Source organism: Antennarius striatus, chromosome 11 (assembly GCF_040054535.1).
Source record: "Antennarius striatus isolate MH-2024 chromosome 11, ASM4005453v1, whole genome shotgun sequence".
Taxonomy (NCBI): domain Eukaryota; kingdom Metazoa; phylum Chordata; class Actinopteri; order Lophiiformes; family Antennariidae; genus Antennarius; species Antennarius striatus.
The window spans coordinates 9,082,061-9,209,084 of NC_090786.1; the positions used below are offsets into that span (position 1 = coordinate 9,082,061).

General features: G+C 40.3%; 5 protein-coding genes across 11 annotated transcripts; 2 read left to right on the forward strand and 3 right to left on the reverse strand.

Annotated features, from left to right (window-relative positions):
* Positions 1-7,812: 7,812 nt before the first annotated feature.
* On the reverse strand, positions 7,813-28,732 carry LOC137604146 (protein FAM53B-like). Of its 2 annotated transcripts, none has more exons than XM_068328092.1 (5): positions 28,597-28,732; positions 19,405-19,691; positions 17,278-17,332; positions 15,001-15,875; positions 7,813-9,019 (listed from the first exon to the last, which is right to left on the reverse strand). In XM_068328092.1, exons 2-5 carry the CDS (start codon positions 19,483-19,485, stop codon positions 8,666-8,668), a joined length of 1,365 nt encoding a protein of 454 aa, XP_068184193.1. In that variant the 5' UTR covers positions 19,486-19,691; positions 28,597-28,732; the 3' UTR covers positions 7,813-8,665. The 2 variants fall into 2 exon arrangements, with proteins under 2 accessions (XP_068184193.1, XP_068184195.1); XM_068328094.1 differs by having other exon boundaries at positions 28,594-28,695.
* Positions 28,733-30,627: 1,895 nt separating this feature from the next.
* eef1akmt2 (EEF1A lysine methyltransferase 2) lies at positions 30,628-36,168 on the reverse strand. The gene is made up of 6 exons (XM_068328103.1): positions 36,041-36,168; positions 35,774-35,839; positions 35,540-35,654; positions 33,619-33,726; positions 32,192-32,408; positions 30,628-30,952 (listed from the first exon to the last, which is right to left on the reverse strand). The coding sequence occupies exons 1-6, from the start codon at positions 36,148-36,150 to the stop codon at positions 30,855-30,857; spliced, it is 714 nt and encodes a 237-aa protein (XP_068184204.1). The 5' UTR covers positions 36,151-36,168; the 3' UTR covers positions 30,628-30,854.
* Positions 36,169-36,192: 24 nt separating this feature from the next.
* Positions 36,193-45,197, forward strand: abraxas2 (abraxas 2, BRISC complex subunit). 2 transcript variants are annotated; one of them, XM_068328102.1, is made up of 9 exons: positions 36,193-36,335; positions 37,656-37,746; positions 38,594-38,630; positions 39,043-39,109; positions 39,351-39,541; positions 40,141-40,260; positions 40,684-40,768; positions 40,866-40,983; positions 41,783-45,197. In XM_068328102.1, exons 1-9 carry the CDS (start codon positions 36,264-36,266, stop codon positions 42,343-42,345), a joined length of 1,344 nt encoding a protein of 447 aa, XP_068184203.1. In that variant the 5' UTR covers positions 36,193-36,263; the 3' UTR covers positions 42,346-45,197. The 2 variants fall into 2 exon arrangements, with proteins under 2 accessions (XP_068184203.1, XP_068184202.1); XM_068328101.1 differs by having other exon boundaries at positions 36,197-36,335; positions 40,138-40,260.
* A 519-nt stretch (positions 45,198-45,716) lies between these two features.
* zranb1b (zinc finger, RAN-binding domain containing 1b) lies at positions 45,717-62,194 on the forward strand. The gene is made up of 10 exons (XM_068326752.1): positions 45,717-46,018; positions 47,601-48,664; positions 54,147-54,334; positions 55,218-55,371; positions 56,186-56,257; positions 57,135-57,333; positions 57,793-57,913; positions 58,216-58,345; positions 59,977-60,206; positions 60,408-62,194. Exons 2-10 carry the CDS (start codon positions 47,695-47,697, stop codon positions 60,624-60,626), a joined length of 2,283 nt encoding a protein of 760 aa, XP_068182853.1. The 5' UTR covers positions 45,717-46,018; positions 47,601-47,694; the 3' UTR covers positions 60,627-62,194.
* Positions 62,195-63,608: 1,414 nt separating this feature from the next.
* Positions 63,609-121,632, reverse strand: LOC137603369 (C-terminal-binding protein 2-like). 5 transcript variants are annotated; one of them, XM_068326751.1, is made up of 11 exons: positions 121,351-121,632; positions 115,857-115,947; positions 104,637-104,789; positions 73,582-73,736; positions 70,360-70,504; positions 68,527-68,733; positions 67,972-68,186; positions 66,850-66,980; positions 66,563-66,690; positions 66,355-66,475; positions 63,609-64,786 (listed from the first exon to the last, which is right to left on the reverse strand). In XM_068326751.1, the coding sequence occupies exons 3-11, from the start codon at positions 104,692-104,694 to the stop codon at positions 64,603-64,605; spliced, it is 1,344 nt and encodes a 447-aa protein (XP_068182852.1). In that variant the 5' UTR covers positions 104,695-104,789; positions 115,857-115,947; positions 121,351-121,632; the 3' UTR covers positions 63,609-64,602. The 5 variants fall into 5 exon arrangements, 4 of the variants coding, with proteins under 4 accessions (XP_068182852.1, XP_068182850.1, XP_068182848.1 ...); XM_068326749.1 differs by lacking the exon at positions 115,857-115,947; XM_068326748.1 differs by lacking the exons at positions 104,637-104,789; positions 115,857-115,947; positions 121,351-121,632 and adding exons at positions 65,990-66,067; positions 94,385-96,925 and having other exon boundaries at positions 64,648-64,786.
* Positions 121,633-127,024: the final 5,392 nt, after the last annotated feature.

Sequence of the window (127,024 nt, forward strand, 5' to 3'; positions counted from 1 at the left end):
TTCTAAAGCACTGGATTACCTGTTATTTATGTTTAATCAATTGCACAGTGACTCCTTAATCAGCCTTTTGCCAATGTTGGTCTCCATGAACTCACTTTGTAAATGGTTGATGCTGTGTTTGTCTAACTATTTATTAATACACTTACTCAATCAATATGTCATTCTACTCATTTTTCTGGGATAGGAACCAAGATTATGCCCTTAATCTTCTTTGTGAAATACAAATAACGTACAAATTTAAGATTATTTTAATTTTTCATGTGTTGCATCATATTACAAAAACAGCTCAAGTTTAAACATTTTGACAGTTGGCATGGTGGGAATGGAGTTCTGGGAGTTTTCTAGGTAAGCTGCTATACAACTGGGCTGAAAAACCACATCGTTTCAAAACAGAAACAGTTGAAAATTGATCGGTATGTACCTTGATCGGCAGGCTCATGTAGTTGCAGACCAAGACATTTTATTATTAAAAACTATGGCCTACCAAATGTTTTCACATTAACACGACCACATAACCAGTCAGTTCATCCTGTCTGTCCATATAGCCACTTGTGGTTTTGTGCATTTTCAAACTTCTAACAACTACCTCCGTATTTGTTGACGAAGATACTTTTCATTGTGAAAATGTATTTTTATAGCTCATCTTCAGTTTAAAAAAAATGTAGAAATAAAGGTGTCTAGACAGAGGCGTTGTCTGAACAGCAGACTAGGGATAATCTGCTCTTGACTGTGGGTCGTGACGACATTTTACTCACCTTGTGTGTCATTAAAAATTGCAATATTCAGTGAGTTACACGTAGGAGCATAAGCCTCTCTAGAATGAAATTGATCTCAGACTACCGACCAGTGACTTAACATACCTCATCTTAATCTTTATTGATGGGGTGTGTGGATAATTGCTGAAATACAATCTTTATGTGCTGTAATTTCTGATTGTTTTATTGATTGAATCTTTGACCCTGGTCATGTCATGGTAGGATTTAAATTCACAGTGGCAAAAAATAGTGAAAGCAAGATATCCTTTTCTGTAGATTTTGAAGAAAAAAATAGGGGGGGGGGGGTTGTTGTTTTTTTAACCAGTCTTCATAGTATTACATCCAAGAATAAACAACAGCATTGTACAGCCAAACCTCTTGTCAGCTTCATTTGCCACCAAAGTGACGAAAGGTGATCAAAATTGAAGCATTACAGCATTTCATGGTATTTTAAACTCTGTCATGTATTTTTCATTTTGCTTTGTTAATGAAGTGAGTAACTGAAAAACATAATTCACCCCCAGGGCTTGCTGTAACTGTATGCACTGACTGCTGACATATTTAATTCTACAAACCAGAATACTCAAATTTGAACTGAATCGGCTGCTTGACTGCAGCTGAAACTAGTTTTCATTAATTCTTACCGGCCTCAGCAATTCCAGTACATGCCAATCTGCAGTCTATGCAGAACAATGTGTTTTATGTAGCCTAAAGCTTAACAGCTTGAGAGGATAATAAAGCTCACTGCATCTCGCTTCTCACGATCAAATCATTCTGCTAGAATGGTCTTTATTAATGCTGCAAACTCTGCGAACTTCACATTCTCTTCCTTTTACATACATCCTCAGGCAACATCATGATCATTCTTCCCAGTTTGAATGTGGACAACCATACAGCACACTGTATTTTGCATGGACCATGGTACAATGCATGTGATTTGGTCGACTGTGGTTGTTGTAAAGTGCTTAACAAATAAAGATTGGATTGGATTGCTTCAGCTGTTTCTATACTGTAAAAGACAGATCGAGGAAAATGAAAAAAAAAAAGGCACAAAAAGTAAATGCCACAGAGAAAACAACAGAAAATGTCCAAAGTGTGGGATCACAACACATTGAAAAGAAAGGAAAACATGGCAGACTGTACTGTATGCACTGTAGAATGGATTAGCCACTCTAGTACAGTGGTATCTAGTTGTGTAGTTGTATATTGTAACAAACCCATCATCACACCCTCCTTAGTTTTTCTGCAGACTCTGTTTGCTCCAGACGTTCTGTGCATACCTCTACCAGTGGCCTTGTAACTAAAGTCTGAACAGTCAGAAAATGGTTTCCAGGATATGGCAAAACCAAATCCTGTTCCAGCTCTCACTAGTGATACATTGACTTACGATCTGGATCTAATTGCAAATATTATTTTAACATCATAAGCTGTCATTACTTGTGTATTATAAATTACAATATCTTGTAATTGGCTGATTACTTTTCTTGATATTGGCAAAAAAAATTAAAACATCCCATTTAACAACATCGATAAAGGGAAAAATGATTCAGATTTTACAAGTGTGCCTGGGTCAGATGAAATTTTCTTTAGCCACACACAGCTACATAAACATCAGTTACAGCTTTCACAATATGTAGGCATAAACACATAGAAACACAGGTGATCGCATAACACCAGACTCTTGTTGACTGAAGTAATAAAATAGATGACAAAACAGGTGTGGTGATCTTACTGACAAGTCACCAGAGTGGTGTGTCCTTGAATTCTGTTAGATCTAATTAGGATAGAGGCATAGCAATCCTCAAATCCTCACCTGCTCACCTGGTCCTGCTTCTCAGTGAAATTGAATCACTATTGGCTCAAACAGCTGAGATGGCACCTAATATACAGTAATACTAAACCTGCGGCTTCGCATCGTAGTCAACAACCCAGTGGGTTTTATTTTTGGTCTAAAACAGAGGACATGTGAGAGAAATAAGCAAGCATGAATGCCAACTGGAAAACATATAAAACACTCACCACAAGGGATTTCATGGAGGACCAACTGAGATCCAACATTTGTTCAACAGACACAAAAATCTGTTGTTCCAACTCTATTGATGTTAAGGTTCTCACATGATAGATAAACAGGAGGTAATTTGCTCTGTCTGAGGTCTGAGGAAAAAGATGGATTTTTAAATGTTATCTGATGGTATGATAAGTTCACAGTAGGTCTCACCGACACGTGACATGAACTCTAAAAGTAAAACATCAAGGAGAACATGTGCAACTATTGATTTGCTTCAGGTTCAAAGATCCTGACAACAGCAGGTGGATGCTGCAAAAGTGAAAGATGAGATAGTCTTGTCATGACTTAAATCTGATAATGGCTAAATATCTGGTCTGTCTGCAGTCTCCTGATGAAAACAATGACTTCCAAAAGGTTATTTCTTCTTATTTTTACTTCTGTTTACACAATGTAATGAAGAAGCTGTCAAAGCTTGAATGTTAAACTTAGTTTTGTAATTTTTAAAGAGGAAATCTAACTTTACAATAAATTAAAGTACTATCTTGTGTGTAAGCTATTCAAGTTGAACTCAATTATGCTGTCAAACCAGGGGTCAGTTCACATCCATTATTGCCCCAGGTGGTCCTCCCACCAATTCACCCCGTGTTTCCTGTGATCACACAAGATTCCTGAAATGTCAACACCCCACCATCACCACAATAGCAAGGCTGAAGGGTACACCTGCAGGCTGCAAAAGCAGCCAGCAAAAGCTGACTGCTTTTGCAGTCCTGAAGTTGTGTCTGATAACAGTGTGCCTGTGCAATTTTTGGTTTTACAGCTGAAGCGCCATGATTCAACCCTCTGTGCTTTGGTAGCTCACCTTGCAAACTGAAACTGGAAAACAAACATCAGGGAACTTGAGGTCAGATTTTAAATTGAGACTAAAATGCAAAATACTTATTTGCTTTTAGTCAATTTATGGATTTAACTGTTTGCACAGAAAAGTGTTGTGTTAGAGCAATTCATAACCTGCACTAGAGAGGTCATGTTTCTGCTAGAATTGCTTTTTTTTCTTCTTTTTTTTTTAATTTAGATTTTTTTCTGGTGAATATTTTTAAAACTGTAAGATTTAGATAGTATTGTGGTTCATCATTTTTACGTAGAACTGAAAATCATTATTTTCCATTGTGGGACAGGGGTAATTTAAAGAAGTTTGCGTCTAACTTCATGGAAAATATGAAGAGCTATGATGTATCAAGGTCTAATCTGGACACAAGTAATAATCCAGATTTGTTGTGTTTAAAGTTACAAGGCTCAGGGAAAATTTGCTGTGAGAAAAGAATTAATGATGACATGACTTAATCTGAACTCGTCATTGTTGTTAAGAATGTGCTGAATCAGTTTAGTGTCGGATTTCGCAAGAATTGAAGTTTGAGATAGATCCTGAAGAAAACAACTCTTAGCAGTTCACTGTTTTTCTTGGCCTTGATCTTGATCAAACTAATAATGATTGCAAATACAATCCCAAATTCTAGGGGTGGGTTTCCAGACTCACTGAATCATATTATGAGGGTCAAACTATTGTGGGACAGTTGGGTTCAATGGAAAAACTGTGAAAACTGAGCTGCCTTGGCAGAGATTTGTGTTCCCTGAGTACTTTCTGCTTAGAAGTTTTTCCCTCGTGAACTGTTGATAATTTTCAACAGATGACACAGCTGATGTTTTCATCTCAATTCACAAGAAGCAGCCACTCTGGAACTGGACTAAGAAGAAAGTGCTTCAGACGGTGCTGGTCGACCCACATGTGATTTGTGTGACAGATGGATGTGGACCAGCCATGAAAACAGGTCTATTTCAGTCACCCATTGTTTGGCACTCAGTCGTCACTGTGTATGCAGCAAATCAACAGCCAGTCCACTGTGTGGACTACCCTTTAACTCACAAAAGAAAAGGTAATCATAGGAAAAAGAGGACATGTGTTTCCTCCCTCTTAGCACGTGTCCTTCCACAGAGTAAAACTGCTCTTGGTCTACTCTCAAATCTATAATACGCATTCTGCTGTGTTTTCACACACAGAGAACTGAAATGTTTGTGTGACCTGCCAACGCTTTTCCAAAGTGGAATAAATACTTGGCATCACATGTGTTGTTCAATAATCTGTGGTCCAATTGCACTCTTTCTCACACTAGCAGAGGGCTGGCAGCATCAGTCCTTTGAGGAACCCTTCATTTGAATGAAGTCGCTGTGATGATTGCAGAGCAAATCAACACAAAACAGTGTTACCATCTGCGCCCCATAAACTGAGCAAGATTTATGTGCGGTGCCAACTTATGAATTCTGTATTTTCCACAGTTCAAGTCAACAAGTGCTCTTCAGGTAACGCCCATCAGCCACCCATCACTATCTTGTTTTGTCTGCCTGGACAGGAGGGACAGCTGCAAGGAAAAGGCAGCTCCCTCTATAGAGACAATTTGCTTCACGACTACAGGAATTAATGATGCTGATGAAATAATAATCCAAAAACCAAACCCCTGTAGCAAATGTTTATAAGTGTTTACAGCAGATGTTGTTCAATTGGCCAAGTGATTTTCTGGAGGAGAAAGTGATGGCCAATGCTTATTCTTATTTAGGATGTAAAATAAATGCATTAACTTGAACGCTTATTGTTCTTGGATTGCTTTTAAACCTTGCGAGCCAAGGGAAAGAGATTTGAACTCATAATGGGATTTCATGTCTGATACTTGAAATAATAACTCTTCGGGAGTCTTTTGCTTTTCCTCATCGGAGGAAACAGGGAGCTTTAACATGGGAGACGCTGTAATGCCAGAAATAAAAAAAGGTTTTATACTGCTCAGACTTCCAGGTGCTCTTGTGTCATTAAAGCGTATTATTACGATATAAATCACACAGAGAAGGGGAGGGTGCAGCATTCATGGGAACCATAGTGACAAAGTGTTAGGTTGCTCTCTGTCACCTTTGAGGGAGCATTTGTCAATCAGTGACATGTGACACTGCCAGCCACCTGTCCAACTACGATAGGTGTCTGCTAACACATACGCACATACAAGTCCACACGTACACCCAGATAAACACAGCTGCCCTGACAGGAAGATTAATTTGACTAAACTAAAGCACAAAATGGAAGAGAGGCTCTCAGCATGTCTGTCTCTAAGCCCCGAACAGACAAGCAATGACTCTAGAACAACAACTTTGTTTTTTCGCTTCTTTTTTGTTTATTCAATAAAGCGTAATTGTGATTGAACTGTTTATTGTCATACTTATAGATGCATAGTCTTGCTATTAAAAACAATCTGTCTTTTCTGATCATGCTTAAAACTTGACACGGACCTTAAAGGTTACTTACTATATTATTTTGTACAAGCAGCCAATGTAAAATCAGATTGTGGATAGCCGTGTGTCTTCACTTGAAACACTAACAAATAATTTTCCGTTATTTAAGCATTTTTTTATTTAAAAAAAATCATCCAAATTTCACTCAGGTTAAGTTTGTAACCATGGAAATAGAATAACTGTAAACAAGAAGTTGCTAAAAAAGAAAAGTGAAAGGCCCTATTTCACTTCCTGTTTCTTTCCTCTAATTTCCTGCTTTTACATAAAATTACACTTTAACTGTTTCACTATGCTTGACTAAACACCGTAAAATAACCTCATATAGAACAAAGATCTCTCTAATGATAAGATGCAAGCATGATTCCCACTCATAAACATTAAACTTTACAAAGTACTTAGACCTCCTCTGAAGTACACTTCAAGTGATTTTGCTGACGGTGTAAAACGCAGCTTTCTCTGAAGGTGCAGCCAATGTTTTCGAGGCAGTTCACTCTAGGGTGCTATAAATTTGTCTAATGTGGCCGTTCCTGTCTCCCTCTCCCCGATTTCTGCGTTTGCCAGCCATTACTACAATGCTCCCTATTTATAGTGCTTTTACCTCAGATATTTACTCTCTCTCCTGCTTAGCCTGCCACTTCCTGCTAGAGAGGAAGCGTGTTCATGTCTGTGAATGTGTGTGGTTCAATCACCTTTAAGAGCAGCAACCAGACTGCTGATGGCAACGGGATTTTACATTTCCAGCCTTTGGTTTCAGGTTTAAAAAGAGTTGAGATGTCACTATCACTAGTTTGTGTTTGCTTTCATGTTCCATCCCAAATTCAAGCCGTCTTGTCCTTCTTTTTTATCTCTTCATGTATTTTTTCACAACAACTGCAGAAAAATTTTCACCCATCGGGAATGGAATATGTTTCTAGGTAATTTGCAATGTGGACATGTGTTTGTGTATGCATGTTCTTCGGCCAGCACCCCAGTGTTAAGATGTCGGAGTTAACCTTCCTTCAAGGCTATGATCGAAAGAAAAGCTGTAACTGACTGGAACATCCTGTTTTGGTTGTAAACACTGTCATGCAGGCAGGGCTTTCCTCTGTGTGTTAGAAAAACAATCTGCCCTATCACTTTATTTCAGTGGTTAGCCACTCTGTTGGCCAATAATAATGACGGCACAAGCCTTCCATGCAGACCCCTCTAGAATTAAGGCCTATAAAAAGGTGGCAGGTGCATTGAGTTTGTTTTAGCCGCTTGGAGACACATAGGAGACATGATAGGAAATCCCAGGGAGGAACAAACTTTTCCAAGCCAACATGTCCGTTTGTCTGTCTGCCTCACAGAGCCCGGAACATTTTTTTCCTGACATCACCTCCTCCGGTCACCTCTAGGTTACCAGCCAGGGATAGTCCATGTCTAATCTTCCTGTTTGGGTTCGGTGAAGAGACGCGCATTAGAAAGACCTTACGCAACCTAACAACTTTTAGGATAAAAAGCAAAACAGCAAAAGAGTTTATCCAGTAAATAATACAACACCCATGGACATTCAAACAATAGTGTTTGAGTATGTGAGATGCAATAAAACTGCTGTGAATTGTGATGCAGGAAGAGAGTAAAACTTCTAAAAGATTCAATGGAAACTTTGCAATGAATTCAGACCTTTGATGTGTGAAAGTGAAAGGCTTCCACAGCAATTTTATCACTCATTAATAAGCTGCAATTAAATCAGAAGTGTGAGTTCAGGTTGCACATTTATTCATGTCCTTTCTGTTAGAACAAAGGCCTTGTGTTCTTGTTCCTTCACAAACAACTCATAAAAAACAGTTAGAAAAATATACACTGATATTAGAACTGAAAACTTCAGTGTCAAATTCAAATATACAATTTGCACATTAAGAAACTACAAAAAGGTCAGAAAAGGTGGCTTCAACTGAGGTCAGGTTTTTTTTTTTAAAGAACTGAGCAAGCATCCAAAAGAAGGCACTGTCATTTTCTGAACACCTCATGAAGCTTATTAAGCTACATTCAACAACAAAATATCTGATTTTCATGTGTGCACAAAAGATAAAGAAGATCAAGGGTAAGTCTGTAAGAATACACTTCCTCCTGTTTACCCCTGCGTGTTTCCACCCCATCCTCAATGCCCGCATTTTCACTGAGAAAATAAAACTCGATCTAAGTACAGGACAGCTCAGCTACTGCTACAGTACTACAAATCTATGGTTAGCTAACTTTGGAAAGGTCATCAGGTTGAAAAGAGAGTGGGGGCTTTAAAGAATAACCCTCACTTTCCAACTCCTGAGTTAAGCTGAATACCCATTTTCAAGAACAACTAAAGTCACTGCATTTTGATTCAAGCAGTGAGAATGTTCAGGGCAAATGTGTCATGAAGAAGCCAACTTTTACAACATACTTTATCCTTCATCATCTTTATCACTTTCTTTATCTTTTCCTTTCAAAGCAGACAGAATCCTCTTCTATGGTTTCTTTCAACCCTTCTTGACAGCCGTCTCTTAGTACATCATGAATGTCCAATGACTTTATACAACAGTCCAGAGACGGTCTTTAAAAATCTGCTATAACATATTCAGTTTTTCTCAATCTGGTCAAGATCCAGCTCTCCCCCCAGCTGGAAAATGTCCCTCTGAGTGCTGCAATCACCCTTCCAGAGGGTGTGGCTGCTGCACACGATGCCCAAAGGAGACCCGGGCTGGGAATCCACACTACAAGCTGAGTCACTATCGATCTCTTCGTAGGATGAATCCTCCTCCTCGTCATCTGCTGCTGCTGCGTGCCGAGACTCCAGTCCAAGCTTGGGCATGGCGGTGAAGCCTGAATCTTGTTGGCTGGAAGCCTCAGAGGTGGGAAGAGGCAGGCTTGATTGGCAACCATCTGTGGCTGAGAATCGCAGGCAGCTCAAGCTCTGAAAAGTCTGAAGTTTCTGTGTAGAAAGACAGAAAGGACAAGACAGGGGTTGGTTGGTGAACTTTAAGCTTAACTGTTCACCCTCTAATGAAACTACATGAAAATACTCAAAGTTTGGCAGGGAAAACTCCAATCTCTTGGTTTTCCATAATGTCAGTTTTAGATTGACTTTCATTTTGGGCAGGCGAAAGCTGGCCTTCCTTTTCTACAATGGCATGTGAGCATGTAAACACAAGTGTACACACAAGCCATTGACGAACATGCACGTATTCTCAACCTCATGCTGAAAATCACTGCTGAGCTACAAACCACAATAAAAGGCATCTTGTTTCAAACGTGGTATGGGCTTCTATTTCACTGCAGAAACCACAGTGAAAAATGTCATGCACGGCTGGGAAGCAAAATCCACACAGTGGAAGACTTTTCTTGTTTTAGGCTTTGCTTTTCATTGATTTTATTATGTTTTGTAGTTCTGCACTCCAGGGCAAGTTGGGGTAAATCTGTACATGAACTACTGCCTATGTTTTTGATCTCAGCGCTTGACCTGAGATTTTTGCCACTATAAAATTGCTTCTGAATTTGCCATCATGCTCTATGTTTACACCATGAATTTGCTCCCTGCAACAAAGAAAAGCAGCCATGTGCAGGGAAGGGGTTAATGATCACTAGAGTAGCCCGGCAGCAGATGTTGGGGGCCTGGATGTGAATAGATATGAGGTTTTCTCTATAGAGCCTCAGCTTACATGATAGACACTACTAATGTTCCTCAGTGTGCTAGAACATTGCTTTTCCTGTTACAATGAACTGGGAGTATCCATTTATGAATATAACTTCAGTGGGCTCCTTTTTTCCCTGATGCATCACGACACATAAGGAAACTACAGTATACTGCAGGCTTTGGGCTGTTAGAGTCAAAGGGTTGCTCTGTTTTTGCTGGATAACTTTATACAAAAGTGGCTCAAACTCTGAACACTTCATCTAAAAATGTGTGAAGTGATCATTTTTAAGAGTGGGAGGTCTTTGCTGTAGTTGCCTCACTGGCGTGGAGAAGGGAATTTCTGAGCACTTGCACCCTCTGTATTACCTCACTGCTAATTATCACTGCAGAGGATGTGAAAGAATAAGGAAAAAAACGAGGGAGAAAAGCAGCTTCTCCACAATATGCTTTCTATAAAGTCCACTGAGGCTGACGTGGATTTGGTGGGTGTGGTGGTAGTTTGGGAAAGCAGGATTGGACTTCTGCTGTTTACCTCAAGTTTGCCTGTATGTTTTTTTTCTTTCACTTTAGTATATCCCAACCAGATGGAATAAATCCACACCATATTAATTTATACCACTCATACTCAGTAGAGGTTCTCTAATCTCATGTCTAACTTAACCCCCTGCAGTGACTGTATGTGATTTAAAATTTTTAAAAAACTTACATAAAAAATACATAAACTGAAAATAGAAATTTTTAAACAGGCATAAAGTTTTTATGAATTAACTTTATTGATGCATTTATAATAATCTATTTAAGTTCAAATTGAAGCAACTCAGCTGGAACAATGTTCATCATTATTATTATCAAGCTTCAAAAATGACTGCTTCAGCTTGAATTAAATGTTCCCGCTACATTATAATAATTTAACTCAACAAATCACTTTTCAAAAGTAAATTTTAAGAAGGGTTTAAAGCCAACGTGCAGACTTATTTAAATAGCACATGACATGTATTATAATGCCATATAAATTTAGAATGACTTATAATTCAAGACATAATCTGTCGGGGGAAGTAAAATTATGAGGACATGTGGATGTGGGCAGGTGTCTACAAATAGTTTTTTGAAACTTGGACGGACCTGTTCTCATGCATCTGCATTCATGTTGGCAGTGACTGTTTGTCTGGAGCATGTGATAACACACCCTATATGTCATCGCCAGATTGTAAACAATGAGGACAGTTTTATGGATCTTTATGAACCACCATCCTATGCTCATTTAATGCTTTTCTTTGTTTAACCCCAGCCGTCTACACCTGCTCTGATGACATATGCATAACCCTCTGCAAGGCTAGTTGTATAGCTAAGAGACACTTTGGGACAGCGAAACACAACAGAAATGCAAAAGAAAGAAACATATACAGCAAACTGTAGCGCGAGGCTGCCCTAATATAGAAGATGAAAAAAAGCAAAAGTCAAACAACAACATCAAAAACAGTTATTAGTGATACAAAGCATTTAAATGAGACATTAAGTGATGAAAAATGTCAGAACTAAGTTTTCTCTTTGTGAAGCATATGTCTGAACAGTCTTTTATCTGCATAAAACAAAACCAGAACTTCTACTTTAAAGATCATTATCTACAACATTTAAACTGAAAGAAGTACAAGCTAAGAGGAAGTACAAAATAAGAGGTTAGACAAATATCCTCTTGATAATTAGGGCAAACAGCAGACATCGCCACTTTAAGTACTATGGTATGTGTTCTCTTGCAAACCTGATTAGAAACATGTACATGTGTAAACATATACAGAAAGGTGGGCGGATACATCCACCACACATGAGTGTGATTTAAAAAGCACTGTATATGATCTGCATTTGGCCTACCTATATAATGAGGCCACATATACAACACCCAGTAACAATGCTCTAAAGAGAACATGAAAGAGCGAAAATAGCAAACACCTGTAAAACTAAAGACAGTGCAGAGGTATAAACAGAGACAGGAGAATTTAACTCATTCTCGACAGCCAGACTACATGCCTGCACACCTCCATGACAATTATCTTTGTTGCTGTCTGTGTGTGTGAATGCTTTGGTCTCAGTATTTGTATGGTGTTTACTCTAATGCAGACAGAAAACCTGGCAGATACTTAGAGATAAGTTGGAAAAAAGGTAAATATGTCAAGTTGGAGCAAAGATTAAACGAGCAGAGGTAATACATGCGGCTGCAAACTGGCATTTGGTGATGCTTCACAGAGCACCTTCAGGACAAGTCAAGACATGTCATAACATACACGGTGAGCGCCACACCTCCAGACATCTACCAAGGTATTCTCTTTGACTTGCAAGGATTGACTGTCAGCTATGATCGCCATGTCTGCCATCCCAAGAATGGGGAGATGGGGTAAGGAGGGGTACAGCCTAGCAGCTCGATCTTAGGCCAGCACGAAGATATTAATAGAGAAGTGTGAAGTTTGTCTGCCAGTTTAACTTCAGAAATAATACCGTCTTTCTTTACCCTGGCCTATATCCCATAAGTGTGCAGACTCACACAAAATAAAGCACTTGTTAAAAGTGCCTTATTTTTCGCCTAGACTGCCAAAGATACACAATAGCAAGATGGCAATTTTTCTTCAAAATGCCAGTGACCCTGTGATGTTGGCAACTGGGGCTACTAAGATGACACAGACATAAAACAGTCCCAATGAAAATGGCAGTGCTGGCCTTAAACAGACCATTTCCTCAAAAGCAAAGTGTGAGCGGTGTCAACAATCATTCAGCGAGTGACCTAGAATCAAGAGATAACATTCCTCATCTGACAGCTCACTACGCCCACTACTTTGAGGAAAAAACAATGAAAGCCCAAGCTGGGAGGGCAGGCAGGAATCAAAATCAAGCAGCAGAGAGAGCAGTGAGCTGATATACGCAACTGACAGGGAGGACATGCAAGGAATTTTGGGGGCTGTCGCACATAAATCCCTACAGTAGTTGAGCTATATCTGATTAACATGACATGCATCCTCAGAATTCACACCCACCTTCATTGTGGGTGAGGAATCTAAAGCCCAAATTACACCATGTTCCACTCACAGCGCACTCCGGGGACTTGTAACATGTTGATCCCAAAGTGCCTAAACCCTTGAACTTCCTTCAACTTATTTTTTTTTACGTGGACGTAGGACTGTATTACTCATCCATACACACACACACACACACACACACACACACACACACACGCACACGCACACGCACACACACACACACACACGCACACACACACCAATGTGATGGAGAAGATAATTTGGCAAGTGTGTCTAATTCTGAAAAGGAATAACCCTTGATTTACACCCTGAGGCAGGGTGGAGGCGAACACCTTTTCAGTGTTTGACACACACATCTTGGGAACGACTGTGAAAAGAGATGTGTCTTACAGGCAGGGAAAAAAAGGAGTGAGAGCCTCACTTAAATCACACATATGGATATATTAAATGCCAGAATTATGATAACAAGCATCCAAGTAATTAATTCCTGTAAGTCAAAAGAAAATTCTGTCTATTCCCAAGCTTGTTGTAATTCTCGTACTGTATTTTCTCGCTGACCAACTCTGTAACCACCCCCCATCTTTCCAAATTGTGGTTTCCATTTCCAGTTTGTCAGCTACTAGTTTTCCATTGACCCTCGCTGAGACAAACTACCTCATAAACTTACGACAACCACATGAATCTTCAATGCATGTAGGATTTTTTTTGGGGGGGGGTGTTATTTGTCTGAGCTTGACATAATAAAAACCTGCATGTTTCCAGAGCACATCCATGCAGCATTTGACCTGGACTTGTTAGGGACAAAAAGACTGTAAGTTGAGATTGATTGGCATAGGAAGAGAAAGAGAGAACTGAGTACATTTTTGCTATATCACTGCTTACTTCAGGCCTGTAAAAAAGTGAGAGAGTAAACAATAGATCCAATGTGACGTGTATAACTTACACTTCTTTCAGCAATGCTAAGTGAATTACAGTCCTGCACAGAACACCAAAAATATTGAATAAAAAACTGATAATAAAGCTTCTATTACCTGACACTATGGAGTCTTCTACTGAGATCTACCGATGCTACCAGAGGTAATATAAAATGGACTGTGTGTGTTTGTGCATCTGTGTGATCACTACGCTTGATTTTCCCCTCTTAGCTGCTGGCATGACCAGAGGAAACACGCTTGATAGGCTCCATTACCAAAGGCTTGTTTATCCAACCCTGGCTAGGTCCTGAGAATGACTGGGAGGCTCGGAGAACCAACCTTTGGGAAAAGGAAGCAAGGGTGGGGTGGGGGTAAACTGATGGTATTTTCTAATAAAAGAACAGGAAAAGGAAAATATATCTGTTACAGAAATTATGATGGAGATCTTAGTGAGCATAATATGAATCTTATTTACATTGTGTCTGTGTAGTTGGCTTTGGTATCGGTGGATGCTGTTGAAGCTAGAGCTTCTATGCAGAACTTGAAGAGCATTCAGATAAATAACAAGCTGGATGCAACCTAAAGAGTCAGACAAAGATCATTGTGGTGCCTGGGCAAACTGTAAAAATACAACAGTACTACCTAACAGATGACAGTGGTTCTATTTTAAGTTTGAGTTTAACCAAACTTCCTCTGGTTGGTTTATCTGTGGTTGTTCTGTCTCTGACCTTAAAAAAGAACAATCAATGCCTTGTCTTGGCAAAAAAAAAAAAAAAAAGGAAAGTTTTCTGTGCCTCTAAATAGCCCTACTATTATCTTTGGTTTCTTTAAACGCTTGATCATTAATGGGAACTAAAATTCCAATATAACAGAACAGTAAATTAAATATGAAAACAAAAGGTAAAGCTTTCAAAGAAATAAATGAAAGGTTATGGGTCCGACCTTTGGATGGGCTGTTTACCCAACAGAGTAAATGAAATGACAAACCAGAACCAGGCTTGCTAGAGCATGGCATGAGGTTGTGTGACCGAACATGAGGAATGCTTCTGTAATAAGTACCATTCCCTGAGCCGGAGGGAGTAGGCCTGAGCTCACTTAGCCCCGAGAACATGGACCAAAGATCAGCAAATCTTAAGTCAGCTTGATTTAATAGAAACACAATCAGATTCAAAGCGAGGCAGGGTTTGGGTTAGGGGTTATATTTCTGAAACACCCAAACTTCTTTGTCTAAGAAAGACAAGGTTTTGGGTGGCAATTGTGTTGACTTCAGGAATTAGGCAAACTGCATTAGTAATAAAAATGCTCATGATATTGGTTTGCTTGAAAATTTCCAACTAACCTGAGTCATCTTTGTGAGATCCAGGGAAGGGCGCTGCTCCTGGGAATCTTCTGGTCTCCTGCGCTTCTTCCCAATCTTTTTATCATTCAGCACACAGGGCTGGGACCTGCTCCGGGACAGACTCCCAATACCCCTGGCACTCTGGCTGGCACGCCTGCCCAATTCTGGGGTGGAGTCTGGAGAGCTTGCCTCCAACACCTCTTCCCTCTGGAGCTCTGGCAGGCTGATCTGCTCATGGGAGAGGGAGAGTGGTCTGAGGAAGTGGTGTTGCTGGTAGTGGTGATGAAGCAAGGAAGAAGAGGTCGGGGACAGTGGAGAGGCAGTGAATTGAGGATGGAGAGGCAGTTGCTGGTTGAAGAATGGCAGATCGAGGGATCCGTCTGAAGGGATGGCAGAGCATGAGGGCAAACTGAAACTGGAGCTACGTTGAATGGTGGGAAAATGGCTGCTGGGGAAGCCCCCTCCTCCTCTAACACTGCCCCCGCTGTGGCATCTTCGTTTTTCCACTGTTGTCCACACCCGAGAGCTTTGGGGTCTCCACGATGAGTGGAACCCACTGAATTCATCGGAAAACGACAGGGAGCGACACTGGCGCTTGCTAGGGGGTGCTGTAGGGGCTTGGTTGGTAGCTGTGATGGTGTAGTTTGCAGTGGCAGATGTGCTGTGGGAGTGAGGGTCAGCGGTGTTGCCCTCCCTAATGCTGAGATCTCGTATCAGACTGGTGATGGCAGTAGGGCTGCCTTGCTCCTTGGCCCAGGACCAGGACCCTGGCTCTGGAATCACATCCCACAGGATCTTTAGACTGGAACTAGGCTGGCAGGGTGTGCTCTGCTGGATGGTACAGCTTTGCCCATGGTCCACCCACCTATCTGCCTCTGCGAAATTCAAAGCATAAAAACTCACAGTCATTGACTGCATTGGTAGTCCTATTATGTACAGTATACCTTGTACAGACACTTGATGGTCCAGTCTGTTGGATTAAAGAAGCTCTAATAATCCTAGCAGTCTTCATCCAAATTAAGATGAATGAATGAATTAAACTAAGAGGTCATCACATGGAGTTGCTATTCATGGGTAACTTTACTAAAACCTGCAAAAAAAACAAAGATGGCAAACAGCAGGATGCTATTTTTCACAATCATAGTGCCATTAAGAACCTAAAAGACATTCAAGTCTGAAAGCATTTTATGATTGGATGTTTTGTTAAGTCTGAAGAAGTTGATTGTTTCTATGAAGGATTGCTGGTACTCATAACTTCATAATTCAAGAGTAGACAGCCTAATATGAAGACAACATTACGGGCATAGTTGAGAAAACTGTTTGAGTCTGCATGAATGATGATTCCAAGAACTCCATTATTATGATAAGAATCGTCCGGTGAAGAGTTGGCAAGTCAAAACCCTTAATCAAGTGGTTAGCAAGATATCCTTCAGAAAGCAGTACGACTTGGCAACTGTCTCAGCAGCTGCAGAAAAGAGACTGTTTCCCAGTTGTGAGAAACAAAAGACTTGAAGTGAATCTACTGAAGCTTCTGGCATCTGATCCAAATCCTGTCATTTTGGATCCTTGTCCCTAATTTTGGAACACTCTCTCACAGACGGGTGGACGGAAATCATTGTTTGGGAAGGACAAACAATGTACGGGGGCTACAGTGACGACCTGACAGGAATGTTAGGAAAACAACTTGACAAAGAGACAGAGAGAAAGAGAGAGAGAGGGATGAACTTCAAAATGGAACCCTTTGAAAGTGAGATGAAGCTACAGTTGACTTACAAAGACACGTAAAGGCATGCACCCCTCCCATTTTACCACATCGCCACCAAAAAGAAAAAAAGGACCGTGAGTGGTTGCAGGTAGTATGTCTTTTAACACAAGGGTAATTAATGCAACACGAACACGTGCTAAAGGGAAATTGCTGACATAGGCAACAACATATTCAATTACAGTTGACTCCCGTGAGAGCGGTTCAATGCTGTGTGGAGGCAGGTGCACCCTTATCACGAGAGGGGGATGAGTGACAGACGTGAGAGATAGAGTGAGTACATTAACAATGGGATGGTTGTAGTGGGGGAGTGTCTCTGACCTTGACAATTCAATTTATGAGGATCTTAAGGGGGCAATCCATTACATTTGTAAAAAATTTGTTTGGATAAAAAGATCATACCTCAGCAACTGAAAGTGTTTGTGTTTGGACTGAGTACATCCTTTAATAGTCCCGAGAACGGGAAATTCTCTTTACACTCTTCACATTAAAGAGAGGTAATGGAGAAAACTCACCCACAGTTCCACAGGAGAAGAGGGTGGTACCTCTGCTCATGGTGTGGAGGTCACGCTGTGGAGGCAGACACAGGGGCCCGATCAGTGAGTGCATAACACAAAAAGCATGGTTCGAGATCCCATGTTTGGACTTAAACCAAAATGGATTTTTATCAGTTTCATCTCTGCATATTTTTTATGCACCAATCCAATAATGAAAAGTTTAAACTACATTTAAGTCAGCTGTTACGTGTACTTTCATATGTGTACTATATAGAACTATATTTATAGCTAGAATCTTTGCACATAAGATTTCAAAAACAATTTATCAGACTATCTACCAATTGCTGCAAATTAACCCACACAATTCAAAAGCATAAAACACTTAAAGTGACTCATCAGCGATATGCGAGTATGACTTGATGAAAAAGGCACTAATTAGTATCTTAATAAGGAACAACAGATCAAATGACAATTTGGAGTTGAAAGGAGACATGTACAGTGACAAAAGACAGCATAATTTTGTTCCTCGTTTTAATTTTACAACCAGTGAATTTACTGTTACTGCACATGTTAACTTTTTATTTTTAAACCATGATACAACCAGTTTCACCAACAACAGTCACACTGCAAAAGGGTATGCTAGTTGTCATAATTACTCGTTTTTACTAATTCTCTACTCTTTCACATCTATAAAATGCAAAGTTGGTTCAAACTGGTTCTAATCTAACTTTATCGTTTAGCCAAATTAGAAGACTTTACAAAATGGCTGTTTGAACAATGACGACCAGTTTTATCTGTCCATGCGTCTCTTCTGTGTCACCTAGTCACAGTTCAACCTGACAAAAGGGTGATGACTGCCAGGGAAAATGTTGCGATGACACACAGAACTTGAAGTTATTAAGACACATACAATTAGGATACAAGGCATAGATTTCAAAATAAGGGTTATGTTGCAGAGGATGAATAATGAAACATCCTTAGTGGTTGGATGATGAAAATCTACTGCTCAGCTGTCCAAGCCTTCATAGAACAGCGGACCAAGGTATAACACAGTCAGCTACTGGGGGCCAAGAATATCAAAGAAGTGGAGGTTTTATTATTAACGTTACAATTACATAGAGTGAATATAAAGGCCTTTGAAAGCAGAACAGAACCTCAGCGCGTCAGGATTTTTTCACATTTGCAGACACTTCAGTGGCAAAGGTGACATGCAGGTTCTGTGGCATGAAAGGAGTGGTAAAGACTTCAACAGAAGTTTACAGAAGTGCTCTCATTCTCACACACATTGTTCTCTGTCACAACGGAAATCAGGACTAATTCTGTTTAACGTTTGGCACACATTTTGATCATACAACAGAGCAGAGAACATGATCCTGAAGAAGCAATATGGCCATCCTGACCACTAAAAGTTTTCATCTGATTATCATGATTATATAAATACTGTGATTCAAATGCAATGATTTCTGCAGTGCTGTTCTAGTATGCAACCAATTATAGTTGTTATATGTATTGTTTTATTTTATTTAGTACTTTTTGATATTTGCTGTTCCTCCCAGACAAATTGTCCTTTGCCCCTTTTAGAAATAAAGTGTAAGTATCTTGCAGCATATTGTAAAAATCTACTTTCAACCCGCCTGAATGATTTTTCAAGCCATATCTACTGCCCTTCCAATAAGATAAAGCGATGTGAAATCGGAGTTAACCAACACCTTGAAAGTGATTTCTGATACATGCTTGCTCGAGACGTTGAAATACCAATGACACAAAATTATTACACAAGATCGAGAAAGCAGGAAGAGAGACAGCTTGGTTGCGTGACAAATTTTACACGTCTTGATTTGCTGTAGAGCGATGAGTAAAAATAAAATGTAGAAACAAATTCTATTGCAGACACTAAAACCAAGTCATAGGTGATCTGAAGCCTAAACAACAAAGTTTTTTCTTTCAAAAAACATCAAGTACATCTGACGTTACATTATAACTTTAAGTACTTACTGCATTGCCAGACCTAGCACTTCCGTAGAGATTTCTGAAGTGTTTAATTGACCCATTAATTTAGCTGACTCTTGACTAACAAGTGAAAACCTGTGCAACAGTAATCAGTAACGGGTTGCTCTGTGCAGACTATAAAAAATTCTCTCTCACCAGGCGTCTCTCGATGTTCTTGGACCTTACATCATTGACACCCTTCTTCTTTTCCAGTGTTTTCAAGAAAATGATCACCATTGTATCACACTGCTCTGCTCCAGTTTGTTTGGACGCAGGAAGAGGACACGAGTAGCCATCTTAGAGGAGGGCAGAGGGCAGCTAGTGCACTGGAGAGAAGCATACGACTGCTTGGTGACCTCCCATTTGCTGAGCAGCCCTCAGGTGGTGATGATGGCTGGTGGTGACGGAGGTAGGAGGATTTAACTTTAACTCTTCAGCTGACCCTGCATTAAACAGAAAAAGATGATTTAAATATTAAAGTATTTTCATCATAGGTATCTTTAATTTACTACCCCTCTTCCAGGGCTCATTGTGAAATTAAGAAATACAGGTTCTGGGTGTGTCTTGCTGGCAGGAAATATATGAAAAATATAGAAACACAGCAGCCAGTGGACCAAACGAGGCCCTCCAGCTGAATATGGAACCCTAACAAAAGTTTAATTCTCTTAAACATTTGCATAGAGAACTATTTCAAGAAAAATTCATGTACATGTCAAATAGATCACCAATATAGATGATATATAGATCCCTGCATTCAGTACTGTTTCTATAAAGACACAAGTTATGGAAACAATCATTTATAACATTTATATTTGAAAAATTAAGTCTAAATTTGGATAAATATCAAAGTATTACCAATCAACTATGACTATTGAAATCAAGTGTTGTTAAATGTTGAATTCAAACTATTTCAGTATTATAGCTTTGACCTCTTTGCTTGCAAAATTGAATATTGAACAAAATTGAACAAATTGAATATTACTGCTATTTAACTCCATCTTAAAACAGACAAGTTAAGCAATTGTGGTTCAAATGAAATGAAAAACAACAAACACAATACAGTTAGGCCGGCTTTTTCAAAACCAATTCATAGTTGAAGGTAATGTTGATCCACCTAATTTTTCTCTATCAACAAAAAATGAGTTGAGGAGCATTATTTTACTATTGATGGTGTTAAGAAAACACATTCATCATTCTGTCACTTGGTAACTTATCCCTTCTACTCTACATATGGCTCCAGGCCTATAACGTACCTTTTAAAACAACATATACTGCTATATGTTAAATTGCTTCCTTATTCCTGTGTATAATGGAAGATCTCGCATGTCAATAGAATCCACAGATGCTATAAAGAAAGATAAAGTGAAGTCAATCTAGGAAAAGGACTTCAAATAAAATCACTTCACTATAGATGTGGTTGTAGAAACAGGAACAGAAAAGAAACGCTCTATATGGATCTGTGGTTGCCTCCTTGATCAACCACAGAATGTACAATACAGACAGTAGCTGCAGCAGCAAACACACTCTTAAAATGTCTGGATGGAGTTATATATAGGGTAGATAGCTGGTGATATGTGACATCAGCTCAGATTTTCTGATACTAATTAGTGCCTTGGAGGGATTCAAAAACGTATTTGTCCTTGATAAGGAAAAAAAAGAACTTCAGTTTTTCTCCTTTTCTCAAACACCAAACACACTGATGACTCCCGTTTAGATAGTATAAGGAGGTTTCGGTATGACCCCTCCAACAACCCCACACACAATCAACATTTATGGAGCAATGTAAGAGGCTAAGGGACATTCCAGATGTTACACAGCCTGTATAATACTGTTTCATGGTGAGTAAGGATTGTCACACTTATATAACATTGTTTTGAGATAAGCAATGGTTCACTGGGTATTAAATGAGTTTAACAGGACATTGCACTTTGCAGAGAACTGAAAGGGAAACAGAATAAAAGTACAGATACTCAGTTCGCTAACAGGAAACTTGATTAAGTTAGTCCAGCAATGTTTCATTTCTTCACTACATCATCTCAATTCTTTCCATCATCTTCATCTGTGGGACTACATGGAGACTATTAATGTTGCATGTAGGCCCTCCTCGAACCAACTGCAAACATATGACTCCTATTATCTCCATTTATCCTGGAAAGTCAGTCGAGCACAACTGGGCCTCTCCAGGCAAGAGGGTCTGGTGCCGGTGGAGGAGGGAATGTTCGTCTTGATCAATTTTACAGATTTCTTTACTGATTAGGACTGACACTCAGTAATGGGTGTGGCATTGTAGCAATGAGTGTCTGTCTGAGAGTAAGAGCTGAGGAGTGTGACAGTCATATGTAAGAACTGCTACAGAGAGCTGTTTGACTAATGTGGTTGGAAAGTGTTCCTGTTTCATCAGGACTCAAACATCACCTAAAGTTATGGCCCAGGGTCTGCTCATGCAGTGTGTGTGTGTGTGTGTGTGTGTGTGTGTGTGTGTGTGTGTGTGTGTGTGTGTGTATGTTTGTGTGTGTGTGTGTGTGTGTGTGTGTGTGTGTGTGTGTGTCAGAGACTGGCAAATGGGGTTATGGGAGAGGGTAGACCAAGTGTGAAGTCAAACCTGCAGCCATGCTTACTTAATGAACCGACTCCTCACGCTGGGGAAGCCAGGGCTTAACATGGAAAGACCCGTCAAGCAGATTTTCACTGCACAGAGTGACTGTTGGCTTCACCTCCCCGTTCGAAAAAACATTTGACTCGCTGTCATACTTATGAAAAACTAGGAAGAGATCAGTTTGCGCCACACCTTGTCTCCAAGTTTGACGGGTCAGCCCTGTAAAAACTATCTCCAACATGCAGTGTTCTTGCATGTTTGTTTTTCATCCTTCACTGGGAATAATTTTATGCTGGTATCTTAAAGCCAAACCAATCGACTAAGAGAAAAGTGACTTAAATTATGACTTTAGTGATACCCCCGAACATCATACACAATAATTCAAACGAGTCATTATGGAAACCAAATGGAGCCTGATGGTGCAACTTGGTGTGCTCATTTGTCCTTCAGATGAGTATTATTGCAAAATATTTAGACAGCTGTTATGCTTTACCAGTTTGACCAACAGCAGCCCAGCCGTGGATCAGGACTATGATGGGCTCATTCATGAAATACTTATTACGCATCCTACTTACAAATTGCCTGTCCTAAGCAACTTTCTTCATGTGTTTGTAATGTTTAGTCAAATTTGAATTTGTTTTACTGCTTATCATTATAACAAACTGAAGGAATCTTTTATCATTAAACTCTGATGTGACTACAAACATTTGTAAAAGTGTGATAAGACATTTTTTGACCTAGTGAAATTTAACTCCATTGTGGACTAAGAGTTAATGGTAATCCTAGTCAGATTTGTGTATGCTGGGGTGCAGACAGCAGCTCTTGGCTCACAATTGCTAGTGACTCATGAGGGCACTAGAAAGGGCAGCGAAGATAATATGGCCCCTTGCCCGGGATGTGATTTGTACAGGCGGATGAATAGGAGCCCATTTGGGGTCCCCAAAAAAGCTCTGTGGCGGGGTGCTTGGTGTCCATCACCAATTGGCTCTAGTTACTGCATACTTCTGCAGAGTACGTCTGGTGTCAAGGCTTTGATCAGTGGCTGCAGCTGAAAGAAACCCACTCATTACTTTATACTAATGAAATAAAGAGGAACACACAAACAAAAAAAACCTTGTTCTTACCATATTCTCACTTTAATGAGGTTATAAAGCTGAAAATTTAACAGCTTTACCAGATTAGCTCGGACTGCTGAAAGCAGAGATTATAGCAAAATTTAAAACATCAAAAGAGTAGAGGACTGCTAGCACATGTTTTTTTTGTATATTGGGATAAAGAAATGCAAGAGCCTGTCTTTTGAGAAAGTCTGCATTGCTGATTGTTAATTCAGGGTGAACCCACATGCACGTCGCTCTCATATAATGCGGTCGAGGTCATAAAAACGGTCCTGGGGAGGTCAAGACATACCAGGGGATGATCTGGTCATCACCCTAGTAGCCACTGCAAAGGCAGGACTGGCCAAAAACAACATGCCAACACACCAGTAGTTCTTCAGACAATGAAAAGTTCATTCATTTGAACTAGCTGTGAAAGTTCTGGCGTAATTCGGAAGATTCCCCTGAATGCTGTCTCATGACAGTACGTCAACAAGTGCGTAACTACAGCCACTTTTTAAAGCCCTAAAGAATAGATGATGGAAAAAATTGACTGGATATACAAATGGATGAAACAAAATATATAAATTACATTTTATGTTATTAATAGTATTTCTTATAACATTTACAATAAGCTTTTATTGCAGCTTTCTCTGGAAACCATTTCCTGATTGCTTCAGTATTAATGAAAATGGTGTGGGCTGGAGTAGTTTTTCTTTTTCTTTTTGAATCGGAGCAGCTCTTTCATAAAAACAAAAGTGGGAATTGTTACTCTAAAGAACCACTTTAGGATTACCCTTTGAGCCTGTAAGCCTAGTAATTACGGTTCTCTTGTCAGTGCCTGGGCGTTAAGATGACGTGCAAGGATAGAAGGCATAAGATAGCACACTTCCCTTTTGTAATATACAGGCTGTGCTTCCCTTGTGGTCTCATGCTGCTGCTGAATTGGGTGTGGACCGCACTGACTTCATTTACCAGATATATCAAGGAAAAAACCCCAAGTGATCCACAAAGCTCCACGACACTAAGATAATTTCAAATAAAAGGTCTCACTGACCACTTCTGCTTTCATAATATAACACAATAAAGGAGTGCAACAGGCTTTACATCCCACTCTGATTTCACATTAACATTTATAGTGTGTGTATTGCATTACAAAACACACTTACATAATAGCTTTAAGATAAACCAAATTCAACATTTCTGTCATCATTACTTTCAGTGCCAGAGATCTGATAGTGATAGAGAGTGATAGAGACTATATCTTGTCACAACATCAAGTTTTCCACCATGCCATCCCTTGGATCAAATATTTCCCAGAAATTTCTTGGGGCGAGTTTCTCAATGGTTTACTCAGGCATTTGCTATTCAGTTCAATGGGTAGCCATAGCAGCCAAACACAGAACTGTGGAAATTGGTGATGCAGAAAATCTTCCAGCTTGCAAAGAATAACATCTTGTACAACATCTTGTAATTTCTGTGTCAATACATAGTTATAGGAAAATGAATTATCAAGTAGAGCCTGCTTACCAAGCTGCAGCGGGATGACATATGAGCTGCAAACACAACACAGTGTTCCTGTTCCTGCAGCCTGACATTTATTTGGGGTCTATTACTGAGTCTCAGGCAAGGATTTGGTTAACTAAAATGTCGAGAAGCTTGACAGGCGTTGGATCAGGTGTTTCAGTTCGAGAAAAGGAAGGCATGGGGCCTCTTGCCCCCTGGAGTGACCCTAGCATGCCATGACTCTCCATACATCAGGTACCCCACTAATTACACCACCCCCGCTCCATCAATCCCTGCTTTTCCATCTGTGGTTTCCTCCATTATCCATGAGTGCCTGTTCTGTTCTGTGCACACTAACCAGAGCCCTAATCCATCAGGGATACATTACATGGGAGCCTCCAGCCTTTTTCGCAATCCCCTCCAATTGCTGAGTTGTACAAGGAAGGGCCACTCCTATCTTCTGTAAGCAAGTGATGTCAGTACCAATCAACCAATAACTGTTATTACATAATACCACCACATTGCAGAGGTGCTTTAAGGGTGAGTTAAGAGTATGTGGTGGTGGGAGAATGTCAGAAAAGAAAACTATGCGCAGCATTCCATTGGTCCATTCATTCATTCACTGGGGGGGTGGGGGGTCAGCTCACCATATGGACCCTCTGACGGCATGTATAACAGATGCATCATCAGGAGATGGGAGCGTTGCCATGAAACTGTCTGAAGCATTTATTTTAACTTGCCCATTGGAGAATTACTGTGAGAATGATCTAATTTACTTAAACATATGATTTGTTGTAATCTGTCTGAAAGATTGTGAAGTAAATCCAATTAAATTCAAGTTCATCAAATTAATCAAATTAATGTTTACTTCATTTAAATCCATTTTACTTGAATTTAAATTGAAAATGGGGGAAATATTTTGGTTCACTGACACACAACTAAAGGATTTAATCTTAGTTCTGTTTGCAAGCCTAAGCATGCACAACAAGCCAATTCTGGAAGATGTGACACATCAAGTATCGGCTATATAAGTATATCTGTATATGGAGTTAAATGTGTAATTGCTACATGTTTACAGTAGTGTAAAAGTGGTTTAATAAAGTAAGATACAGACATAAAGTAACATTATGAAAAAGCTATTTAAGCACAGGAAAAGAGCCAAATGCCAGCCTGCCATTCATAGCAGTGGTGCTGTTATAAAGTAAAAAACAAACAAACTATAGGTTCTCCAGAAGAGAACAGGCTGTACACACATGCATGCACAGACAAAACACCCCTTGCATGCATTGATACCATCAGACACTGGATATGAAAACTCACTTTTAAAAAATCTATGCCATGCTGGGCTTTGTCTTTCCTTTCAATGGAGGGAAGACTAGACCTTAGGTGTAATATTACTACTTCAGGAATCAAAAGTGAACCCCAGAGCCACAGTCTTGTTTTAAATAATTGTTCACTATCACCACATAAATGCACCACTGTGGGATGTGTTGATGGGAGCATTCTTCTTGCATCCCAGAATGCTTTTCATCTCTAAGTGGAGTCTGGTGCTTGTCTTGGGGGGTTGGGAAAGTGCTTCTTTGGTGTATGTGAGAATGCCCCTTTTCTTTTCAGCTATACGTCTTTGGCTCTGAGGGCGTCGAAACCCCAGACTTACAAATCTATCACGTTAATGAGGAAGGAATATACCGGTACAAAATGAGGACCAACGCCACTGAAGGTTTTGTTTTTAACCCTATAAAGCCAAGTGGCATGGGTTTTAGTGCGTCTGCAGCAGCAGCAGTTATGACAGGAGGTCACAGAGAAGAAAAGAAGGCTTCTGAGATGAATGGAAGAAAGCATGGAAGCACAGACAGGCATGGCTAACAGCCCTATTCTGGTAGCTTTCCATAATGCCTGAGGCGAGAGAACAAGGGAAAGAAAGAGAGCCACAGTATTAGTGGAACCCAAAAAACAAATCAGACTGAAAAACAGGCAAAAAGTGAAATAGAAAAATAAAGAAAAGTCAAAAAGAAAGAAACTGACAGAGGGTGAAAAGTGGCTGAATGTGTCTGTGTGTGGACTGAGGGAGAGTTGTACACACAGATGGAGAATGGACCAGGGGTTTGCTCAGCCCACAGCTGCCCTCTGACAGAATAGGCCCTAATAGGGCCTTTTGCCCGCAACACAAAGACGTTGCAAATGTGTGCATCTCAAGCACACATTGGAGTGCAGACCGATCCTCTTTAAAAACCAACCAGACTTAATTGCTTCCATAAATTATGCTTCTATGTTCAATACAAGTGTATAGAATAACAATTTTAGCAGGAAAGACATGCAGGGTATCAGATATTAGATTCAGTTTTAAAACTTTTTATGAAGAGCAAATGTTCCTGTGTTAACAAAGAGACCAATTGTCAACTACTTTTCATGTATTCAAGAGGCCCAGGGTTGAGGACTGAATCTGACGATGCGATAGGTTATCGCATTACAACATTTTTGACTGCATGCATTCAAAGGTTTTCATACAAATGGTTTGTTTTACAACTCTTTTGACCATTTGTGATTTTGAAAGTTGGAGATCACTTCTTCGTGTACATTAAAAAACAACCCAGGTGCCAAGTTCAGGTATTAAAGGTTTTCAACTGAGCCCTGGTCAGATTAAATCAGCAGGTGCAGCAAAACACACATGCTGGTACACATGAAAGAATTCGACTGACAAAAAAAGCACACTTGTTAACATCAAGCTATAACATTCCAGCAGTGGTGCGATCACCATAATTTAAGACAGATCAAAAATCCTACTAACAGTGAGGCCCACTCTTTGTAATTAGACACTAGAGCTGACATATACTGTAATTAAATATTTGCCCACCATCTCTCCTTACTTCCAACTTTAACTTAATCTACACCTTGTGAGAGCAATTTCTGAGCACAAACCAACATTTCCTGTAAACAAAAAAACTCAAAACTGACTCAAGAACAACTGCATTTTGCATGTTGTCAGCAAGATGGATTTCCAGGTCATTCCAATTAGAGTTCCCTGGTATCAAACCAGTTTGTCATGGTGTCTTGTTTATGGTGTCCACAAAGATCTACCATCTGCTGTGCAATATTAGAGAGGGCAAAACATTAACATCAACTGTTGCTTCCTAACCCACTAATTCCAGTTAGTGTTTTGTCTCCACTGTATTCCATGCTCAGAGTATAAATGATATATTTTAAAAAATGATTAAAACACATAATCAACAACAAATATACTGACAAATAATTATATGAATACTTTAGAACCAATTTAGGATGGGTGAGGCTCTGCTCGTCACAGCATCCTATCAGTTCCCCACATGAGTAAAGACAGTTTTACTTTCATAAATGTGTCATAAAATGTGCATGTGACTATCACATAGTCATTACAATTTACCAAAGCACAACATATTTTGACAGGACGAGGACACATCCTAATGCATCGGCTCTAAAATATGAAGTATTGAATTCGTTTCAGCCTATTCAGCAAAAAAAAAAAAGGACATTAATGAATAACGCTTAGTAAAGATGTGCAACCAGGCCTTCTGACTCAAAGCCTCTCACAGGCTGTGGTGAGGACATGTGTGTCAATAGGACGCACAAAGCAGCCACACTGTCTCTCCACCTACAGGTACTGCGATTGACGACAGCCTGAACTTTATTACCACTGTTGATAGACGGAGGGGAGTTTACTGGCCCAGGGAGCTTTTTTTAATGTGTGCAGCCCTAACCCTCTCTCCAGATTATCAAGCAGAAATTCTTGATGCATGCATCTGTTCGGCCATTGGATCCTCTCATTCAGATGCTGAAAGTAACGTGTAAACTCCACTTAGTCCAGAAAAGTAAAAATATAGAAAACAAGCCAGAAGAAAAATAGTTTTTTTTTCTGGGCATAATTTGGTGTAAATGCAGCTCATTTTGATTGCCACTGCTTCCATAATAATTAAGTAGAATTTTAAAAAAAGTCTTTTCTATTTTCTGATGAAAGTACCCGAAAGTAACCCAAGATTGTTGCCATCTAACGTTTCAGTCAGAGGAAACCCAACGTGAGCAGACAAAGTAAACCCCACAGCAGTGAAAGAAGAAACCAGAAGATGCGTGGCTTAACACAGTTAGAATAAACATAGATCCGAACAAATGACCTACTACCTGGCCAGCAGAGGCTCGTCGAAGTTAGGTCATCTTCAACAAAGGAAAAAATAAAAAAATGTGGAAATTTTGTTGAAGCTGCGGCCGCCAGCTCGGCATTGCCAGCGCAAAACTGAGCAGGACTGTGAGCACTGAACGGTTCTCTGCTGCTTTCAGCCTTCAGGAACATAATATCGGTGTCCGAACAAACCATAAGGATAGGGGAATCCAGAAGAAGGTGGACATATTACCAGCTAACAAAATGTACGAAAAGACTGCTGACTTATTGTTCACGTAAGCGTTTACAAATGTTGAACTCCGAAACACAATAAAACAACATCAGGTTTTATCGAACAAGACGCAAGAATATATTTATGTAAAAACATCCACCCCTCCCGAGTTGGTATGGTCCGCTACGTTCTTCCTTCAGGTATTTACTACACTCAAGATATTTGTGATACTACAGAATTCATTGACTCTGAATAAGAGTAAAGATTAATGTCGCATTAGAGCGAGCAAAGGTAAAATTATTTAGTATGAAAAATGCTGATAAGCCTCTCATTCATTTCCTTCTTTTTAGTCAACAGTTGCGTGTATCGCAAAACGTAACCCAGTTAACAAATTAGCCGCAAACTCTTCGTGTATCACGTTTCATCGTTAAGGCAGCAATACCTCACATTACTGCGGGTGAACACGTGTAAAAGACTGGAAAAGAGGAAACCTATCCCACTTTCCCACAGCGGATCTCTTGCTATGGAAAAAACCTTCACTGCTGCACGCTGGAGTAAGTCAAACAGCCCACGAATATCCTATTAGGGGACCTTCAAACGTATATCCAGGGAAATGCAGTGACAAAACAGACGTTTACAGACTCACGCTCCGCATTTTAAAAGCAAAGCAGGGTATTCACGCAAGTATACAGGGAAGGATTGTGAGTGGAATAAATACTTTTAAAAAAACGTGGCAATCGTAAAAACATGAAAGTACTCATGATGGTTAAAGTAATGAAGCGTGCAGGCCAGCATAACCAAGAAAAGCCTATAGTTTATTTTATTTACAGATGGAAAATCCATCAAAAATACGACAATGAAATGTTTTTTAACTTCTTTTTTCATTATATATTTTTTCTTCACAAGTTCAAACTAATACTATCAGGACAGTATTACCACCAGGACAGTATTTACTGTACTATTCTGTACTATTCTATGCTACTCACACTGTTCTACACCGACTTTGTATATTGATATCCGCAGAACCTCATCTGCTTTAATCAGCTTTGTAAGATCTTAATAAGTTGGAATTTACTTCAGCAAAAACAAAGATTTTTCTGAATGATACGTAATGTGAGGCACAGGATCCACAAAACTGACCAAACACTCATAACAAGATGTGGTGTGTGGCGTTTCTTAGTAACAGTGCCTACGCAACGAATAGGAGTAGGCTACAGAGTATAAGAACATTTCACTACATATTTGAATCTAATTTTGACGCAATAAAAACCCTCAGAAGAGATCAGCTGCCCAACGATTTAAAATGAGATGACAGTATATTCATTCAAGCTCACTGGAGGTGGTTTCACTTCATGGGAAAGCTCCGTGAGAGTTGCAAATGTGAGCATAATATGCATCTCCAGCCAGGATATCCAGAGCCTTGTAAAATTCCAGGCAGTAATTCTTGTAAAGCCTGCATATGTTTACTCAACAGCATGCCTCATCATCCAGGGCTCCCATTGAACCACTGGCCCAAACTTGCAATTAGTATCCAGAGTTTGACAGTTATTAATGATGCCATTGAGGAAGGAAATTGCAAATAGGCTTTCCTTCCGCACAAGGTCATGGCCTCTGTTTGTTATGTCAGACATTCTCAATCACCAAGTTCTCCTGGTTTCCAGTGAAGCCAATTAGCAACAGGCCATTTTTTTAAATAACATACAAGATATAGGTAATAAAGGACATAGGTAATATATATAGGTATAGGTAATATAGGTGAGGACCCTTTACATGACTAGTGGTCTATCAGATGGTGTCTGCAATAGTGAATAAAATGTTTGGGACAAAGGAAAATCTTTTTATTTTTTCAATCTTCTTGAATTACTACTGAATACATGTTGAGTGGGGGTAAAAAGTAAAACTGAAAAGAGCAATCTTAAAAAGCTGTTGTATATCTAGTTATGATGTAACAATACAGTCATTCACTTGTTTCAAGAGACTTCACAAGGCCACATAGTATATATATGATTCGTAATTCTTGTGAAAAAAAAATCATCTGGGTCACCTAAATCAAATCACTCTCTTGAAGATTAGTGTTGTCACAGTGTTTCCCGTCTTCCCTCCAAATTGGAAACTTCGTGTAGGCAACTCCTGTACAAACTCAAATCCTGTGAGGCAACACAAAGAAAATGCACAGGTTAAGCATAATGTATCACGCAAATTACTACAGCACCAACATTTTGCATTAAACTAAAGGGCCAAGAATCTTTTCATGCCAAATATCACTACACGGGGTGAGGAAAAACACTGCAAGTCAAAAGAACAATCCATCCACCATATGTGGGGCTGGCAAGACAGGCTGTGAATGAGAGCTGGAAGCTCTCTGGCCCCCTGCAGGTTTCTAATAGTGACTACACTGAGACCAGTGACAACTACTGGAAGCCTGACCAAATTTTAAATTTAAGAGTTGTTGCCTGGGGTACAGTGGTGGTTTGGTGGGTAGCGCTGTTGCCCCACAGCAAGGAGTTCCTTGGTTCACCTCCACCTGGGGCCTTTCTGTGCAGAGTTTGCTTGGGTTCTCTGGCCTCCTCTCACCTCCAAATGCATGCAACTTAGGTCAACTGGTGACTCTAAATTGACCATAGGTGTGAGTGTGTTTGGGTGGTTGTCTTTCTATGTGGCTTCAAAGTGCTTTAAAGTGATTTACATCCAAGTTTCATAGAAACATAGAAAATCATAGAAACTTTAAAAACAAGCTGTTTTTAAAGTTCACAGCTAAACTTTTTAAATATTTCTGAAAGCTTTATTTATTTACCAACCAATCCAGCACAGAAAAAAATGTGCAAAAACTGTAGATGGCAGACACTATGGTGGATAAATAATGTTATCAAGTAATATGATCAAGGTGTTTCTGTGATAAAAATATTTATGCAATAGCAATATGACTGAAAATATATGGTCTACTTGTCTGCTGGAGATGCTGAAATAAGTTTTTTGCAATGCCCCATTTTGATGTTTAGTGTTCTTTCACATTGAATTTCTAGTCAATGACTTCCACGAAATTACTTCTCCTTTTAGAACCAACTCTTCTACCTTTATATCATCAAAGTGTATCTTATTATCCCAATGATTTTATTTAATCATGTTAAATATTACACCAACATTATCTTGATGCTATGACACAGCTAAATGTCCCTTCACCAACCTACAGTATAATACTATGAAATGACATGGCTAGGTTGCATTTGATTTACAGTAATCAAGTGCTTCGCAGCTGCTGCCGTGTAGCTGAATATACTTCTTAAAATGGCAGTATATGCGCCACACTGGTGATATCTGGCATTTTGTTTGTGAATAAAACCCAATTCATACTGCACATTCAGTTAATTTGAGTGTTTCCCACTTACCATCACTGAATTTTTCTAAAAGTTGCTCTTTGGTCCAGTTACAGGAAGTGATAGAAAAGAATCCTTTGTCCTTGAGAGCATCTTTCAAAGATTCAATGTACAGTGTTTTGCTCTTTTTGGTGTTGTCTGGGTTCAAGCTTATTGCATCAAATGTTCCTTTGTCAATGCAGACATCAAAACACTTTAGTTCCTCCTGATAGTTTAAGAAATCCATCTCCTGAAACATAGAAAACAACAGGAAATTTTTCATCTAACATAAAATGGATTGTCTGGCTCTTTAAATGTGGGGTAAAGTAGTTTTTTGGAACAGAAGAAATGTGTCAGCCGCAACTAAAACAAATCGAGTTATACCTCACAGGTTAGACATTAAATCTACATTGCAACTCCTGGCATGAAGGCAGTAAATTCTGCAGAGGTGGCTTACTTTCTATACTACTAATGAATAGAGCCATTTACAGTATTTGAACGCAGGGCAGAACACCAGATCTCTGCGGAAAACTCAAGATCTACATATTCAAAAACAACAGGTCATGAAATGGGTGATTTACGAAAGAAGATCAAAAATAGTTCACTTGAGAGACAAATGTATGGTGATTATTGTAACTGACTGAAAACTAGAAAAGACCTCTGAGATGTTGAAGGAATGTGTGAAGTCGAAGTAGCAGTAGACGGTGAGTTATGTACATGAAACCTGGGCTGGAGACAGATTTAACACCAATGATCTGTAAGGGAAGACACCTGACAAAGAAGGATTTTTAGGGAGAGCTGAAACTCTTCAAATTCCCTCAGACTCTAATCAGGTCACATGATTTTGTTCTTTGTGTTACTGAAAGAATTTACAGAATCCTATCATACGTCTCTCTCACACAAACACTGTACTGTCACTCTCTCCAGCTAAGGTCAATATTGACTTCAGCGGAAGGCTTACTGCCCAAGCAGAGCACACACACCACATCAGAGGTGTGTGGCACATATACTGTATATGCAACTATATTAGGAAAACCCATTCATCACATTCTTTGAGCCACAGCCAACATTTACAACTACTTTTTTTTTCATGTACAGTACGTGTCTGCACATGTGTTACATTTTGCCGGTTTGTTGAGTTTTACGAATGTTGTATCTGAATATTAGGCAGAGTTCCATCAGTTTCCATGCCTTATTCCTATCCTAGTGTCATGGTCAAAACCACTTTCCCTCTAACACTCCAAGACACAGATCGGTATGCAGTATCCTGAAAGCTTTATTGTACACTGACATTTCAAAATGAAGGGGAGTATGTGCGGAACAATTTACATTTCACATTTGGTTCCAACAATCATGGACACAATATGGCTCCTGTGAATGGTGCAAATGAATCATAATGCCAGTGCATGTTACCTATACAACAATACGAGAGATTCAAGGAAAAATAGAAACAAACTCACCTTTACAATGATATCTGTCAGCTCCTCCATCTTGAGAACATTTCTGGCCAATTCTATAGACGCCGGAGAATAATCTATACCAGTCAGATTCCTGTATCCATGTTTAGCCTAGAAACAAACACATATGCAAGTAATTTTAAAATGAAATACAGTATATCAAAAAGTCAGAAATTTATAGCTCACTCTTGGGCAACAAATAAATGAAGCAAAACTCTGTTCGTTGTGTTTTATTTAGAAGTAGACTTTCATTTTAAAAAATGACTGAAATAAGTAACCATGTTTCACAATATTGTATACACTGCCTGCCTGAAGGGTCTGTGTTAATAAGGCACAGCTTTGTCTTTGTTTTTCTCCAGAAAACAGACCTTTGTTGTCTGCAAGTTTTTTGCAGTGTGCTGCATTAATGCTAATCTATTCATCTCTGACTGCTTCCCACAACAGGCCAGTCGCAGAGTCTTCTGCCAACCAGTTTGATCTGGATATGCACCCCGTTATCCTCAAAGGAGTTCCAAACTGGTGAGCGACCAAGCAAAAACCCAAAAGAGAATACTGCTCAAATCTTGACTTTTTTTCCTGATGTGTGTGTTAGTGTATTATCTTATACTTATTAGCATACAGAATCCTATCACACATACAGTAGTAGAGAAGCATTCTGGGATGAATTTTACATCTGAATTATGAGGACAGTGCTCTTGAGCATCAGTACACAGGTTAAAATATGACTCATCACACCAGAATGAAGACATTATCAGGTGCATTACATTTAGAAAGAGTGGCACAGGACAGAGCACTCTGGCAGACTGTTGTCGACAGCCTATGCTCCAGGGAGAGCGATGGGCTTCGATAGATACAGAGATAGATATTACATTTAGACATCTTCTTACAAAGCAAAATAAGCAAGCAAAATAAGTGCGGACACAGCTCACAAAGGGTTTTTATTTGTTAGTTTAGTAGTTAGGTACAGAGTTTATCAGTGAAGTGGACATTTAATAATTTTCAATGATTTCTGTCTACTTAATTTTGCTTCAAATACTGTGAAATTCAAATAATGTGCTTTTTACAGACTGATAACAGTAATAAATACTTTACTATGGATAAGCTAGTAGTAAGGATACCACTACTTAACAAAAATATATGAATGAGTCAGTGTATCTTCACCACATGGAAACATATTGGTTCACTGAACTGGTGCATTCTGTACGCATTAATGCCACGGCAACTATATTTGTGAATGAAAATAATACATATACAGTAAATCAATACATGCTATGAAAACAAATAGGAATGCATGTAGTGTAAACGTCAAAATAAATGCATCCTACAGAGAAAAGAGACATAAATTCCTGAAACTCCCAGGAAGATTTTCCTAGTTTCTTTTTCTGTTTCAGCTTCAGAGGGTGACATTTATAAGGGAGACAACTATGGTAGATTACCTGACCAAAACAATTGTGCCAATCCCACTGCGGAGATACATTTATTCCTTATTGTTTTTTAAATTTAAGATATGAATTAATGTTAATGTACAATTTTTATTATTTTTGTTGCTTATTAGATCAAATTGTGACCTCAGATCATGTAAAAGTTTAAATTAAATTAATTTAATATCAAAATAGTGCATAGAAACATTTGACTATTTTAATGAATTTAGCTCTTAATTTATCTCAAATTGTTACTTTTTTGAGGACAGACAGAGGAGATAATCCTAAAATGTATGGAAAAACAACAGGTCACCCTGTCACAGAAAAACAGAGTGGAAATGACAACAAACTGCATCAAATGTTCAGATCAGCTACATCACAAACGGGATTCGTCACATGACCCCTAGTGGAGTACGTCATCATACAGATCGAGACCTCTGTCATCATTTATCAGTCAATTGAACGACTCAAATGTACCCATGAAACAAAAACGATAAATGTACCAGTTCAACTAAAAAGGCTGCATTTCCAGTGCCGATGTCAAGAATCGCAGCATCTTCTGGAATGTCAGCCTTTTCCATCCATCGCAGCACACGACTCATGCTTTCCTCACCAAACCTTGAGAAGAATACGGAAACACACAGTCTTTAGTATGGAGCCAAGAAAATACTGCATTAAATAAGTCATCTGGAATTTGGAATTATGACATCAATAAGTCATATTTGTCTTATTATTACCATATCTCTCCGACATCCCCGATGTCTTTAAACGTCTCAAGTTCTTTCTGGTATACATCTTCCCAGCTGCAGGAAAGAACAGTTACTGACTAAATCTTTACTTAACATACCTCTACGAAAGTTACACAGTTCTCCAACCAGGTACCTGACAAACTGAATGAACCCAACCTGACAGAAACAACGTGCTAAATAAAACACGGAGAGTTCGCCTCCTGTCATCGTCATAGCTTCGCGTTGGCATCAGAGCCAATAGAGCACAGCACTTACTATTCCTTCGTTCCGAGGTCTGAAGGAGCGAAATCGGTATCTGAGTCGTTATTCTCGTCTGTGAGTGAGTTATTTCCACCGCTACAGGGCTCTGGTGTAGCCACCTCCATACCGGATTGGAGGCGCTCGTCGAGTCACCGCCTACAACTCCCACAAGGCGCCGCATTTTAGGAACGTGCTCGCGACCGCAGGGGGCACCGGGATTGATAGGGATGTTTCCATCATGGCGGCATCCATTTCAGGTTATACTTTTAGCTCTATATGTTATCACAGCGCGAACAGTAACTCAGATCATGTGAGTATTTGAAATCGTATTGACAGACCATTACGCAGTGGTTGTCGACATGTGCTTAGTTCGGTAATTGGTGTCTGAATTCATCAACGCCATTAGTTTGTGTTGTTTCCCAGTGTCATCATCTTGCTGGCTAGCTAGTATTGGTTCCGTCTATTTACTGGCACAAATAAGGAAATAAGGTTGTGAAGCCACAGTAATGTGAAGCCATGAGTAGTAAATAAGGATAATATTATATGTTGTTACAACTCAGATATGAAGAATTTATCTACACATATAGCTGCAGACCGACTTACACATTAACACAAATTTTTATCAATTTGGAAAGACTATTGGAAAAGTTTGGCTTCCAGGAAATACTCAGCAGTTAGCAACTTAGCCTATTAGCTAAGTAACAAAGTCAAGTGATTTTCGTTTTTCGGACCTGCTAGTATCGACAGTAACCTCAACATGTAATTTAATGCAAGAACAGTCTGTCATTAAAATATGACGCTAACTTGAAATTTCTTGAAGTAAATGTCAATATTAATACCGGTTTTCTCCTTTACGCATTGCTGTAATAGCCTGCTAGCCCTACAGTTTGTTGTGATTTAATTTACCGTCTAACAACAAAATATGCGTCATATACTATTATTTTTATGAGACATTTAGGCTGGAGTGCTATGAAGATGTATTTCTTATAAGCAATTGGTTAAAAAATATTCTTTTTAGACATGCATTAACTAAGCTAAAGCCAGCGATGTTTACATGTCACTTCCCCGTGAGAAGACTTGTGAAGTTGATCTGGACAGGTGGTTAGTTTCTATTACTAGTTCGCCTTCATTCCAGACATACTAAGAGTGATGGAACACAATATTTTGCTAGTGCCGTCATTTGTCATTGATATTTGTTCAAAGAATTAAGCATAATGTAATTTCAGAAAGCTACGTTTTCTTGTTATTTGTGTTATGTGGGGCAGTTTACTGTTCTGTATGCAATCAGTCATGTTCAGTAGCTCCACATTGACATTTGTCCAACCCTTTGGCTGTTTACATTACTATAGAGCTGCAGTTAAGTGTTTTTTGATTTGTAAATTAATCCTTATTAAAGCCGTAAAACGTTTTTAGCCAGTAACTTTTTCACACATTAAAAGTGTCATTCCTCCTCAGAGGAATTTTCAAAATGTATGCTTCATTTTACTAACAGTCTCAAGCCCAAGAATTTTCAAAGTACTTTAAATAGTTTAAGTGTGAAGAGACTGTAATCAGAAGTTTGCTAGAAACATAGTTTAGCATCATTATTTAATGCCATAACCACAATTTTTTTCACAATGTATTTGAACAGGAGGGCTTCCTATTAGGAGAAGTAAGGCAAGAAGAGACGATCAGCATCAGTGACACGCAAATCAACAGTGCAGAGTTGCTCCAGGTAGTAGGTAAGGCCAGAAAAAGAGCAAACCAAAATTGTGTTATATTTTAAGCTTTACTATACATGAAGGCTCTCAGGAATATCTATTTCATAGAAACATCAATTACATTAATGGCAAGTGTGCTTTCTCTACTGAGGCCAGTTGGATGGTCTGTGGTCAACAGAACTATCTAGTCTTTTTGCATCTTTTTTAAATAAATGCAAATTATTATAACCTGGTGGTGATAAGGCCATTGCTTATCTATAGTCCAGCCGTTCATCATTTTTTGAAGGGATTAAGTTTCATCACATTTTGATGGCATTAAGTAAGTCGTGTTTGTTCCAACATTTCTGAGCCTTGACCCTAGAACAGAGCAGCACGGTGGCACAGTGGGTCGTGCTATCACTGCACAACAAGGCAGTTCCTGGTTCATGTCCTGCTCTGTGCTGAGTTTGCACGTTCTACCTGTGTCTGCGTGGGTTCTCTCCGGGTTCTCCGGCTTCCTCCCACCTCCAAAAAATGGACTTAAGTCAAATTTTCCGGCTTCAAAATGCTCGTCGGTGTTAGTGTACATGAGTGTTTGTCAATATGTGGCTCTGCGGTGCACTGCTGTTGCACCCGGAGTGCCCCCTTTCTCACGCCCCCAGTCAGCTGAGACAGGTTCCGGCACCCCACTGTCGCGGGGTGCCGGAACATTTTCTCACCTGTGATATAAAACACCTGTATTCCTGATGTGCAAGGCCTCCAATATCTGTGTTGTGGCTGTAAACTAATACTTTATGTTGACTAGTTCAACATAAATTAATTTCTTTTTTCATTTGGATTATTTAAATAGTTTCATGTGTAATGTTCAGTAATAATTTTTTCCCAACAGAAATCCATCACCATGATCCTTGCGCACAGTTGTTTAGGTAAGAAACTTTCTTCATTCTGGAACATCCACTGTTACGATCACATTTTAATGTAGATGATATGACGTACCAAACCAACTGTAGGGCAGACAGCTTTAACATGTCACTAATGTTAAGCAAGTCACTGGTGTAACCAGCAGTAATGTTTTATGAGGTGGTCTTGTAATTGATGTCTTTTCCCTCAATGAAAATGTGCCTTTGAGTAGAGTAGCTTTGGGTGTATTTTGTGTAACTGTAAATGTGTTGACAATTTAATTGTGCATCACTTAACTTGAATTCAGTTATAACACCCTGCATTAATTTGACGTGGATGACCACATCTGTTAAGACTGGATAATGGAACCATGTTTAGGCAGAGGAGGAACATGATGAGAGATGTTAAAGTCATTGTGTTTTCTCTCCATGTCATCAGCTTTTATGACTACGCAGGCAAAATCAATGAAGAAAGCCTTAACAGCATTCTTAAAGACAGGCGGAAAGTAAGTGAATTAATCTTTTTTTTTCCCATTGTTGTGGCAAATGCCTTTTATAATTTCAGTGATGCCCTTCTGTTGCCTTTAGTCCAACATTATGCAAAAAAGTAAACCCTAAGAGAACACATAAATTTTAATTTTAGGTTTGAAAACTAATGACATGAGTTTAGCCTCACAGAAGTCCTGATTAGGGAATGCTTACTGAAGTGAATGCACTTTTTTTTGCTTTGTTTCTTTGATTATGTAGGCTGTCATTGGTTGGTACCGGTTTCGAAGAAACACCCAGCAGCAAATGTCGTTCAGGGAACAGATCATCCACAAACAGCTGACTCAGCTGCTTGGTGTGCCCGATCTTGTCTTCCTTCTTTTCAGCTTCATCTCCACCGCCAACAATTCCACACACGCATTGGAATATGTGCTGTTTAGACCCAACCGCAGGTAATAATACATGTTAATGATAATGTGTTGACCAACATGAGCAAGTACACATCAATATCAAACTAATATCTGATCAAAAGGTTTTTATTGTTTACTACTATCTGAGTTTTGTACACAGGATCCCCGTGTCTGATTAATGTCTCAACCAGCAAAAGTTTAATTATATAGATTTAGTTAAGATAGTTCCATGACTGATGCTAAAGTAAATACAATTTCTTTGTCAGTGTCATTTAAATAAATTGTTGTGTGCCATACGTTCCACACATTCATTTTCCAGAATTGTTACCTTACATAAAGGGGCCCTAGTGAGTTTATGCAGTGATTGTTAAAGATTTTAAATGTTTCCTTACTAACCACTAAAAGTTTCACTAGTGCATCCATGGTTTTACATGTTGTTTTGAATGGATATTAATAAGTTATTGTCACAGTAACTTTTAGCTGTGAGGAGGAATATTATGGTCATTTTGTCACTACAATGAATTTGACTAAATCTTTCAATGACTCGTGCACAGAATTGTATGAAATATTATAGTATGGGTATAATGTAAATTTTCCTGGGAATGAATATAACAAGGCTACCTGTCATTTTCATTCAGTAGGTACAACCAGAGGATCACCCTCTCAATTCCAAACCTCGGCAACACCAGCCAGCAGGAATACAAAATGTCCTCAGTGCCCAACACCTCACTCAGCTACACCCAGGTCATCAAAGAGCATGGGTACATTTTCTGTTCCTTGTTTAAAGCCTCTGCAATGATGCCCCTGCCATTTTTGTCTGCAAGAATGGTTTTCACATACATGCTAAAACATGACCTTGAGGGCATAACATTTGTAACTTCCTCTCCACCCCTGCCTTTGTTTCTAAACTAGACCCACTTCTGTCGTAGAATGGCTGAATTCTATCTCTGTGCCATCTGGACTGAAGGAAGTTTAGTTCGACCTGACTCTCCGGTTTCTGACTAGATCTCTTTATTCTCTCTAGCTTATTTGCCTCATATTTATGTATGATTGAAGTATGTTTGACTTTGCTTTGAAAGGGAACACATCCCATTGTCTGCTTTTGTAATTTGGATGAATAAACTGGGTGGAGCCTCAGTCAGGTCCTCAATAGTGTAATGGATATATACATTATCTACTTACAGGGCGGAATTCTTTGACAAAGATGGTGTGATGAAGGATATCAGAACAATATTCCAAGTCTACAGTGCGCTACAAGATAAAGTGCAGGTGAGTAAAGGATAGCTGGTCCAGTTTTAAGATAATGTGAAATTGTGCCTTCACTTAAGATCTTAAAGTGTTTTTCACTTGTTTGCCTGTTTTTCAGGCTGTGTGTGGAGAGGTAGAACAAAGTGAACGGAGGAAGGAGAAAATTCAAGAGGATGTAAACAAAGTCAAACAACAAATTGCTCTCAGGAAACGCAGGACAGCAGAAGAGGAAAGGAGTACGTACTTGTTATGATTCTATAAACTTGAATCACAACATGTAATTTCTAATGTATACTTTATCAAGAAGTTAAGGATTCCCATACCTTCATTTTTTCTGTGGCAGCTGCCTAATCAGGGATTGTGTTTTAATTTCTGTTTAGTACGTTTGGATCAGTATGTCTTTTTTGTCTTGATTGTTTTTTTTACCTAAGGCAACAACCTTTTGTGAACCATAAAATCAAGGATAGTCTCCTCTTGTTCTACCCTTCCTGTCTGCTGAGCATCACAGAGGGGATAATGTTCTCATGTTACATCTCTCTTGTAATTTAGAGATCAACAGATTATGTTTTTCTTAATGGACAATAATAACAATAGAGGAAGAAAAGGCTGATAGCTGAATGTTTGGCCAATACAGCAATTCCATAATATGTTGCCCCTTTATCAAAATTGTAGCAGAGTGAATGCATAGGAGAAACAGAAGTGCACAGAGGAAATGTATTTTCTCCTTTCTTAGGGATTTTCAAGTTTATTTATGAGTGCCGCCTGTGAACTGAACCAAAGTTTTTAAGTAGCACCCTTATAGCAATTTATTCTTTCAAATATTTTCAGTAGATACTGTAGATATAAGCTGGCAGTCTGTGGGAAACCCTGATTTAGGATAGTTGTTGTTATGATTGTGTGGCATTTCAGTTTCTCTTAGCTGATCCCTTTCCCTCAGGACTTTTGAAATATTTGATCATTGAACTGATGAAACATAATTTCTACAGATTTTTATGTTATACTTTTTAAAGTTATGTCTTCTTTTGCTGTCCACAGAGCTCAGTGAGGCCCAAAATGCAGACTCCCATTCCAATCCAGAAGAGGACAGAGGTCCTTCTGAGGTTTCCCCTCTGTCCAGGATAACTTTCCAGACACCCTCGGCCCCGGAGCGGCCCAGTACCTCACCTAACCCACCACCTTATGCTGATCTCCTGTCCCAGGATGACTCTTTGCTCTCCTCTTCTTCCCCACCTACTAGTGCTGCTCTCCTGCCCCGGCCCCAAGCTGTGGGTTCTCCGGGACACCCTACCCCTGGCCCACTGGGAATGGGCCTAGGGCTCGGTTTGGGTCTGGGTGCCAGCTTAAATCCTGTCGCAACTCCCAGCAGTTCATACCTTGGCAGTGGTGATGGATCAAGCTCTGACTCATTAGACAGACAAGCTGCAGGACAGGAAGATGATGAAGATGACGAGGATGATGAAGATGAGGACAGTAGTGAATATGAGAACTTAGTGAGTGAAACCACTCATCTGCCAATGGTCTCTGCTAGCGTTTTAGCACAGGGCCGACCGGCTGCTCTTGGTCCTGACGGAGATGCCCATGGCTCACAGACCACATAAAAACATGCACAGGGTGTTTACGGGACACAGACAAGTGACTCACCGTGGGAATTAGGCATCTCAAGCAATCAATGATAGGTAAAATGTAGACAAATGAAGTGCCAGTCCTGAAAGTGAGGCATGTGCAAGTGTTGTCCCTCTCTGAGTATTTCTTCTGGTCTAGGTCTGAGCTCCATTTTAATTGGAATGTTTCTAGACAGGCTTAACAGGTGGGAAAATGTCACCTGTATTATTTTTTTTTTTAACTTTCCCCTCCTTGTTTTTGGAATGGTGTCGGTTCGGGTATTTAAGAGTGGACGTGTCTGATTTCAGTGATGGAGGTGTGAATTCATGCCAACTGTTTGGCAAGTCAGCTCCTTCAAGAACAGGCTTGTCTTCACATTCATGCTTTTGTTTCATGTTTGCATCACAGACTCACCCACTCATGCACTATTTTTTTCTTTCTTACAAACCATTTCAGAAATGTAATTTGGAGAATATTATGCGGCCTTCAAACAAGTTTAAATTTAAAATAAATGGTTAATATAGTATTGTCTTAAAAAGAGATATTTGTTGCTAAAATTTATTTAACACGCACAATTGCCAGTTGATTTAGTACTTTACATTCTTTCCCATTGTCCATAGTCATAATTAAGTAATCATGCTGTTATGTATTTAAATCATTTCGGAATCGATTGACAAAAATCACACTGTCACTTCTATAGGGGTGTAATATATATATATATATATATGTGTGTGTGTGTGTGTATATATATATATATATATGAGCTTTTCTGCACTTAACAAAATGTAATATTTCTTTTTTTATTGTGCTACACCAATGCTGTCATATTGTACTTGTAGACCTCTTTGACCAACCTGAGTCAAACTCAGTTCATCTTAGTGTGTTTTTTGGGGATCACAGGGCAATGTACTGAAGCTTTACTAATCAGAATCCTGAGGCTTAAACTTTACTGCTGTGGACACAGAGCACTATCTTCATATGAAAATCTGGCTGCCACTTCCTCTGCTCAGTGCTGGCTGTCTCCAGTACTATTGACCATGATTATTTAACTGCTTGCTCACTTTTCACCAACTTCTTCTCAATTTTGGTCATTATCGAAGTGAATTGCAACATCAGGATGTTTACACCCTTCAGTCTTAGCACCTTTGACAGCAGACCTCATTTATTCTCACATGGTTAGACCAATGTTATGGGAATGGACCTGTATAATGTGACGAAAACCTCATAAACTTTCTTTAGTATACAGTGCCTTCTAGTTGGGGCAGTTTCTGTCTGCAAACAGAACAAATTCACAAAACTGTCCTTTTGTTTGCAGTACTGTAATTGACGTTGTATGGTCATATTCCTGCAGTTACAAGCCACTTTTTCCACCATCTTTTCTGTTTACCTGAAACAGTCTTTGCTGTTTCGCAAAGCAGTTTCCCTTTTTATTTTCAGTGATTCCATGTATGTGAACCTGCATTTCTTAGTTGCAGCTGTGACTTATCAAAAACCTGGAATCCTACTTACGTCTGAGAAAATCTGTTTCAAAGCTGGTGTTTAATGTGAGGAAGAATTTGGTGAACATTACTGATATGTGATTGCTTTTTTTTAAAGACATCTGAGCAATTTTGACAGATAAGCAACAGCAACCAGGTTTTGGTTGATTGAAGGACAATCTCCTTGCATGAACTGGTCAACTCTATACTCTGACATTTGCACTGCACATGGACAACGTCTGGCATGATCAGTAGGTTGCACTCAGTTTGGAAACTAAGATATTTTGTGGTTGGAGAAGCTTTGCCTTTGGAACAAGCTCTGCTTTATTTCATTATGTTTATACTTTTTTTGTTTGTTTTTTTTTTTATTGTTTTTCTGCGCCTTGGGGTCATTTAATTTGCCCTGATCTGTGTTAACAATGCACCACTTATCGGGAACTGGCACTTAAAATGATACTTGATGATTGGCCAAAGTAACACAATCAGAAATTTTCAGAAGTAAAATCGTTTTGGTAGTATGATTTCCTTTCACTACTGGAATATGTTAAGGAAATACATGATGAATGTTTAGTAGACAAAGAATGGGGGTAGCATTTAAGCAGCACATACTATATAAGTTTGTCTTGACTGAGGGTTATGACAGCATAGAGCAGCAGTTCTTAGTGTTGGTTCTCACTCTTCATCCCACTTCTCAGTCCACAGATGATGGCTTTTGAAGTCTTTCCTTCTGGCATCAATAAGTGTAAGCTTGATTTAATGACCAGAATGAAAACCTCAGGGTGCTGTTGCTGAGAAATATTGGCATAAATTGTGAGAAAGTTATTTTTGTTAGGATTCTATACCTAACAAGTTACAGCATAATATAAATATACACATGTACGAATGCTGAATGGGGTGGCCCATCTCTTCTTCCCTATGTTGGTCATTGCAACATTATCACCTCCCTGCAAGCACAAAGTCTAATACTAAGCTTCTAAGCTTTTATGTGGATAACTGTACTTGATGAACGTAGACCAAGAATTTGCTTGGACAAGCACAGAGAATATGGATCTTAAACTGTGGGTTAATAAAGGAGACATGCATATGTGATAAGGATGTTTTTTTAATTGCAGTAACTTAATTAGCACTTGCATTGTGTATGCAATCGAGTATGCATGTTTCTTTTTAAATGTATGCCAGTTTATTTGGTGATCAAAACATCTTTAATGACTGTAAAATCAGTACATTTTTTCAACTTCCAATGACTTGTGAAAAGCAAAACTTGTATTTCACTGATATGCATTTCCACACCAAACTCACTGTTACATGTGTCAATGACCTCACGTTGGAGTGGGACTAAACAAGTTATATCTTAACGTATGCTTTGCTTGGCGAACATTGATTGCTAATTGCATTTATTTTTTGCATTTATTTTTCCTTATATTGTGCAGACTCCTGTCAACGCAGCGTTTCTAACATGCTGAAGCGGTCGCATATTACTGCAGACGGCTTACTGCAGTATTTTAACGATGACATCATCCGTTATTCCTTTTGAGGGAATACCACGTGGTTTGTTGGCAGGAATACAAAAATCTCCGATGGACGAATTAAAAACAAACTAATTATGTTGTTAGTAACTGGCACCTTTAAAATTCAAGAAAACGTCTAAATACTGTTCTTGTTGTGTAATTTGAACTTGTTTCGTTTTTAATAGAGCCTTTAAATAGTTCAGACGAGAGTCGTGGAATCTGATTGGTTGATGTTTTGTGTATCCATTGATGGCGACCAATCAGCTCCGGTGGCAGATTCAGGTGGTAAATCCTGATCCTGCCTCTTAATGTAACACGGCCCGAAGCGCTGCTCTCCCTCGTAGTGTATTTTTTAGTCCTGCCTCGGTTGCTTCCATTCCCCTGTGCCGCCATTAAAGCCCATCAACTTGGTGTTTTTGGAAAACGACAAAGGGCAAAAATGGTTTAAAACATCAGAAAATACGGCGAGGGACGGGACTGGGGGGGGGGAGCTTGCTCCGCGGTATGTATGCACCTTCTCTTGCCAACCAAACGGGGCACCAAAGAAGTAAATATGCGGTTAGTGTCGGCCAAGTGAGAGAAGCCTGAGTTCGGATTGGAGAGGGTTCCTCTGGTCTGGAGGGAGGCTCCATTTGTTTTGCCTGCCGTGGCAAACTGAGGAGTGTAAACACAGCAACGCAGAGGTAAGGGATCCATCGTTAGCCGACCTTGTTTCCTAGTTGAAAAAGGCCTCTCAAGCCGTTCAAGGCTGACGGGGGTGAACATAATCCTGTAATATTAGCGAGCTGCCTGCTAGCTTGGCAGTAATTCCTGACTGGTAACCGTACGAACGTAGCCTAACTCTAATTGACATGTAAGATGTCATAAGGCTAGTATGTTAGCTGTAAATACAAGACGCTCTGCGTTTCAGCCAAATTAGTAGTAATGTAACAAGGGGAACAATTAGCTTGTCTAAAGCAAACAAGTTGGAATGTTACTGTTGTAGCTGTACGAATGCGGACCAAGATAATTTATGTTTAGCTAATATAACACGGAGTCGTATCTCACACATACTGTATGTGTCGAATACCCCATGGTCTGTTGGTAAACTCGGAGGTGTGGTGTAAACACTGTAAAACCAACTCCTCTCTGAGTTATGGCAGCCACACCGTTAACTTTGTTTTAATTGTCTCAAGTATTGTTCCAGATTGTACCGCTTGTTTTTTTTTTTATTATTTACTTCCTTATGTTGGTAAAAAGCTTTGGGGCGAACTCAATTTCAGCCGTGAAGCGTCTCCTGGTCACGCGTCTCCTTGCTGGTGTCTGGTTTCCAGTGAACTTGTCTCCTGTTACCCAGATCACTTGTGGGGGCACATTAGCCTGGGGAAGTATCTTATTGTTAGTTTAATCTCACTGTCAGGCTAGTAAGTTAGCCCATGTTCGGTTTTCCTGTCGTCGCTTCTCCTAATGACTCTCAAAACATTGCTCCAGTGGCGTAGTTAGACCATTTTACCGGGGCTCGGGCCCCAATATGGAAATCACGTATTTGAGGAAGTGACGTCACAACCCACCCGACCTATTGCAGGGGAAGATGGGATCTAGCAAGGGGATATTAAATAGGAAATAACCATGTTCATGTCAAGGGTTAAGATTAATGTGAATGTAAACATAGCACAATAGAAATTTAATTGAGCTTTTGAGTATGAGGTATTGGTCCTTGTATTTTTACAGTTTACGTTATCTCACCTCAAAAAGTTTTTAGACTTTGTGGCAAATTGTCATAATCTACACTTGAAAAAATACCATGACAAATTTATGAAATTGTGTATACACAAAAGGGCAAAACCTGCCAAACCACCTGCAGAAAACACATTTGGAATACTTCAGCGGAATCATTTTGCAAAAAAGTGACGTGACAATAAAAGAAAAAAAAAGGGCAATAACATGGTATCACCAGCTAGATCCCAAGAAATGTTTCTTAATTATAAGCAACATTTTCCTTGAACACGTTGTTAGCAACATTTAGCATGTTGTTAGCGACATGTTTGTGGAACATGTGTACAACAATTATAGCTGGTGTAACAAGTTCTTTTCCTATAACATTTCTTCAATGTGTTTTTGTTGAAGTGATTTCACCTTTTAGAAATTCTTTCCTCTTACTTAATTCTTTAAATTCTTTAATTCTTATTTAATTCTTTCTAATATAGGCTGACTCAGTGTTATTAGGCATAACATAAAGAGCTAAACTTAAATACACTGGTTTTTTATTTTTTATTTGTGCCCTAGTGTGCTGCTTGCTGTGTGATCTCCTTAAGAGTGGATCTGCCGAGCTGAGAGCCCCTCTGAACGGCAGGAAACCTCCCTCAGCGGCGGTGCGACGATGACCGAGCTGGTTGCCAAGTGGGCCTGTGAATACTGCACATACGAAAACTGGCCGTCAGCCATCAAGTGCACCATGTGTCGTGCTCAGAAGCCCAGCAGGGGTGCCATCATTACTGAGGAGCCCTTCAAGAACAGCCCTGCTCTGGATGCCAGTCTGCACCAGTGGGATCCTGCAGACCTGAGCAACAGCCCATCCCAGGGGGGCTCCAGCTTGCTCATTTGCCCAGACTCCAGTGCCCGACCCCGTGTCCGCATCGCTGATGTACCTGAACCAAGTAGCAAGTGGTCGTGCCACATGTGTACTTACCTTAACTGGCCTCGGGCCATTCGTTGCACCCAGTGCCTGTGCCAGAGGCAACAGGCTCAACAACAACATGGGCAACATGCAACCCATCAAGGACATCACACTCAGCATCCATGCTGCCCCACAGAATCACCCCAGACCTCAGGCTATGGATGCCGCCCGGCTGCCCCAGCCACCACAATAGACCCCTGTGAGGAATATAATGACCGAAACAGGCTTAACACTCATGCACAGCACTGGACTTGCACTGCCTGCACTTATGAGAACTGGGCTAAGGCACTTAATTGTGTGGTTTGCGACCACCCAAAGCCAAATAGTCTCCTAGCAGAACCCATCGAACTGGCGTCAGAGCCCGAGAGCCAACAACCTCCCTCAAAACTTAATCAGCAGGACAGGGACAACAGAAGAGGTGTTGTTGGTCAGGTAGGTGGACAAGGAGTCGGGAGTGTATTAGGGGGGTTGGGGGGTTGTAGCAGCAGCCAGAGGAGATCCCCCCCTCCCTCAAAACGAGAATCAGAGGTAAACATGGACTTTCAAAGGATTGAGTTGGCATCAGGGGCTGGGATTGGAAGCAAAGAGGAGCTGGAGGTGGATTTCAAAAAACTGAAGCAAATTAAGAACCGGATGAGAAGGACTGATTGGCTTTTCCTCAATGCTTGTGTTGGTGAGTTCCAAGATTGTTTACATTTTTTGTTGGGTGCTAACTTTTCCTCCTTGATTTGACTAGGAAGAATGATGATTCACCCCAAGGCAGGACAACAGAGGAATGGGATTTTGCAGAATTTGTGTTAATGCTTAATTTAATATTTAATTTACACAAGGTACGTAATTGTCCACAATCCAGTTTATTTCACCAGGTCAGTGTGTGTGTGTCCAATTGTGATGTGTGACCTACTGGTATGATGGAATAATCATGTCTAGAGAATGTTCACCAAGATACCAAACAAATTGCAGATGTGACGCAAAACAATTTTATTTTACTTGCTGGACGTCCTGACTCCAGAAAACATGCCTAAAAAATTAAATGGAATCATTTAAAGTACTGACATTTCAAATAGAAGGAAAAATATGGGACCATGAAAAGAAAAAAGATATCACACGATACAGTTTTACACCTCATTTGGTTTTTATGATGCCCTGACTTCTTTGATGCATGGACAACAATCATAAAGCTAGTTCCAGCTTTCTCCAGTGATGGTTGTCAGGTTTACAGGATTGAGCCCCGTCATGGACACCCCCCCCCCCCAAATCTGTGAGGCTCCACACTGTTAGCTTGCCTGTCAGAGTTGTGTTTCTTTGCTCTGTGGCAATATGCAAAATCCCGCAGAATGCCTTGATCTTCACTAAACCGCTTCCTGTTTGTGAGATGAGAGAGGTGGCCAAAGCTTGATTATACACTTGTGCATTCACTGTTGTGGTAACAATTGTGAGCTACCCTGATTCAATCCCATATCAGAAATGAATGGAAACATTTGACTGTTCTGTTAAGGCAAAAAGCTTCAGCATCATCTCCATGTTTGATGCAGATTTATGCCTTAATATCTGGTAACTTAAGCCCCATGTTATTTCTTTAGCCCACTTTAACCGTGTCTGTCTCTTATAGGTGTTAGTGCATGTGCAGTATGTGAATCCCTTGTTCTTCAGCTGACTCCTGCTTCCACTCATTTTGTTATTCATTTATTATGTCATGCATTTTCTGTGTACATATTGTTTGAAGTTTCCTATCCGTATGCTTTACATTTTTCCGTGGTCTCCCTCTGTTTTCCTCTTACAACCTTCACATTTTGTGTATATTTGGACCAGATTTTCGACTTACCCTGCAGGCAACAACCAACATCTTTTCCCACACTCTGTGTGTGATTTCCTCCTTGAACAAGTTTTATGACTCTTTCCGTTGTTTCAGTGGACAGCTTTCTTATCGGGGCCATGTTTCCTTTCAATTAGGCAAGTTCTACATCTCATTAAGGTCTACAAGTACTCTCCATTAACTGCAGACTAATTTGCATATTTAGACTCCTGCTGATAGTTGATTTATAAATGCAAATTACAAAGTGGTTCCAATTTTTTTCCCCTTAACATTGAGTGATTCCTTTTTTTTCCTCCACTTGATCTGGAAACAAACTATGCCACTAATTAAAATAAAGAAATGTAATTTATTTGAGGTATTTTTCATGGAACCAGAATGTTGAGCTAAAAAATAAAATTGGTTTTGTGTCACATGTGTTACTTGTTTAGTTCCAGCAAAGTAAAATATGAAGGTGGTCTTCCTTTCAATGTGGTGATTCCATAACTTTCCCGGGGGGTTTGTACACTGTATGCCATGAAATCCACTGCATACTCTGTGTGGGTGGTGGATGGACAGTTACGGTACTTGTGTGGTGAACGAGGCGTGTGAGGGAGGATGAACATTACGAATGATGGCTTTTTCTCTATCTCTCACACCATTGTCTCACTTTCTCCTTTATTCGCCATGGCTACGCAGGACTTGTGCTTCACACCCACTCACCCTTCAGTCTTTTTTTCCTGGATGTATCTTGGAACAAATCTGACAGACGCATGTATTTTTGATAACCAGTTAAGCCTTCTAGTGGAAGAATTATATAATTTCACCATCCTGCATTCCCTGAAGGAGTTTGAATGTTAGGGAAACATGATTGTGGTCTCCAGTTTGCTTCTTGTCCTTCACCAGGTCTCCACATGTGACATAGCTAATCCCTTCACATGTGTTTGACTCGTCCACTCTGGATTAAGTCTCACCTCATCTGTCATGAATGTAATTTCATCCAGCATTTTACCATTTACACAATCACAAATTTAGGGTTCAGTTGCCTTTGGAAATGTTGACATGTAGACTGCAGGAGCTGGAATCAAACCACCCACTTTCTGAATGTGATCACTAAGCCACAGCCGCCCCCAAATGTCCATTCTCCATTGTCTCTGTAATAAAATGTGGTCCAAATTGTGTTACTATTTGCCACCAACAGTCGTTACTGTACATGTGCGTTTCTAAAAAGCCCACACAGCCTGCATGAAAAAGATTTTGAATTTAGATTATGACACGAGGAGTGGATGTAAAATTGACTTAGTTTTTAACAGAGCTCAAACGTGTTTTTTCCTTTCCTGTTCGTTTAATGTTGCTAAAAATTGCTGATAAGGAATGAAGGCAATTCAAAAGGGATACATTTTCACTCAGATGCATTTCAGATTTTCAGTCATGTGTAACTTATTTGTAGTATGACGGCAACTTTTTTTACAGCATCATAATAATTGTCTGATTCTGAGTGGGATCAGGTGGGAGACTTTTTCCAGAGTTGTTCAGTTCTATATGGAACATCCAGTGATAATTTGCACATATTTGACATCTTAATGTGGCATCAACTTTAGAACAAATTACCATCTATTAATTATGTAGCCAGCAGTGAGTAAGTGAATGAGGTGTGGCTCATGCGCAGCCTCGTGGGACTTAAATTGAGTTCATTGCACAGTCAGTCTGCAGAGAGCTCAGTGACTGTAGTGTTGCTAGGCAGGTTTCCCTGTCACTGACATATGGACATTAGTATGTGTAAACAGTGGCCTCAAAGTTCTTATACACCCTCTGCACTAAAAATAGCATGACCCATGTAACAGAAAAAAGGTATGGATATATTTCTGGTGGACAACAGCAACGACCTTCTCTCCTGTGGTGTGGATGACTCGAGACCGGCTCTCTACACTCGGCTAAAGTGTGTGTTTACATGAGGTTACAAAGACAAAATCCTCCTTATACATTGACTCCATGAAGGGTTTTGTGCTTTTTCTTGCTATAGCATGTCAGATCTAAATCTAAATTAGAATTTTTATTCCGTTAAGTTGGAAAGTGCATGGCCTTGGAAGTAAACTGTAAAAGTGGTCCTTCAAATGAATATTGGGTCTATATTCACCTCATGGAAGCCTAACATGGACGGACAAGTTACCACAAATGTTATATAGCCTGTTGACAGACAATAAAATTATAGATGATTGGAGCTGATGATATAAAGCCAAACTGCTGCGATTGACTTTAGTGATCTGGTGTAGATTATCTGTGTATTACTCATGGGGGAAGCTGGTCTAGCAGGTAAATTTAGTCCTAGAAGATTTTGAAGTAGGGCTGGGCAATATAGATAAAAAATATGCAACGCATTAAAATGTATGTAAATAAAAAACGAATACCTGTCCTTACCTATAGAAACTAGAAAAACACAGCAGTCCATTTACCGTTTGCAAATCCCATGTTGGTCAAAAATTATTATATTTTTCTCTTTCTTCAAGGAAGTGTCTTGTTGGTGTATTTAGTATGTGTTTGTGTGTGTGTGTGAGTGTGTGTCCTTCCATCATGCAGGCCTTCTCTGGTGTGTCAGCATTTGCATGTGTTTCCTGCCCTGTGATACAGGTAGCCATGATCAACATAACTGAAAGAAAATATTGTTGCAGGAAGAAGATCAGTGTTTCTTCGTTCCATTGTGTCTCATGTGTCTGTTTTTTAGCACACCTCTCTGTCTTGGCAGCTTTTTGTGCTCTGTGAAGCATTTGTTGGTCCAGTATTCATGCAGGGCTACAGGCACGCCCACACTAATGGAGTATTTGTGGAGAGCGGTTGTGATCTTTCTCCATCACACTACGCTGCTATTATGTAGGCTCTCTCCTCATCTTTTGTAGCGCTAGTCGGCTCCACATGGTACGGCCGAGTTCTTCCACCCACTCCATGTCTCTCGCTCTCGGGTCTCACTCACACAGAGTCTGCAGCGAGGCTTTGTGTGTGGTCCTTTGACACCAGAACAAAAGCTCAACGGCGTTTGATACCATCAAATGTACGAGAGAGCGCTCCATGGGCTTTCACTGTGTGTGCTAGAAATTGCAAATGACATTTTGTGTAGCTGAAATGAGCAAACATGTGAGGGCTGTCTTTTTTACACCGTCATAATAACACTTATTTAGTTGATTCTCCCCCAACATGCAAGAACTGGATCCCTGATTGTCCAAAACTCTTACTCAACTTCTATCAGTGTACTCCTGCCTTCCAGTTGGACTGTTCACTATTGCCTATACATAGTAGACCATTTTTCGACTCTATTCTTAAGAAGTGCATAAATGCTTTCGAATGTCAGAAAAGACATTCGATGGAAGGCTTTAGTTATCACCATGGGCATAACCGACTCAGCATATTACATTTAAAGTAAACGATGATAAGACTGTCGATGTGCTGCTTCTCTGCAGCTTACACGAATTTAAGCTTGAGGAGTTCTACTGTCTTACTGAATAAGGTGGTACGTTACTTTGTTGGTTGGTTGATGTTAATGACTTCTATTAATAATTTTAATATAAGATCAATATTTGCACACAACTACTGAAAATATCTACCATTGTGTGAATATCTCACTCTTCAGATTAAAAATTAGTAGAAAAAAGCTGGCAAGTATCCTCAGTTACTCAATCGTCGTCCTATTGTTGTTGTTAGTGCTGCTGTCATTATTATTGTTTTATTAGTGAAAGAAATCATTCACATACCCGCTAAGTTTTAATTCGCATAAAAACTTAGTTTCTCTGAAACAAATACGCATTTTTTTAAGTCGCTGTCACGCCCTCAGCTTGTTGATTCATCTACCTGTTTGACTCGACTCTGACTCCTTGTCCACAATTTTTATTTATTGTGTGCAAACTTCTAAAAATAAGTTTAATATTTGTACCATAGACATTGATATTGGAAGAAGAGAGGTATAGGAGATCCCAGCCTAAGAGTGTCTCCAAACACTGGTTTAAAGTAGAAAAGACGTTGTGGCTGCAGCCTTACTTAGCTTTTACAGTGCAGTTTGAATAATTTATCTAAGTAGCTACAAGTCTGGCAGATAAGACACATTATGAGATCCAATAGTTTAAACTTTGTGGTCGGGCACAGAATGTCTTTGTGACTGCATTTATCATGTAAGCCATAAACTAAACTGCTAATCCTTCTTTGTGTTTCTCTTTGGTTCATAATCTTTGTCATGCTGTTATTCTGAGTTTGAAGGTCTCCCTAAAAATGTATGAAAATAAAAATTAACATTAGAGCTGACTATACATTGTTAACTGCACTTCAGTAGCTTCTATTTTTTATACTACTTTTCTAATACGCTGTTTTTCTCTGAAAGGTGTTGTCGAAGGTGACCTGGCGGCGGTGGAGGCTTACAAGTCGTCGGGAGGCGATATTGCAAGGCAGCTGACGTCAGATGAGGTGCGCCTGTTAAATCGACCCTCGGCTTTTGACGATGGTTTCACGCTGGTTCACCTTGCCATCCGCTTCCAGAGACAGGACATGCTTGCTGTGTTGCTCACAGAGGTCAGTACAGGTAGCCAATGAGTCGCTTGTCTGTCGGGACTCACCACAGTTAATTGGTGCAGTAACATGAAATTATTCGCTGCCGGTCATTTTCAGAGTAGAGCTGCCCGCAGTATCTGAGGTTTTTTGAGTATTTCAATCGATCTTTCAAGACCCACAGAATAGTTGCCGTTTGATGAATATTTTGAAGGGACTCTGAAACGACTAATAGATGCTAATAGATGAATATCTCTGATATCTTGTGTTTTGTTTGTGTTTATGTGTATGTGTGTATGTGTCTGCAGTCTGCATGTACTGAGGTTGTTTGCAGCTTGTTTGCCATTAGCTCTGTGATCCCAGATTTTCTGCATACACACCTCCTCCCACGCTCAGTCCCAGTTTTTTTTTTCCTTCCTTTTTTACGGGGTCAGTGAGTAACCGCAGGATAATGCCCCAAAAATGCATGAAAGCTGATGACGCTTGAACATCAAACACAGAATCATTTCTTTTTTTTCTCATCCTAGAGGCAATTAAGATTATGTGAGTCAAATTAGAATTTGATCAACTCAGTTATGAAGAGTTAAATAACGGGCAAATATTCAGAATTCGTTTGAGCAGCGAGATTTTCTGAAGAATAGAGTTAAGTTCTGATTTTATTATTTCTGTTTAGCCCTTCTTTAGAAGTTTTACAGACTTTTATTTTCACTTGGAAGAAACCTCAAGTTTTCAAATAAACATGCATAATAAATGCTGTTTTTTTCTTTAACATGGGGATAGGGCAGTTTTCCTATTTTTGTCTCAGAGCTTCAGAACTATGGAAAGCCCATGTCCATCTAACAACCAGGTGCTTCTTTCTAGTCTTTCTAAATGCACTGACGTTCGTCTTCACCCCCTCCTGCTGCAGGTCTCCCAGCAGGCAGCCAAGTGTATACCAGCCATGGTGTGTCCTGAGCTGACGGAGCAGATCCGTCGTGAGGTGGCGGCGTCTCTTCACCAGCGCAAGGGAGACTTCACCTGCTATTTCCTCACTGATCTGGTGACCTTCACCTTACCAGCAGGTCAGCAATTCATTAGCAAACAAACAACAATCATCAGATCAATCAGATGCAAACCAACAGCGCTTTAACAGCTGTCAAAGTGTACTTGTTTAGTTTAAGAGGAAGAAATCCAGTTTTGCTGACACCCCCCTTTCTCCTCAGCTCACCAAGTCTGTGACAGAATGGCTGTTTGTTTACTTTTGGCTCATGAAATTGCTTGTTGTTCAAATGCTGAGGACATATAAAGCTACGGTTGTCTGTCCCCAACGGCCAGAAGACGTAGGCCGTGACCTCCGGCTGACTGAGTATTGTTCTTACGGAGGGAGCAGACGACCCCACCAACTATGTGTGTCCACCGTTCATAACCAAGATATATTTAGACGGTTTTGCCAATGTCTTGCGATACAATCACATTCATTGAATTCTAGTTGCGTTGAATTTTTTTTGTTGTGTGCAAAAGCTTTTATTCAGTTTGTTTCTGGTAGCTGGGCTAAGGATTTTTGTTATGCAGCGTTTGAGAACAATGCAGACCTTGGCATCTGGCCACTATAGAAAGCCTTTCTGTTCACAGAGTCAATGCATTCATTTATTTTTTCTGAAGAATAAGCTACTGTTTTGTGAAGAGCTCAGAGCATGCAGTTCAACCAGTGGCCATTGTAGAAAGAACTAAACATGATGGGTTTTCAGTTGGAATGAATAACAAAAGGAAAAACATTCTAGCTGGTCCTTAAAGTCATTTCACTTACAGCCGGGTAAAATATCCCACATGTGTCTCCTTCAATCACACCTCTCTTGATTCCTCCATACAATTCTTTTTTCTCTTTTTTTCTCTCAGACATCGAGGACTTGCCACCCGCAGTTCAGGAAAAACTTTTTGATGAGGTGCTCGACCGAGATGTACAAAAAGGTGAATGCTGGCATTGTTTTATTTCTTATACACTGCCACTTTGATCTGTAATGCTTAATACTGTTGTATCGAGGAGAGGATTTGTTTTTATCTGCAACAGTTTTTATTGGGTGTGTTTTATTTTGTGTGAATAAGATCTGGGGGAAAAATCTTCATTTGTACTGAAAACCTACTGGGTTTTTATTTTTCACGGGCTTTAAGAAACAGTCAGTTGACACCAGCTCGTGTGAGTCCTTCATTACATTTCTGATGACGTACAAAGAAAACTGGACCAGAAAATGTCATAATAAAATGGAGTAATGATAGGAAAGATTATTTGTGTCCGGAATAATCCCATTGATTAAAACCATATTATATTGTTTCTGGTTGTTAAACTGAAAAGCTCAACAACAAAATAAATCCATTTCAAACTACCAAGAACACTTGTTCACAGTAGGAAAGGACTGTTCTCCTACAGCGGAGCACAGCTGTCATCATCAACACCTTTCAGAACATATTTAAGACATACCAGCACAGGTAGATAAATATGACTGTTGAAAGAGCAGAAAGGTCAAAGATCAAGAGTGACATTTTTATCATCACTGATGCTTTCGCTCTCAAATTTCTATTAGAAAAATGACCACATGTGATCAGATGTCGGTTTGGTTTCACTGACCCCTGTGGTCGCTGTTCATCCTGATCTGTTGTGACGGCTGTGAGTCAGGAACATTCTCCCAAGCAGCCCTTTCAGATGTGGTCCTCTGTCTCCTCCGGCCTCCGAAAAACCTTCAGCTACGCACAACATTGAATTTATCAGCACAACTTGTTTTCTGTTAGGTCAAATAGTATACAAAGACCTCAACCTTCTTTTCTTTTTTTCTCCTGCTTTCTCCTTCAGAGCTCGAAGAGGAGTCTCCCATCATCAACTGGTCCCTGGAGCTGGGGACCAGGTTGGACAGTCGGCTTTACGCCCTGTGGAACCGCACCGCCGGGGATTGTCTGCTCGACTCGGTGCTGCAGGCCACGTGGGGCATCTATGACAAGGACTCTGTTCTCCGGAAGACCCTCCACGACAGCCTGCATGACTGTTCTCACTGGTAAGGCCTCCAGGAAGGCGCCAAGGAGTGCAGATTAAGGAGCAGGTCGTATAATGTGTTGTAGACTTTCTGAAAAAGACGGTGTCTAAACAGTAAGGCAAGCATGATTAATGTTTGCCCAAACTTGGTAGCAGTCGACCCAGAAAAAGTTTGGATTGCCAGAAAAATGAGTCTTTCTCTGAGACTTCAAACCGGTTTTGTGACACATTTTATGTTGGAGATTAAACAACCCTATCGCCAGTGTGGAATGGGGAGTGCTGACAGATTTCACATCCTGAGACCGATCCTACGTGAAAACAACAACCCCCTGTGACTCACATTCAATTTTTAGATGATTAGTTTTTAACCCAAACCACAATAGAGACAGGAATGAGAGTAGCAGTCACATGTCAGAGGTGTTGGATTATGTCACAGACAGTTTGATGTGTATGTGTGTGTGTGTGTGCGTGTCACCTGCAGGTTTTACACCCGCTGGAAGGAGTGGGAGTCATGGTATTCCCAGAGCTTCGGCCTTCACTTCTCACTACGTGAGGAACAGTGGCAGGAAGACTGGGCCTTCATCCTGTCCCTGGCCAGTCAGGTACTTGTCCCATTAAAGGAAACACGTGTGTGAAGGTGTGTGAGATGTGTAACACAAGAACGAGGTATGAATTAAACAAGAGCTTTCATGCTTTTACAGAAGATTCCATCTATAATAGGGTGCTTCCTGTTAGTCTTAAGCACTTCTCCCCAGTGTGTGTGTGCGTGTCTGTGTGTGTTTATAGATGATCTGGGTGGATTGTTTTTATATTTATGTGTGAATGACAGTCTTTGTGTGTTTATCTTGCCTTCCCCGGCGTTGGATTTTCTAACTGCTCTTTTTGTTCGTGTTTTCTTTCACAGCCAGGATCAAGCTTGGAGCAGACCCACATTTTTGTTCTTGCACACATACTTCGTAGGCCTATCATTGTCTACGGAGTGAAGTATTACAAAAGTTTCCGTGGCGAAACGCTTGGGTACACCCGTTTTCAAGGTGAGCACACACACACACACACACACACACACACACACTGCTGTTTTTATCAGATATCCAGATGTTTGTTGCGGTTCCATTCCAACATGCCAGAAGGACGATAGATAGATAGATGCATAGATAGATATTTATGTATGTGTGTAGTTATTTATCCCAAACTGGGAAATTTAGAAGAGACATTCTTTGTGAAAGTACCGCAGCACACACACATCTGCATACCTGTCATAGCAGACATAACTGTTCCTCTCCTCTGTCAGTACAGTAATGAGCGTTTACACCGCGCATCAGTCGAGTGTGTTCCATTCACAGGGTATTTTAGTGCCGTGTGACCCAACCTAACATAAACATAACAAAAACACCCCGGCCTGTCACAGGGGCACATTTAGAGGTATACAGCGATGCCGGGAAGTGTTCCACATACACACTCAGGATATATTTGAACATATGTAAATCATCAGAAACTGCCAAATAATCCTTCGAGGGTGGAGAGTGGGTTCTGCATTTATGGCCGGCCTGGTTTGAGTTTGGCTGCCGAATGATGCTGCGCAGAGGATGATGAAAGCGCTCCGTAATGGCCAGCCGCTTGTGGGAAAGTCCGCCTGACGGATCTGTGTTTAGCTGTTGCCTGGAGCAAATGTAAAACACGTAGAAGGAGGCGTACACATGGGCGCCTATAGGGGAAGGAGGGGAGCTCATTTTAGAAGCCGGGGGCCAAGCGAACCCAGTAAAAACACTGCGGTTACTGGGAGAGGGGAGCAGCTGAACTCGGGTCAGGTTGTGTGTCCTGGATCTGCAGAAACATGAGACCAGAACATTGTGTGTTGTTTGTGCTGCTTTGTACAGAACCTGTACACTCTGTGTGTGTGTGTGTGTGTGGGCATCTCCACTAGTTAATAAATATGTTTGCAGTAGTGAAGTATAGTTATTGTATAATTATTGTATAATAATATATAAAGCACACGCCATGCTGCCTTAACTGCATTAACTTTTAACATTAATATATTTTTCAGATATTTTCTGGTGCTCCACTATAACAAAGCATTTTAATGTCAATGTGATGAATTGACCGAGGTGTGTTTTTACATTGTGTGTAATTATTTTTGGATTAAAATTTGGATTAATTGCAAGACTTCTTTTTTTTTTTATACTCATATTTCTCACAAGATTGTTCTTTATCTCCAATTGATTCTGTCATTCTCATCGTTTTAACTGGGAGGGAAAGGAGAAAAACAAGAAATGACACAAAATGTAAAAAATCTGACTCGATATTAAAAATTAAAGATGAAGGGAAGTCGGATTTGTCGTCAAATGTAATGTCATAAATGGACTTAAGAGATAATACGGCACAGTTTTTACTCTGACTCCCATGAACAGAAATAAACCTGCAATAGGTGAACATGATGTCCTCAAAAGGACTATTGTTTTGCAGTGTATTATAAAAACGTACCAAAACCTTTCGTGACCAATGGGGGAACATTTCACCTGGAGAGTTAAAATATAAAAAATATTTTTTTGAAGCGTTTTTTTGTCTTAAAATCCATTTTAAGTTTTGCTGCATGAATGATGACAAATTAATTTTTAATTAAATGCAGGCACCAAAGTTGTCTCTCCTCCCCCCTTCCCTCCTGCAGGTGTGTACTTACCCATTTTGTGGGAGCAGAGTTTCTGCTGGAAGAGCCCCATCGCTCTGGGATACACGCGGGGACACTTTTCAGCCCTGGTTGCCATGGAGAATGACGGCTTCGACAATCGTGGCGCGGGCGCCAACCTAAACACGGACGACGACGTGACTGTCACGTTCTTGCCGCTGGTCGACAGTGAGAGGAAGCTGCTCCACATTCACTTCCTCTCAGCGCAGGAAGTAAGGACCCCCCCCCCCACCACCACCACCACCCATTCCCACAGATTTATTATTTCTCATTTGAAATTTGCCTTTAGTGATTTTCCTGAACAGAAACATTTCTGTTTGGTAATATTTGTGCATAGGGTTTCTTCTCTGGATGCTGGTGCCTGTAATGTTGCTCTCTGGCTCCCCCTAATGGCTGTTTTGTTTCTCCCCCAGATGGGTAATGAAGAGCAACAGGAGAAGCTGCTGCGGGAGTGGTTGGACTGCTGCGTGACGGAGGGAGGGGTTCTCGTGGCCCTACAGAAAAGCTCCCGCCGCCGCAACCACCCCCTCGTCACGCAGATGGTGGAGAAGTGGTTGGACGGCTATCGGCAGATCCGCCCCTGTGCCTCTTTGTCTGACGGCGAGGAAGAGGAAGAGGATGATGACGAGTGACTAAACCCAGGGGAGGCCACCTGCATGAGGATGGGACCGCTTCCCCTCCTCCCTCACAGTTTTTACCCCTTTCCTGACACGGACAAATCGTGACGACCTTCAGGAGAGGAACCGGGAACCACAAGCCACCGCTCACTTTTCACCTCCGTCAGAAGACGCTAAACTCAAAAACACCTTCATCACTTTACGACCTGAAGACCGTTGGACTCCGTTTTGCTGCTCAGCACAGAGAAGGACGGTTTACGAATGCAAGAGACTGTTCAATTCTTTCGATTTCCAAACGCGAAGAGTCGAAAGATGAATCTTTATCCGTAGATGTAAATGCATGTGGTTGTTTAAAGTAAAATCTAAGAAGAAATATACCAGCATTGACTCAGATCAACACTTTATATCTATTCAGCGTGGGCACTGACAGAAGCACACTCCCAAATTAATGTTTTTGTTTCAGTTGTTTAAGCGTTGGCTTTTTTAGTCTTTAGGTTTTGAATGGGCAGGGATGAAGCCAATGTGTGTCGTTACCTTTAGAAAACCAGAGATTGTGTAATAATGACGTTAATTCTTCTTAACAAGCACTACATATTTATTGAATCATTTCTTTATAAATACCGCATCATGGCTTGAATTAAGGTCATATATGAAGCTCTCGGGATCGTTTTTCCCTTTACAGGTTGACTCTAGTCTCGTTAATGTCGAGCACACAAACGTTCATGTTGGGCTTTTGGTTTACTTTTTCTTCAGGCTGATTGAACTGAAATGTGTGTTTTTAGTCTTTTTTTTTTTTTCCTTTAATCTTATTCTATATATTTATTGTTTGAAAACATTTCGAGTTAATAAGAGCATTTTGTATATTTTTCTCCTCTTTTTTGTGGTTTTTGGTAATTCTTTCAATCTCGATGAAGAAACGTTGCACAGGAACACTTGATGTGAGGACAGAATCAATCATGACCACCGAAGATAAGTTTACTTACGTTAATGTGTGCGATTCAGTACCTCATCTGGATGCCTAAAATCTGGTGCTTTTTTTTTGGGAGTGGGGCAGGGGGGGGCAAGTGTGGGACACACTTGTTGTCAACCTTAACCCAGAAGTTGCGCTTGTCTTGTCTCTTTCCTCTTTGTCCCTTTTTTTCCCCTCCCCCCTTTTTATTGCGTTTGATGTCCGGTTCATTCTCAAGGTACACATTAGTTCCTCTCCAATGTGACGGTCGCTGTCTTTATGTGAAACCATCGTTATGTTTTTCATTAAGGTCGTAGTGACCAACTGCAACATCTTAAACCAAAGCTGAGAGAAAAAAAAAGAAAAAAACACGAGTTGTCGTTAGTTTTCTTTTGCTGTGAATGTTTGCATTTTGTTTTTTCCTCGCCATCGCGTACTGTAACCTCTGTCGTGTCTCATTCGAGTCATACATATTTTTGAGCATCACCTGTATGTTGCTTTGTATTTATGCAATACTTGCAGTTGTGACTATGATGGTTTGTGGATTTAGGCCTGACTTCACTATCCAGAGTGTAAAGCAAAGACCAGGCAACATATGGAAAAAAAAATTAAAGAAGCCCTTTTGAATGTCCAACTAATCTGTTTCCTGTTAGTCTTTTATGAACGTATAAAGGTACAGGTGCATTTCAAAAAATTAGAATATCATGTTTCCAATTATTTAATTCAAACAGAGAACCTTAAATACCACATCAGTTACATCGCGGTCAACAATTCAGTTCCCGGTTGTTTTAACCCTGTGGGAAAGGAAGCAGCAGAACACCAGCAGATGACATGAACCCCAAACCATCCCTGATGGTGAACACGTCACACTGGGGTCTTCCTCTAGACTCTGTCTGAAAATAGATCTTTGGACCACTGAGCAGTGGTCCAGTTCTTCTCCTTAGCCCAGGTGAGATGAGCTGTTTGCCACGATTCTTGTCCATTTCCTGACACGTCTGTGTGTGATGGCCTTTAAAGCTCTGACTCCTGCCTTAACTCCTTGAGGCAGTTCGCTGATTAGCGTGTGACACCACAGCTTAACAAAGGTGAACTTTTTCATAATACAGAATTCTAATGCTCTCAGATACTGGACATTATTAGGTTTGCTGACGGCAATAATCACGTACATGAAAGAAAAAGGTTTGAAATATTCATTGAGTGCAATGAAACTATCAAACATGAGTTTCACTTTTGGAACATTATTACGGAAATAAACTTTTTCACTGATTTATTGAGATGCACCTGTCTACACACTGCTAAAAAAAAAAGACCACTTATCGTACAGTGTAATGCCGTCAGTCACTTATTAACCTCTACATATGAAACCCTCTTGTGAATATATAATTTGTGATGCTTTTAAATGATGTAAAATACATCAATGAAACATGATGAAGTAATCCCCTAAATGATGATGAATACAGATTACAAAGACAAAATTCATGAGAATTAACATTTTTCTACAATACATTTTACTGAAATTTCAGATGATTGCAGCAAACTTGACAACCGTTGTTTAGAGGATTTTACATATCTTAGTCCTAGAAATGTCCCACAAATGTCAGAAACAGTCAAAGACCAATCAGAACAGTAAGTTTTATTTTTCCAGCTGCACTGTATGCTATATGTTCACCTTGTACAAGAAACAAATACAAATACTCACACTAAAAACCAAACAATCCGCTAGCAGCCATCTCTCGCTAACATTGTGGGGCAAACAGGGATATACTGTATGTCGGCATGATGCCTCCGAGAGCCGCATCTGGCTTTCATTTGAGCAGAAACACAAAGAAACTATGAAGAGAGGGCCGGGGGCGTTCACATAAGACTATGATTATAAGAACATTTAACAACGCAATACGAATCTAACAGGACTGAAAACCTCAAACATCAAAAAACACATTTGATATATATATATTAAAAAAAAAAAAATACTAGCAATGCAGAAAAGTGGAGACATTAAAATCAATAATCCAGATTTAGGTTATTTTCTGTTCAGATTTTCTTGTGAATGTTTCTATTTGTTCCTGAGTCACACTTAGAGATTTACTGTAAGTTTTCCCTACTTTGCTCGCAGGTCTTTTTGATGGGAATAGATATTGTTTGGGACAATAACCAAATATTTTATGTGCCTCAGTTCGGCAAAGTTGGACAAGTAACACCAATATTTAAGTGAGGTGACACACTCATCATACAATAACCAATGGCCGTGTTTTTCTTTTTTTTTTTGTTTTGTTTCTTTCCATTTTTTTGGTTGCAAGTTTAACTTTTAGCTCATACGCTAAAATGTGCTTCCCAGATCTGGAAGCCGCGCCCGCCGCCACACATCTCAGGTCTACATTCAGGGACACACCGACCAGGATTCATGAAGGAGATGGCTGATGCTGCTGTACTTGTCTGCAAAACATACATGTAGATATCTAGCCATTCATTTTCACACAATGAAGACATTGGCCTGCAACAGAAACACAGAATATGGAATAAAGAGAAGCAAAAAAAAAAAAAATTAAAAAATAACACCACGTTTTGGGGTGAAATTGGTGAAACAATCGAGGAAGGAGGGGGGAACCGCTTGTTGGATCATTTATGTAGTCCATGTCCCTTCAAGCTGTCTTTAAAACAGGGTCGTGGGTCGAATTTCCATCCGGCTTATGGTAATGTCAACGAGAGCCACGAGTCAAAGAGGATTCTACCTAAAATATACTAAAAAATAAGGACAAACAAAAACACCACTTAAATCAATGTGAAACAAAAAACGGATATAGGTGAGGAAAGTTTTTCGGATCTCCAGCGCCATCAGTTCCATGTCGGTGTGGCAGCTCGTCAACTGTCCTCACTTGGGCTGAGCGCTTTCATACGGAAAAGTAATGTGTGAGATGTCGCCGGGGGGAGGGGGGGGGCAGCCTGCCGGTAGCTTCAGACGGCTGAAATCTAGCGTATGGGTGAGCTGGTAGGATGCTGGATTCATACCCGGTTTAGCCCCTTTGTTCGGTCGCAGCAGCAGTCCTACGGCTCAGTCATGTGCTCTCTCATGGGGTCGCCGTGTTTGGAGGCTTGGTTGGGGGAGGTGGCCTGTGACGGGTACGTACCAGGGGGTAAGGTGTGGGAGATGGGCACCCCCCCAGGCACCAACCCCTCCATAGGTCCAGGAATCCCGCCGGGAGCGACGCCCACCAAACCAGGAGGGAATCTAGAGAAGGAGAGGATGAAATCAGCGGTGATGATGACGACAGCAAGGGAAGAGTGCTGAGTCATGAGTTAGATTCCAGTTTTTAAGCATGTTGCTGCTGGGAGACTAGCAAAATGATCATTTCTTTTCCCCAAAAAAAGAAATGAATTTTTGCAAGTGAGCATTAACTGAAAGTGATTTTAACAGGAAAAAAAAAACAAAAAACGGTTCAACCTACGAAACTTTTGAAAATAAACCTTTAACACACTTTTTTGATTATTGAAATCACTTGTTCTCAGATTTGACTCGCCTCACAGTGTCATCACCTCTATTAAACAACAGATTCAGAGATGGATTAACATGGTGGTGGGGGGGGGGGGTCTCTGACCAGGGAGGGCAGTGAATGACAATGTCAACAGTTCAACAGACCTTTCATCCACAACATCAAATGAAGGTCAGAGACTGGCTCTAAATACAATGACAGGAAACTGACGTCTTCCCAGACAGTGTCTCCTACAAGTGAGGGTCGATTTCTTTTTGAATCTGGGTGAAGTCATGCTTTATGAACTGAAAGAGGAAATGTGTTGAGGAAAACTGTTACTGCAAAGGAAAACAACTTCCAAAACTCCGGGGGTATTTGTGTTTGGGGGGATTTTTCCTTGATCGACTATGACGTGAAGCCCTCACCCCAGTCTCCAATAGAGAAACCAGAAATTGAAATAAATCCATGTCTTCATTCAGCTTCACTATTAAATACTCTAAAAATATACATAGTCTTTGCTTTATTTGGCTCTGATCACATTTCCAGGCTGAAATGACAATTTTTTTTTTTTGCGTAAGTGTGGCACAAATATGATCTTTTATAGAGTTTTGTGAACAACAAAAAAAATCTAATCATTTTAAATGACACTTGAGCCACTTTCATAGTTGGCCTAGACCGGATGCATATCCGATTCGGTGCCATGCATCATGAATGTGAACGGTCAGATTGGAATTTTGTGATCCAGTGTGTGTGCTGCAGCGTGGCAGGTGGAAGTTGGGGTGGTGGTGGTGGTGGGGGGCAGCTGGGGGATTGATGAGATGCTGTGTAGAGTGGGTACAGCAACAGGAGGTGTGAGTTAGTGTGAGGCAGAAAAAGGCTACAGTTTTCAATGGGACTGCTTTAGATAATGATGCCGTTTATTGGGCCTGGCCTACAGGCCAGCAGTGGTGGTATTCATTTACCTGGTTGAGAATTAGGTATATAATTTGTCCTGCAATCCCCCCGTTGCTATGGCCTGTACCATGGTTTGGTTCACTCGGCTGTGTGAGAGAAGCAGTTCATTCTGGTTGAGACAATATAGAGACTGAGAAACGAAGAGCCTAAACTTCAGGGATAAATTCATTTGGGCCAAGTTCCCTGTCTAAGTACACGACTAAAACATTTGCCCAGTCTAATAACAGAAAACAAAGTCAGAACTGTGACAAGCAAACATTGGAACATGTAGATTAGCCCTAGCCCTCATTGTAATCCATATTAGCTGCAGGTGTTGAGATGGCACAGGTGCGATGAGAATGGCGCTCTGGATTTGCGCTGGACCCCCTCCTACCTGTAGGTGGCACCGTTGATCTCGGGGTGAACTTGAGGCTGCTGCTCCATCATGCCCCAGGGTGCGGTAGTAACAAAAAACTCTTTGTTGACGCAGTTTCTGAGGCTGTCAGGAATACGACCTGAGTTTGGGGAGCGAGAGCGGAGGTCGATGAGTCGTAGCCTGATAAAATATTGGGGAGCGTGCGACTAAATAAACGTCTGCATACCTGTGATGGCTCTACGTATTTCTGTGGCGGCGGCCTCCCTCATCTCCAGCGACGCCTGCTCGCTGTACCAGGCGGTGTGGGGTGTGCAGATCAAGTTGGGGGCGTCTTTAAGAGGACCTTGGGAGAAACTGATGAAATAGAAGGAACATGATGGGAAAAAGAGAGGAAATAGACAAAAGTGATTTCTTTCACATAACTGGGATCGACCATCCACATACACTTTTTATTAAATTAATATAGATGTGAAGGTGAAACCGTGTTCCAGTTAGCTGTTGGTCTATATTCACCTGAAGGGCTCGGACTCGTGAACATCAAGAGCGGCTCCTCGTATCCTTCCTTCTTTCAGGGCCTGAGCCAAAGCCTTCTCATCCACCAGACCGCCCCGTGCAGAGTTGACCAGGAAAGCTCCTTGACGCATCTACAACCACACAAGACATAGTTTGAAACTGGAGAATTTCAACATAGATTTATGGGACTCAACTATTAATGAATGAATGAATGAATGAATGAATGAATGAATGAATGAATGAATGAATGAATGATATAAACACATTGGTAGGCATATACGTATGTTTCAAAGGAAGCATTAGGAAAATAACCTAATCCACAGTTCCCTTTATGTCCTTTAGGGGACAGCAGTGACCAGGAAGTAAAGATGAGGCAGCTGCTGGGCGGGCAGTCACAGCTATTAGATGAGATTCAACTGTTGTTGTTTTTTTGTTTTTGTTCCGTTTCAGTTAGTTTTGACTTTTCTTGTTTTCCATTATGATTTCGGAGGGTGTTTGATACGTCCAGAATGGATTTTCACTGTTTAAAATACAAATCCTGCCAAATCCTGTGATCTTTCAATCACAGCTGAATAGGTTTTTTCTTCATGCACAGACTAATGTCAGTTGCGTTTTTCTGAATATATATATTTTTTGTTTTTAACAAAATGTTTCTTTAACTCATAGTTTAAGCTCTCAGTTACAGTTTAGGTAAGTGCACTTTGAATACACCATACACTGACTTACACTGCAGCAAAGATGAAAACCTTTATGCTATCTAATATCTGAGAGAAGCCAATTTTTACTGGTTGATAATTAAGAATGGCAGATCATTATTTTATGTTTTTTTATGTTTTGACACAATATCTTTAACCCAGCAGCCACTTCTGCCGTTTTAAAGCTGTGAACCTTGGGATCATTAGCCTCCTGAGCAAAATGTGCAGCCTGCCTTCAAGGGTAATGAGAAAGAGCTTCGGCCGTTCGAGGTTTATCAGTGTTTGATATACTGCGGGTTATGTCAGCTTCCCAGATCATGTTTAATGTGAGATAGTAAAACGTGTTCCTTTTGTCTTCAATCACCAGTTTCACATTACTCAGATTTACAGCTGGTGTCTTTGGCAGCACTAACCCCCCCCCCCCTACCTGTTTGATGGTGAAGTCGTTGATGAGGTGGTGGTTGTGTTCGTTCAGGTTGCAGTGCAGGGAGACGCAGTCGCTCTGGTAGAGCAGGTCCTGGAGCGTGTAGACCCGCTGAACGCCCAGTGAGCGCTCCAAGCCGTCTTGGAGGTAGGGGTCGTAGAAGATCACGTTAAAGCCAAATGCCTTGGCCCGCATCGCCACCGCCTGGCCTGAGCGACCTGATGGGGGGCAAGAAGGGATAAAAAGCAGGGGACTAAGAGACTAAGAGATTAAAAAGTCAAGGATTTAAAAATGCTTTGTGAGCTTTTATTGCTAAGAATCAATTATTAGCATATTAATCCACTACGCCTACTCTGTTCATACTGCTTTTATGACACAGCGGTTGAGCTCAATTTGCATTTGAGGGGATAATCAATACTGGCACACGGCTAAGAAAATCCAGCTTTTTAACCTGCAACCTTGAAACAAAATAAAGGATAACTGAGCATCTGCTTTAAACACAGCTCTGACATGTGTCACTTCATGCCCCCCTGAACCGAACACTCTGAAGCAGCTCACCGAACCCGATGAGACCAAGCGTCTCTCCTCGGATCCTGGCGGCCCCTGACGCTACCTCCCGGATCTGCTCCACGCTCTGGACCCGCGTGCCCTCCCGGAGAGCCTGGTACAGCCAGGTATTTCGGCGGTACAGGTTGAGGATGTGGCAAAGTGTCGAGTCTGCGGTTTCTTCTACAGCCGCTGAGGGAATATTACACACTGCGATTCCTTTAGAAGATAAAATTAGAGAGGAGTATTTATTTTAAAAACTGAAACCTGAGAGATGGCAAAGACATTAACGCATGAATTGACAAGCAAAGGAGTTGATTCATACATTTAATAGATATCATAAATGCTTATACGTAATTACTTTAACTGTTTTAAAGTGAATCAGTCTTAGTTCTTTTATTTAGTAAAGCAATTAGGATGACATGGTTTGGCCTTCTAAATAATAAAAATGATATGTGTCTGTATAAGTGTACTGTGAATGATTATTATGAGCTATAAAGTAAAGAAACTGTACCTGTAATGTGTTCAGGGGTTAAAAAAAATAAAAGAACAGACACAAACAGAAGAAAACGAGTTTCTATCTGGTTTCCATTTTACCAAAATCCTCTCTCAAAGACGGGCAGCACGGATTTTTTAAAATATCTGTCAACTATGGTTTCATGGCGGTGGATTTAAATGTTTGAAAGACTCAGTTTGACTTGATACCACTTGAACATCACACCATCAGTAGTCAGTGTTACAATGTGCTCTTTATAATGTCCACCAAAGTCTCCATGGTGACCGGCATCTTGTACTTTGTAAAGACTGTTCAGCTTCTGTGACCTCCTGTAAACAAGATGAATGTCCGGATGCTGGTTTCTGGCAGCATTCCTGAGGAATCTTAGCCCATTCCTTGAGGGCAGACACCTCCAGTCCGTTGATGTCAAAGTGTCAGCTTCTTCCTTCCTCCTCCTCAGACGTACCAATGATCTACAGCTCTGAAAAGTTACGGCTTTATTCCAACGCTCCCGAGGTCAGTGACTTTTCTTGTGCTTTTATGTCAACATTTAAGCTTTATCATACAGCAAATTGTAACTCTACCACTAAAGAAAGTTTCTGAAGGGTGGTAGAGGATGTAATTTTCAAATGTGCGTTCTTATGAGGGCAGCAATTAGAAAATTGCTTTGGCAAAAAATAAATAAATAAAACAAAAACCATGTCACATTGATCTGTTTAAACTGTTATTATTTTGCAAATAATCCTAATATACAGAGGGAGAGCTGAATAATTAATTTTCAACACTCATTCTTCATTTGGTCTGCAACATAATGGGATCACTGTTGTAAAAAACATTACTATGACACTCCATTGTTGCTATGTGACAGTTACGAAAACAAGAAAATTTTCCGTAGATGTAAAATTCCATTTTTCCAAATCTAAATCATCCTCAGCGGGTGATTATTACTACTAATTAGGCCTATGAAAAGAACATTTATAAAAAGCTCACTGTCAGCATATTGAAGCGTTTAACCACCAGTGGCATTAATTAGAAAGTGACGCTAAATCCAGCTCTCCTGACAAACAGACGTTGGTGTCGTACCAGCTGGAGCATCTGGGCTGAGAACCCTTTCTGCTTCACGACATCTTCAGTTTACAGCATGTCATATTTCCTGCTACATATGCTGCTTCTATCAAATCACTGTGGCAAGCACAGTTGCATGTGGATGAGTTATATTTCATTTCTCTACATTAAATATGAGTGGATAAAAACCCTTCCTCCATTATTCTCAGCGTACGATCACTGCTTCTTTCTTTGTACTCATCCATCCTTCTCCACTTTTGTCTGCGTGTGTCCTTCAGTCTCACCGAGCTCTCCGGCGGCCTTGATGTCAATGTTGTCATAGCCACTGCCGATACGGATAATAATGCGCAGGGCCTTGAACTTCTCCAAGTCTTCTCTGGTTAGTGTGATGGTGTGGTACATCATGGCCCCCACCGCCTCATTCAGCACCTGTGGGACACGAAGGAGGAGGAGGAGGAGGAGGAGGCGTCGCCATCAGTGTCTCATTACGTTAATATTTCTTCAACAGTCATTTCCTCCCTTACAGGTCGGAGGGAAACGGATGATTCGAAACGGCACTCGTCACCAAGTCATCCCCACATTCATATTCAGATGGTTTACACTTCACAGCCAACATAAATAAGAAAGCATTTTCCTCGACCTGCGCTTACGTCCACTATTCTTCATTTGAATGTAAATAGATTGTTTGTGTGTGCTCTGTGTGTTTACAACGAGTGCTAGCCAAAGCCGGTGTTTGTCAAAATCAATTCATTCAGACTGTATGCAAACAAGGGTGGAGTGGATGCATGCAGGTCCATAAAGCAGACTGACAGCTTCCGATAAAGCACGAAGAGCTGCTGCAAGGAAAGCTAAGTAACAGGTTTAAATTTACAACCCACTAACTGAATTAACCTAATCCTGCAAGATTAGCATAGGCATGAATTTCCATTTTCAGTGGAGCTAGCTTCACTGGAAGCTGGATGCTAAATTCCAGGTCAAAGCTCTCCTCATACATTAATCTCATTATAAGAGTGAAGCAAAGCAGTGCCAGGCTTGCCTGGAGACAATGCTGGAAAATGACACACAATCAGAGCAGACTGTGAAAGCAACAGGAAAATAAGATGAGAGCAAGTTTACATGGAGTGGAAAAAGTGAGCAAATGGGTTTTGCATTGTGTTAATTTGTTTAAGGAGTCTTCTGCAGTCGGAGCTGGCGTGCCACACCATCGCACTTTTTGTCCCGCAGCAAGGAAATATGAATCCCGCAAAGCCCACAAAGCCCTTGACAACAGCAACACAAGAGGTTTATTCCATACGTGAGCAGCGGCACATTTGCAAAGCTTTTGAGTTTTATAGTTGCTGGGTGGCACATCTAATCGCCTGGTGCCTCTAGGTACACGCTCAGCGTGAAGGGAGGCATTAATCCCCTCATCTAAGTGGAAAAAACTCATTTCATAAAATATCAAACTACTTTACTGAGATTATGCCGTTTGCACAAAACAAGGCAAATGAGTTTAAATAGATTAAAACATGAGACGTCTATATGAAATATTTTTATTTTAGAGTTTTCATGCTCTTTAAAAAGAGTCTGCCTAGCATTTCCTCTTTCTACACTGTGAAACGTCAGGCTCCCAAATGAAGAGATTCAAATCTAAACACTGTTTTCACCAAAACGCTTCATTTCTCTTGAAATGTTCCTTTGTCCTGACTGATGATGTGATTTCAGTGTGAAACAAGAGACACATAATGTTCTCAGTGACATTCATTCTCAACGATGGGAGGGCTTTTTTTTTTTTTTTTGTGCTAGTCAAACAGCTGCACTTCATAAAAAAACATGAGTTTGCTGAACAGCAATGCCAATGACACTGGAACAAACACCAAACTCCACATTTACATGAATTTGAAAAGTGTTGTTGGTCTTTTTGAAGACATTACTTCACTGGTAAAGAGACTACGATGGGTTCACGTACTCGACGGGAATAGCCCTAACAGTTTAACTGGTCGTCTCTAAGAGAACGTGTTTCTGCTGCTTTTGTAAACAACAGATCCCCTAACGGCTGCATCTGGTCACTGAGAGGCAGCTCATGCAAAAAGACAGCAGTGGGCCTTTTTCTGTTGCTTAGTTTGTTTATATAATTTGTTTAAACAGTGCTTTACTACTGTAAATTGCAAAAAGTGCGTGTGTGTGTGTGTGTGTGTGTGTGTGTGTGTGTGTGTGGTGTGCGCATACACACGCAGCACCCCATCTGCACCCTCTGCTGTGCAGTTATAGTCATGGGAACGCTGCCAACATCTATTCTCCCTGATGGGTGCTCAGTATGTGAAATATGTAACTATAAGAGCATCTCTCTGGCCAGTGACGCTTCGTGTTTTTGCATGTTTGTGAGCTCAGAAAGCCAGGAGCAGACTGGAGTGTTAAAATGAAAAAAACAATTCCATTTTTTAAAAATTTGGGTTTCTTCCAGTTAACCTCTACATTTGGTCAAGTGCTGCAAACAAGCTTTAAAATGAAAATGGCAAAAGGTGCACGGAATTTCTACTGGGAGTTGCATTTTTTGCTGAGATCATTCCGACGTGAAGGGAAATCCCTCCTCCCTTCTGTTCTCTTTACAACGGTAAAAACAGAAACCTTCAAGCTTGTATAGGAAAATTGCTACCGACTGGCTCCAGTGTAACGACAGTAAAATAAGACAAATGCTTCACCCACTCAGGCTCCAAACAATTATACTGCATTTCTATTACCAGCCTCCTCCTCCTCCCCCTCCAAATTTAACAAAGCAGCACTTCAGCACCCAGTGGGATTAAAGTCAGTGATGAAACCATTACAGTTGAGCTGGGAGAGTGGAACAAGTAAGTTGGCTGAAATATTAGTTGAACATCACAGAGGAGGAGTGCGAAGGAGGAGCGAGATTATTCTTCTGCACACATCTAAAGGAAATTATTTTGCTTAAAGTTCATCTTGTGTGTCTGTCTGTGCTTTAATCATTAGTGTTTCAATGTGGGCTGCTCTGACACACAATGTGTTCTGTTTGCCTTATTTCCTGTCTGTGTTTTATTTATAAAATAAAAGTCTTCAATTGCTGCTCATGAACCAGAAAATGTTTCATATAATTTAAACAGACAAAAAGTATTCTTCTCTTGCCTGTTTTTGTGTTGTCCTGCTTTGTTACCGTATCAAGAGAGAGAAGACAACAGTATAAGTGTCGCTCCGCCACATGACAAATCAGTTTCGATTCCACGTTTTCCCTTTTTATGTTTTTCTTGGCAGAGCCACGAGGCAGATTTGAAGCGTATTCGCTCAATACTTAATCTCTAGCAGCGCCAGATGGCTCCAGGCAACATCAAAAATGAAACATAAAATTGACAGCAAATCAACAAGAACTAATATAAGTTAATTACATACATAAAGACTGTTAAAATGGGCTTTTTAATAATGAGTCTCTCAAAGGTTTCGACAAAGCTTAGAGAACCGGGTCAGCAGTCCATTTGAAACAGTAAGAATTACAGATGGAAACGGGATGCGCGCACCTTTTCGTGGATCTCCTGTGTGGACTGGGCGTCACAGAAAGCGACTGTGGCCAGATCTTTGAGGATCGGCATCTCCACGGTGCAGTCGCGGCCATCCAGCAGCGCCACCAGGGGGCGCGGGTGCATGGGCCCATTCATAATCTGGGGCCGAATACCTGCAGGGAGACAAGGGGGGAGAAGAGAGGGAGTTAAATATTTATGTCGGGCACACAGAGTCAAATGAACTGCAGGAGACGCAGGAACATGTAGGAAATGCTTCCAAGCAGTGTTTACATGGGCTAGGACGATGTGATCACTGAAACACACACACACATACACACACACACACTGAGTGTGTCTACTTTAAACGACAATCTCTTTTTGTAATACTTGGAAACATGGTCAATATCATGTACACGTGCATGCACACACACACACACACGCACACACACACACACACACTGGTGATATGAATACACCCCTCTCTCGCTGTTATCCACACTGTTACCAGGCAACAGGTCCTTTCACCCCATGAGGTCATCATCTCCATTATCCTATCACCATACAGAAGCTCCAGTGTGTGTGTGTGTGTGTGCTCCTTGTCCACAGTTTACACCCTAAAGCCAGCCTCGCTCAGATGCTGAGGGAAATCAGGAGCTCAACGATAACAATCTAATTCAAACTTGCGGTCGTCTCCTGATTTGAGCCTTTCTGGTTTTGCCGTGTTTCTCGTCATGTTGTTGATAAGTTGTGGTTTCGAAAACAGCTGGAAACCACAACCGTGGCAGCATCTGAAAGTCTTACTCAACACTCATGCGGGCGCCGACTGGCTGACTTTACTGTGTCAAACGAGCACGGTCCCAAATTCCACTAAAAAGATGCAAAAGAAAAGGAGGGGTCTGCACAGCACCACCACTCTCCTTGGCTCCTTGCAGCCTGTTGTCATGGTGATTAGAGGATTTGGGCAGGATTATGAAATATTTTATTTAGCGACATCTGCGCTGCTGCAAAAGACATCCAAGCCTGCTCGCTCTGTCGGTCTCTCTGACAGTTTTAAGAAGCAAGGACAGTTTGTGTGACCTACACAACTACAGCATGCTAACATATGTACTTTATACAAATCGCATGCACATGACGAGAAAAGGAAACAAGAAGTGCATGCAAATGTGACAATGTCTCAGTTAACCGTGCTTAATCTCTGTGGCAGGAGCCTCCTTCTCTTTTCTGCAAGGTTGCATTGAAGAGGACCCTATCCGTTCCTGTGCTGCTCCACAATTTAGGCCCCCTAAACTTACTTTAAACTGTTTGAGTGAATATGAACAGTATTAATTTTTACTGAGATATTTCCATATGGATGGACAGACAATGGTAATTCCATCGTCTGTCCACTTTCTCTTAGCAAAGGCATGAGAAAGTGATGTTCCATGTATTTATTCTTAACTTGATGCTGGTTGGTTGCCTGGCTTGTAATGCGATGCCAGGCCGCTGTAAAAGGTGATGGAACGACACCCACGCAGTCCCAGTGAAGCAGATCAGAGGAGACTTTGAGTGGTAAACTCTTTATAAATAATAAACCGATGCTCTTATTGGCAGAGACACCTGTGGCTCCGAAACTCTCCTCATTCGTACCTTTTCATCGCTATCACAGCTCAAAACTGGATGAGGAAGAAAAATACTTCTATCCCTAGTCCCACGCGTGGAAACACACTGATATGCAAAGAAAACAGAGACGAGCAACTGTGTATGAAAAACACACACCCTCAGATGACAGTGGAGACAAACAGCAAACACCATCATTTATGCATACTATTCACTGAACTGAAGCACCTGGTAGAAAAAAGAAGTGTCACTTGCAACAAGCAGATCAAAATGCAGTTAATTATTTCCTGGTGGCTAATAGACTAATAAGGGAGAACATGGCACCGCATTTAACAGATGAAGAATGTGTGAATAATTAACTGCTAACAAGGCTCTTCATTAGGGTCTTAATGAGTCGGATACCTGGACAGGGATTTGAAGGAGCTTGTTGGTTTTGGACAGAAAGAATTCAACCCTCCATCAATCACTGTGGTGACAGAAAACAGATGATGTGTTCATACATGATCTACTACCTGTTGAGTGATGAGGAGGTGAATGTGTGCTCCAAGAATAACGAACACGCCGCTTGAAAGGCGTTGTTGACTAAGACTCTGTAAAGGCCTTTTGTCTCCATCTCTCCAGAGACTGTCACACCAAAGTTAATGAGTTTCAGGGATTTAATATTTCATTTCAGAAACACCACACAACACACACACACTCACACACACCTCCTTCCACAAGTCTACCGACAATCTGATGATCTTAAACCAATTATAATCATCAGTGATGAGCTTCAGACAACATGAAAGATGACATTCTCAAGCAGGTGCACTCGTCCTCCATGTGTGCTGCCGCTACCTGATTCAATTTCAAAGAGTTCACAGCAACGTTTCTATAGCTCTCAGCTTTGCTCCTCTTCCTCATTTACTGCCTTCACTTTGGCTAGGAAAATAATTTAGGTGTGAGTTTTAAACACTTGAAAGATGCAACTAAACAATGTTCTGTCTTTTCCCACTCTTTTTTTGGTTTCACGTAGTTTTACATTCAATGCAACTTTTCAGATCAGTGACCAGCCTCAGAAATAGTAAATTAGCAGCACCTTAGAGTCCTGCTAAATGCCATAAATAGTTCAAGTAGCACACAAATCTCTCCATCACCTGTACAAGAGACTGCACATATTAGTCCTTTGTGGTCAAATAGCTGCTCAGAAACCACTACAAAGGAAAAGCAACAAGCAGAAAAGATTTATTTGTGCCAAGGAACACAAGGAATGGACGTCAGACCAGTGGAAATCTGTGCTTTGGTCTGATGAGTCAAAATTTAAAATCTTTGGTTCCATCCGCCGTGTCTTTGTGTGACGTAGAAAAGGTGAGCGGGGATGTTCTCTACATGCATGGTTCCCAACGTGAAGCATTCCCACACACACACACACACACACACACACACACACACACACACACACACACACACACACACACACACACACACACACACACACACACACACACACACACACACACACACACACACACACACACACACACACACACACACACACACACACACACACACACACACACTATACATACAGTACATAGCCATATCTATCTATCTATCTATCTATCTATCTGTATATTACACACACACACACACACACACACACACACACACACACACACACACACACACACACACACACACACACACACACACATACAGTACATACTGTATATACATGTATATATATATACATATATATATACTGTAAAACTTATGATAGGAAAGAAAAAAAGCACTGTATGATATTAAGTAGAATAAAACAGAAATATATTGTTTTCACTATTTTGCTAAATAGACAGCAGACACCAGTAACTGTTTTGTCACGTTGCATACTCTCAGTAGCAATTGCATAGTTCTCTAACATATACCTTTTAATCATCTGTACGTTGTGACTGGGGTGAGCTTGGTCTTTAGCAACAACATGTGCTCTGGAGAGGCAACAGTTTTTAGTGTGACGGAGTGGTGGGAGGGCAGTCGATGATTTTTGTACTATGTTAATAACCCTCTTTCAGAGCTCTGTATTGTGGAGCGGTAAAACGCCACCAGCAGCTTTTCACTCACTGTCACATTTAGATGAGCCTGTCTGGCTTTCATGAGCCCCGGAGACAGAAAAGGTTACTGTGAGAAGACAAATGATTACAATTAACTTTTGTTAACTTGTGTGTCCACATTTTGGGAAAATTACACAAAAACAGAAACTTCTCAGCTTTAACATTTCAATGCATTTTAATACAGGCACTGTAAAACATCATAGACAATAAATAACATTCATTAATTGTAATTGAGGCTCAAGTTTGAAATTATGGTCATTTCAAATCCTGTCCCCCAGCCCTAGAGTGAACCATGCACTGCTTCAGCATAATATTTTGCATCCGTATTACTGCTTGAATGGACCGCTTCATGCTTCCATGTCCGTTGCTTGATGGGTGATTTGGTTTGAGTGAAAGGCGTCTCACAGGGAACCACTAACATGGAAGTCATGAGGTGACTTTCAGTTCATAAATCCTTTACTATATGTATTTAGTGTGTACTATATGTACATGTTCAAAAAAGAAAACATGTCATTGTCCATTATTGGAGAAGAAGAATGACTATACTCAGTGGAGGATGAGGAGAAGCTTCCCTTCATGTTTTTTTTGTTTTGTTTTGTTTTTTTGCCTATTTGATAGGAGCTCTGAATGTGAGGAGGTGCTAACACACTAAACATCTTCCAGGTCTTGAACCAAGAAGCACTGATGACTTTTAGGGCTGAATATTTGTGTACGAGTGCCAAAACACTGAGTAAACAAGTTTACGATGATTAACAGCAGGGACCCAACACTGAACTGTGTCTCATGTCTTCGGTAGATAACAGCGTGACTCAGATTTTAATAACTGTTCAAATCATGGCTCCTTCTCTTTGTTAAAATGTTGTGGACTTGAGAAACCGGCCAAGGGAGGCTCAGGATTCACACAACACTACATCATTACATCATGACATGGCTGAATTCATGATTTCAGTAAAAACTGTTTTTATAGATTAAGGTTTAGATTAACTGATTTAACCCAAGTGTAATACTTCCCTCTCTTATCTGACCTTGCTCCATCCAGAAATATGACTTTTATTGACAACGGATCCTTCCACCTAAAAAAAGAGATGGGACAGATGTTTGTTTCTAACTGGATCCAGAGCCCAGCTGTGGACCAACTGTACAGTGGAGCACATACTGCCCTCTCTGGAGAGGCCCTTCGCCGACACAAGAGACTTTATCCGTCTTCATGTCAGACAAACAAGGGATATACAGTGTGTTTTTGTCCCTGAAATCTGAGGTGTAATATTTTCATCATTTTTCTAGAACTAAATCATCTCATGGATGTGCACGGAAACATAGCAGGCAGCCATGTGTCCGCTTATTTCAGATGATGAACTGAACTATAAACATTATGCTGAGACCATGAATTGGAACAAAACAAAGCTTTTCATACAGAGGAGATGAAATTATTACTGACTAATAACAAGACAATGACCTACTCAATCAGTAGCAGGTAATTGAGTATAATGACTCACTGGTGTAAGGTATTCTTCCTGTCATGTTACTAAATCAACTACGTATTCTCTCTCTCTCTCTCTCTCTCTCTCTCTCTCTCTCTCTCTCTCTCTCTCTCTCTCTCTCTCTCTCTCTCATACACACACACACACTAACACACACACACACACACACACACACACACACACACACACACACACACACACACACACACACACACACATTCATTTTCTTTATTTGACTAACTTCATGTCCTGCCGATGTCTCTCTGTGAATGTTTTTCTCCCTCCCATGCACAAGCATGGGTAGTTTGGGGGGCAGCTTTCCAACTGACCCACCCACAGCCCAAACCACAACCTGAACCCTAGGAAGCAGAAGCAAAGCCAACCCTCTCCCTGTCCAAACACACAGTCTCATACAATGCCAAGTCTGAAAAAAACAGACTCGCTTAAAAGAGGGACAAAAAATGTACCATGGAGCCATTTCTCAAGTGCTTATTTGCTGTTATGTAAACTCTGCTAGCAGCAGAAACAACACGACTAAAGGTGGTTTATATTAAGTAGTAGGATATTTTGGCTGGTAGCATTACAGATAAAAATGAAAATTGCTCATGTTAATTTCCTGTTATCGTACCCAAAAGTGTTCATCATTACCCAGCAGTCAGCAGTGTCTGAAAGCCAGCTATAGCAATAAAAGATAGGAAGCCAACGGCTTGACGAACAAAATCCAAACTGCGTTCAGCGTGACTGCAGATCACTTAAACAGTGGAGGTTATGTGTTGTTAGATTCCTCAAGGGAAGCTTGAATGAACTAAGGTTGATTCTTTAGCCAACGTTAATTACAAACTGGATGAATGGACAGGAAGTATGAAAACTTTTGGCAGAGTTGGCAAGGGTGTACTTTCAACCACAAATGGATTACAGATGTTCAAAAGCCTTTTTGGATCCTGACAACAGAAATATCATCTTTTTGAGCACGTAAATAGTTTGAAAAAAAAAATCAGAACTAGTAGTATGTCTCCATTTAGTGACACAAGCTATTCTTATTTGGAAGGGCTGATATGAGAATGGCAGCTCAAAAAATATACCAGACCATCTGAGTCAGTTTTCAGAGAGAGGGATCATTTTCTAAATAGAGCAAAAACAATCAATCAATGAAAGAAAATAAACCTTAACTAAAACCTGTGTTTCTCCCTTTGGGTTTGGAAACCAATCTTTAAATTGATATTTAATTACATCGCACTACATAAGTTATCTTTATTCGTCTACTGACAGATTGTGCGCTCTGGTTTGTGGTTTCATGGATCTCTAGCGGGCCTCGGTTGGCTAACAAAGACTTTTTCATTTGGAAGTTAATTCACTCCCCGCAGATTTACTTGTGGCTTGTTTGCTATGCTGTTAAATATTTGGAAAGGTAAATGGTCCACTTTGGGACTGCAGAGTCACGGTAACTCACCTGTGCCATTATAATATCCAGATTAATTACACTGTGTACTCTGACATCTCAAATCTCTCCTAATAGCCCTGAGTTGGTTCAGTATCCTCTTCTCACTGAGGAGCGACACTTTGATGTAATTTTCAAAAAATTATGTTGATTACATGCGTCTTCTTCCAGCAAACTTTTAACCCCTAAATGCTCCATTTCCCACCACCATGTCCCTGGTGGTAGAAAGGTGATGAAATACTCAGACTAATGAGTTCATACCATGGAGGCTCCCACACCACATCAGAAAAACAATAATACTGCAAAAACAAAAAGAAGGAGTGAGGGAAATTTTCCATGTCATATCCAGGACCCAATTCATGGTCGCCAACTTCACTTCAAGCTTTTAGAGAAAACTACACCGCAGTTGACGCAGAGCCAAAACAGGCTCAATGGGCTGAGGACCAACAGTTGCTTCTGGTTACCTAGCAACTCACAAGCTAGGGCAGGGGGCAATAACCCAGATTGCTTTTAATTGTGGCAAGTGCGGCAGCAAGAAATGTAAAGCATGGTTTCATCCAATCTGTCTTCCAAAAATTCAACATACCGCAGGCCACCACCCTGGAAACTCAATTATGGAGATCTCACGAGCAGTGTCGGGGTCTCTGCGGTCTTTTTCAGGAAGACATCAGGAAGTCACATAGTCTTGCTAAGGCCCAACAGTAAGAATTTGGGTGCCGTTGGCTTCACACACTCCACAGATGAAACCAATGTTGAATTAAATGCATAAGGGCATTCACAGCTGTCAGTGTTCCCTTCAGTTCTACATCGGGCCTCTATTGTCCTGCTGCTAAACGTCCACCTGAATGCTATGTACATTAGAAAGCAGCAATGTTACACTATAACGGTGTGTACATGTTTAAGAGGCTCTGGAGCCTGTATTCTTGGGAGTGTCTACTTTCTCAAGTGTGTTTACAATCCCTTGGCATCTGTATTAAAGAGAGGAAGGGTAATCTTATTTTCTGGCAGACTTGCCTTCTCCAGGCCCCCACCGGCCCGACTACACTGCTGCCACCCCAGCCTGTCTTCTCTTCCACTATGTGAACACACAAAGGCCTTGTTTGTCCTCCTTTTGCCTGCTCTCTTCCAAACTTATCACTACACAAATGCCCAGCCAAGAGGGGTGGGGAGTAAGGGAGGAGAGGGAGATAAAAGGGAAAGAGAAGCAGAGTTAAATTACATGTTAAACTATAAGACAGAGGTGGGGAGGAAAATGGAAAATATACTCCTACATAAAGATATCACAGGTGGTGTCAGTGGTAAATACAAGACAAAAGTGAGGAAGAAGAGCATCCATCTTTCACCACCTCCTCTGTCAATGTTGTCTTTTGTGCTTTGCTAGCGAGGCCTAAAAACGACTGTGGTCCTGAGACAAAAGCAGCTGTCAGTGCTGATAAACAGTGGACCATCCATTGCAGCTTTAACTCACACACACACACACACACACACACACACACACACACACACACACACACACACACACACACACACACACACACACACACACACACACACAAGGTAGATCCGCAAGTGAAGGAAAAACCAGAGTATCCAAAATCAAGAAGCGTGAAATTAAGAGTGTGCAATATGTGTCATCTTTGACTGTAACTTAATGGTATGCGATCTGATGTTATTGCACACGCCACTCTTTTTACAAAACAGACCCTTCAAAACCCCACTGCAATCCACACATACGGTGCCTATTGAAGCCTGGCAGGATAAACTGTTTGCTGTGCATGTGCATTGACAGTGCGTGCACGGCGCACTTGGTGCACGTGATCATAACAACACAAAGTTACCATGACTGAAGAAGGACTCATACAAGAAAAACAAAATAAACGCACCGCCGGCCTGACGTCCACTTTCTTCGGATTATCCTCAAGTTGTGGATCAAACTCGCAAGAATGACAGTGGGTACGTTTCCAGAATGTGGATGTTGCTCAAAAGAATGGTTGGCATTTGCAAAAAAATGAATGCCACCAACAAGAGGAACCTAAGAACAATTTAGGAATTCTGACAATATAAAGTTTTATTTAACAACTACATGAAACACATTAGACTGAAAGAACTTAGAAAAAACCTTACAGTGGTTTAATCAGAAACTTAAAACTGCTGTGAAAGCACGAGAGTTATGTTAATGTAAAAAAAAGCTATTTTTACAAAATTACAAAATATATCAAATCCATCTGGAGGTAATAAGCTGTTGGTTTTAAGTTTGGGTGTTTTATGGTGCAAATCACACCTGAATTCAATTTTCTCCAGCGTATCATGCATGTTAATGTGCTATGGAATTTTCTTGCCATGTATTATAATTCTAAATGAAAACTAACAAGCTACAAATGCATTTTGAATGGTCACAAGCTGACATTTGTCCATTTTTCTGTGACCTGCTAAATTACAACCCACCAGTTCCCACAATCTACTAATGCTGAAGTGAATGCTGTAGTTTCAAACCAAGAAAACACTGTTCTCATGGACACACACACAGAGAGAGAGAGAGAGAGAGAGAGAGAGAGAGAGAGAGAGAGAGAGAGAGCGAGAGAGAGAGAGAGAGAGAGAGAGAGAGAGAGAGAGAGAGAGAGAATTCATGACACTTAATTGCAAAGCTATAAGAGGCTCATTAGCCTTGAAACCAAATCAGGCCCCCCCTTCCCCCCCTTTTTCCATCACATAATCACATACACGCACCGCAGCTTTTTATTATTACTCTTGAGAAATACACTCACACACATTTGCACAAGACAATGGGAAACATGCTCCTTGCCTGGAAAATGCTGTCTCCACATTCTTCAAATCAGGAGCTGCACATGGCAGAGGAAACGCAGAGGAGGGGGTTAAAAAAAATAGGGTTTGAGGGGATTCTCACACAGTATGCCCTGGGGTTATCCTCTCCTCACTACCTCCTCCTCCAGCGTCCCTCCTGTCCTCTCTTACTCTCCCACTGCTTGTTTCCAAATCTGTCCTCCTTCGTCACCTCAACCCCAGAACCTCCATTTTTCTTTTTCAGATGATGAGCACTCTGGAGGGTGAGGGGGAAAAAAAGAAGGTGGCACAGAATGGCAATGGACAAGGGAGGAGGAGGAGCGGGGGGGGGGGGGTTGCAGGAGAGCAAGAATAAGGATTGCCCCACCACCACCACCACCCCGCCTGTGCGGTTAAAGCAACTCCTTTAATCTCCAAGAAGGGGGAGGGAAAAAATGGTATCTCAACTCGTCTTCAGCTGGCAATCAGCACTTCAGTGGGCTCTCCGCTGTCTGCCTCTTCAGCCAGATCACTTCTATCTTTTCTTCTCAGCTCCTTCTTCCCTGCTCCGTCACCCTCTCCTCTCTTTTCATGGCAGGTTTGGGCTATTCATTCAGACGTCAGGCTCACTCAGTCAGCCTTTTGTTGCGAGTCACAGAAAGACAGAGAGAGCGAGAGGGAGGGAGAGAAGGAAGGGTAGCGGACGGGAATGGAAAAGACGAAGGGGAAAAAAAAAAGACGAGCCGTGCGACGGCTGTGCACAGGAGAAGAAAAGAGAGGTAAATAAAAGAGACAGGGAAAAAATTATTGAGCAGGACCAGTCGCAGCGCTCCTGGCACACGGACGACTCCCTCCTCTATTCTCCCCGACCTTCCCTTTCGCTCAACATATTTTCCTTCCCTCTTTTTACCCTCCCCTCCCTCCCTGCCTTGCAGTTTTATTATTTGTGATCTGGTGGTCCTTTAAGAGTGCCAGCCCCTTGAGCCGTTTTTCCTCACTCTCACTCCCTCGTCTCGGCAAACTCTCCTTCGCGAGCTTGAGTCTCCAATTTCGATCCTGCCCACTCCACGCTCTCTCACATGGGTCCAAGTTGATTGATATTGCCGTTCTATGAAAAGTGTGTTATTTATAGGCTTCAAAGTGGATATGTTGCTCGACATTCACATCGGTACCTGTCATGTTGCACAAACAGCCCTGGTGATGATATTCACAAGAGGACAAAGGTGGAGGCTGATGTGAGCATTCAATATTATGGCTCAAAGGTGAAGAGAAATTCCTGCAGCTTCAAAAGGAATTCCTACGTGTACAAAATCTCTAAATACTAGCATTGTGCAATATGCATCGTCCATGGTGACTCAATGGTGAAATGCTGATATTATGGGCTCTGTGAAAACCTAAATCTAAATCACTGCATGTGTGTGGATGCATTCATTGCGCGGTAGAAGACATCAAGAGTGCATGCTGCAGGTGCTCTGTAGGCACACATGGACACTGCAACCCCACTTAATGTGAGCATGACTGATAAATGCTTGAGCAAACAGTGCCAGGAAGCAAAGTAACCATGAATTGGCCTCGCCAGCAAGTCATTAGACTTATCGGCCAGTGCTGCTGGAGTCGGCTCCCAAAGGCAGATCCAAACCAACCAAGGTACCAGTACCAAAAAAAAACTCAGCCAATGTAATGATAGGAAAAACGACAGATGGGTGACCATAAAATTCTGTCCCATTATCATCAACAACATCCCAGAAAATGGAGGTATCGTTTTATAATATTCCATACCTCTACCAGACAAACACACACACACACATGCACGCACACAAACACCTGTCATTGAGCTCATTGAGGATCAGACCAAGCAGGAGGTGTGTTGTGACTGTAGTTAGGACAAAGTTTAATTCCAACGTGTGGACTTAATGGCGTTCAAAAGGTCGGACCAATCCAAGCACAGTGGTAACAGATTAGCCACCATCTTAGATTAGTCTGAGCTTTTGGAACAACATTGAGATATTCCAACAGACACCTTATGAAGGATTTTCATTATGAAGGTCAAGACGTTTGCTTGGGCTGTCAGGTCACCATAAGTATACAACACTCTTGGTTAGGGGAGCATGCCCTCTGGTGTGTGTGGCGTTGGTGCTAAAAGTGACTGACTCGAGGGTTATTCTGTAAAGAAAAAATAGTTTAGGTAAACTGTTACTACAAAAGCATTATAACTTGTTGAGCAATGGTTGGCATCTTTTCTTTGTGTCGTAGTAAACAGAGTCTTTGGTTTTGGTTGTTTCTGGGGCAGTTTTGAAATTTTCTGAATTATCAAAAAATAAAATAACAATTACTTTTATCAATTCAGTATCAAATTCAAAATAAAAAACCCCCACTTTAAATACAGAAATGTTGCAGATATTTACCTTGTGGAAACAAGATATCTCTTACGGACTCTTATTTTCAGTGACTATGTGCTGAGGTTTCAAGTTTCCACACACTTGAAGTAAAATTCTAGACCACAGTTGGCTAGTTGTTCCCCTTCAGCAGATGATTGTGTGTCTTCTTGTGTCAAACAACACATTCATCATTCTGCAGAGATTTCTTTGAGGAGGCTTCACCATATTGAGACAGTCACTTGTATTTATTCGCTGCCATTACCGTCATCTTTAAAATAAATCATGCTATTCTCTAGTAAAATCCTGCTACAAAATATATTTGCAGTTTAAAGGACCCTGATATACGGTTAAGGTTTTTTGATTGTTCGTGTTCATATTACAGTCTTTCTCGATTGCTTACACACATTTTCTGAAAGCATGCTTCATACTCTCAGAACTCTACACACAAATCCAAAAACACACAATGGTTAAAACCTCTCACTTCTTCTGCAAAATGAAGCATTACTTTCAAAAAAATGTTATCTCTTCTCAAAACGGTGTTTTGTTGTCAAATGACAAACACAAACCATCAAATAAGTAGAGATTTATAAGAACACTTTGAACACTGATGTGCTCAATGTAAAACACTGTAATGAATGGAAAACACTTCTTCTCCTTTCATCATAAGGACTTGGGCATTTTTTGTTCAGTGTTACACTTACTACAGACAGTACAGAAAAAAGTGTTGTAAAATATTTCAATATTTGTTTTATACTCAGAACAAATACACTGTAACAAATATGTTTTATTTTTCCCAACAAAAACAATGTACACAGTGTACATCCAAACCAACACAAAGTTGCAAATACAAAATAGAAAAATGCAGTTACAGTAAGAAAAAAAAGACAGTAAAAGAAACTGCTGCATCCTGTCTTCTGTTTGGATTTGGCCCCAACACCTCATCCACATCACAGGCAACGTTTTCCTCTGCCTCTGCCTCTGTTGGTATCCATTGTTCCAAAACAGACAAGCTCACCTGTTGCACTTTTATGTTAAAGCTGTGATTGCTGATTGTAAAACTGTATGGCAAGTGTTTGCTGATATGGTGAGTCAGTGTACATAGTAGGGCAATTATGTTTAGAATTATGAATGACGGTGTGTTCCTTGTGAAAACAAGAGATTTTCTTGATGAAAATTGTGTCTAATGCAGAGAATTGTGTGTGGTATTTTGAAAAAAGTGTGTTTTACAACTGGAATTTGAGTGTAAAGCAGAAATTGTGTTTGTAGTTTAGCAGAAATGGTTCAGGGGGCTGGTGCATGAGTTACATATTGTGGTCATTGTGTCTCAAGTACCAGAAAATGTGTGTATGCAATCTAGAAAGACTGTAAACAGCACAACTTAAAACAGCATAAGAAATGTGGCTGATCCTGGTTCAATATGCAGAAATTCAAACTAGACTGTGAAAAAAAACATTCAAATATAGCAACCAATTTCTTCCAGATATACCGGCAACCAGATATAACCTTGTAAAAATTCTAGGACAAAACTGACAAAAAAGTTAGAGTTAAGTCAGAAAAATTATCTTAAAAAAAACAAACAACATGAAACAAATTTACAGCATCATAATCAAGATTGTTCAAGTTAATCCAACTTCTTTATCCATCATTTCCATATAAGGCTATCATGATCAAGTCATTTTAACTGTTGATTGTCACACATGTCATTAATCACATGTTTAATGACAGAAACACTTTTTGTGAAGAAGATCTATTCATTGCAACCCACCTTCATACTTAGACTTGTCTCAAGGACAGCCTTTCTATTTTAACCTGTCGCAAATTCGGCAAATTACCTCGTAAAGGGTTGTAGGGTTTTCTTTCCTCCTTTTTCTTTTTATTTGGTTTCAGACCAAAACGTGCTCACAGCAGCTCTGTGGTGCGGCTTTTCCACTGAATGATTAATGATGATCATTTGACTAGATGCACATTGAAAAGCTACATGCCTTAAAAGATAAAAAGCTGGTGGTGGTAAAGGCTAATCTATTTTCCAGTCAGAGCAGAACAAGCTAAACCAGATGATGTCACTAACAAGCGCCAATTAATCATCTAACAGTGGAAAACAACGTGGAAACAATTTGAAATATGATTTGACTAAGCTGTTTTTATACAGATAAATGGAAGTGATTCTAAGATAGTCATGTAGTGATTTTTCTCTTATTTGTAACTGAGCTTGGGAGTAATGCAGTACTACCACCAGAAGGTGGTAGTAATTCACTGATGCCATTCGCGACTACTATAAATGAAAAAGAACGCACTATGACCACAAAGCAGACAGCAGAAGCACACTAGCTATTCAAAGATCCAGCAGGGAACTCAGTGAATAATTAAAAATGAGGCGCAATGGAACCATCACAAGTCTACAACTAATGAATTAGCAGTTAAATAGTGCTTATTAGTGAAAATTAGTAAGTATTTTGGCTCGATATTTATGATAGCCACATTGATGGCCATCATGATCCAGTATGCTGTGGAACACATAAAAAGAAATGTCAAAGACACAAATTTAATTTGTATTTGTTCATGTAAATTTTCCATCACTGCGCATTGAACATCTTTACATTTATGACTTTTGATCAGAAAAAACATGCAATTGAATTTTTGGTCCACAGAGGAGTTAATCGCCGCTTCACTTTTTTGTTATGATCAACTGGACCAAACAAACAACATTTTAACATACACTGGAAGTCATTCTTGAAGTCCTCATTTATTAATTATGTATCAGTATGATGTTCTACTGTACATAGTAAGCATATTTTAGTGTACTACCTGTACTCTACTCAACTACTACTACTACTACTGTAAGTGGTCGTGTGAGTCTACAGGGCTACATTGAAGAGGTCTGGTTTCAACATGTAACATGAAATCAAACGTGGAATGAAGAAGCCTCATTCATGAAGACAGAACACTGGGAGGAGGTCTATGGAATAATTTGGCACTTAAAATTCTTTTCCCATCTGCTTCTGGCGATCTACATGATTCGGTGCTGCCAAAGGATTGACGCATGAATAAGATTTTGATTGTGAGATTTTAGGACTGCCGGGTGGAGAAGGAGGATAGTGTAAAAAAACAAAAAACAGGGAAAAATAGAGAGATGGCACAGCTGTAGGTGGACAACAAATGTAGCATATTAGAGAAAGAGAAAGAGGAGGAGCTGAGGAGTTGGAGGACGAACAGAGGAAGGCTGCATGTATTCTCCTGAGAGCAACTCACTACATTAACATTAGCCTGGTCCCATGGGTGAACACAAACAAAAATGCAAACCAAAAAATACAAGCAAAAACAGAATGGATGATCATGATGGCAGCTTCTCTCTCTCTCTCTCTCTCACACACACACACACACACACACACACACACACACACACACACACACACACACACACACACACACACACACACACACACACACACACACACACACACACACACACACACACACACACACACACACACACACACACACACACACACACACAATTTCTATCCCGTGAGAGATAAAAAAACATTGTGAAACACAATTCTAATTACAACCCTGTGTGATAGTGAACAGGACTGACATGCCTGCTGAGAAATATATTATATTTTCCCTGTGTAGAAATGAGATTCATCTGCACCTCCAAATGAGGGGTGGGGAGGAGAGAGGAAAACAAAGGAAATGAAGAAAAGAAGAGTGGAGCAGGAGTACAGAAAAGACGGGAACGTAGAGAAAGTGCAGTAAGGAGAAAAGTGAAAGAAAGGAACTGTTAGAAAAGGTGGTCAGAGGCTTTCAGGTTCTCATTTCTTTGCTTTATTTCTTCTCTTTATTTTTCCTTGAGCTTCAAATGTTTGAGCATGTGTCTTCTTCAATCTATCCTTCCTTCACCTCTGCTCCACCAACCAGTAGTTAATCTCTTCAAGGCTCTCCGAAACGATGCAGCAAACTGGTCAGAAAGAGCTTTTTGCCTCCACGGCCAGACTTCCAAGGTCCGATTTATTTTTGCTGCAGCTGAGCAGTATTTTATTGGCATTCAGGATGTAACACATAAACAAACATCCAAAGAAAGACAAAACGACCCGCCAGACAGGTCAATCTCTCTCAGAGGAAATATGAAGTTATCCTTTAAATGATGTTAATGGAAGACATCTGCTGGTGCAGCTTATTAAAAATGCAATATCTTTGAAGCAGTACATAAACCAAATAATAGATTTCATTTACGAATTTATTGGGACAAAGAACACTGATCAGTTGCAGCCATAAAGCAGAGACAAGTGTGACATTGGTGGCCGAGTTTTACAAGGTGTTTCATTTTTTATAATAAAGCAAAAACCAAATCAACTGGACTTGAAGCCTCCCTTCTTTCACTTGATCCAAGGGGGTATGACACAACTTTCATTTATGTGATATTGTGTTTTGCTTCTCTACTCATTTCTCTTGGACTTCTTTGTTGCCTCTAAAGCGGTCTATCTTCCAATATCTAATCAAAAGCTGCCCTGTGTGAATTTAACCCCATTCCCTGGTCTGTCCTTCTCAGTCGCCTCTGTTGGACTCAAATAGCTCACATCTCTCATTTTCTCTCTCATCTTTCCCCTGGAGAAGAGCTCTGTACTCCACAACCAGTAATGAATGAATATGCTGAGCTGGATATGAAGTTTGTTTAGAAATATATTTCTCCTATTACCTCGATTCTCTTGCTCCCCTTCCTTCAGAAAGACGAGTGCCAAATAATTTCGGACCAGGATAAATTTTAGACAAAGGGGGTGCAGGGAGGGAGACAAAAGAGGGAGTGGGATCAATCTATACAAAAGAAAAGAGAACGAGATGAGGAGAAATTGAGATTAATATAGATCTAATCTCAGAAGAGTGACTAAGGCCATAGACTTTCTTCACTCGCAAAGGAAAAGAAAATCAATAATATTAAGAAAATATCTGGTGTGACAGAACACACACACACACACACACACACAGGCACGCACACAAACACACACCGCATTACAAAGAGGGAGCACAGAGTTTCTTTTGGTAATGATATCGTCAAACACCCCAGTCACTTACATAATTGAAACAATAAGTTTACGTTGTGGCCGTCAGCTTCAATTACCGCAACTCGAAACTTTGTTTTTACTGCAAGTTTAGTTGGGCGTAACGCTCTAAATACTACAATACCCATGAGCCTCGACTGCCTTGGCTGCACAGTTATACTCAATTCATCTAAAATCAAGACACAACTATAAAACGAGCTGATCCGTCCGCAGTTTCAAAAATCATCCCATCAGCGACTAGATTTTGCTTTTTAAATTAACTACTCCAGTTATCAGACTCCAAAGCCAACTCCTGAAAGGTAAATGAAACAGAATTTAACAGTTTGAAACAAAATAAGCTTTAAAATTTAAAGGCATGATTCAGATAACGTGTATGTCTGTGGCTTTTACAACTTTCTCTAGGGTAAGCAGGAAAAAGATAAATATTGTGTGCCAGCGCGAAGCAGAAAAATAAACCAACCTGTGAATGTCAGCCCAGATTAAGTCAAGCCTAACCCTCAAATTCTAGCATGCAACAATGACGGCTAGCCTCATCTCCATGGACAGTCCAACGTTGTTAGATAGCTGTTAATGCCCTCTTCTCCTCCCCCAACCTGCGAGCAGCAATCATCATCCATCAGTGACAGGACTAAGTCTCTCTCCCTCTCTCTTTTCATTAATCCTTCACTCAGTGTAACAACTGGCTGTAGCTTTGACTGGAAAGCCGTTAATACATAATACCAGAAGTATTATGGCATAACCCTTCACCATCATTACACTCGGTCTAAAAAAATTGCTGCGACTATGTGCAGAGCAGGACTGACCTGACCTGGCATCAGGTCACCTGGCCAGAATCCACACACAGGAGTCGACACATTGCAGGGTAGAGGTTAAAGGAAGCTCCACTGTATCAATTCCATAGATTATGCTAACATGGGGGATGGAGAATGAATCCCAGTTAGTCCTATAAAGGAGGTGACTAAAGGGTATTCAAAAATTAATATGTAGAGGTATGATAAAATTCCTCAAATTTCTTTCAGACTAAAAAAAATGTACGTATTATGTGTATGCATGTATGTATGTAATCATGCACATACGTATGTACAGAATGCATGCATGTATGCATGCACATATGCATGTGTTTGTATATTTGTATGTATGTATGTATGTATATGTGTATGTACGTATGTATGCATGAATGTATGTATCAATATATCAATCTCAACATGTGAATCTGATGGGATATATATAAATTATCTAACTTGCTATTGTCCAATAAAATGTCTGAGGATGTCAGTATAGTGAAATGCTATCACAATTATAATTTTTCCCCTCGACAGAATATCAATATGAAATTATAACTGAAAGGTGAAAAATATCTTTTGTGTAAAAAAAATGATACTTTCTACTTTAAAAATGCATGAGAAGCCAATACCACTTTTTATTTGACATGAAAATAAATTACGTTTAATTTACACTTTTTTTCAAATGCATTAGAAAATACAGGCATTTTGTTTAATCACCTTTAACCCACAACAAATCTGCCCACAATTACAAAAGAAACTGGCTTTTCCTCGCAAGACAATTTAACAAAATGCTTTCAGAGGAGCTCTGCAGCTCGATCCATTAAGAGATGAAATCACCAAACCAACAGAGATCAGACATATGCAAATGAGGTCTACTCTGCTGACTGTGTACCAACAATATGATGAATGTGTCAGACTTGAAGAAATATTTTCCAAACCATGTGTCCATCTGCTGCTAAGAACAGCAATCTGTTTTGACAGCCAAGCAATTCAGATATTTTATCAGATATTTTATCTCTTCTCTTGGATGTAAAAAAACTCCAAGAGCTGACAACAAAACTGTCTCATTTAAATTACTGGTTTCCAGCGTCCCCCCCTATCACCATTAAGACTTGACCTAATGGCTATGTTCACAAGTTCCAAGAGTCCCCTTGAAAACCAGGAAGCTGATCTGAACAGAACAAGAATATCTTCAATGTCGTGGTGGAAATGGAGGATTGGAGAATTAAACGCCCCTCCCTCTTCTCATTACAACCTGCATGGAGAAAATGACACAATCACACATCGGCTATCAGCACTGTAATTCGATTTTATCTGTCCAGTGATGCAGCTAGTCAGCCTCTAGTAGGCCAGTGCTAATGGAGAAATCAGCCATTATTGCCCAAAATGTCTAAAATATACATTAATCAGGTCAAGAGGGGTGACGGGAATATAACTTCATGTAGCAGCCTTTATTAGGATGAATAAAAGATTTAATCTGATATGGATAGATACTTCACTTCAGATTATTACAGAACAGATGGACTTAAAGAATGCATTTCATTTTAAACTACAATTAAATCATGAATTTGGGCCAAAACAAAAACAAAGAGAAACTGCATTTCATTTAAAAAAAATCCTTTAACTCGCACATAAACCAATTCAAAAGCAAACTCTGATCCTTGTGAAAAAAATCTGTTCAAGAAGAACAAAGCATATACTGTAGCGATTTCATTTCTGTGGTGCTCTGAAGCACCTGTGTAATATTATAGATATTGTATTTTAAGAAAGCATAGATGTTTACCACAACAAAATAGTGGTTGTTTCAATGCCAGTTCTTCCCTACTGCTGCAATTTCCATTGTATATCTTCATGAATGCTGTACAGTTGAGACCTACTACATTGGTTTCAAAGGTGTACAACATGTATCAAGGATATTACATACAGTTCCAATTTTGAAAAAAAACAAACAAACACACTAACAACTTTGTCATTCAAATGCACACCTGGAAACTTCAAGTTCACTGATTGAAAACATACAACACAACATTCATCCTTTCTGGACAGAGAATTCATCGAGAAGCCTGCAATAGCTGACAGACTGTTACACATCAATAATGACCTCTAATGTTGAATTTATCGGGATAATGTGTCATCGTGAAAAGATAAAGCATAAATAATAAAGGAATTTAGACAAAGTCTAAAACATTTGAGTAACCTGGCTCTGACAGACAAACAAAAGTAAGTGTTATTGAAATTGGGCCATGGCAAATGCATAGACCAACTACAACACAGGATACAAATCTATCTTTTTAACTATAACCATAATCCTGACAAGACTTTTTACATCCCGCTTCAAAGTGGCGATGTATTGTAATTGTCAACGTTTGTGTGTTTGTCTGTTCGTCTGTTAGTCTGTTTGTTCATCCGTCTATCCGTTAGTCCACCAAATATCTTCGCAACCGTTGCAGATACAAAGATGAAACTAAAAGCACATTACTCGGGCGGCAAAAGGGAGGAAAATGAGATGATTACCTTGACCTTAAGAAAGCTAGGTCAAGGTCAAATTTTAAACTTTCGTACACTCAGGAACTGGATAACATTGTGAGTCTGAGTAAGACCATAGATCAAAGCTCAAAGCTACTACTTTGATCTATGAAAATAGGTCAGAACAGTATCTTTGATCTTTGACCTATGCAAGTAGGTCATGGTAAAATTTTGAATTCAGGGGTGTGGCAGGATGTTGTAGTCTCTGACTACATTGTTTTTGTGATTAATAGCCACATTTTGTTTTCGCTAATCTGACCCCAATAACAACAAAAGACATATTGCTTATTGAATGTTAATGAAATTCTTGAAATAGCAAACAAATTATAGTACTGAACCCAAAACGTCATAAATATCACCCTGTCATTTTTATGTCGGGATAATAGAAAAGCACCAATATTGTCCAAGTTTTGTTTTTTGGGTTTTTTTGGATTTTACAGTAAAGCATCATGCAGTACCCACATTCAGGTAAATATATCTCATAAACCTATAAGATGAATATTTTTAGCAAAACCAGACTACAAAATATATACAAAAACTTCTAAAAACCACTGTATTACTGGAGGAATGGAAAATGGTGTCTTACCATGAAAAAACATTCAAAGGTCTAACTAAAATCTAGTCTACATATCAAACACATTCGACAGCCTCAAAACAGCGGATGACAAAAAAGAGAAAAAAGAATTTACTTGTATCTGGAGACGCCATAGTAGAAACGATGACTGGTGGACCCGTGCGTCGACTTAGCTTCTGATTAGCAACCAGCGAGCCTTGGCCTTGATTTTGGCTAGTGGCTCCCATTGGGATGAGTGCACTGTCTGGGCCAGGTCCCCCTCCCTTACGCATCAGCTGTGGACTGGGGTGAGGGCTGTGCATGGGTGATAATGGCAGCAAGTTCCTGTCTCTCTTCATCAACTCCATTGGGACTGTGTAATTGGTAGAGTATGCTTTCGGCACCTGTTGTTGAGGCTGTGGTAAAGCTGGCATAGACACAGGCATCTGCTGTGGGATACTCTGCATGGAGTGAAAAGGCCCAGTTATGGCAGGCATTGACCCAGTCACCTGCTGTGGCATTATCTGCATACCCTGCATGGACATCCCTGGCATTGCCATGCCAGAGGAGTAGGCTGACATGGGTCTTGATTGAACAGGCATGTTAGTTCCAGCATATGGCCCTGGGGAACGAGGTGGTTGGCCAGGATAGCCTCCAGAAGCTTCTAAAAGGTGCTGAGATGGGGCACTGCTGGGCCTCCTACCCATTACTTCTCCCATTCTTGAAGGAATTGTCTGCATGAAGCCAGGACTCTGCGAGGGCATTAGGTGAGGATCGACCATTAAAGTTTGTGGAGGATGTGACTGATGGTGGAGTGGTTGCTGGTGGGAGATATCAGAGCGATGGCTAAAACTATTAGAGCGACCTCGCATAGGTGTTTGAGGCTGGGAGGGCAGTGGTGGAGCCTCAAGGGGCCGTTTGCAGTTATGAACCAAGCGAGACAGTACGCGAGCTTGACCAAGGTTCGGGGCGACGGTGCGGACATCGTTCTCCTCCATAACAGTAAGCATACTAGTAGAGTCAAATCCCTGCTGGATAACTGAGCTAATAGTGCTCTCTGAGAGACCCTCATTTCGTAGAAGAGCAAGAAACTCCGGGTCAACATTTTTCTTTGGGTCCACAGGTAAAGGTAACTGTGGGACAGCGGGAGGAAGAACAGGGGGAGGAACAGGTGTAACTGGAGGAGGAGGGGCGGAAGTAAGGGCCGCCTGAACAGGGACAGATGCAGCTACAACTGGGGGAGGAGCAGGGGTTTGAGCTGTCATGGAAAGAGTAGGGTCAGAAACAGGCATGGTAGGAGGAGGCGGTAAGGACTGTTGCTGTTGAAATTGTTGCTGCAACTGTTCTTGCTGAAGCTGATGTTGTTGCAGCTGTTGTTGTTGAAGCTGTTGCTGCTGTAATTGTTGTTGCTGCTGTAACTGTTGTTGCTGTTGTAATTGCTGCTGCTGGACAGTGAAGGGTGAGGTTGCCTCTTGGTTCATAACCATACCTTGACTGTTAGGATCCACAACCAAACAGGTAGCACCTTGCTGCTGCTGCTGCTGCGGATCCAGTGGGCGTCCGTTAACATCAGTATAGACTGATTGGATTGGCAAAGGTGGTGGCTCATTCGCATACCGTGGAGATGCATGCTCCATACCAAAGTGAGCAGGAGATGGCTCTCTGGAGGTTATCCGCTGTTGGCCTTCTGATGTCATTTTGGCAGCAGTAACAGCGGCAGTTTCCCTGTAAACCCGACTCAACTCATGAGCGGTTGGCGGAGGGGGAGGAGGAAGTAGAGACGTTACAGGGGCTGGAGGTCCTGCTCTTGCTCCCTGACTTTGATCCCACACAGGACGAGCCATAGGTGTCATCCCAAAATGAGAGCTTGACCTACTAAGTGAATGAGGATGAGGCAGTGGAGGCTGGTGTTCTGTCCGGGACAAGCCTTCAAGTGGTCGAGGAGTCATAGCAGGGTCGTGTGAATAGTAATCCTGATGCGAAATGGATCCTCGGTGAGCCATGGTTGCACACTCGTAGTGGTTTAGCTCAGGCACAGAACTTTTCCTCAACCCCCGTGGGTCATGTCGGTCTGCGTAAGACTGTCCGTATAAAGAGTCTTGGTAGGAATATGGGTCGTGTTTCAAATCCAGGTCAGGGGGCCGAACTCCTGATGGAGGTTCATACCACCCTGATCCATCCCTATAAGACAGAGAGCTCCTCCGGCCAGATACTCTTGCCTGCTGCTCGTAGACGTTGTTAGCCCTGTTCCACTGACCCTCATTCCCCAACGTGTCCCAACTGTGGGAGCGACCAAGACTCAAATTTTTGTTAGTGACAAGCATTGGCAGTAAAGGAAAAAGGAGAGGAAGCTTGAGTAAAAAAAAGCAAACCAAAACCAAAAAAAAAGTTCCACCTGTAATTGTTTTAAAAGGTCTCTATCGCGTCTTCATACACTGTCGCTGTAGAATGGAAAGAAAGAGTTGAAGAACAAGCCAAAAAGGAGATCAAGCTGGGTCTACCGTTTCAACTGATATCAGGTTGTAATGTTGTCCGTCCGCACTATCAGGTAACTCCCTCTTTGTTTGCCGGTCCTTGAATAATTAATCTGTGGTTATGCCAGCTTGTTGTGTGCAAGGAAAAAAGACACCACACACAAACACATCACACCATATCACACAAACACAGTACACACTGCAGAGGCACAGCTACTCCATGGAGGACAGGGTAATAAGGTACATGCTTGAAACCGTCATGAAAAAAAGAAAAAAAAAGGAGGGGATAGGTTGGGATGGGCAGGGACTTGTACTAATCCAATAGGATTTATCGCTCCCTTCTCTGGTACATTTTACTCGCTCTACAGATTGCTATGAGGATTACAGCTATATAAAGCCCATTTAATTCCACTTCCCACTGTGACATCATCTGAACCAAACAGAATCATACGTGCTGCCGCTGATGATATTGACAATGATGGCGATGAGGATGTCAATGAGTTAGAGTTCACCCCAACCCCAAATCCACTCCTGAAAAGTCACCTACCTGAAGCTGTTGATGATGTGCTGTTGTCAGCAGGATTTAGTTTCGCCCGATCCACAGCATAGGGAGGGGCGGCCAAGCCAGGAGCACAGCTTTATTTAAAACAAATGAAATACAGTCCTCTCAGCTAAGACCCATGCACTGTCAGTAAACATCAAATCCACTCTGATTGGACGCTAATCCTCCAGGCCCCATGCTTGTAGCAAAGCCACCACGCAACTGCTGCCAAACTCACTCTAAAATGTCCTCGGTGTCTTTGTGGCACTCACTGTCACTGTCCCACTTTCCTTGATTTGAGATCACTGAGACCTGCTGTCTGCTATGCATTCCATGGAGATCGGATCAGGAATTCCACCTGCAATGTTTGACCTCAGATGATCATCACATCAAGCACTGAACTATCAATTTCATATTTTAAAGTTGCAAGTAATATTTGTACTTAAAATTAGAAAAAACAATTATGTTGTGTTACTAAATGAACATATGCAATAAAATGCAACACCTCCCCCTCTTTCATATAGCACCTCTGACCTCCACTCAGAGAAGCTCTATAATCTGGATTTGTCGAGAAACGCAAAACATGGGGGGAGTGTAAACAGCCAGGTGTGTGTGTGTGTGTGTGTGTGTGTGTGTGTGTGTGTGTGTGTGTGTGTGTGTGTGTGTGTGTGTGTGTGTGTGTGTGTGTGTGTGTGTGTGTGTGTGTATGTGTGTTTGTGTGTGTGTGAGTGTGTGTGTGTGTGTGTGTGTGTGTGTGTGTGGTTGGGTGTGTGGGTGGGTGGATGGGTGGGGGTCCTCTTCTCAACAGCATTTAATCTAAAGCACTTCCAACCTTTTCCTTGCAACAACTCAATGATTACTGAGCTAAGACACAACAGGAGCTCATTGTTCTCCATTCAGAATCAGCTATTTGTTATAACGGAGTAGCATTTCATAGAACTTTGGCCACCGCTGAAAAGGTAATTAATAGAATACATGTATTATTTCATTCAAATTAAGCTCGTACTCATAATATAACTCTGACAGTCCAACTGTCTCATGATGGCTGAAATCCGATCCCTTCAGCAGCAGATCCATAATTACTAATGCATGAGAACAGATGTAAGGTGAGGAAGTGTCCATCTTCATTTAAAGCTGATCTCACAGATGAAAACATTTAGGGGCAGTAAAATATATTTTAGATGGTGAAGAAAGTTAATGTTAACATATTGAAAAAGATTCCTGGTTATCTGGCAGGCACATCCACCTTCTGTGCGAATTCTTTCATAACAACTGTATAATTATAGTGGGACGAGATCAGGGAGGAAGCTGAGCATTTCCATTTCACAAGATGTCAGGAAAATTTAGACAACAGTAGCTCCAAAGGCAAACATGCAAGATCATTGAGAATGTTTTTGTCTTATAAATTGTGGAAATGGCTGACTGAAATTAAGAAAAAGTAAGGGGAACAGCCTATCGAGGAGACACAGGATCCTCTGGCTTTTTTCCTCAACATCAACTTCTCTCTTTACCTCTAGCCTGGTTCTCATGAGACTGTCACTGCAGCAGATCACTCATTCTCATAAACTCAAGCTCAAACAAAAGGATGGGGACAGAGTTTTGTTCTCAGGGTTGTCACATGGAATTCTAACAGAAAAGTAAATCATATGATTCTGTCTGTCTTAAAACAATGTTTAATTTTAAAATTCTAAGGTTTCTCCATTTGCCATACTTGCCAGACTGTGCACACAACGTCGGATTCACTGTAACAGAGGGATTTAGGAATTAAGCTGGGGATTTTAGAACAAATATAATACCACCCCAGGCAGGAGCTTATAAAGACATGACAGTGAATAACTGGTGAAAAATTCCAAACAAGTGAAACATAAAAACCTTAGCAAATGAACCTTGACCTATTCCATGTCCAAATATTTCTCATCGCCCAGTCTTTTGATGTCTAATAGACAAGTTGTCATTTGACGGCTTATAGCTTGGTCTATCAGTAGTGGATGACCCATCGTGCTTCAGGTTTCAGTGTTGGGCAGACTTAATGTGGCGATAACCAAGCTAGTACTGGTAGTAGAAGTTAAGGGCTCAGTTGGCATCACACTTTTCTAAAACCTAATATGGTGGTGGCGTGAATCAAGTGCTTGGAAAACCATATCTCCAATAATTTGTGACTAAAATCAGATGAAACAAAGAAAAAGAATTTTAAAAAAATAGGCCACTCATTCATTATGCCTTAGTTAACATTAAATAAAACAATCCCATTATGGAACAAACACACTTCATCTCACCTTCACTCAACCCTCAGTGTCAGGCTCTACATTAATACTTCGGGTCACTTTTTGTGTATGCGTGTACAGGTTTTAACCGTGTACAATATTTTGGAGAGTTTGCATGCATCAAACTCTCTCACACGCACCTTTCCATTCACCAGCCCATTAAGTCAAGCATTCAACCACAAGCAGACAGTTTACAGACGTGCTGGATTTACATGATCCTGCACCCCCATTCAGCTTTTTGTGCAGCAGAAGCACTAGTGGCAAAGGTGCTCTGCTAATGTCCCTTTTCATTCTGAAAAGCAAACCGCTGCTAAAGCCTCGGTCTGACGTGCACACATGCAAACTCAAAGTGAATGCTACATTGCAACAGAAGTAAAAACAACTGTCTCTTAGAGTATGACACGTCGCACACTCCAGGCATGATTTGAATGTTAAACACTCATTGACTTATGTATGAGTGTGGGGCAGGAGGCACTAACTGGAGATGGGATTACAATGCCACTCCTACTGCAAAGAATAATGCTGTCAGATGGATTGCAATGCCGCTTAACAAACATAATGTACATGGCTGCCTTGCACATGATTCCATTGGGATTACTTCTCTGAAAGTGTGTCTATAGGGACTAAATAGATGGCAAAATGGAGGTTGATGCAAGCTGGTACTTATCTAAATGACAATAATATACTCAGTATAACACCATTTTTTTCTATTTCTATACTGTAATATGCATGATGCCAAAGCCTACAATTTCTCCAAAACTGCGACACCCCATTATGTCTTCATCGTATTTAAACAGAATGGAAAAAAAACTCTGCATGAATGGGGCCATAGAGAGTCCCTTCCACCTGTAATCTGTGTCCCTTGGAGGCATCCCACCACCCCACCTGTCCAGGCCATTTTTAATCTGATAATTCAACCTCATCCAGAGAAAACCGTATGTCACTGTAATAGTGTTGTAGCTAAGGAGTTCATTGTTAAAATGACATTTGGAACTCATTTTAAATTGTTAATTGAACAATAAGCTAAATGCCAGCACAACCAATGGCCAATGGATGCAATAGGAGAAATGAAGGAGCACAACTGCAGCAGAAAATTTAATTTAATTCAAGGTGTGCACAAGAGATGGCCACACTTCGATGATAAAGCACTGCTTGTCTAAGATGAATCATTAGAAAAATAATTCTTTCTTCCATTTCTCTATCATTTTCATCTTTTCCTGCATGATCTCAACCCTTCTCTTTTCCGTCCCCTAGTTCTCCATACCCCTCCCTACCTCGCCACAAATGGGTGGTGGGTTTTTGTGAGGAGCCTGGAACAAGCCTGAGGGGGGGGTCAGACCCAGAGACCGCTCATATGACTTCCTACCAGAGCTGGATGCCAGAGCGTGGGGAGATGAGTGGGAGGGAGAAATGAAAGCACAGAGGTGGGTGCAGCAGAGGCCTGCATCTATGCTGAACAGCTCGGAATATGAAGCCCCCCCCCCCCCCCCCGAAAGATGATATCAGGACATCCCATCCTTTCCTCCACAACTGTCCCATTTTAAAATGACCAGCTTTGTTGTTAAAATCTTTCATGTATGTAAAACATGTGAATATGAAAAAAAAATCCACAGGCAAAATTTTCTGGCATTTTAGCTTGACTGGCCACATTACTTACTGTTGACTGTGTCTCCTCTTTTGTGCACAGGATGGAACAAGATGCTTTAACATGCATTTGCATATTTATTTAAGTGTCAACTAAAACACTTGGAATTACTATGACAAATTACACTACCCCACCTTGTGGTGTTTGCATCCAAGCACAGATTTACAACTTGCAAATCACCAGTCAGGAACATGCTGTTAGTGCGACCTAGTTTGCGTCACAGCATCGGTCGTATCCCATCTCTGCCGAGATCGGCCAGTTAGTGCTGGTAAAACGGCAATTGTGACAACTTGCGCTAATGCCCAAGCCAAATGCATGCTGGGTATGCAGATGGAGCGGACAGAAGGAGAGATAAAGAGAGAGACAGAAAGGGAGCGAGAGAGAGAAGGACGGGAAAGAGAGAGGATGGGAACTGATGCTCACAGCAGATGTTTGCCACAGACCCCTTATTGCAGTAACACTCTTCTTGGCTATTTATCAAACCCACAACAGAAGAGGAACATACCATATACATTTGGAAAGCTCATATCTAAACTAACAAATGTGACATATTGAAACAATATCCTTTTGTACTTGACTGACATAAATTAACTAAATAAAATAACTTTTCATAGTTCATCGTTGCAGGTTTAACATCAAGGAAAACTATGGTTATGAAAAAAAGGAATCTAGAAGATGTAAAATATAATTTTAATAATGTTTAAAATATTCAACAGTCCCAAATCCTACAGATATACAGAAAAGCATCAAAGCTTCAAAATAATGTTCCTGTCAATTAACTATATTGGACATTTTCATAAAGTTAAATTTAATAAAAGCACTATAATTTAGTCTTCTACTGAAAAAAATTAACCCCAAGACATGCTGCACCCTGATCTGGGTGGTTTCCTAACTCAGCTAAAATGATTCTCTGGAAAAACCCTTGTTTTATTACCCATCTGCTGGAAAAGGTTTTCATTTTCAAGCTACAGAAGCCAAACATTCTCAAGTTTCCAGCTTCTCAAATGTGATGATCGGAAGTTGTTTCATTATATAAATTCAATATCTTTGGCTATCAGACATTGGTATGGTATTGTAATTTTCTGACCAGATCAGGAATAAATTAATTAAAATAATTGTAATTTCAGACTCAGTTTGGATCTTGTGTGTCTAATTCTGAAAATATAATCCTATAAAAAAAAACACCCAGTGAAACGCATCAGATCATCAGATATGCTATATGTGAAACATTCACCATTTTAGTTGAAATGTACATTCCAGCGTTGTGACCACTTTAGCTGGGAGTAAATGTCCACACTTGATCAGCCATTTCAAATTCAATTTAGGCCACAGGCTAGGCTCAGTTAGCCACTCATCACAATGAGTAGAGATGAAATCAATGCTCTCCACTGTGAAACAAGTATTGGATTTGGTGCAGAACGCTCCATGTAGCTGATTTTGAAATATGTGTGAGCAGCTTTAACGCTTCTGTGACAAAAACATGATTCAACACCCTCTGATCTTTAAACATCCTGGATGTGAATCACCCTCTTATACATATTTTTAAGCACAGCTGTGGTGACTAACTGCACCAGAAATAAAATAAAGGATAAGCACAGATGACACAGACACTGATGAAACGGTCTGTTCAACAAATAGGGCACTAAAAATATTGCCATATAACATTCGGCATATTGTCTCCATACACTGAACATTATCTGTGTAAAAAAATAAAAAATAAAATGTTTTCCAGCCAGCAGAGCTGGTCGTTTGCAGAGGTCTCAGATGCCACATGTGGTTCGCATTCTGAGGGTGCAAACAATGCCTTATTTTAGAATTTATTACACTGTGTTCCTCAGTCATATGGGGTTTTCATTGGATGTGAAAAAAGAAAAATGCTGATGCTTGATAAACTGCACAGCTTTATTGTGAAGTAATCCGATAGCACATTCTACGGTTTTACTTTCGCAGCACAGAAACAAGCAAGAGCCTCTATGTTTCATTTTACATGTTGGCATGATTTACCATATTAAACCCTATAACATGACCCTCCTTGTGTATTTCACTTCATTTCAAAACTGCATTTTGTGAATATTATGATTGTTCAACTCTGTTTTCGGACAGACTGATGCTTAAATTGTGGGTGATTTTTTAAAAAGATGATAATAGGAAAGATCACATTTTAGGAGGGTAGGGGTAGATATCATAAATAACAGCAAAAAGATTCAGGTACTTCCGATTTAAACAATGTATAAAACATATTATCTTGCAAAATATAAAGCCATTCATTTGCCTTTACAAAAATAAACCAAACCACAGAACATGCTTACATTTTTCAGCAATGCATTAGCCAGTGAAAGAGCAATTAGCACCAATAGCAACATTACACAGGTGAGAAAGTGTAGTACTTAAATATAAAAGTAGAGTAGCTAATATGCACTGAAACGTGCTGCATTATATGATTTATGATTATTGGTACACAAATAAAGGGTGATCTAAGCACACACACTCAACATTCAGGTATTCGGTGGTTCATGTCAGTCAGTCAGTTGTCTTCAGAGTACCACCGCTATATCCGCCGCAGCGGGTCACGGGGAGCCGGAGCCCATCTCGGCGGCATAGGGCGTGAGGCGGGGGACACTCCGGGCACGATGCCAGTGCACCGCAGAGCCATACACAAAGACATACAACCATGCACACACACACTCATTCCTACGGGCAATTTGGAATGGCCAATGAACCTGAAGCACATGCTTTTGGAGGTGGGAGGAAGCCGGAGAATGTGGAGATACGGGGAGAGCATACGGGGAGAGCATGCGAACTCCGCACAGAGCGGGACTCGAACCTGGGTCCGCCGTGTTGTGAGGCAGCAGCGCTAACCACTGTGCCACCGTGCCGCCTGGTGGTTCATGTGTTTCATTAAAAAATGAGGGAGCAAACTGAAGGTAGATATCTTTTTTCATTTTCTCTCTCTCTTACACACACACACACACGCACACATACACACACAAACACACACACATACAGCGATGCACAAATCAATCCCACTAGCAGCTATAATCAATCCCAGGGCTCTGAGGACGTCTTCACTTTATTAGAAACTCCACGTTTAATCCCTTCAGCAGTCTGTAAGTATCAAACTCAAGTCTCATTCGCCATTAGCTCAACCTCCTCTATGACCAACAAACACACAAATATGACACATACAGACAACCATTCTGCAACCTGGGCTACAAAAGATCCCACTGGTCTTTAATGTGATAATGTGGCGACAAGCTCAAAGACGTAATAAATAAATAAATATATAAATAACAGTGAATGTAAACTTTTGTACAGCTCAAGCATGAACAGACCGAATATACGCATCATAAGTTAAAAATGTGTATCGTACAACCTGGATTTCTAGTGCATGTGAGGGCAGAGTCTCAAATCCATTTACACATAAAACAAAAAGACAAATAGAGGAGTACATGATTCTGTCTCACCCTCACAGATCCTGTCCAGCCGTTGGCGTTTGACTTTTTGTTTGTCGACCAGAGCCATCCTGTCACAGTTTGAAACCCTCTCTTCTCTTGTGAATTTTGTTTCCACCTCTCCTTCCAGTCTCCTCCAGAGAGAAGTGAGCTGATGCTTTAGACCTGGAATTTAAAAAAGCACAGAATATCCTTGAAAGTCAATCCGACAAAGAATGAAACAATATTTTTTTTTGTACAAGAGATATACTGAAACTAATTTTAATTTAATTCTGAGAAGGATTACATAAAAACATAGAACAAATAGAAATGGTGTGTTGCACAAAATAATGCACAGCAGCACCATATACATGGTAAATATAAGAGATGACATGTAAGCCCCTGCCATTCCACAACCAACAGGTATGCCCCTATGTAGATGACCAGCCATTAGATTCAACTAAAAAAATCATATTTCCAGGGAACAAAACAAATAAAACTTGTAAAAAGTTCAAAACTTCAGAGGTACAATTACTTATTTTAGTATATACGTCTTGATTACGAGTTATGCTTCGGACAAGATGGCCACTCTTCAAAGTTAACTCAAACAAATTATTTCTGTGTAAACACACAAAAAAGTTTGTATGAATTTTAAATTATAAAAAGGCATAAATATTCATCATACTTAATATTTGAATTAAGTCTAACAAAGCTGGAAGGTCTGTTGTGAGTTTGGGGCCTGAAAGTTTCATTTCAGACAGATGGACAGATGGAAAGGCAGATGGATGGACAGACCTGATCCCCCCTTCATTTCATGTCAGGGAATAAAAGAAAAGGGAAGGGAAAGGAATTATTACAGAAATATGAAGCTCATAGCTAAATCTTAACTTCTGCTCAAACTAATTCATAGAACTGTTACTTCTTTGTCACGTGGAGTACTGAGTTGCGGTTGAACATAAATGCATTTTGTATTTATACGCATTAAGAAGCTGAGAAAGTAGCTCTCACAGACTTTTTTTCTGACTAATCATGATTTTCTGGCTTCCTGAAAATGCAACACAAGAAGTACGAAAGCTGTCATCTGCCAAGCATTATGTACACACAGCAGATGTCATCTGAAACCTCTGGCAGAACAACTCAATTGCTGTGCAAAATCAGACAATTTCCTTGCATTACTGCAGTGCCGTGACTCACCACTAGAAGGGGCTTCATCTCCCAACCGTTTAATTAATGCAATGCAATAATGTCACTGTATAAAAAGCAGTCCCCGAACTGAATGGCACAGAAAAAGTGAAATAAAAAAAGCATTACAGAGTGAGTTAAAGGAGGTATTTTAGCAACCATTTACCTCCAGTGAGTGATGCTGCTTTAAAGAGTAATCATCTAATTGGTTCCTGCTGAAGTCAGAAGTACAAATACAGTCTTTAAGGGAGAGGCAGGCTGACAGAGATAGAATGAAGGCAAACAAATGTGCATGTGTGTGTGTGTGTGTGTGTGTGTGTGTGCGCGTGTGTCTGCGTGCGTGCGTGCACAAACAAAGGGATACACATGATGAAAAGCAGAGATATTGATTTGCGCGCACACACACACACACGCACGCACACGCACACACACACACACACACACACAGTCCAGTGAGTATCAGAGGAATGTGGGTCAGTTAGTCAGGAGGTTGTATCAGTAGAATAAAGACATTTGTGGGTTGGAAGGAAGGAAAATAATACGACATTGTCTGACAAAATGAGCACAATGTGACACCATCATCCTTCAACATTTAAATGAATTTCTTTCTTTTACATTCCTATTCATGTTACTGTTTCACATATTCATACTGGATCTGACCTCTGTTCTGCAGAATCACTCCAGCTATTTACACTGTAACTTCAAGTGTGCCTGATGTTTCAGCAGGGCAGAGAGCAGCCTGAACCTGAATGGATTAGGAACTGACGCTGTCTTTTTATTTGGTGAGCTGGACATTTACCCTTGAAAGGGCAGTAGGTGAACACGGAGCAATACAGCTAAGTGAATTAAGAAGAAACTCGTCTGCTCCTGCATTCAAATCATTATGAGCTCCTGTCTTTCTTTAGTCAAACACATTTCAGCTCATTTCACTCACTAAAGCTTCCCTCCTCCACAAGGTACAACTTCCTGCCAAAGAGCTTAAGACCCACATGTGGGAGTCAGGGAAGCAGGGAAAGCAGGAAACAGTAAGAAGCGGGCGAGTCACACCACATTGGCTATGAATAGACCGGAAGAGACACACATGGACATCTCCTTCTCTGTGCTGCATGAGAGGGAACACTATAAGTCATGACTGCTTCTGGCCATTTAGTCCATGTGATCTCTCTCTTCATTGAGAACTCACAGATAATACACTCCAGCACATGCTCACCATTTCTCGAAGACTGTAGGTACAATAACACACTGCGATTATGCAATCAGGCTAGAAATAAAAGATACCATCCCTATACAATAAAGGGGAATCCAATAGAACTTGCTTTTCTAAATTCAATAGCAATAATTTGGATTCAATAAAAGGGTATGGAAAGGCAAAAATACCTTAATTATGTTCTTTTTCCCCAAGTCTGGTGAAGCCGCCCTTAATCCATAAACACTGCACAATTAAATGGAATTTTCCTCACTACATGCTTAACCCTTTTACCAAGATTTATCAACATTTGTTCGGTAGTTTAACGATAGTACCATACCACCCAGCCCCCATCCAAAGCAGAAGTCCCCATTCGGGCGTGTAGTTGACTCACGGTCAAAAAATATTTGCATTTGTTACATTCAGGACAAAAATTTTACAGACTTAGAAGTAGCAGCACATCCTCTCACATTATGTGATGGGGGAAAAAACTCAATCAATATGTTATTTAAAAACATTATTTTCACTATCTACATCTAGAAACCATTTCAAATTCCATTTTATTACTTATTTTTGCTCAAGTGGTCTCAACTGGTGGGACGGCAAAACCACTGTCACAGAAAGAATGCCCAATGGTATGAGAGCCATATTTGACCAAATCTGCAGTATACATGACTTCATTTCCATAAATTAATTCCAGAGATTAGACTCATGCAAGGAGGAAATCCACTTCATCTATTACCATTAAGCATGTTGAAAGCAAGTGTGAGAGGACCCCTAAAAGGAAGTACAGTTAACCTGCTCTAACATGATCAAATCATTCAATATAGTATGATAGCAGCAGTGCATTTAATGATGTAAAACTGAGGTTAATTCATGTCTGATCAAGATATTTCAAAATTGATTCCTAAACATTTAATTGTGAATAATGAATATACACAATTAGTGACTTTACTTTGTTGACAGGTGTTATGTGGTCTGGTTGCAGCTGCAGTGTCACTCCTAAGTATCATGTATTCACACAGAGTTTCGATCTGACAACTCGTAGGTCAAAACAATTCCAAAGCAGAAATGGAGTTTTACACTCTAGAACATCGCTCTCTTTCAGCTTTACATCTTTTTTCACTTGCACACTTTCTTTTCTGTCCTTTTGTGATGAAAAGTGGATAACAATGCAGATGAGAAGATATTCATGTTGGTAACAGGCAGAAGACACAGAGGGAGGGAAAAGAAAGTGGAAGACAGAAATCTACTGACTGAGGCCGCCTCTCTGAGGAACGATCTCACCAGATTGAGGAACATGTGGGTCTGCCAGAGACTGGAGTGAATGTAGCTTTGCCTTTGTGATTGAAATAACGGAGGCGTTAACTACAAGGTAAAGTGTGTATCTATATCTGTATATGCACATTACATACACACACTTCAGTCGACTAAATAACAGATTTTTGATGAACAGCAGTCCTCAAGCATTAGCAAATCATAAGTTCCTTTATTTATACTATTATTTATTTTAAAAATGTAAAAATATAAGGCTTAACTTGTTTTATTTTTCAACATTAACCTTTTGAAGGATTTAATAAAAAAATAAATAAAACCAAACTAACAACCTTCAACTTAGAAATTATGAGCAGATAATGTATCTATTTTCTTTTAAAAATGTCCCCTTATGTTAATACAATTTCCTCCGGGATTTATAAAGTATCTATCTATCTATCTATTTATCACTGAACCGATTTTTCTCTCAATGCCAGGTTTGAGATTTTGCTGCCAGCTGTCTCCTTGAAGCTTACATTGTTCGATTCACTTGTTTCTTCTGACACTAAACTTTTCTTTTAGGAGCGCATCCCCATTAGTTAAGAGTCCTTCAGTGAAAGTTAATACCCTGCTCCATTAAATGCACTCAATGTTCAATGACGCCAGTTTAATTTTACTACAATAACAATTAATATTAAATGTGAATATCAAACTAAATGTTTTTTTAGTTGTTTTGTTGTGTTGCGATGTGTTAAACTGGAGGTTTTTCTAAGTAAATAAGCTAACATTTGCTTGTTAATGTTAGCTCTCTTTCTACCTTATGTATCTGTCCATTCAAGAGGTCATTTATGAATTATGGTAAGTATTGCTGTAAGGTTTGAGAGCATTTTGGTCTAATAACACCAATAAAGGTTGAAGCTAACTTTTTGTATAACACTGCTGCTACTAAAGTAGTGACATTATGTTTGGGAAAGTCAATGCGCCTGGCTAGGAAACAACCTAACAAATAACTTTGCACTGAATAACAGATTGAAGTCCATCTCTGACCACCGATTCATTGAATTTAGAGGGGCGTTTTAGAAGCGCTTCAAAATAGATGTGTCTTAGTTTGGACATATTACTAAGTTAATCTTTCCGTCTGTTGTTGCTGGAACAAAATTGACCAAATTAACTGTAGCTGCCATGGTATCTCAGGAATGCTGTCACAGTGTCCAGTCAAGCATTACATCGTAGTTACGCAAAGTGACTGCTTAAGAGTCTTTGATTTACATCTCTGAAAATGCAAGATAGCAGAAAAAGATGAGGCGGAAAGGGGAGGGTAGTAAAGGTTACTCTTCTCTCATTAATCGGATAGTTGGGGTTTCGAGGGGCACGTAAAGCCATCACTCAGATGGCTGATTTACGCCATCCTCGCTGCCAGCTTTGCCGTTCCTATAAACCCTCTGTCGAAATACACCAGGTTACTGACAATTACAGCACCCTTCATTCTATCCTTCCATCACATTCACTACTCCCAAAGTCTGTATGTCCATCTGTGCCTGTTTGGTTAGCCCTTTACCTCTGTTTGCTTGGACCATCAGCCTCTGGCTGATAGAGGTGTTTTTATTTTTTCCTCTTTAACTCCACTTTTTCCCTGAACCATTTTCCAATCCTGCCACTTCTCTTTCTCTCACTCCTCCTCTAACAGCATGAGCACCTATCTTCTAGCTCTAAAAGGCATGGGACTGCAGCTGTATTAACTGCTGACTTGGGCTAAAACACAATTTTGTAATAATTCCTATTCGTTTAAGTCACCCAGGAAATGCATGATAGTGACATTATTGTGCACTACAGACTGTTATCCTAACCCTGTGAGTTTTTTGGTGGTGCTTTCAATCTTCTTCCCTCCTGCTCTTTACATTTAATTTCAGGATAAGTGGCAATTTAATTTTTAACAGAAAAGATTTTTAAATCATGCCTCTGAATATCATTTGTTTCTCTATTTTACACAGCAGCATGGGTGCTGACCACATATTTACTCATCTCAGCTCCTCTCAGGATACATGCCTGTTAAAGCACACAAGATCAATCACACGGGTGCTTAAGTTGACAGGTAAAAAGTTACATCCAAGATGCTTTTATAGTCATAATAAATTGTCTTTTCCACTTTCCTCAAGACATTCAACTTGACAAGAATGATCTGAGCCTTTTTTTGTTGTTGGAGGGACAAAGAGCAGTACTGAAAGCTACACCACACACATGATCTGCATTTTCTCTATACTGTTTTTGAGCTTCAAAAGCAACACAAATAAAAGCAATATGCATTTTAAATGATAATTACATTTATTGACCCATTAGGGTAATCTAATACCAACAGGCTTGCGTGAAAAAGTGTTTTCCTCTTCGAAACTAAATGAAAAAAATGATCAAACTGCATTAACAACTGTTTACAGCTGGATAGACACACCCAGGCCTGATTGCTACCAGCCATGTTCAGTCAAATCATCACTTAGACCTCTTTGAAAAGTATGACGTTGGTCAGTAGGCTTCACCAGAAGCACAGCATGCCAGAATTCAAAGAGATTCCAGAAGAGATGAGGATTGAGATGATTTAAATACACTCTGGATGGGTTTATAAAGCTATTCAGGGCTATGGGACTCAATAGATCTACAGGGAGACACATCATCTACAAACAGAGAAAGCTTGGTATAATACAGAACCTTCAATTAATACTAAATGTTTTGAGAAAGTTGTTGTTGATGATAAGGAGCTTGCAGATATTGTGCATTATGTATTTTGGTTGATTTTCTTACATGCTAACTGGTGGTAGCTTCTAAGTCCCCTGGTTTTGTCCGTACCCACAATACTTCACTGAAACCCACCAAATGCAGTACTATCCTGCCTTCCATGTCACATTCAAGCAGATTTGCCAGTCAGCACTGCTACTGCCCCCATGGATATACCACAAAACACTGAGCCAAAACACTGAGTGATACGAGCAAAGTTGAGTATCTTGGTAAAAACAAAGCCAACGTACCTGCAGGGGCATTTACAATAAAGTTTGTTTTTTCATATTTTCTACTAATTTCTTTCCAATGGGACTTGTACAGTTTTAATACTTTTTATTTTAAAAGGGACACATTTTCCACTCATTTTAACCAAAAAAACCCCACCTGTTTTGATAATTTTATCATAAAAAATCTCATTCTCACTCCAGGACTTACAACAACAGTCAGAGAAGGATGGATTGGATGGTAAAATTTTTGGTTTGTCATCGGGATTGCTGTTTATAGTAGCCAGTAGCATTAGCACTATTAGATGCTTCATTTGCCAACTGTGATTCCACTGAAATGTGTGAAGAGTTTTCACATTTTAGCATTTCCAATCCAATCATTTGAAATCATAAATAACCCAAGGGTATAAAAAAGGTAACACACTGCATGCTAAGCAAGCAGAAAGTAGTTTTTGCTTAAGTTAATATCAGTCATAAAGTCTTGCCAAAGAGAAACTGTTGTCTCCACTCTGCGTGAAACAGTAATCAGTTGATAACTTTACCACCTTATCTTTCTTGTTGCAGAAAACCTGTAAGAGTAATCAATGGTAGTGACAGTGGCAACTTAAGGCCCCATCCACACGATGACGGATTTTTTTGAAAACGCTTCAAAAACAATTTGCGTCCACATGACAGCGTTTTCAAAAAAATCTCCATCCACACGTAAACACATTGATGCATTCCAGTTCGAGACAACACATAGCACATCAGTGTGATCAGAGTGAAAGATTAAAAAAACAACTCACGATAAGCACATAATGCCATTTAGCAACCAAACTTAACACATTAAAAATCACAAAATTTAACACGATAAAATACATTTGTGTATTAAAATAACATGTAGGTTGACATTTAAAAAAAACTCAAATGAGAGAATATCAAGGCAACAGCAAAACAGTCATTTTCAAAGTCATATCTTCAAAATATGGCTGCTATGCCTGTGAAATCTTACAGACCCACCTTTTAAGAAAACGTTAATGCCGAAACCTACACGACATAAACATTTTGTCAGGTATGAGGAACTAAATATAAGGAATGAAGACTGCAGATTAATTGACTAACTGGGGTTAAAGAAAGGTCAAATTGCTCCAGAGACCAGCTACCCATGAGCTGAATGCCACTGACCTAGATTAATACCAACCACAGCATTGCAAGAGTATTAAACACACTCCAGTTTCCTGTATCCTGCCTTTACGTCTGTGTGTGAAATGATTCCATCTGTCAGTTTCAGCTGGGCTGTGAGAACACGGCTGAACACTGCTGCCCACACACTGACACATATACAGTATATGGAGGACACCAAGAGACACAGACATGATGGGTGGGAACTGCAGCCAAGGTGGATGTCTGGCTGTATTCAGAGTCCACCAAGGGAGGTGTGCAAAACTGTGTTCAGCGTGAAAGCTTTAAAGATGTAAAGATGAGCAGGAAGACATGAGATTGGGACTCCAGTCAAGAACATGCATGGCAGCAGGCCATCATTCAAAGCACAGCTCCCATACAAGAGTTCATAAATTCAAATAAACATTTTAGTCTGAATGAACCCCTTTTCAACGCTTGAATTTCAAACTTGAGCACAATAAGGCCAATTCATGATTCCATGCAAATGCAAATATGCTTCTCTTCATGTATGTGTGTAGGTATGTGTGTGTGTTTGGCCACTCTTATATGTGCAATCAAATTAGGCATGCTTCCATAACCAAGGACAGCAGCTGGTATTCAAGATACCGAACTGAAGAAACATAGACGGCTTGAAAACAAGAGCCAGAAAACCCCTCAGCCACCTGTGTGCAAGATCAGAGATCGAACTGAAAAAAGAGAGACAAGGGCAAAGACAGATTAGGAGGGATGGCTTATATTAGAAAGAAAATAAGAGAGAGAGAGAGAGAGAGAGAGAGAGAGCGAGAGAGAGATAGCTTAGCAGCAGGAAGAAAAAAATGAGAAGAGAAAGGTCAGGGATGAAACTGAACTAAAAGAGAAAAGGCACAAAACGGCGGGTAAAAAAGTAGACCATGTTCTTTTGAGTTATTTGAAATATTTAAAAATGTCAAATTTCCCCTGAAGCTGAAAAAAACCTCAGGAAATTATTTAAACTCCTTTCATATTTAATGTTATTTTATCTTCCTGTGCACAATGAAGTGAAAATGTATTTTTTTTCATGATACATTATAGAAAAGAAAGGGGAGTAAAAAAAAATCAGGGATAACTATTAACACGACCTGCAGAAAAGGGTGCACAGAAAACTTGTGTCACGTCTGTTGGCCAATCAATATGTACAAGATAAGAGGACCGCCCACTTTGTTCTCTCTCTTTAAAATTTGATTGTGCTGCATTTTTGTGGATGTAGGTAAAATATGGACCTTCACACATCAGCAAAATCCCTGACTAGGCAATACCAATGAGCTGCAGTTCTGCTATCGTGCCGAAGCACTCCTGTATATCCTAATTGCACAATGTCCCATTATTGGATAAATAATCATCACAGTTCAAAAAAATGCTAGAAGCTATAAGTAAAAAATTTATTAGCAAAATCCTGATCCTAAAATGTTAGATATTTATTAGAACCATGCCTGCTTGATGTGTCAGATGTAATATAAAGAAATACACATGTAGAACTGACAGAAACCTCTGTGGACAGCCATTCCTAACCACAGACAAAGTCCCAGGGGGAGTATTCACAGAGGACCGAGTAGGAGGGACTTGCTTCTATCTGGCTCAGTGAAACATTAACCCACTGTAAAACCTTTTTGTTCAGGATCAGGAATCAAACGTTTCCATACGGGTGAAAATCAAACACGTCTTTGTGCGAACAAAACTGATGAGCTGAAAAGCCAACCATTTCATTGAGGCTCTCTGCAGCTGAGTATCAAAGAATGAGCCTCAGGCTCACCAAACATTAGTAATATCCATATTCATAACAGAGATAGCTGAGATGTGATAAGACTCCATCTCTCAGCTCTACAACTCACTCTGTCAACATACAGTAACTACTGATATATGTCTCTTTAAAACACAGATGAGTGACGCCAAGCAAGAATACAGCCACTCGTCTTTAGCTTCTCCACACCAACAAGATAACCGTTTTTGTGTGACGTTGTGCAAACAGTGCGTATGAACACTGAAACAGCAGTGCCAATGTCCACTGCTCAGTCAAATCAATGGGAAGTGCAGCCTCTCACTTAACAGTGTGGTTAAGGAGTCAAACGGTGTCATGGACATCTGGCAGATTTCCCTGTTTGGAATCCTGCCAGGATTTAAACAAGTAAAGCAGCTATGAGATGCAAAAAAAAAAGTGTGGTAAGAGTACAGATTTAATCTGAAGTGTAAGAATAAAAGTACACTTACTGGCCTCATGCCCCCCCTTACAAAAACAAAAACATCCACTATTAGTTCACGTCAACATAAATTCCACAGTCAGTAGTTTTGCTCATGGGGTAAAGTAAGGGTCATTACACTAATGGAAACTTTTTTTCCCAGAAAACCTTTACTTGCACGTTCATATAAGAACTGTTTTTGGTCATTAAAAAATATGCATGGAACCTGGCTCTAGACCGTAAATTTTTGAAAACTCTATTACTGTCACAGCGCCATGTGAGATCACCAGCTGGGGTGTTAAAAAAAGAAGCACTGTATATTTGTCATTGTTGTTGTTGTTTTTTTAACACATTGATGATAAACTACAAAGCCATTGTTGTCCATCTTTGTCCACAGTACAGCGTAAGAAGGTCAGTTGGACACCTATCTAATCTGGTCCAGTGTTTTGGACCTAACCCCTAACCAGTTTGATGCAAACGAAAACACCAGGCGTAAAAATCTCTGAACAAAGTTCAGATCAAACAACTGCACTGACAAGACAGGAGGAGATGGTCTTGGTCTGGATCCAAGTAACCCACAGTTAGGTCCAGCTTTGTGAGTGCACAAGGATCATTTTCACAGTTTCTGAATTTCAGTAAACATTGCTGCCATTTAAATGAGGCCTAGATTCACCGAGAAGAACAACAGGCTGGAGTTTAAAATGAAAGGAGCTACGTAGCTTATTAGCCGTGTTTTATTTTCCATCCTCTGTTAGGGGAAATAGCTGCTCCTCTACAGACAGTTAACATGCTTGGCAGCTGAGAAAGATTTTTGTTCTCCTTAAATAACCCTCTTTATTGAAGGAAATTATGCACAATGCCAAGAATAAAATTCCAAGGAGGACTAAATGGCCCAGGAGAAAATAAAAAAAGAGGAGCTTTTGTGACTAAGTAGCACTTGAATTTTAGTGGCTAGTTCAACACCAGGTCTTAATGGAGACACGACCTCATTAAATATCAACCAGGATCATTCCCCCTACTTAAATATCCACAATCTATAAAACAATAGATTGTGGATATAAATGGTATAAGTTAACAAATTGGATCCCAATAAATTTTATTCAGCACTTAACATACTCAACCTCAATATCTATCTAATGGCATCACCAGTGTCCCTGTGTCCGCACAACAACATGTAAGCAGGACTATAAGAATAAATCAGCCACAAGAAGGACAAAGTCCAGGGAGATCCATTGCAGTTGTGGGTGGCTACTGCGAACAATGCAGTTCATAATAAACCAAGGACCTGGCGCCTCACTACAGGGCTGCGAAGCCTGACTTCCAGGGGCCACGTCTTCAGGCTAGCAGTCCTTCTCTGCCACACAGCTTCAGCAACACTGTAAAACAAGCCATTTGAATGTCACTTACAGCTGATGCATGACATGAGTACACAACAGATGCGGGGGTTTTCTTACCCTACAGTTAAACTATTCTTTCTTCTCATGTGACTAAAAAAAATCTCTGTAATCTGTCATAAAAAGTAAGCATAATTTATGAAAGAGGATTTCAGAGGCCTTATAATCAGTTAATAAAATGACCTGATGCACCTTCCATAGTTATTAGACGAAGCACTCAGGCAGTGTGCCTGCATTCTGTAAGTGTACATACTGCACACCTCCTATGAGGCCGCACATTCATAGACCCATTAGCATTTAAATTTGCAGCAACAGCTCTCCTTTCAAAATGCCACTTTCACTCCGCTGCAAAGAGAATTCTCCAGTTGTCATAAACAACTTTTTTTTTTCTCTATTCAAGGACCTTTTCAAATGTCAGGGCCAATCAAACACAACAGGACAGGTCTCCACGTGGGAAATATAATCCAGCTCAGAGGGCAGAGAGGAATATTCTGATCTAAATTTTCATGCGACAAGAAGGCTCAATAACTATTTGTGGGTGAGAATCAAACAGTTTGCAGACCGAGAGACAGCTGAAAGAAGGAGGCTTTTTTTTAAAAGCGCTTCTCTCCCTCTCACCATTTCAAAATGTCAATGTCAAAGACCCACAATGGGTAAGGCTCAATGTGCCCACTAGTGACTCCCAAAAACCCAACTCCAACACTTTTTTTCCCTTTTAGCTCTGTCAGCAAATTTGGGCAGAAAAGTTTTGTCTGTGAAGTGGTGCTCAGCAGAATGGCAAACAAACAGAGCCATCTCTGCACTAGCCAGAGCACACTTCAGCATTTTAGACATCTCTTTCAGTCAACAGCTTCCCTAACATCAGCAGGTTGGATCCTCCTGACACAAGACTATGTCAGCTGGACTGGAAAAAGGGGCTCTGTCAAAACACAATGGAACCTTTCCTCCTCCTCCTCCTGCCACCTCCCTCCTCATAAACCAAGGCAGGAGAGTGTGCACATGAAGGAAGCAACAAGAAAAAAAAAGAAAAGAAATATAACACGTAAATACGCCTGTACTTTCACTCTGTATTTTGCGTGCATAATCCTTTTCAGTTAACTTCAACAGCTCAGACGGCAAGAGCAGCACATCTCACTTTTCTCTCTCTCTCTCTCTCTCTCTCTCTCTCTCTCTCTCTCTCTCTCTCTCTCTCTCTCTCTCTCTCTCTCTCTCTCTCTCTCTCTCTCTCTCTCTCTCTCTCTCTCTCTCTCTCTCTCTCTCTCTCTCTCTCTCTCTCTCTCTCTCTCTCTCTCTCTCTCTCTCTCTCTCATTCACTTCCTGTCTTCATTTGCTTCTGTCTCTTCTCTCAAGGCGAGGACATACAGGAAGACATTATTAGCTGTCAACGTTAACAAGCAGTGTGGCAGAAACAGCAGCAGCAGTCGGTTTGGTAACAATGCAAGCCTCTTCTCCGCCCCAGCAAGAGGCGCAAGCAGTCAGGACAGCCTGCTGCGTGCAGATGGTGCTTTGTCTCTGATATTTCCTGCAAAAGTGACACATGGACACAAACATGAGCACACATGTACGTGCACACAAAGTTGGAAGAGAGTGCCACTATTCATTCCTAATCCTCTGTGGTTTGCATGAAAGTTAATGGCTGTGCCAAATGATGGCGAGGTGAGGATCAAGTCTTTTTTAGTGGTGACAAACACACTTCTCCATGTTAGAAAGCCTGTGTGTTTCAACCCTTTTATATCTTCGAACTGTGCCCCTACCTCCATTCTGTTCTACCCTCCTCACTTTATCTCTGGCATAATATCCACACATGCAGTTGAGAGCAATTAGGACTTCTTTGGATGAAAATGGTCGGTCATTAAGGAGGAGCAGGAACTCCGAGTGTGATGGTTTATGCCAGGTGGGAGGCTATTAGACAGCCAAGTAGTGAGCAAACTCCCATGGTCATAAATGGAGGGAACAGTAAACATCTTCCACTGTTCTCCCACTGCTGCGCAGGCACTTTCCTCCAATCATATAATGAGTTAATAATTTAAAGAAATGTTCATTTATGCACGATGTACCCACTCCCACAATTGAGGCTACGTACAGTCATTTATACGATTGACCTTGTTTACAGCAGATGTTTAAGAACAGCAGTAACTGACAGCATTAATAAGGACTAATAACTTCTATTCATGACTCCCTTTTCTGACCAGCATGTCAAGATGCATTCCATTAATGAGACAACTTTCTCACTGGCTATGTGCAAAACAGGTTTTACCATGCTCTCCCATGTGATTCATGACTTTATATAGCTGATCCAATCAGTCATTTCATTGTTTAATTGTTCATTCAAATGAACAGAAATATCTCCCTGGATTCAAATGTTTGCTGCTGATGGTGTGGTTAATATCTCTCATGTATGCATAGAAACAAGATTTTTTTTGTTTTGTTTTACCATGATGTTCTGCAAAATGTCCAATTGACTAATTAAAAGAATGCTGGATAAATTGTGAAAAATGAAAAACATAATTTCATTTAATGGTATGTGAATAAATATAAATATAAGCTTTATGGTTTGAGGGTCATCTTTGATATTTTGGGGTTTTTTCCTGTGCAAAAGTTTCATTTACACAAAAAAATAGGAAAAGACAAGACAGCAAACGCCCACAAGACACACACACTCATACGTGCACTGATACACACACACACACGCACGTACGCATGCACGCACGCACACACACACAGAGGGATTTACAGAGTGCCCTATATCTTTTAGACACTCTGCAAACAGGCCTTATCAGCAAAGAGAATCAAACACCTGCTGCTGTCTGGTGCAGTCCACATCCACTCTCCCAAAACTGTCCTTCAAAAGCACAAACCAAAAAAGACTGAGTCACAAGCAACGCAGACACAACAAACAGAGCGAGTTATAACAAGAAAAAAAACAGGTTCTGGAAAGCTGGAGAGGACACCAATTACATTAAACAAACAGAAGAGATTTCACGATGTCTGCTCTTTGAGGGAAAAACTGAAGCTAGTATAAGATACAGAATAAGAGTCGTATGAGGAATAACTGAAGTGTTTCCTCATCATTGTAATTCTTCCAAGGTAAACAGTGCTCACTTGGTGAGGCGCACTACTTCGTGGCACAAGCTCTCTTTTCATTATCAAAGTGAACGATAATATGAAATCGAGTCTGGAAATGCCTGATGACCGGACAGAAACACAGCAGGACTTTGTGAAACAAAGATGAATCTAAAGATGAAACATAGAATCTAAATTGTTTAATAGCTTATTTAAAAACACTCTGTTTTTAAATAAGCTATTAAACAATTTAGATTCTATTCCAGCAAAAAAAAAACCTACAAATTACTGAACATAGATGAACAGACATGCATACAGTACAGACAGATCTACATGTATATAACTGTCTCTCTATATAAATATAGTGAGAGTGACTGCAAAATCAGCATGTCTGAGAAATCTATTCATGCAGTTCAGTGTAATTTTACCCCTTACCTCCTCTCTGCAACATGCAGCACAATCACATGACAGAAAAATCCTCTCAAACCAATTCCTATGGGAACTTTTAAAAACCGTTAGTGGCCTGGCCATTACAGAGATTCTCAGAAGAGTTCACAAGAGCTATTTCAGCAACAGCCAAATTACGATGTTAAATGGAGTATTAGGCTCTGAGAATGATTGAGCACTTGGAATTACTTCACTTCTGTGACTTCAAAACAGGCAGTCAATCAATGAAGACTTTTCTATCGTGTGCTTTAGCTATTTCTCTCTGTTTCTCAAATCATACAAAAAGCCAGACATGGCAACAGTGCATGATGGCTGTCTCATGGACTAGCGTGCATGCTCCGTCCAGAGACAACTGCATGCCAAATGAATAAGCGGTAAGCACAGTGAAACATAGCAGCTGTGTCTTCATCTCTTCCTGCGTCGGTGCACTTGCTCCCGAGCTCACCTCTCTGCTACCCAGTGTGTTATATATAATACAGTGGGAACACATAAATGAGTCCCTACGCAAGCATGCTGTACAGCAGATCGGCCATGTACACAACTGCTTTGTACAGACACAAATCATGTTTATAATCACAGAACACTGACTCCATCAGCCACCAGGGAATAGCCATTGAGGTAAATGAGACTTCGGAGTTCCAATACAAACAGATAAACACTGAAAGCTACCATCAAGCACAAAATCATGTGGAGAATGAAAATATCAGTTTGGGTTGTTCTTTTTTTTCCCCCTCCACAGCGGAAAAAAAATCAAAGACCCCATAGGAGCTGTCATGTATGTAGTGATGGTGCCTGTGATGTCTTTGCTTTTGGGGGCATGCTTTCATATCTGAAAACATGCAGGCCACAAAGATGAGAGGAGCGTTTCAACCCTCTGTGAAGTTGAAGGAAGTGGAGAAAGTGGTTTTGCAGGTGGGAATGAAAAAAAAAACCAGGAAAAAAGGAAATCTCACTCACTACTTCCTCAGCATTAAATTATATGTTTTGGGGGTTGTGATCTCTGAAGTAGATAATCATATATGTTAATTTCTGTTATTCTAATAAATATAATTTCATATGGAAACATCTGCCTCTTGAAGGGTGGAAGTAATAACACACATGTCATCTGCAGAGGCCTCTCCTCTGCAGGCAGGCTGCACTGTAAGTTACCCTGCCCGTTGTGACAATGCCCACTGGGGGAGAGCAGATGTCCATTGCCAGCAGCACATCTGCATAGAGCCTCAATCCCCACCCCTTCATTGGCCAGACAATGGAGCAGCCCTCCTCCTCTTCCTCCTCCTCCACTTGAAGCTTTACTCCACTGAAGCTTCCAAATGCAGTAGGAAAAAAAGTGTGGAGAGTAGCTTTTTGAATAGCAGTGCCCACTCTGCCCGTCTAAAACTATATAATGGAAGGATTATCCTGTCCTGAAAATGTGCAGGTGCTCCTACGGAAGCCTGATAGGGCCATTAATTAAGCACTCATTAATTAGCAGGCAAGTTCAGTTTTGTTACACATACGCTAGCAAAAAAAAAAAAAAAAAAACGATGCATGAAACATACTTGTAGCAAAGTTTTGATTAAACTCCACATATTTCAAATTATCTTCTTTTAAATTTTTGGGAAATATGAAAAGTATATCAATTAAAATGGATTATATTGTTTTTTTTCCCGTCACCTTATTAGCCGTGTTTCTTATAAGGAAGTTAATAAAGCCAATTCCCACACTATGAAGGGGAGTATCGGCCAAATGTGTACTCCCACCCTCCCTTGTCCCTCCTTGGTGATGGCGCAGGGACACATGGAGAGCGACGCGAGTGTAGCTCTCAAAACTATAACGATACCTTGGTGGAGAACAAATATTTTACACCACCTTTGCAATAATCTTGAATCCTACCTCGACTGGTTGTTTATTGAGAGTTCAAGCGTCGGCTTTGGGGGCTCCAGAAATAGCATCGCAGGCTACGCATTTCAAATTCGCTTGTTATCTCGGATTTAGATAATGATCCACCTTTAGATGACATAAAAACTTAATCCTGAACGCAACGGGACAATCTCCGGCGCTGGAAAACCGTGCATACAATCGGTTTTAACGAGGGGGGAAGGAGCCTCGGCTGTCGGTGAGCCCGGTTATCCTGCTGTTTACTTCTACGGTTCATAAACACTCCTATTCTTTTCCTCCTGCCAGAATTGAGAGGTGTGTATCAGTTTGCTTTTCCTTTTTTTTTTCTCTCGCTTTTTGAGTGAGGCGGAGCCTTTGCCCACTTCTCCCTCACGCGCGCAGACTCGCGCGTGCGCGCGCGCGCAACACCGACGAGTCTTGAAGTTGAAGGAGTCGCACGGAAAGAATGGCGGAGAGACGTAATAGATGGTATCTGTGGGTGGTTGTTTTTTGTATAAATTTATATATATCGTTATTCGACAAAGTTTAGAGACGCAACATGTTTTAGCAAAAAAAAAAAAAAAAAAAAAAAAGAACATATGGATAATTAAAATAATATTAGTGACGTGTAAAGGTAGAAAATCAGTACACAAATGACGAAGATCACGGATGAACCTTTCATTACAATTTTTTAAAAAATCATACAATTATGAATTGTTTAAAACCTAACGAGACTTTATGTGTGATTCATGAATGTGAGTCTCACAGCATGTATTTGAAAGCATAAAATATATGTTCCAAGGCTACAGAATTAATAATGAAGTTTCTAAATCATATATTTTCCCTTCTGCAACAGTACTTGCAAGTTCATGTTTCACTCTATTCTTGAACCTTATTGTCTTAAACTTACACTTGAGCCTATACTCGTAGTTATTCATCCTGTGTCTTTAAATACACATTCAGTTCATTGATATTTGTAGACCTATAATCAAATCAGCAATTAGTTGATTGAATGGTGGAATTACTGTATTTCAAGAATGATTGATAGATTTTCTGAGTTGGACTTTCTACAAACACAGTGAAAAACACTGTTAATAAATGAACCATTTACATGGCTTCTACTCTATACATTGCCATAGTTTCTGTACCCTCTGTGTGGCCCCAGGGCTGGGGGCTCTTGGCCCACTCCTGACTGCATCTTTCCCTGTAGTCATTTTGTCTTCAACACAATGTAACTACTGGGCAAGAACCCAAACACTCTAAAGACCAACACCAGCCAACAACAACCGAGGCATATGCTTAACAGAGGGGGTGGAGGAAATGGAACAGATGAAATTATAGTTGAATCTCTGCTGTGAGGTAGTTACACAAAATTGGGTTTAGATGAAGGTAGCTTTCATAAAATAAATATAATAATACACACTGATGCACCTAAACTCCTACCAATCACTTTTTTTAATCTAATGATTAAAGATGAAGTTAAGTAACTTAAATATATGAATAATAACATATGTAGGCCTCTGTTTGTATCATTAATTTACTTCTATGGCAGCATGTCCCTTTTGTCGTACCGAGGAATTGTTTCAAAATGTTTTATTGTTACAAACTTAATCCTAGAAAAGGTTGTTTGCCAATTATAAGCACATATTCTGTTGCGTTTTAATATAGATCAATTAATTTAACACCTCACCCTTCTTTATTGTCCCTGCACGTTTCAAATATCATGACTAAAGCATTACTTTCCCCTTTTATCTTACTCCAGCTGCAAGCAGGATGAAAATAAATCAATATAATCCTGAAAATGATTAAAATACTCAACACATTAGCGTTTGATATCATGATTTGGCCTTTGTTTGTACACCATTTGTTAGAGGATGACAGTCATCACACACCTCCAATCTGTGCAGTGGGTATTTGAGAGGATCAGTTGTGTGTGACTGCATATTTCTGCAGGAGAGACATTATTTCTTCCCTCAGTTCCTGCTGGCGGAGATCTGAGTGTTTGACCTTTTTAAAATGCAAAGCAATTCTTCTACTCCAGAGAGTGAACGGGAGGCTCATGATTGTGCCACTAAATTTGAGAGACTTAATGCAGTAACTCATAGAGAGGAAGAGCTGTTCTGCACCTGCTGAACTCAAGACTTGGTTACGGGGATACAATAACATCTCTGAGGGTTATGTTAATCTTTAAAGACGAGTTATTCTCATGCTGCTCCATTCTTTACCTCATTTGAATTAAATTTCACTGCAACCTTGAATCAGTCTTTCATGCTCAAATCTCCGTATTGCAGAGCAGTTCTTTTTGCTTTTGTCCTGAATGTATACAATAACATACAAGTCTTTTTCTTTAAAGTTTCTGATCTAATCTAACATAGAAGCAAACTGGTTCAAGTCATTTATTAAGTATGTTTATTTAATCTATTTATTGCTCCTGAATTTCCTTTACCATTCACACAACATTAATTATATTGCTCTGAGTATCTCTACCACCATTGTACTGATCTTTCTTATTTTTGAAATTAATATTACATGTACTTTTCATCTTTCCCCCCTTCGAGAGAAACAGAAGTGCAGCAAAGTTAGGTTCAATATCACTACCAGGACACGAATATCAACTGCTAAAACCAAATATTGTGTTTCTATAGTGAGAATTTGACAACTGATGACACGAGCTACATATGGGATATGGTAATGAGCAGCTCATGAGTGTGTAATTTACATTTGATAATGATGTCAGATTGAGAGTGTGCCATTGTATTGCATGTACCTCCTCCGACAAATATGTGTATGTGCAGCAGCCGCAGCATTTCTTTTAATATTCAAACAAAGCCACACAATCCCACTCTGACCACATTCACGACTAATTATTCCACATTAAGGTCTCTGACACATCCACAGCAGACTTTAAAACATATTCACTGGTTATATTTATGCCTTCAACAGAATGCAAATGAAGCAGGTTTACCCCTTTGACTGGAGAACAAGTGTGAAAACGGTTAATTAGAGGGGTTGTTGTTTTTTTGCTCCCTCCTACCGCAGGAAATAGAGAATTGTATGTTTAAGAGAAATATCAAGCTGATTATATAAACTATAGATATAGTATGTAACAAGCTGAAAGCATATCTAAATCAGTGAAGAAAATATCTATTGGAGGAAACAGGATTTAATCAAAAGCTTCACTTTATTTTGGTTGCATATCCCACTCTTGTGAATAACTTCACTTGTTGTTTTTATTTTTCATCGTCCCTGAAATAATGCCATATTTTTCATTCCTGTTTGAATATAGGAGACGGGGTATAGGAGCACTGATGTGAAGCCAGTCTTTTAATCTGTAAAGTGGAATAGATTTATTCATTTTACCTAATGAGATCAAATGCTGTGAAGCCATGGTTGTGAGGGAGCAAACTAGATGAAGAGGTGGAGTTTTTGAAGTCGTGATGAAATACTTGGTAATGTAGAAATGTGGAAAAACCAGACTGAGTCTCTGTTTGAGCTGAGGACTTTGTCTCTGTGCCAAGGATGGAGATGTGTTGTCACGAGGCTGCTTCTATAAAGTTGTCTGTTATTACATCCCGCTTCATAGCGGTGATGTATTGTAATTGTCAGTGTTCGTGTGTTCGTCCGTTTGTTCGTTCGTTAGTCCACCAAATATCTACACAACCGTTGCAGACAGAAAGATGAAACAAAAAGCACATTACTCAGGCAGCAAAGAGGATGAAAATAAGATTTCAACTTTTGTACACTCAGGAACCGGATAAGATAGAAAGACGAGGGAGACGGCCAGTGTAAGACCATACATCAAAGCTAGTGCTTTAATCTACCTATGCACTAGCTTTGATCTATGGTCAAACAAGTGCATAGCTTTGACCTACCCTGAAACGTCAAAACTATGCATTGTCAGGTATTACTTTCAGGGTACCCTGACCTACCTTCGTGGGATGTTGCAGTCTCTAACTTACTTGGTACTTATTTAAATATGTACCAAACACACAGGCAGGGAACCAAAATGTTGATTCTGCTTTAAAATTACACTATATTAAATATCTAATTCCCACTGTGCATAGAAAAGCATAAATTAAACCAAAAAATAGTTTTTACTGCTAACACTAATCAGCTGTGCATACAAACCAGAACGGAATACAATTTTCTTCACATAAACTTCATGAAAAATTCATCGTTGTATGCACTATTTTCTCCTTCCCTCCTGAGCTGAATGCTTGAACACAATGCTGCTTGTAGGTCTTTGTTTACAACTACCCTAATGTAATTATACTTACCACCTACATGCTAATTAGCATGCAGACTATGTTGGAGGTTTGAGAAATACAGGGTGGAATGTGATTTGGTGCAACAATAGGTCTGATCTTCTGAAGCAGTGCTTTCTGCAGTGTTGCTTGCTGCCCTGATGCCAGGTCAGCAGACCTCATATTTGGAACATTGGAAGAAGGCCCGAGCAGGACAGCGGCTAATGAACCACGTCAATTAAACACACATGTACGATGTAAAGACACACAAATACACACCCAAGGAGGTTCATGGCTGACCTGTGGCACAGGATCTCTTATCTCCCTCAAACCAACTCCTTGAGTGATGGGAATGTTCTAAGGATGTTATCTTGTCCTCTGTAGAAATGAGATAGCCGGCCACCTTTATCACCACCCTCAGACTCTGGGAGGGTCCCTAACCATTACTGGAATGAGGAGAACTGGCTGCCAGGGGACACAAACCAACTGGATGTATGGAAAAAAGTGAGGGCCAGGGAACTTAAAGCACTGCAAGCAGATTGACTACAGCAAGTTTGAGCAAGTCATACAGTTTAGTAGTTTTAGTAGTTTAAAATAGCAGAGGAGGTCATTGTCATGGCTTCAGTGCCATTTTGGAATTCGTAGTTGCCACATGGATAAAATGCTGAATGTTTGAACAAGATGGCATGGCAAACATAAAGAAAAGGTATTCTGTGAGCCTTGACACCTTGTTATTAAAAAAAATAGAAAAATGAAAGATATTGAAAGAAAAGTGGGAGAGTAGGACATTCAAATTGGCAATAGAATAAAGAAAATTTAATTTTTTTATGATTTATCATTTAACTGCAGCATCTCCATGGCAACCACCCTTTGAAATTAGATACTGTATTTGATTAATGTGTAATGGGTAAAAACTTGAGATGCTCAACTTCATAACATCAAAAAGCCAAACCCGACGTGACAAGTATAAAATCAAGATCCCACGCCATGACTACATTACTACATTTCATCGAAGGAGAACAATTTGAGAGATATTTAAATTATTCTTGTTAATGCATAGCTGTAAAAAAAAAATTTATTTGGAAATTACATCACAAACAACCAACAAAATATCAAAAGGCACCCCTTCAGTCCATGGGGGATAAATGAAATTTCTTGAAATTATGGAGCAGCTTTAGAGTCTGAGACAGACATCCCACTCACAGAATAAGTCTAAATTAAAACTTTAAACCCTTGAAATGAAACAAAAAATATCAAAAAAACAAAAAAAACAAAACAAAGAATTGCAAACAGCACTAAGTTGCGACTTGGTTGTCATGTGTAGAAAATGTGGTGAAAGAAGAAAATACAGATGAAAGATTTGTACACCCCTCCACATCTCTTTGGTCATAAAGATGAGCAAAAACCAAATGCCGATTTTAGTTGACAAAAGCTGATTTTGCTTT

Bases quoted from the DNA above. Each gene is read 5' to 3' on its own strand.
- LOC137604146 (XM_068328092.1), bottom strand. From the start codon at position 19,485: ATGGTGATCATTTTCTTGAAAACACTGGAAAAGAAGAAGGGTGTCAAT. The intron at 15,876-17,277 runs GTGAGTTTTCTC...TGAATTTCGCAG, and splicing joins CTTCTCCTGTGGAACTGTGG to AGGCAGATAGGTGGGTGGAC. The intron at 9,020-15,000 runs GTTAGTTGGAAA...CTTTCTACACAG, and splicing joins ATCTCACAAAGATGACTCAG to AAACTTCAGACTTTTCAGAG.
- eef1akmt2 (XM_068328103.1), bottom strand. From the start codon at position 36,150: ATGGAGGTGGCTACACCAGAGCCCTGTAGCGGTGGAAATAACTCACTC. The intron at 35,655-35,773 runs GTAATAATAAGA...ATTCTTCTCAAG, and splicing joins GGGGATGTCGGAGAGATATG to GTTTGGTGAGGAAAGCATGA. The intron at 30,953-32,191 runs GTAAGTGGGAAA...GTTGCCTCACAG, and splicing joins TTTAGAAAAATTCAGTGATG to GATTTGAGTTTGTACAGGAG.
- abraxas2 (XM_068328101.1), top strand. From the start codon at position 36,264: ATGGCGGCATCCATTTCAGGTTATACTTTTAGCTCTATATGTTATCAC. The intron at 36,336-37,655 runs GTGAGTATTTGA...GTATTTGAACAG, and splicing joins CGAACAGTAACTCAGATCAT to GAGGGCTTCCTATTAGGAGA. The intron at 40,261-40,683 runs GTACATTTTCTG...ATCTACTTACAG, and splicing joins CAGGTCATCAAAGAGCATGG to GGCGGAATTCTTTGACAAAG.
- zranb1b (XM_068326752.1), top strand. From the start codon at position 47,695: ATGACCGAGCTGGTTGCCAAGTGGGCCTGTGAATACTGCACATACGAA. The intron at 57,914-58,215 runs GTACTTGTCCCA...TTTCTTTCACAG, and splicing joins TCCTGTCCCTGGCCAGTCAG to CCAGGATCAAGCTTGGAGCA. The intron at 58,346-59,976 runs GTGAGCACACAC...TCCCTCCTGCAG, and splicing joins TGGGTACACCCGTTTTCAAG to GTGTGTACTTACCCATTTTG.
- LOC137603369 (XM_068326747.1), bottom strand. From the start codon at position 96,572: ATGCTTGTCACTAACAAAAATTTGAGTCTTGGTCGCTCCCACAGTTGG. The intron at 70,505-73,581 runs GTGCGCGCATCC...CGTGTCCCACAG, and splicing joins CACAGGAGATCCACGAAAAG to GTGCTGAATGAGGCGGTGGG. The intron at 68,187-68,526 runs GTGAGCTGCTTC...GCCCCCCATCAG, and splicing joins GCTTGGTCTCATCGGGTTCG to GTCGCTCAGGCCAGGCGGTG.